General features: G+C 43.4%; 1 protein-coding gene across 1 annotated transcript; it reads left to right on the top strand.

Moving 5' to 3' along the window:
• Positions 1-38,985: 38,985 nt before the first annotated feature.
• RHBDD1 (rhomboid domain containing 1) lies at positions 38,986-114,248 on the top strand. Its single transcript, XM_075004494.1, has 7 exons — positions 38,986-39,082; positions 61,427-61,945; positions 65,925-66,057; positions 70,816-70,904; positions 72,394-72,444; positions 78,098-78,214; positions 111,732-114,248. The coding sequence occupies exons 2-7, from the start codon at positions 61,513-61,515 to the stop codon at positions 111,848-111,850; spliced, it is 942 nt and encodes a 313-aa protein (XP_074860595.1). The 5' UTR covers positions 38,986-39,082; positions 61,427-61,512; the 3' UTR covers positions 111,851-114,248.
• The last annotated feature ends 19,676 nt before the right edge of the window (positions 114,249-133,924 follow it).

Genomic DNA, 133,924 nt, shown 5'->3' on the forward strand with positions numbered 1-133,924 from the left:
TCATACTAATATCTCATATTTTGGCAGCTGTTCCGTATCCCTTATCATTTTTGTTGCCCTTTTCTGAATTTTTCCAATGCTAACATATCTTTTTTGTGACAAGATGACCACACCTGCATGCTATGTTCAAGATGTGGACATGACATTGATTTATATAGAGGCAATAAGATGTAATGTCTTATTCTCTCTCTCTTTCTTAATGTTTCCTAAGTTTTGCTGGAGATTAATGATTAGAGCCATTAGAGTATTGTGTTACCTAATCCTGCTATGGCATTTGGGTTGATTAGGAGTACTTGGAAGTCTCCTGCACCGGAAAGAGATTCAGTGAAATAAGCCTGGAGGTCTTCTCTGTGTCCATACCTGTCTTTCAGTGCCACTAGGGTTTATACTGTGCATCTCAACCCTTATTATGATGACTCCAAGGTGATGGGTCATCTTGTTGGAGCTTAGTAGTTACTTCTTTCTCTTAATTTACCTAGGAATGGGAAACTGGAGATAGGATGGTATTTAGAGGTGACATAAGGCTTAAGGGCTGGCTTCTTGAGGATAGGTTGAACTACTGCATTTTTTGAGGAGTTTCACATCTATGCTTCTCAGAAGCTCTCACTGACTGTTTCACTTAGTGGTGGGCTAATATATTAGAGCACTGACCCGTTTCACAGGTTGTGGCTCTACTACACTTGCACTTAAGCATGTGCAGGGGGGCCAAAATCAATCATGGATAGTACTATAGTCAAGTGACTAGACATGATAGATAGTACTATAGCCAAGTGACCAAGAATTACATTTTTCTAAATTACTTCCGTTAAGTATTTGGTTAATCTTATTAATAAAGTATGCTAACACCTTTTCACAATCGTCAATATTTGGATCAAGCATCTGGGTTATGCAGCCTCAGTTGATTAGTCAATTTACAACGTGAAATAGCTCTACAAGTTAAGTTTATGGTGGTTTGAATATAGAGGAGTAGAAGGGTTTTTACCTTCTTTCACTACAGGTTCCACCTCCAGCACCCTCAGGACCTGACTGGTCCCAGATGAGAGAATTTCCTGGAAGGAGGGAGGTCCTCTGCCTCCCACCGCCCAGTCTGCTGTTCCTCCCTGCTGCTGGCTTCACTTTTGCCCTCAGCCTCTCATCTCAAGCCCCATGGACCCCTTACCTCCTGCCCAGACCTTGAGCTGACACTGTCTGGCCACATTCAGGCTGCCGGCTGTGGAGCTGAGCTCCAGCCCAGCTGAGGTGATGTACATGGCCCTGCACGTACTGCTGCCAGCTCCAGTACTGGCCCCATGAGTGCTGGATGTAGCCACAGCCACATGGGCCCTAGCCCTGGCCCCACAGGTGCTGGCTATGGGTGGGCTCCAGCCCTGACCGGACTGCTGGCCTTGGCCCAGCTACCAGGACTGGCTGTGACTCTGGCTGCACTGCCAGCACTACCCTGACCCAGCAGGCACCAGTGTCAGCCCCAGCCAGGCAGCTGGTGTGGCCCAAGTCCCCCTGGAGACAGGCTCCAACCAGAGACACAAGTCCTGTTGGGTTCCTCTGCCCAGGGTGGCTGGGCTCCTCTATCACTGGGTTCCGGCTGCCCCTCCCTCTAATAGCCTCCTAACCTAGGTATTTAGTCCAGTAACATCTGTGATCAGGCCCACAGATGTTGCCAGACTGGAAAATGACAGATTTGGGAGGTTGAACCTGTACAGTGACATAGGCCTGTAAGAATTGTTTCCACTGTGGTCTAAACCTGGCAGGATACATTTAGGGGCTTGAGCATCTAGGGGCAAGACGGGGGGAGTTCCAGGTGGCCAGGCTTGGGAGGTTCAGATTTGAGAGGCAAGAGGGAGCAGGGGGCAGACTTGGGGGGAAAAGGGGCAGGACTGGAGGTAGATTTAGGGAAAGGGAGATTAGCTGAGGGTCAGGGTTGGGGTAGTCATTGTGCCCACATTTATTTGCCTCAGCTAACTTATGACCACAGTTGATTGAAAGTGCAGATGAAGTTGGATAAAGTCCCTTATAAAAATTCAGACAGATAAGTAGCTGAAAGAAATTCTTATTTACTTGATATGAGGTAAGTATTAGTAAGCTAAATATGTTGTATTCTTTTCATTTACTTCATGCCAAACACCTCAGTCTCTGCTCACTGGAAAGGACAATCTATTACCCTTTGGTTCTAGTCAATATGGGCCATAATAAACATGCCAACTTAATATTGAAAATGTAGCAGCTTGAAAGTAGTTAATTACAGTGGCAAATCATGTGTGACATCCTATTAAATTTTGAAATCACATTAATCATTTGGGTTTGCTTCCTTAGTGTTTGCATTTGGAACACACATTTTGTTTAGTCCATGTACTGTTTTATGTATTCTGCTTGCTGATTTTACATGTTACAAAATATGATAATTAGAATCTAATTCTCAGAAGACTTTAACAAACTAAATAAATGTTAAGATTGCAAAATGCCAATTCAGCAACATTGCAATAATCCTCTAGACACCTTCTAGCACTGCATAAGGCAAGTTGAATCAAATCCAGTCTCTATAAGCAGTCTCCAGGGATAAGAGCATAACTAATGATGAAAGAAGTGCAGATGAGGACATCTCCCTCAGTCTTTTAGCAGTCACTGCATAGTTATATTTCTAATACAAGAAAACAGAAATTAAAAACACAGTTTCCTAGGTTCAAGGGAACTCAGACATACATTTAGTAAACGGTAGTATTAAAACATGGACAAAGCTGCCAAGAACTTTTTAAAAAATGTCAGAGATGTAAAGAATCCAGTAAATGCCTTTTTACAAGAGTCACTGAAAGGGAAATACTTCAAAACACTGATTCACTTGTCTACTTAGAGTCCCATGCCTTTCCTAAGCCCTACTCTCCAAGTAGTTTCTCAGGTGAGGCAGAGGCCTAAAAAATATCCTGGTGTTTATGAACAGGCTTCACACTCATACCTCACTATACGAGCACAATTAGTTCCCAACTTTCTGCTCAGAGGTGAAAACTCGTAAGGGGGCCTCTAAATTACCATTAAATACACGTTAAAGTCTCTGATGGGTTCCCAGTGCTCCTAACTCAGGGAAGGAGTGGCAGCATGCAGCGCTGCTTTTGAAAGGTAAGTGAACCTTGGGTTGCGGGGGGTTGGAGAGGGTTAAAGGCTGGGGGAAGTTTGGGGCCATGAGCAGGAGGGAGGGTTAAAACCTGGTGTTGGCTTTGGTGGAAGGAAGTGGTGGCTCGTTCCTCTGGGCTGCACCAGCGGTACCCGGGGGGTGGGGGAGAGAGCTGCATGCTGGGGGGTTTTGGGAATGGGCTGGACCAGGGTGTGGTGCAGGTGTGGTGGTGCATAGGAAGCTGAGGGCCTAAAGCCTGGGTGCGGTTGCTGAGCCAGCCCATGCCAGGAACCCTCTTGGGCCAGCCCCCACCCCATTCTGCCAGGGTCCCTCTTTGTCCCCCCCACTTACTTTCTTACTGTTTGCAAACTGGACTGAGTTAGTACCCAATAGAGAGGTGTCCACTGCTAAAGTACAAGTTGAAACTCTCTCACCCGGCACGCTCTCATCCAACAACATCCCTCGTCCAGCAAGACAATGGAGGTCACTGGACCAGACAGCTCTATCCTGCAAGACACAGCAGAGCTCTGCTGGTGGTAGGGAGCCCCATGGGTAGCCCCCGGGTTGGAAGTGAGGTTGGGGAGCCCCACTACCAACAGCCTGGCTGGGAATGGGGAGCCCACTGTGGGGAGCCCAGCCCCAGTCGGGAGCCCCACAGCAGGGAGCCTGGCTGTAGTACAGAGCCCCGCCAGCAGCCCTGCAGCCACAGGGACCTGAACTGGGCCCAGGGAGCCCCACAACCTTATGGAAGGGAGCTTTGTTAGCAGTCCCACAGACCCCTAACCCTAATCTGAACCTCCCTTGCTGCAGTTTAAGCCCTTTGCTCCTTGTCCTATCCTCAGAGTCCAAGGAGAACAATTTTTCTCCCTCTTCCTTGTAACCCTCTTTGAGATACTTGAAAACTGCTATCATGTCCCCTCTAAGTCTTCTCTTTTCTAAACTAAACAAGCCCAGTTCTTTCAGTCTCCCCTCATAGCTCATGTTCTCTAGACCTTTAATCATTCTTGTTGCTCTTCTCTGGACCTTCTCCAATTTCTCCACATCTTTCTTGAAATGTGGTGCCCAGAACTGGACACAATATTCCGGCTGAGGCCTAATCAGTGCAGAGTAGAGAAGAAAAATGACCTCTTGTGTCTTGGTCACTACACTCCTGTTAATGCAGCCCAGAATCATGTTTGCTTTTTTTGCAACAGCATCACACTGTTGACTCATCTTTAGCTTGTGATCCACTATGACCCCTAAATTCCTCTCCACAGTACTCCTTCCTAGACGGTCATTTCCCATTCTATATGTACGAAGCTTACTGTTTCTGCCTAAGTGGAGTACTTTGCATTTGTCCTTATTAAACTTCATCCTGTATAAGCACTGGTACCTGGTACCACTGCACAAACTTTTCCCATCCTTGTCTGTTCTGAAGCATCCTATCCACAGGGTAGCAACTAGTCCCTAGTCTATTGCAAAGCTTTAGAATGAAAGGCACTACAGTAAAAGCTCTGATAATTGGCACATTTGGATAACCGGCACATTTGGATAACTGGCATGACGTGGGCTGGTTGACCAGCCAAGGCCAGCTGTCACAGGGCTGGTTACCTGGCCAAGGCTGGCAGAAAAGGACAGCTGCCCAGTTCGGGCCCCTTAGTGGGGCCAGATGCCTGCTGCTCAGCTGGTGGGGTTTTGGGGGAGATAGACAGGGCAGAGCAGGTATGGATGCTGGCCCCAGTTGAATATATAGCATGTTTTAATATCCAGCAACCCCAGCTCCCCCAGAATGCCAGATAATAAAGTTTTTACTGGACATACATTTAAAATCTAACTACAGTAGGTACAATTTTACTGGGACAGTCACTTTACTGGGCCACTTCCCAAAAAACTGATTTTTAGCTAAATAATATATGATATCTGCTTAACTGGGACAATGTTAGCAAAAAAAAACTGTTGGGATACAGTTAATTAGTGCCAAGTAGTTAATACAAACCTTTTCAAAAGTATCTACCAATCCTTGATGCCTCAAATTTTGTGCCTGTCAGACTGACCTGCCAAATGTGAATTTTGACCAAAGCAGTGTTAAACAAGTTGTTACATTTATGTGAAATTCTACGCTCTGCTTTTAGTGTTTGAACTATGGAACTGACAAATATAGGCTAGGGGTTTGCCCAGGAGGCCTCAATCACAGGAAGTTGAGTTCTGTTGGCCTTAAGAACGTAAGAATATAACAACAGCCATACTGGGTCAGACCATAGGTCCATCAAGCCCAGTATCCTGTCTTCCAAGTGGCCAAAGCCAGGTGCCCTGGAGGGAATGAAGAGAACAGGTAATCATCAGGTGATCAATTCCCTGCCACCCATTTCCAGCCTCTTGCAAACAGAGGCTAGGGACATCCTCCGTGCCCATCCTGGCTAATAGCCATTGATGAACCTATCCCCCATGAATTTATCTAGTTCTTTTCAAAACTCTGCTATAGTCTTGGTCTTCACAACATTCTCCGGCAAGGAGTTCCACAGGTTAACTGTGCGTTGTATAAAAAAATATTTCCTATTGTTTGTTTTAAACATGCTGCCTACTAATTTCATTTGGTGACCCCCTAATTCTTGTGCTGTGAGAAGGAACAAATAACAATTCCTTATTTATTTTCTCCACACCAGTCGTGATTTTATATATCTCTATCATAGTCCCTCTTAATCATCTTTTTTCCAAGCTAAAAAATTCCCAGTCTTATTGATAAAGGGCTCAGGGCTTAATCAGTCCAAAAATTCCAAGTCATTTAATTTATTAGGGTCTAATGGCAATTTTTATGAATAAAAAAACTAGTATTAATGCAAGTTGAGGAATCCAAGACTCCAGTCTAGAAATGCAGACTTCGTGTTGAAAGCCCTGCCCTAGAATGGTCTTTCCTAATACAATTTCCATTTATTGGTATAGTGCCAGGAGTGAGTTAGATGCTTTACAAACAAGAAAGAAAGTCAGGTCTTTGCAGCTTGAAGCCTAAAATCTCATTTTACCTTACAAACAGGACTTTTTCCCAGGTTTTATTTATTTAATTTTTCTGCATTTATTTTAGCATTTTTTAATTTTTATGTAGATGTACAAAATTGGAGGTTTGGAGGGAAGGGGGATTTCTCCTTATATATTGTAATGAGAAATCTCTTTATAATGTTCTCTAGGGTGTGGTAATGTACTTTTGTTTCAAACAGCACTGTGTTAAAGCACACTAGAGAAGCTTTAATGCAAACCAGTAAGGTCTCTGTAGACCAATTAATGCCCAACACATTAATGCATTTTAGAAATCAAATCCCCATATTTTGCCTCACTGCACTATATAGACAGGCCTTTAGATTGCAGATAACCACTTCCAACATGTATTGGATAAACATTGATTTCTTCGATTTTATCAGCATATAAGCATTTTTCTTAGCATTTCATGGATTTTTTTCCTCAGGTGTACATTTTTACTGCTCTCAAGTACCTAGTGCAATTATTATAACCCTCAATTTGTTGTTCAGACAGTATAATATCAGTTTTAAAACATTTCAAAGCATCTCAGATTTAAGGACATGTGGTCACCCTATTTGTGAATAATACCATCAACCCAATTCTATGCCAAGACAGTAAAATATCTTTACCAAAACAGTGTTTGTGCCCATACGTATGTTGATCACATAATGCCATCAAGTATTTTGTCTACCCCATACTATAAAGAAAAGCTATTTTTAAAACTATTATGTTTCCTAAAAAAAAATTCAGTGATCTGCACCTCTTCCTGATTGGTTTGAGTAGAAAACAAAAAAGGTAAGACCACCAACTTAAACTGAAAAATGTTTGCTAAAAATAAATAGACAAATCTGGTTATTTCATTATGTTTACCAACTACAGTACAGAAAGAGGTTTTAATACAGCCGAAGTGTTCATAAAAATGTTTCTTTAAGTACAGTTTTTTCCCCTTTTTTGTGGAAAAACAAACACTGTTATACATCATATACTGCTTTGGCTATCTCTCATGATACTAAGTACTATTAATAATCACATATTTTAAGTGCTTATCACAGTAATATATGAGCACTCTACATAAACTTTATTCACATAAGGAATGCCCCCTGCTAGGAACATAGCACTCCAATTTTTTCTTTCTTAAATTTAACTGGAGGTAGAGCCTTTAATTTAGTTTTCCCCCAAGCTCCAGATAACAAGTTAATCTCTGGTATAAGCTATTTGAAGTTTTGTATGATTTATTGGCAGTTCACTTATTGCAAGCATGAATTTACTGTTGATGTTACACAGTAAAATAGAATTTTGTTTGCTCCAATGCATTTTGTACTCTAAAAATTGTGATGCAGTGATTATGTCAGCAAATGCAGCCACTTTATCCAAAAGGGCTGATAATATGTCCATTTGCAGTTTCTACGCTCAGTCTGCACAGAGATGACACATTAAAGATAAAATTACATTCTGACTTGAATACTTTTACTAAAAATAAAACCTGAACATCTCTCTAAGAAAACTGAGATTTATGCAGATGAGTGCAATTGCCTGTCTTCCTTTCTGTTGCATTGGATTAAATGATAAACATGAATATACCTCCTGGAGTAATATATTTGCTTACTCTATTTACTCTATTACTTTTAGAATTGCACCAAATATATATATGCTAGTGAATTCCAAATTTCATCTAGGAATATGACCTTCTCTTCTACTCTTTTAAAATCCTTTTTAGAGAGTATTTATTACTCATGCAAAGTTTTAGGCAGCTAGACACGTAATATGAAACTTTCAATTTTTCCTCAGTGTCAACTGGGTCCCATGTATTCCACAATTCCATGGCTATGGCATTTGTCATCAGATTCATCCCTTCCTGAAGAGCTAGGCATAAGAAGCTCACTCTTCATTTAAAAAAAGTGTCTAGTTCTCATCATCACAGAGGCCATCTTCAAAACATGAACAACGTGTGAACCAAAACATTATGGTTTTGAAACAAAAAGCAGTCACGTAGCACTTTAAAGACTAGCAAAATAGTTTATTAGGTGAGCTTTTGTGGGACAGACCCACTTCTTCAGACCATAGCCAGACCAGACCAGACTCAATATTTAATTTTAATTTAATTATTTAAATATTTAATATTTAATTGAGTCTGGTCTGGTCTGGCTATGGTCTGAAGAAGTGGGTCTGTCCCACGAAAGCTCACCTAATAAACTATTTTGCTAGTCTTTAAAGTGCTATGTGACTGCTTTTTGTTTTGATAGTGTACAGACTAGCACGGCTTCCTCTCTGTTACTATTCATTATGGTTTTGAGTTTGCACACAGTCTAAAACAGTATAACTTAAAATGCTGAAATTAGTCTACAGCAATTTAATTTAAATTACTGTTTCTTCTGCCATCTCAGAATGCCAAAGAATCCAGGGAAGTTGTCATACAGCTTGTCAACTGCACATGGGGCCTTTGTTATAGATGCAGCACCAATTCACCCTGTCCTAGAAGGATGACATGAGGTAAAAAGATACAGTCTAATCATCACTTCATGTCCATACCTTCCTTGGTCTCTGCTGAAATGGTCAGTTGTAATGTAGACACCAGGCAACTAGGAACCAGAATGCAATCACCATGTTATTTTATACATTTTTCCCATATGAGAACTGCATCGTTGCAATCTGCATTCGTGTAGTTGAACTGGTGAATGTTGCAATGTCTACAACACAAGCCAGTCTGTTTCAGATTCACACACTACTATCTGCAGAAATAGCACAGCAATTCATTCCAGATACCTAATCCGCACAAATACCGAGTTTCCAGAACAATTCCCCATGTACGTCTGTCTTATTTTCTAGTAATACAACATAATGTATTATATTTTATATCTATAATTTTCATGTGAATATATTGCACACATAAAAATTAAACATATTATATGTTAAACATTTAAGAGCTAATAAATTACAGATGAAATTTATCTTGTTAGAGGTGCAAAGCTTTGATCAGAACAGTCAGGAGAGCCAGCTCAGGGTAATTGTGGGACTGGTTTAGGATCCCTGTTAATATTGATACAGCAACCTGAAATGCTAATGTTTTCTGTCCACACTGATATGGACAGGGTGCAAGAGATCCAATATCTGATGAAATTAAATGTGCATATCTTTACAAAAAATTTGCATTGCATGAGCTTGATAATATTTATGTAAACACTTCACATTATGAGGTACCCACTCTTACATAGAAAATGTTTCCCCTAACTTTTATTTATTTTAAGTAGTATATTATTTTATATTTAATTTTAATATTATTCTGTGATGTATCAAAGCATTTTACCTAGACAGTGAAGACCTGGTCCATATCCCAAGGAGTTTACAAACTAGTTAGACACTACATAACATGGCCCAAGAGAAATCAAATAATGCAAAAAAGTCATTTTTTTTTCAAATAAGGTTTTGCAAATGTACTGTGCTTGATTTTACACAGCTTATATGTCGATGGGCGTGTCAGTCATCCTTGGAGATATTTCAGAAAGAAGTGAGATATACGAAAGTATCTGAAAAAGCAGATGTTGTTTGTGAGATCATAGATAAATGTTCAACATATAAAACCTTAAGCTGTCATCAAATAAAAGATTGTAGGGATTGAGCAGCAGGGTTCCTTCCCCTCTGGACCTCTGGGAGCCAGTCCGCCTCACTGCATCTTGGGGTGTCGCCTGTCATAGGGAATTAGCAGCACAGCAAGAATCTACAGCTCAGGCCTGTAGTCAGGGGCCAGTCAACAAACAGTTACATAGCCTGTACTGTTAGACAGGGTGGGGCAATGAGTTTACAGCCTGAGCTTGTTTTCAGGGTTGAGAAGCAAGGCACTTAAGTAGTATCAGCCCTTAGGCTGCCGGGGGGGGGTGTCAATGCATCTATAGCTTGGGCCTGTATTCAGGGTTGAACAGCAACAGGCTCAGGCATCCTGGCTCTGACATGTGGCCGACAAGCACTGGCTCCTTGGTGTCGAGAGGGGCAGACTGCCACCCCAGGATTGGGGTGGAAAGAGGGTGCAGGCTCACCCATTCCACTGTGGACCCTAACCATGGTGGTGCTATTTGCCATGGGGTCACTGGGGATCCTGACTGCAGCACATTGACCTATGCTCAGGCAGTACTGCAGACAGACTAGGGTCTGCTGCCCCTAAGTCACTTTCTACTGCTCACTCTGAATGCACCTGGTCCTGTAGAAGATTGTTCAGATCGTCTGGGTAGAAGCCTGTGCTCGTGTGGGCAACTCCTTTATGGTCAGGCCAGGGTATAGCTCTGTCAGCTTTGGCCAGTCCTCAGCCCCCATGGGGCCAGCAGCAGCCTCCTATTTATCAGGAGCAAGCAGGAGGTTGCTGATTGCTCCAGTGGCTGCAGCCCCATTGAACTTTCAGACCCACCATTCATACTTCCTGCTTGGCCCACTGGCTTCTGGTGAGAGGTCTTAATATGGCCTGACTCCACTCACCAGGGCTCAGTGAGGGGTCCCTTCCTGTCCTGATCCACAGTATGTCAGTCCACCTTGCTACAGTGACAAAGATCTGACTTCTGAATGGTGTCCTTGGAAACAAACCCTATACTTCCAACACAAATTGTCTTGAATACATCTAAGAGAAAAAATATTAATGTAGATTATTAATGGCAGATATTAAAGTACATTCCATATAAAAAGCATCTCTATTAAAGCTGCAAAGTTAATCACTCAAAAAGCAAGAAATACTAAAGATAAAATTGTTTGTGCAACCTCAACTCTGTAAGCCTGTGTGCTGCCAGACATTATAATTATCTAATGATAAAATAGTCTCACCTTGTCTCAAGAAACTTTTGAACCAGTGGTCCATGCAAATTTCCACTGACACCTAATGCTGCTCTTTGAGATATGTAATTAAGAAAGTACTATGACAGCCCACAGCAGATTATAATTAGGGTGACCATCTATCCCATCTTAGGTGGGATGGTCCCATATTTGGGATGCTAAAAAGGTATCCTGACTTACTTTTTAAAAGGCACTCATCCCATATTTCAGCCATCCTCCCACTGACCTTTTTTGTCAAGCAGCTCCTTATATATAGGGCTGTCCCAGCAAGCCACTCTCTCATTGGCTACTTATAAGCCCTTTCTTGATTGGTTTGGCTCTATATAGGCTCTCTCCAGCCTGCTTTAATACCTCTCCTGCTAAAGTTGGGGCAACCACCCCACTACATGCAGAATAATTTTTATGGGTACTGAGGCATGTATGAATGTGTAGTACTAGTAGGAACAAAAAAATAGCTGTGAGCTATTGGGGTAGTTAGCTGTGGCATTTGGATCTTTTCTGAGTGGCAGCAAAATCTCACAGCTTACAGGGAACACTGCTCTCAGTCTGTGAAAACAATCTTGCTTGTCAGTTATGTTCCCCAGAAATGACAAAACCAGCAATCTCCAGAATGAAGCTTGTGCAAGTTAGGAGATATCAAGGTCAAGGCTTTGGAACTCATCCAACCCAAACCAGGGAAACTAATGATACAACCAATGGACCAAATTCAATGACGAATCTGGGTCACATATCACCTGTGGCATGTTGTGCACGGGATAAGAAGATTAGAAGAGATTAGAATGAATGCAAATTTCAATGTCATCAGACCATGGTGTAAAGACACTGTCTTTTTACCAGAACGACCCACGCTACATGAAGGATAGCAAAGAAGGAAGAAAGAAGAAGAAAGGGTGGAAATGAAAGGTAAGTCAATAATGAAGAGTAAAAGGTAGCATGAGTGGTTGGAAGAGAGAAAAGTAAATAAAAGCTCAGCAAACAAAAAAACCCATGCACTGTACATATTTACATAGTCCTGACTTGCCCAGGGGCGTGTAGGGATGAAGTCAGATCATTGGGCTTTTGTGGTTTGTTTTTAATTCTCAAGGCTGTATTGAAACATTGTGTTAATGAGTCTGACTATAAAAAACCGGGTGGGTTGGTAGATGATACAGAAGCAGACAAAATATAGCTGTTCATTATGACTAATGCAATTCCCATTAAAGTCAAGGGAGAGAATTGCATCCACTTCAGTGGAAGGTTGACCATCTCCTATATGATCACCAAATCCTGTTTCTGTAGTACCTCTACCTCATGTACTCAATGATAAAGGCACAGGCCCTAAAGATCCCTGATGTGTTCTGTACACAATTTGTTTTCATTTACAACAGTGTAAGATCAGCATGTCTCAAGTGATATCAGCAACATCACTCTGCATTTACATTGGTGCAACTTGGAACAAAAGTTCTCCCTTAGTTCATGTGTCGGTGGTTCACTGTAAATGACGTAAAGTTGGCTGCCAGGCACTAGCCGCCATGCAATTTACAGATTAAACAATATGCAATGAATAAATCAAAAGCACATGCACTGAACAAGGACGCTAACAATACATTTTAACATGGAGAATTTAATTTCCATAAAGTACATGTTTTAAAATGTGATCAATACACATAAATTGTACTGTGAAAAGCCTTCCTCTTTACTTCTGTTTTTGTATTGGGATTCAATAGAAGTAATGATTTGTGATCACATAAAGCTGTACAGTAATACAAAAGGACAGAAAGGCTACGTCTACAGCCGTGTCTACACGTGCATGCTACTTCAAAGTAGCGGCACTAACTTCAAAATAGCGCCCGTCACGGCTACATGTGTTGGGCGCTATTTTGATGTTAACATCGACGTTAGGCGGCGAGACGTCAAAGTCGCTAACCCCATGAGGGGATGGGAATAGCGCCCTACTTCGACGTTCAGTGTCGAAGTAGGGAACGTGTAGTCGTTGCGTGTCCCGCAACATCGAAATTGCGGGGTCCTCCATGGCGGCCATCAGCTGAGGGGTTGAGAGACACTCTCTCTCCAGCCCCTGCGGGGATCTATGGTCACCGTGTGCAGCAGCCCTTAGCCCAGGGCTTCTGGCTGCTGCTGCTGCAGCTGGGGGTCCGTGCTGCATGCACAGGGTCTGCAACCAGTTGTCGGCTCTGTGGATCTTGTGCTGTTTAGTGCAAGTGTGTCTGGGAGGGGCCCTTTAAGGGAGCGGCTTGCTGTTGAGTCCGCCCTGTGACCCTGTCTGCAGCTGTGCCTGGCACCCTTATTTCGATGTGTGCTACTTTGGCGTGTAGACGTTCCCTCGCTGCGCCTATTTCGAAGTGGTGCTGCGCAACGTCGATGTTGAACATCGACGTTGCCAGCCCTGGAGGACGTGTAGACGTTATTCATCGAAATAGCCTATTTCGATGTCTCCACATCGCAATAGGCTACTTCGATGTAGGCTTCACGTGTAGACGTAGCTTACATGTGCCCCAAACTTTGAAATGGCCACACAAATGGCCATTTTGAAGTTTACTAATGAAGCGCTGAAATGCATATTCAGCGCTTTATTAGCATGCGGGCGGCAGCGGCGCTTCGAAATTGACGCGGCTTGCCGCCACGGGGCGCATCCAGACGGGGCTCCTTTTTGAAAGGACCCCACCTACTTCGAAGTCCCCTTATTCCCACGAGCTGATGGGAATAAGGGGACTTCAAAGTAGGCGGGATCCTTTCAAAAAGGAGCCCCGTCTGGATGCGCCGCACGGCGGCAAGCCGCATCAATTTCAAAGCGCCGCTGCCGCCTGCATGTTAATGAAGCGCTGAATATGCATTTCAGCGGTTCATTAGTAAACTTCGAAATGGCCATTTGCGTGGCCATTTCGAAGTTTGGGGCACATGTAGACGTAGCCAAAGAGAGATGTACAGCTGTGTATTGTAATCTTAACTTTGGCATTTCATGACTTTTGAATGTTTAACTTCCAACCTAAATGTTCCCTTTACAGAAGTGTTTCCCAGTTTTAGTTGGCCAGAGAACCTTTTTAAACTTCTCAGAATTTTGCAGATGACCCTCAGCCCCCAAACCTGCCCCCCCATCTCCAGGCTTTATCCGCCTCAGCCATCAGCCCCCAAATCTGCTCCCTCATACCCAACCTTTATCCATCATCCTGAAACCCCACCCCCACCCCCACCCCCACCCCCAGGCTTATCCCCTCTCAGTCCCAAACTAGCCCCTGGGACTAACCCATCTTTGGCGCTGGCCGGGGAGCCTACACTGGGTAGCCACATGCACCCAGTGGAAGGAAGGCTGGCATGAAGGCGTTCAATTGGTGTTCCATAAGCCAAGCCATGCCCACTGGAGAGGTGTGACCATTCAGGTAGCAGGGCGAGTAAGGGACTCTCTGCAGCGCCCTGCCCTGACACTGCTGCACTAATGGAACTAAATTCCATTGGTTTAACCCTCCTGCCACCCAGCCAGCTGTTAAACCAATTAAATTTAGTTCTACTGTTTCAATGGTGGCAGAGGAGGGACCCACAGAAGAGTTAGTTATTACAATAGAATTTTCTTGTGGAACCCTTATTTTCACTTTGCAGAACCCCAGGATTCCATGGAGCACCACTGAGGAAACACTAGAGATCCCAGCCCTTCAAACACTTGTGCACAAGCTTAGTTTTACTTAGAATCATAGGGCTGGAAGGGACCTCAGTAAGTCACCTAGTCCAGACCCCTGCTTCAAGCAGGATCAACCCCAACTAAGTCATCCCAGCAGGACCTTGTCATGCTGGGTCTTAAAAACCTCTAGGGATGGAGACTCCACCACCTCTCTAGGCAACGCTTTCCAGTGCTTCACCACTGTGCTTCTGTGACAGAGTCCAGCCAGAGGGCTACCAGAGAGTAGTAGAAGGGAAATATATTAGCCCCGTAGGTCCTTATTCCCAGGGTGGACTAACAGATGCTACTTTAGAACTAGCAGGAACTTGTGACAATCAATCAGGGCAATCAAGCCAATTAAAGCACCTGGAGCCAATTAGGAGGTTTCCAGAGGCAAGTGAGTCACACTAATCAGAACACCTGGGGCCAATTAAAAACCAGTTGAGACTGGTTAAAATGGGCTCCTTTTCTAGTAGCTCAGTATGCACAAGGAGCTGAGGAAAGAAGTTGCTGTGGAGGATCTGGGAGGAGCAAGTGCAGGCAGGTACTAGAAAGAAGAACCTGTGCATAAGGAAGGTGCTGGAAAGGGCCTTGGGAAGTGTCCCAAGAAATTGTAGCTGTCATTCAGCTGTTATTGGAGACATTTGCAGGCAGTAGCTTTCATAGGGTCTCTGGGCTGGAACTCAGAGAAGAGGGCAGGCCTGGGTTTCACCCACCACCCTCTACCCATTACAGCACAGAAGAGCTGGTTTTGCTAGAAGGGTTTGTCCTACCCTGTACCACTTAGAGGTGCCACAGAGACTATGGAATTTGGATTCCCCACTTTCCCGTGTGCTGGCCAATGATGAGAGGAGCTCAACAAACAGAAAACTGGTGCCCTAGAGAAAGTACCTAAAATGAGGGCTGCTGTGAGCCTCTGTGGCAAGCAATCCGCCTGAAAGCACAGGATCGACCAAGACGAGTCTCACAGCCTTGGTTCCTGATTGCTTTCAAGTTTTGTTTTGTACACATAACTATTTACTGAACATGCGTCTGACGAAGTGGGTCTTTGCCCACAAAAGCTTACACTCCAAAAAATCTTAGTCTATAAAATGCTACAGGATTTTGTGTTGTTTTTGCGGATACAGACTAATATGGCAACCCCTCTGAAACTAAACATTAGATACTCTGAAAATGTAAATTTATTGAAAATGCAAACAATTAAGACCTTAAAGACTTCTTTTATTTTCAGATGTGGCCTCACTCATCCCTTATGAAAGCCTGCATAATTATGTAGATGAGACAACCCTTTAGGCAAGTTAATGGCTGTATATGTCAAAGCAGACCAGCTTAATCTAAAGGTGAATTCAATAATGTGATGCTGAATTGCAGTGTATAAAGCCTATCATTAAGGGTCATCACATAGGGCTTCTGATTTGATGTCAGCAGCTGACTTTTCTTTGACCTTCTCACCAGTAGACTTTCTAAATGAGTCTTTTGCTAACCAAATTAAGGACTGATAATTGTGCCTGAACACTTAACATTTTAGTTGAATTTTCTGAATTAGTGGTCTAGTCTTATTCAGTTGAACAGATAAGCAAATAGAAGAAAAGTAAAACTCTTTTTTCCCTTTTAAGAATTATCAAACTGCACACCATAAGTCAATCTGATCAACCCATGGGATTGATTTTCATAACAGAATTGGTTATAAAAAATTAATAGCCCTCAGTGTATCAATGTGAAACTGAAGCACCTGAATATTTTGCTTATATTGTATAGGAAATCCATTTCCTCATTGCTTGAAGTTACCTTCTTGAATGACTTATATTGTCCCTCAGTTTCTTAATTTTCTTATATTTGGTGGGCCATTGTCCAAGTTGTATTGTTGATATGCTGAGAGGATCTTTATGGCCTTGAATACAGCAGTCCAAATCTACCCCAATAGGCAACCATCCTATGTTTAGGATAATCTTTAGATACAGGAAAATATTCAATACGATAGAAGATGACTACAGTAATCCTTGGATTTACACAGAGGTTGCATCCTCAGCAAACCGCCTTGAAAATGGAATTTCACATAAATTGCGGGGAGCTTGGCTGGGGGAGCAGGCGGCTGGGTGAAGTGGTGCAGGTGCAGCCACGCCAGATGGGAGAAACCACACCGCAAGCAGCTCTGTGCCTGCTGGTCTCTTCCAGCTAGGGGAGCTGGAGGTTGGAGGGTGCCATTTTGATTTGCACTTGTGTTAATGTGAGTTAAGCACCGATCGAAATCATACTTCTTGAAGGTTTACTGCACTCATTCCATTTTGGGAACTTAAATATCCATCAGCAAATACACTTTCAGTAATAAAACCCAAACTTCTCCTTCCTTCACCCCATCACCTTCCAAAAGTCTGGAGAAATTAGGGCTCACTAATGGAAGCTGGTTGTTGATTCTCCATGAGTACACACGTTATGAACACAGACTGTGGAACCCATTTTAGTTACTAGGCTCCCTGTGTAGTGAAGTAGTATAAAAGTCTGGGGGGCGGGGCAGGGTTCAGTGCTTTGCAAAGTGCATATTGTAATACTGTTCTGTTTGAAACTTCATAAACTTGAGAGTTGCACACTCTGTAGCTTTTGTAGGCTGAGTTCTTTGCACACATCAGAGGATCCCTCCATTCTCCTCCACCCCAGCGCCTTATCCTGCTCAGTGATTTCCCACAAGCTCTTTCACATGCCAGGGGCTCAGAAGTACCTCCATTCTTCCTCCATATCAGGGTATCCATTCTCTCATCCATGCAAGGGGCTTTGTAACCCCTCATCATCTCCTTCCCCTTCTCTCTCCCATGCTAGAGTGGATCATTTCATGAAATGCCTTGTTCTGTTCACTGCCACTAAGGCATGTGGTACCAGCCACTGCTGGAAGACAGGATACTAAGATAGATGGACAACAGTCTGACCCAGTACAGTCATTCTTATGTTCTTAAATAACCTAGCTCTCTGGATCCAGCCCACAGTTAGTATCAGAGGTACTTACATGTCTTTCATTGCTATAGTAGCCAAACACCTCCATCTTGAACATATTTATCTTCACAACACCATTGTGAGCTGGTGAAGTGTATTATCTACATTGGTGGAACTGGACATCTGTGGCAGAGGAAGGAATTGCACCAGCATATTCCGCCTCCTATACTAGTGCCCAAATCACTGGACCGTTTCTTTTTAACTTGCTACATATTCTTGCTAGTAACTTACTCTGCCCTGCAAACCACCAGTCCACATCCCGAACTATCATCAATTAAAACCCAAAAATGAACATGCAGGAAACATTAAGTACAGGTTGTAACTCCCTGGTCTGGTGCCTTTGGGACCTGACCGGACTCGAACTAGGGAATTTGCCAGACTAGAGGACTCTGTGCTGCCACTGGCTGTGGGGCTCTGCTCTGGTGCAAGCAGAGGGGCTGGCATTGGCACTTAATATCCATATAAGTGAAAGCCTACTATAAATATTTGTTGCAGTTGGGTACATGCAAAACATGTTTCACATGTTCTTTGTATACAGCTCTGGCTGGCACATGCAGCTGTTTAATTTTGGTTGTGTGAAAGTTTCATATATTTCTCCATTATGAGTCCCCAACGTCTAAATTAATAAGGGACCCAGCTGTCTTTGATAATTACATTTTAATGATAGTTGTTTGCATTTTGGCTACTTGTTTAATAGTGATGACATTTAGATTGTCACAACTGGGTTTTGAAGTTATCAATTTATATAGACAATCAAGGAACTGCACACCTTTGGTGCTATTGTTTGGCTGCAAACCCAAAAAAAGAGATAAGTGCATTGATTTACATAATGAAAGGCAACTTCACAGGGATATGTTTTTGTTAATTAAGTTGTGAATAGGATTACCTTTCAAAAATTAAACAACCCATGTTTGCTTCTTGTTGTTTTTAAATTTATTGACACTCAAACACACATGGAGTTATGCTTCTCATTTCTTGCAATTCTTATTTTCTTTTACTTGGTATGCTGATATTTTGGTTTTGGTCTCTTTTCTTCTCTTTACCTCCTGCATATAGACATGAAGATGGCAAAATCACTCAGGGGATTGTTTTCCTTTGGTACACACTTTCTTAACTACTGGTGGATGTTAAGTACACATAACCTAACCTTTATCAAGAGTTTGTACGTGTAATGGGTCAGTTTCCCCACTCTAGCTGGAAGGGGTTTAAAGCAAGCTGGAGGGAGCCCACATGGAGCCTCAGCCAACCAGGAAAGGGCTCACAGGGAGCCAATCTGACAGAGGATTCCTGTTTATAAGGAGCTGCTCAGCAGAGCTGTGGGCAGTCGACTTTGACCAGTGAGAGTACAGGACTGGCACCTAGGGAAGCAGAAGCCCCTTGGGCAGAGCAGTGTTGGGCAGGCTCAGGTGATGGTGGAGCAGGCAGGCTGGTTCTAGCCTGGTACTTGCCAGGCTCTGGCCTTGATACAAGGGCTAATAAGGTACCAAGGTCACAGGTAATTGGACCAGGGAATGGGAGCAGGACAGGGGAGATGAGAAGGGCAGGAGATGGCTGCTGCCAGGTTACTGGGTTCGGACCCAGAGTAGTGGGCAGCCCTGAGTCACTCCCTTGCACTGGACCTTGCCACGCTGGAGTCTATAGTCTATAGAGACTACAGCTTGCCCCTGAGGCAAGGGGCTAGGCTTTGGAGCTGCAGCTGTCAACAGTGACAGCAATGTTGATGGAGGACTCCTGATACCCCTGGAAGGGGGTGAGAACAGATTGATGGGCACTGCTGGAGGGCAGGGTCCAGAAGACAACACTGCAGTCTGGGGAGTGACATGCGTCCAGCCAGAGACGATGGAGATAGGGGAGCAGAGCGATGACAAAGCAAGACGCCAGCCAGAAGGTGGTGCACTCCAACAGGCAGATCGAATTCCTGGTGTGACCAGTAGGAGATGCCATAGAAGTGAGTCAACCCTGTTATAGTTGGCATTACAGCCAAGAGTTTTGAGGAGAGATTTGAGAGTGCACCGTAAGATAGCTTTGTGAATCCTTATGGAGAACTCCTCCCAACCATTCAGGGGATCACAGGAGAAAGCTTGAATGTGCTTGTTTGAAAATCTAACAAGTGCCAATGAAATCTGTCATTATCGGAGACCACCATTGTCTACTCAACATTGAATGTGAAGTGACTGATTGGGTGGGGATTGACTGTGAAGTTCCTTGAAAATGAACACAAGCAGTTTGTTTGGTACAACACTGAAGAGGGAGCCAGTGGAGGGATTCAAAGGTGGGGGTGACGATCAAAGCAACAAGCTAGGAACACGATCTCTACAGCAGCATTCTGAATCCATATAAACGGGGCAAGATTGCATTTGTCAAGGCAAGAGAAAAAGATGTAGCCATTATCAAGCTATGAGATGAACTGAGCTTGGACAAGAGTCATAGCTGTGGGGATGGATAAGACAGGCTATATCTTGGAGACATTATTTAGACAGAATCAGCAAGATTAGACACAGGCTGGATGAGAAGACCTACGCAGAAAGCAAGTCGAAGACAATGCTCACGTTACAGCCTGAGCAACAGGCAAGATAGTAGCCTTGCCCACAGAGATGGAGAAAGGAAGTAGCAGGGTGCCCTTGAGGAGGAAAATTAGTGTCTCTGTTTTAGCCATTTTTAGCTTGAGCTGAGGGCTAAAAATGTCAAAGAGACAGGCCAAAGTGTTTAGTTTGGACAGAAGGTAACATGTCGGGAGTAGAGCTATATCTGTGAATGAACAGGACAGAGAAGGTAGTTGAATTTGTACTTGCTGGCCAGGTATTATGCTAGATATTTCAGTTCTCTATAGACATCCACTTGGGCATCAACAATTGCTTTCCACTTTCCTATACAAATAGTAGATCTGTGTACTTGCCTGGTGACTGGGGCAAGTGGGGATACTTCACATTTTAGAAATACGCAATATTTCTGTTGTTGTTGTCGTCTGTAGCACTGCCCATGCCTGCCCCTTTAGCTGGTATCCCAGAAGACAGTAATAAGGTGTAATCAGAAGCAGGGCTGTCCATGGAGGGGGGCTGGAACAGCCTCCCCCATCCCAGTCCCTGCCCCACATCTTCTACCCATGCTTCCCCCACTCCAGTCCTTCTCCAAAGACAATGCCTCTAACTGATGTGACCCAGGGGACTAGCAAGCACCTGGCAGTTGCAGCAAGGCTTGCGGCCCCTCTGCACGCAGTGCAGCAGCAGAAAGTGGAGCAAACCAGTCCCAGCCCCTTCTTCTCCCCCAAGCCCATCTCCCAGCCATGTCACTTGGAGGCGCGGAGCAGGCTGAGGCTGGATTGCTCTGCTTCCTGCAGCTCCTGCTGCTGCTAGTAAATGCTGGCGTGGGCCTGACCCGTGCTGCCAGCACCAGACCCCCTCCTATAACTCTCCAGGCTGCTGTGGGCCCTATGGGGCCTCCCAAAGCATGGGGCCCAGGGTAGCTGCCGAGAACTGTCTTATGGGCAGAACAGCAGTGCTCAAAAGCACATAAGGTGGGGAGAGACTGTCCCCCACTTAGACACCTGTACAGGAAGGTCGACAGACTTGCTGGGCCCCTGGACAAGGAAGAAAGGGGCTGGCTCTGTGCTGTGGTAAGTGGCAGGCCTAGGGGCACCAGGAGCATGCTGTGCTGCCCCTCACCCCACAGGCAACCCTCAGAGACACCTAGAGTGTGCTGTGTGTCACTCCAGCAGTGCTTTAAAGGCCCTTGGGCTCCAGCAGCTACTGCTCCTGCAGTAGCAATGGCAGCACCGGGGGCCCTGAGCCATCTTCAATTGCTGGGCCATGGGGCAACAGTTCCCTTGGCATTCCCACCCTCACTCTCCCATCTGCAGGCCTGCACCTGTACAGGGTAGCGTCAGACACAGCCTGATTTTTTGAATGTAACGGGAATTCCCGCTTGTGTCAAAGGAGTAGGCCGAGTGTTGGGTCTTTCACATAAACCCTAAACTGAGGAACGATTGGTTTCAGTCTGTGGAAAAATTTTCATGAGTACAATTCCTTTTGTTTTCGACCCGCTCTTTACCCTGAACGCTGGCATTCTCTTCAGACAGGCTGTTTTTAGAGTAACTAGATCTCCAAAAAAAACACACTTCAAGTGCAGACTTGTTTCAGTAAATCCCCTGTGGTGCCCGTGCTGCAGTTCTTGGACAACACCTATTCCAGTGTGAATTCATCTGAAGAATACGCCAGTGCTCATTAACCAAGGGAGGGCCTTGTTGATGCACAGCACGCTTAGGTTGTGTCTTCACTGGGTAGGTTACAGCAGCACAGCTGTTCCTCTGCTGTAAGATCTCCTGGTGCTGTTGCTCATTGCCAGCAGGAAAGAGCTTTTCTGCTGGCCAGATGGAATCACCCCACAGTGAGCAGTGGTTGCTTTGTCAGAGGAAGAGAGTCTAGGATTACAAGTGCTAATCACACTGGTGCTTTTCATTAGTAAAATCGTTGTCGGTCAGGGAAGTTTTTTCACAGCCCTGACTGACAAGGATTTTACCAGCAAAATTGCAATATAGACAGAGCCTGAGTCACCTTGTTGTAACCAATCTAGCAGATCTGTTTCTGCCATAAAACATATTTTTGGATAGAAAAAGAATTATGGGCTGCATCACCCCCTCCTGCAGTAAAGGAGGAGGATTTTTCTGTGACAGCCCGTTGATAAATTCTTCTCTCAATTTTTTTTTTTTTGGGTGCTCGGGGGGAAGAGGGTCTGTGCCTTCGGAAATCACTTCAGCCCCTGCTTCCATACAGTACCAGCAAGATCTCCAAAGAGCTGCACAGATATGAGAGATTTGCACAAGGACAACATGATCCACATAGAAGTCCTGACTGGTATTTCTTTGGCTAAATCTTCTATATTGCAAGCAAGAGAGATTTAGCCAAAGAAATACCAGTCATGAGTTCTGCATGGATCACACTGGACTTGTGGTCATGTATATATAATATGAAGAACGAAACTTTTTCATAACAGCTGCATAAAACCCTATTATTAAAATGCAAGTACAGGAAATAACTAGGAAGTTATTCTTTTAAGGCAAATGTAAAGATGAATGGCATATTCCTTCTCTTAGGAGAAAATATAATTGGTAACCGTGTCACAGCTGGATCTTGCAGATCCAAAAGCTGCCTTTAACAAAGGAATCCTCTGTTTGAGTTTTGGAGTGAATTAAAAATTAGGTATACTGCCATAAATAACTTCAGTTTTGTTTACATAATCATTCAGGCTAAGGTTATGTTTTCTAATTTATTTTACAGGTTGAGAGCCTCTCTAAGCCCGCACGCTATCATCTGGCAACATCAGTCATTCAACATGATTTCACTTAGCTGGATGCCCACTTATCATGGGTGTGGCTAAGTTTCCTGTAGCCCCATGAATTTGTTGACAGCCACCAGTCCTGGCTCTCAGTGTTCCATGCTGTTGTTTAGCAGTAATTTACCCTTAAATGTCTTCTAAGAGCCCAGTAAACAGTGTAAGTGTTGGTAATGCTGCTAGACAATACTGACCCGCAACCATGTTTCCGGACAATTCTTTCCTTTGGCACTGATCAGGTCCCAAGGGTGCTGGACTGGAGAGGTTCAACCTGTAATAACTTGTCTAGAGCGCTGGTTTTCAAACTAGGGGTACCTAGAGGTCTTCCAAGACATATATGACCTCACCTAGGTATTTTACTGACTTTTACAAAAGGCTACAAAAAAAGCTCTAGAAAAGTCAGTACGAATTAAATTTCATACAGAGAAAATTAGACATATTTTGCAATAATGTGCTGTGACTCATCTGTATTTTTACGTCTCATTTTGTAACAAAGTAGATTTTAAGTGAGGTGAAAATTGGGTTCATAGGTGACAACTGTCTGGGCATTCTAGGCCTCAAATACTCATGGGGAAAAAATAGGGGGTGCTTAGTCCCTACTGTGGTTCTGGACCTGGGACTGGCTGCTAATCAGCTGTTCAGCAGGCCCATGAGGCAGTTTGAGTAGCGCTCAGGAGAGGGGGAGAGAAGTGCGTGGGGAGCATGGGGGAGGTGGGAGAGAGGGCAGGAAAAGATGGAGTATGAATGGAACCTCAAGATAGAGACGAGGCAGAGGACCCACTGAGGGGGAAGTCATTGCCTGTGGTTAGGGTATGCAAGACAAATCAGACTCCTGAAAGTAGTCTGGAAAAGCAGAGAACCACTAGATTATAGGGCAGTCACAGTGGACTATCTTACTCTCTCTTTAAATCACTGATCTCTATCAAAAACATTTGAAGGAGAAAAAGGAAGGGGACAATATAAAACTATGAGGGGTACAAGCAGCACGAGATAATATTTAAAATAAGGCATGATATACAAATACTACACGTGAATGGTTTTATACAAAGCAAAAGTGCTTAAATAAAATGTATTTGCCAAGAATGATCTCTAGTTGTAGCCAGACAGAATTCCCCCTGCTCTACTCCATCTTGCCCCTCTTAGGTGCTTCAGAGCACAAAGGAAACAGCCCAGTCTTGGAATGCCTGAGAGCATAGATGTGCTAATCTCAAGCACAGTCTTTGATGCCTCAGAGCATAGATGGACTGTCTCATCATGACCCTGAACGGGCCGAAACCAGAAAACAAAAGACAAATGGGCTAGCAGATGACCAGGGCCTCAGGCTGCCCTTGGCCAGTACTGGTGATTGATACGCCTACACATCATCCCAAGAGAGGAATCTCACGCCCATAAGAAAAGAATGTCTAAATTATCTCCACCTCGCAGGTGTGAATTAAGTCCCTGAAACTCCCTGTGAGAACTAGCATCACGAGACGATCTAACACAATTGGCATCTTTAAGATAAGGAAGAGTGTACATGATCCAAGGGGTATAAAGAAGGGTCCAGCAGCCCCCTCTAATTGAGCTCCAATTACCTATACCTGCCGGTCAGGAAGGTCTTTGCCTCCTGAGGTCCCAGGGGACGCCTTCCTCTTGCTCTTCTTCCCGAGGGATTGAGTGACAGACGCTGGCCACACCAAAGTCGGGTAATGCAGGGGTGAGAATAAGACCTGCTATGTGTTTTGCTTTTGTGCACATTTAATAATAGATCTATGAATTAAAGTACTTTGTTATATACTAGCTACTTGTAACTAAGAAGTGAAAATATAAGCCTTGTGACCATAAGAGTTAAGCTTTTCCTTATCAAATAAGCAGTAACTGTTTAAGTTTTAGCCTGACTCCTCCTGTTACTGTGCTAAACTGAACACAAATGAAGAACCCCAGCCGGTTTTCGGCTGTATTAGCGTGGTCACTGGGGAGGCGTACTGAGAGCTGAGTGCTGAGTCGTGACACCTCCACAGGGCAGACTCTTGGAGCACGCATCAGCCTCGCTGGCTGCCCGCTGTGAAGGGACTGTCTGTCCTAGCAGTCAAAGACTTGGGTGAAGGAGGCTCTCAGCACAACCTTTGGGGCACCCGTCAGCCTCCCTGGCTGCCCGCTGCGAAGGGACTTTCCATCCAAGCAGTTAAAGACTCGGGTGATAAATCCTTGGGGCATCCGTCAGCCACCCCGGCTGCCCGCTGCGAAAGGACTGTCTGTTCTAGCAGGTAAAGACTCGGATGAAGTAAGGGCACATGTGGTATCTCACCCCCAGCCCTCGGCTAACACTAGTTCTTATGTAATCCTTAGTTCTTATAGATCCTTTGAGGAATGTGCAGTCCCCGCCCCTTTTTTCTCTGAGGCAGTCTCAGGGTGGAAAGATTTCAAGAGTCCAGTGTTTACTAGGCTATTCAGAATGTCCCAGTTTAACCCTAATTTACCTTCTATCACCCCAGTAAATCACAGCAACTAGATACCCTCTCAGTTTATCTTGCAGCTCTAAGTTGCAACTGGGGCTCAGCCCCTAGATTCCTGCAACAACCTGTTCTTAGCATTACGGGTGGTGGAGTATCAAAGGTCAGGAAAGTCTGAGCCTTCCTTAACAGATGTGCATGGTTCTGCCCTGCTCCATACACAAGCCCCTCCTGCTTCCCACCAATGCAGACTGTGTCTCTTTCCCTGTGGCCAGGGCCCTGGGGTGGGATCAGAGAAGGACAGTTTGCACCTTGGAACGCTGGGGCAGCAGGAGCTGGTGCTTGAGCTGCCCTCTTGCTTGTGTGGCACTCTGTGCCTGGGGACTGTGCCACTTGCCCAATGCTCTGCGCCTGGGGGCCAAACCAGCTCCCTGGTGTTCCAGGGCTGGGGGGCAGGGGAACCGGCCAGGGCGAGCGCTGGGCTCCAGTGGGGGGCAGGAGGAGAAAGGTCACTGCAAAAGGGGTAGGCTGGGCTGGTTTAGCTGCCATCCATCCTCAGAACAGCTTCTTTCTTTTAGTATACCAGGCATCCATCCTTTACTATTTCAGCTTAGCTTTCCCTATAACAACTCTTGTCACAGACAAGGTGGAAGCAGAAAGGAGAGTGGTAATATTTCTGTCAGGCTCTTCCTTCAGGCAAAGAAGGGAAGGTTTTGTTTGTTATTCTTTCTCTTAGTTTGGGAGGCACACAAATGCTAACATCATGGTGGTCCACCTAGAGACTTAAATGCCTCCTGAAAACTAATCTCTCTCTCCACTGCACCAATTTATGAAACAAATTTATAGAACATTCAGATCTGGGCTTTTTGTTCTGTAACACTTCTAGTAGGAACTTGTTCACTGAAAGGGAACTGAATGTTAATGAGGCTGAACACCCTCAAGCAGAATTGGCCTGTCTCTTCAAAGGCAAAGAAGATCAACCCCCCTCAATAAAGTTTTGTAATCCAAAAATTTTTACTATCTAGCCTGCAAAACTAAATTGTCTGGGTCTTCCTTCTTCATGCTCTGAAGAACAAAAGCCTTTTTTACCTGAACCATCTAATTGTAATATTTTAGGCTTCTCAACTGAAATCTTAACCTTTTCCATTTAGCAGATATCTGAAAAGATATTTCAATCTTTTAAATAGCAATTAACAATAGTGCTATTTTATGAAAGTTATTATTTTTTTTAACATTCCAAAGCATGTATGGGAAAAACAATTTATCACCAAATTTGAAGGTTAGGATCCTGGGTATTAGAATAATACTGTACATGAAACATTACTCCCCCATTCACGCTGGCTATGTTTATACTGCAGAGCTATTTTGGGATACCGAGGTATTCTGAAATAGCTATTCCGCATCTATGAAATGTGCTTTTCAAAATAACAGGTCTGCTACTTTGGCATCCTTCTGAACCTCGGTTCAGGAGGAGAAAGGGATGCCTTGAAATAGTGCAGTATTTTGAGATTTGGTGCTGTGTAGACAGCACCAAATCCTGAACTAACCTATTCCAAAATTAACTTGAAATAGGATACAAAAATTTTGGGGACATAATTTCGGTAGAGTGAGTAACAGCTTAGAGATGATGTGATGGGGGTGTGCCTCACACTGGCCCATAAAAGGTTAACAGAAGCCTACATAGGCTGAATAAGAGGCAGCCAATTAGAGAAGGACTACAGGGAGCAGCAGTGGCAGTAGCAAGCAGATAGTCACACAGTTAGAGGGGACACAGCAAGTGGTGACTATCTCCCCCTATGCCTCTCTCCCCCTTGACTATCTCAAGGGTTCCTGGGCTGGGACCTGGAGTAGTGGATGGGCCAGGTGTGTAACAAGGAGGCATGTAGGACAGCCAGAAGTTCCTGTATATGGACCTGTATACTCCCGGTTAGCATATAATGGCTAGCACTAACAGGCACAGAGACAAAAGAATAATAGAATCATAAGAACACTGGAACTAGAAGGGACCTCAAGAGGACATCGAGTCCAATCCCCTGCCCCAATGGCAGGACCCAGCAGCATTTAGACCATCACTGATAGATGTATATCTAACCTGCTCTTAAATATGTCCAGTGATGGAGATTCCACAACCTCTCTAGGCAATTTATTCCAGTGTTAAAAAAGGAGAAAACTTAGCTTCTGGTGGTATAAAAATTCATCCCTGAGGCAACAAGTACTGCTCATCAGTTTCTTAAACCACTTGACAGTGCCTTTCCAAGCACAGCAATAGCATACAAGATTTTGCTTACAGTACCAGTTACAGTGGCTTCAGGAGAGCAAAGGTTTTCCAAATGAAAAATTAAGAACCACCTACATCCAATGTTTCTGCTAATCTTTTCCATCCCTATGTGGACATTTTTCCATCCCTGTGTGGAATACAATTTTTTCTGTGCCCTGAGGCATGTGCAAATACACACTACCAATAGAAATAGACCCTAGCTGCGGGCATCCTGCTAATCAGTTGGGAGGCATGTGAATCTCTCCCAAGTAGCTGCACAAGCACTCAGCTTACAGGGAAAGCTGCCTACAGCCAACTGAGTCTTAAGATGTTGGGTGGATTTTCCATTCTGTTCAATGAGAAGGAAGTAGCGTCAGACCTCAATTGTCATGATCTGACAGTAGAGTTCGCTGCAAGGAAGTCCAGGAAGATGGATTTCAGTATGTGAGTAGTATGACACTGATCATGAGCAGTGAGGGGTTTTTTTTTCATTATATGAAATTTTAATTATAAAAAATATCTAGAATATAACATAATTAGATATCTGGGTGTTATCAATATTTAACCTGCACCCAGCAGCCATGTCTACACATGCATGCTACTTCGAAGTAGCGGCACTAATTTCGAAATAGTGCCCGTCACGGCTACACGCGTCGGGCGCTATTTCGAAGTTAACTTCGACGTTAGGCGGTGAGACGTCGAAGTCGCTATCCTCATCAGGAGATGGGGATAGCGCCCTACTTCGACGTTCAACGTCAAAGTAGGGACCGTGTAGTCATTGCGCGTCCCGCAACTTCGAAATAGCGGGGTCCGCCATGGCGGCCATCAGCTGAGGGGTTGAGAGATGCTCTCTCTCCAGCCCCTGCGGGGCTCTATGGTCACCGTGGGCAGCAGCCCTTAGCCCAGGGCTTCTGGCTGCTGCTGCGGCAGCTGGGGATCCATGCTGCAGGCACAGGGTCTGCAACCAGTTGTTGGCTCTGTGTATCTTGTGTTGTTTAGTGCAGCTGTGTCTGGGAGGGGCCCTTTAAGGGAGCGGCTTGCTGTTGAGTCCGCCCTGTGACCCTGTCTGCAGCTGTTCCTGGCACCCTTATTTCGATGTGTGCTACTTTGGCGTGTAGATGTTCCTTCGCAGCGCCTATTTCGATGTGGTGCTGCGCAACGTCGAAGTTGAACATCGACGTTGCCAGCCCTGGAGGACGTGTAGACGTTATTCATCGAAATAGCCTATTAAGCTACTTCGACGTAGGCTTCACGTGTAGACGTAACCAGCAGGTGCCCTTCAAGTTCACTGTAACCAGATTTTACCTCAATTAAAAAACTGAAAGGCCCCCATATACATGACCTGCCCCAAGCCCACCTAGGGATGGACCTTGATATACTGCAGGCTGCCTTGCTAAGAAGCAGGCAGCTGCCAAGTGAAAGGGTCTGTCTGAGTGTGTGTATCCCTTCATCCAGGTCTGCCCCACATGCTAGAGAACTCCTGTGCCCTTTTGGGAGGAGGGGTTTGGCTGCAGCCACATGTCCCTGTAGCTCTAAGGCTGTTCCCTGACTATGTGAATCTCCCAAACCCTGCTGCCCTGAGCTCCCTCCCCATCTAACCCCCTGCTCTTAGCCCCCCACATTCCACCTCACACTTCAATTTCTTACACGTATTGTATCACATCCCCAGCCTGCCTGCCCTGAGCATTTCCCCATGGTGGGGTGAGAAATAGGAGGGGGCCTTCCGTGGCGGTGGAACATGGATGGGGCTATGCTAAGCTGTTTGAAAGAGCACAGCCTACCCCTGCCTGTAATACCCTTCACCCATGGAAAGGATGTGGAGAAAGGATCCACTGCCAAGCAACAAAGATGATCAGAGAGGTGAAACGCTAGCCCAGTGAGCAAAATCTGAAGGGACTGGGTATGTTTAGTTTGGAAAAAAGGGTATGGGGGGGAGGTGGGGAAGGAAAGCGATCTTCAAATACTTGCAAGAAAACTTCTCTTGCCACAGAAGATAGGACAAGGTGGGATGGGTTCAAAATTAATGCAGCTCCCTTAGGCATTTGCAATGTCCTGATCACTTCCTACTTTTGTCTACAAAACCACTGCATCATTAAGAACTTGATCCTTAATGGATTGGAGGCCATCTGTTGAATCATTTGGAGGTTTATTTTTCCCTACTGCCTTGAGTGAGACTAGAACCAAAAGAAGTGCGCAGGATGGATGCACAAAGTAACAAAACAGAAGTGCTACTGGACTGCTTTTTGGTTTCAACCAGTTTTTAGTTTCCTTTACTGAGAGAGAGGGCTCCTGTCCCATTTGATGCCTTCTGGGGTGGAAAAGGGCTGCTGAGGCCATGCTATTGGTCTACAGTGTGCAGTTAGATATAAAAATTAAGGTTCTTTACAACTTAATTTCCTTAAATCTATTTTAGGCACAAATTTCAATTAATTTTAATGGTGGAAAGTTTGCACCTCATTCCATGATAAAGATACAGAAAAGATGGACACAGATGCTACATTTGTAAAGAAACTAGCATTTAATTAATTTTAACTGAAACTAATTAACTGATTTATTTGTAAATTTTCAAATTTTATTCTGCACTCAATAAGTGTGGGGAGGACAGGTGGTATTTTACATGCAAAATATTCTTGTTTTAAGTGCAAAATGGAACTCAACCAAACCATGGTGGGGCCACCAGCATCACCATCGTGTTCTGACTTATGTAACTGTGGGCTATGTAGCTCCTGAATTCAAAGGATAGGGCTGGGTGCTACAAACTCCGCTCACATAAACAAGTCTACTGACTTCATGTGTTCTACTGGCATCAAAAAGGAGGCTTGCAATGAAGAACTGAACAGCAGCAGCTCCTTGGTTGTAAAATACAAAAAGAATCTCACTTTAAGCAGCCCAGTTTCTAGTGCTCTAACATCTAACCCATCTTTGCTGTAACTACGCAAATATTTCTTTTTTCAGATAGAACCCATTTGATAAAACAAAGTTGCATTTATAGTAATAATATCAGCACTAAAATGTAAAAAATTCAATAGCTAAGTTTAAAAACTCCTGACAAATTGGTTTAAGTACCCACTTCCTCTCACTGCATTATATATAGCATAAATGTGACTTTCCCTGTAGTTGTGGGGGGTGCATGACCACCCCATCAAAGCCCCATTCCATCCGTCCCCTAAGCACCATCTCTGCTCCACTCCACCTCTATTCCGTCCCTTCCTCTGAATGCTTACCCCTGCCTCCTCACCCAAGTGCACCCCATCCCTGCTTCTTCTGTTCCCTTCTGGAGCTTCCTGAATGCTGTGAACCAGCTGTTCTCAGTATTCCAGAAGTGCTAGGGGGAGCAGAGGAGTTAGTCAGCAAGGCCACCAGCAGGTGAGAGGAGCAGGGAGAGGGAGGCAGAGGGGGAGTTTGGTGACAGTGGGTCCTCAGCCTTCGCTAAATTTTTCCCCCGGGTGCTCTAACCCTGGAGCACCTGCCACAGCAATGGGCAATATAGGCTAGTGAGTGGGCCACATGAGTAGCTCTCCTCCATCTGAATGGGACCTAAGTTTGTTATAACTCAGATGGCTTCCAGGGATAGGGTGCTTTTGCTAACTGCACTTACCTACCTAGAATTTGCGGGATGTGCTGATTGAACTGTAGCAGCACTTTGGATGTCTCAGGTAGAATCCTGATGAGCTGCAAGTTGCCCACCACTGATCTACAGAGTGAGTACCTATGGTACACAGTGCTATTATTATCTCAGTACTGGGACATGTTAGAATAATAATAATCTATACTTATACTAAATATTTAGGAATGAAATCCTGAGTTAAATCCAGGCATATGATTTACCTTATTTCTAAAGATTAATGTTCCTGCAATTGTACACAGCAACTCCACTCACAAGCAAGGGAGGGGAACCACAGAGACATATACTAAGGCTATGTCTACATTACAAATTTTTCGTCAAACACTGGAAGTCAAAACAATTTTTAGCCCAAACTCCCCCTTCCCCCACTTTTTGGACTGAAAATTTTGGTTTCCTGCAGTTTTCAGCTTCTCAGAGATCAATCAACATTGCCATAAAAACACCCTAATGCTGTTTTCTGATTAGCTCTCTCTCTCTATAGCTGCATCTACACAAGGCAATACTTTCAAAAGAGCAGGCCCCAGTTCAAAGTAGTGCACGGTGCGTCTACGCATGCTGTGTGCTCTTTTGAACATGAAATCAACGGTAGGTGCCGCAGGAATCAAAACTGCTCTTCCAAACAGGAAATTGGAAGAGGCCGCCCTTTTGACATCTTTTTTCAAAAAACAATGTGTGTAGATACTCCACATCTCGCTCTTTCGAAAGCATGGGGTTCACCATGGCAGCAATCATCTGTTAGGCGGAGACGTGCTGCGCAGCCCCTGCGAGGCTCTATGGTCTGTGCGTGCATTGACTCTTAAAGCCGCACACACCCGGAAACCCGGTTGCAGGAAGCTGAGAGTGTTCAGGGGGAGCTGCCACACACACTGCCCCTGCACGCCTCAGTACAACCCTCAGCGCAACCCTCAGCAGCCCCCTGCTCATGATGACCACCAGCCAGCCATGTGAGGAACCCCAGGGCCCCCCCTCTGCGTGCACCCAGGGCTCCCAAGGGTCCAGATGCGGGGGAAGCATGCCCCCTCCTGGACCGAGCACGAGCTCCAGAACCTGCTGGGTCTCTGGCAGGAGGAGGAGGCGCTCCATATGATGGGGATGAAGTGGTGGAATGAGGCCACCTTTGCCCAGCTGGCCGAGGGCCTGAGTACCTGGGGTCACCCTGTCCACACTCCTGACCATGTCAGGAGTAAGGTCAAGGAGCTGTGGCAGGGTTATGCCCAGGGTTGGGCCTCAGCCAGCCAGTTGGGGGCCACCCCCGCTTTGTGCCCTTATTATCAGGAGTTCAGGACCATCCTGGCCCCTGAGACACCTCCTCCCTGCTGGCCCTCCTGGATACCTCGGCCGAGGAGCCCCAGCAGAGAGAGGAGCAGAGCTGGGACCATCAGCCAGCCCCACACCATCAGGGCCATACGCGGAGCCGAGCACAGCAGCAGACTGGTTTAGTGAGGAGGGGGACCTGGTCATTGACCTCCCTTCCCACACCATCAGCTGGGCACTGGCCAGACGGCCATCCCCCGACCTCAGCCATGGACCCTCAGGTAAGTACCCAAATGGCACACGCTCTGGATCATGGGATGGGGGCACCATACACGACTGGGTGCCCCTACACTCCCAGCAGACCCTGGCCTGCCAGAGCCCAGCTGGACCATGACCCCAGGACACTGGCATGGCTGCCAAAGCCCATCAGCACCCACTTCCATGGGCAGTGCTGCGTCCTGCCCCCATGCGGAAGGGTGTGGGGGGCGGACCACACAAAGGGGATGCCCACAGGGCCACCACACCCAGGGATGGGGGAGAGGGGACGGAGACCTGGTGCCCATGGGGAAGTGGGGGGCATGGGCCGTGGGGCAGGGGTCAGTACTCATGGCCTTTTCCTCTCTTCCCCCATTTCTGCAGCTGCACCATCCGAGGGTCAGGAGAGCCTTGCCCCGTCCGTGGCCCTGTACATCTCCCCGGAGGTGAAGGATGGTGACTGGCTGGGGCCACCCCCAGCACCAGGACAGGCCCAGTTACAACAGGAACAAAGGCAGCCAGCGGAAAACCCCCACCTTGCCACCTCCATCCAGCGCTAGCTGGAGCTGGCAGAGCGCCAGCTCCAGTTTGAGGAGGGGGAGGCCACCTAGTGCTAGAAGGCCTGTGGGGAGCTCCTCGCCACATTCTGGGACGTGGTGGCCACATACCGGCAGCTGCTGCCCCCTCCCACTGCCCCCCTGCTGCCTTGCCGCAGCCTCTCCCACTGCCCTTTCGAAAGAGCATTCTAGTGTAGACGTAGCTCACATGAACACAATATAATCCAATCACTTTCCTCAAGAGCAATCATGATTTGAGGAGGCAGGTTTTATCTGAAAAGATATGAACATGTAAACAGAATAAAACAACAAAGGTAAAGCCTTTGTTAACTGCTGTATGTTTTGTACATAACTTCTCTGTATGCCAAGGAAGAACACAGTTTTGACAACAGGAAGCTTAATATTGCATTTTGACGTGGCCCTTAGGACTGAAGAATACCTATCTAACATATGGCTCCAATATGCATACAATCTGAACAATTCATGATCACTGATTTATCCTTCCAACACCCATGTGAGGCTGGAAAATTCTAATATTCCTAGTTTAAAGATAAGGAATTGAGGAAGAGCAAGATTAAGGGACTTGCTTAAGAAGTCTGTGATGGTACTAGGAATTGAATCCAGATTTTCTGGGTCCCAGTCAAAATCCTTAACCACCCTTTCTTCAAAAGTACAACTTGAACATTCAGTAATGGGATTTGGAATTGGAGCCTCAGTTTGCAGCATTGTATTGGTAATTGTTAAGAATGAGTCATTTGTGGTACTTTTAAATGAAACTTGCATATGAAGTATGATGGCAAGAAAGTAGATGACGCTAATATAGAAAGCTGTATCAATTAAAAATCGGAGTGCATATTAAACTGTTATTGAGAATGGATCAGAATAGCATGAAGTGAGGTAACAAATATAAATATGCCAGACTGTAAGAGTTTAAGACAACATGCTTAAGAGAGGGACAAAGCTAAAGCTGCCCTGCTCTTTTGGCATTTTTTGCTTTTCAAAGAGAAGAAAATGCCAAAGTTGCTTGTTTTGGCAAATTCAATTCTCTTTACTTGATCTCTGCCCCATTTCTAGGAATTCAGCCACTTTCATTCCTGCCAGTCTTCTGTGCTGTGGGATCTTTTTGGAAGGGCAGAATGCAATTTTCATGTAACTTCTTTGACACACTTTTATCATTTGCCAAAATTTCCTTTGGTGGTCCAATTTAAATGCCACATAAATTATGGCAAAATGGTTGTTTACATGCAATTTTGTCTGGATTTCATATGATTTATCATCACAAATTGAAGTAATTCAGACAAAGAAAATATTCTCTTGAAAATACAGATATTATAGGAAAGAAATAGTCATGCAGTCATCCTAACATTCTAAACATGAAGGGTCGATGGTTTGTTTCTTGTCCTACCTATGAATTTTATTTTTCTTGAGTACTCCTCACGGAGGCTTTCATAGGATATTTCAGTGCAATCAGAAGCAACCAAATTAAAACCAATCATGACTTTGGAATTGCCAGTAAAGCTTCCAATGAGCTTTTTACATATGAGTGACAGTGCTTTTTCCTTCTAGAAAAAACGGTGTTGGAACTCAGGTCTGATGATTCCTCGTAGTTAGGGTGTTCAGTTTTAATGCCCCGGTCCCCCTGCTGCTGCAGGGTGGCAGGGGCTCCTGCCAAGGTCCACACGCTGCTGTGGGACTGGTGGGGACTCTTGTCTTGGTCCCCATGCTGCTGCGGGACTGGTTGTGAAAATTTTTCTGGTGTTCTAATGGGAAAAAAGTGCTGGAACTCCATTCCAGTGTGTTTCACCAGAAAAAAAGCCTGTGAGTGAAGCTTTGAGTAAATAAATATTACTCTATTTACAACTGTTTCACCTAGCTTTTCTCTATTGAATTTGCTCTGCTATTGTGTTATATTGGAAATTAATGGGATATGTGAAATGACATGTAAATCTTGTTCTGTAAAAAGATGTAGTCATAGCAGAAACACATCTTTGGAAGTATAACTGGAAAGGAGAAATGTTCCAACCATAGGACGGTTGTGGATGGCCACTCCAAGCCCCACACTTTGGGGAGCCCACAGTGGCCACCTCAGATATTATATGAATAAAACCTGGGATGGGGTCTAGCATGTGGCAGGAGCCAGAGCAACCCAGCAGCCTGCCCTGCTCTGTCCAGTTGAGCTCTCCTGACTTGCTGGGCTCGGCTTCCCTGTGGCAGAGAGTGGCAGGATGAAGTACAGCAGGTGACCAGGCCACTCCAGCTAAGTGTGTGTGTGTGGGGACCCTGGTGCTAACCCAGCACAGACCCTCAGTAATCTCCCAGCTTGCGTCTCATGGGGGTGGAGGTGAGGGGTGGAGCACAGACAGGGTGAGGTGAAGCCTGCGGTGGTGCGGGGGGGGCTGCCCCAGGTATCCTGCCCCATAGGGATGGCTCTGCTGGCAAGAATGCTATAGGTTAAGATTCTGGCCAATAGCAAGATGGACTTTGCAGACTCTTGACAAGAGACCTGACATTCCTTAATGGCCTCCACAGCTTCTTTCTAATAACAGAACACACAAAACAAAATAGTAGATAGAAAGAAAGAAAAATTCTGCATTCTTCTGTTCTTCTGTTGCAGAATATGTAACACCTTAGTTTCAGGCTCTCCCAAGAGTAAAAAAAAAAGTTTATTGAAACAAGAACGTGGAATTTATAAAATAAAAACTTTTACATGGACATTTCAATGTCTGTTCTTCTTATGTCCATATCAATAACTTTGCCAAGCATTTTGGGATGGGACCTGTAATTCATCTGGCTGGATTTGTGCAATTTATATTGATTTCTTCCCTGAACACACATGAAGTCAGAAAAAGTGCAGCAGCACCAGTTCAGTCAGTTTTAACTTCTTGTCATATATGGCAATTATGAAGCCCCTTCTATGGGCAATAGCACTAGAAATGTTCCATGGGTTCTTCACTCATTTCAACAGAAGATATAGCTCTAGTGACTGCTCTGAAAATCTCCTCAGGGAGAACTGACATGTGGGCTACAAGAAGGCAACACTCCTGAGACACAGAATGGGCCATGTTATTGCAACTGTGTACAAAATCAATTTTATTTGACCATTTCTCACCAGAGGTGTGTACAGCTGTGATGTGAATAAGCAGGTGTTATAGAAACAACGTGTGAGGGAGACTCAGTAAGTGGAGCCTTCTAGTCCTCAGGCTCACACCTACATAAAAACTAAAATGTTACTTGAACTTGCTTTGAATACTGAATGCAACCTAAAGACAAGTTTTAGAGGGTAGCCATGATAATCTGTTTCAGTAAAAGCAAGGAGCCCTGTGACACATTAAAGACTAACAAATTTATCTGGGCATAAGTTTTTGTGGGCTGAAATGTCTGATGAAGTGCATGCCATCCCACACAAACTAATACCCAAATAAATGTGTTAGTCTCTGGGAGTCCTGGATGCTTTAACCCTAAAGACATTTTCCCTATAAATGAACTTCACACCAGCCTTGCTTCTGTTTGTGCTAGCCAGACTAACATGCTCCAAACCACCTGTTGAACTTGTGTGCGGGCAGCTTCTGGAAGTGGACAAGGATCTTGTAATGTTCCCTCCCCTCCGCTTCTTTCTGAAAACTGGCATATGAGTGCATAACTCCGCAGTGCTTTATGCAAAACATGCCATGGGCCAGACCACGTTAAGTTACAACTTTGTGTCTGGTTTTTGTGAAGAAAGTGGGAGGTGGCTAGGGCCACACTCTCAGAAAACCATCATCCAACATAGTCCGTCAAGTCCTCCCATGGAACTCACAATGAAAACGCAGAAGAGGAAGACTTCGGACAATGTGGAAAAGGTCTACAGAGATTAGGACTACAACTGGGGTACTCCTGGAGCCAGCTAGAAGCTCTGTCCCAGGACAGAGTGAGGTGGAGGAGACTTGTAGACGACCTATGCTCCACGCGGCGTACAAGGGGTAAGTATCAAAACAAAAAGCAGTCAAGTAGCACTTTAAAGACTCGCAAAATAGTTTATTAGGTGAACTTTCGTGGGACAGAACCCATTTCTTCAGACCACAGCCAGACCAGAACAGACTCAATATTTAAGGCACAGAGAACCAAAAACAGTAAGCAAGGAGGACATATCAGAAAAAGATAATCAAGGTGAGCAAATCAGAGAGTGGAGTGGCGGGGGGGAAGGTCAAGAATTAGATTGAGCCAAGTATGCAGACGAACCCCTATAGTGACTCAGAAAGTTCCCATATTCATAAACCTGAATTACCCACCAGGAGAAGTAAAAAAACAAATCGACAGGGCCAGACGAATACCCAGAGACCTGCTACTCCAAGATCAGCCCAAAAAAGCCAAGAACAGAACACCATTGGTCATCACCTACAGCCCCCAACTCAGACCACTGCAACGAATTATTAAAGACCTTCAACCTATCCTTAATCAGGATGACACACTCCAGAAGGCCCTGGGTGACATGCCTGTTCTATCCTACAGACAACCTCCCAACCTCATGAGGATCCTCACTAACAGCCACAGTCTATACCTCAGGAATAACAGTCCTGGAACCCTTCCCTGCAACAAAGCCCGCTGCCAGCTTTGTCCACATATCTTCTCAGGAAATACCATCACTGGACCTAACCAGGTTACTCACAGAATCACGGGCACTTTCTCATGCTCCTCTACTAACATCATATATGCCATCATGTGCCAACAATGCCCAGATGCTTTGTATATTGGACAGACTTCTAACTCCCTTAGACAAAGGGTCAAGGGGCACAAAACAGACGTCAAAACACTCCAGATCCACAAACCAGTTAGTCAACATTTTAATGGAATGGGGCATTCTGTCAATGACCTCAAGGTGTTTTACTGAAGAGGAATTATCGCACTGTTCTGGAAAGGGAAGCAGCCGAGCTGGCTTCTATATTCAACTTCAGCACATTAAACACATGGTTTTAATCGTGATGGGAACTTTCTGAGTCACTATAGGGGCTCGTCTGCATACTTGGCTCAATCTAATTCTTGACCTTTCCCCCCACCCCTCCACTCTCTAATTTGCTCACCTTGATTATCTTTTTCTGATTCATCCTCCTTGCTTACTGTTTTTGGTTCTCTGTATCTTAAATACTGAGTCTGTTCTGGTCTGGCTATGGTCTGAAGAAGTGGGTCTGTCCCATGAAAGCTCACCTAATAAACCATTTTGCTAGTCGTTAAAGTGCTACTTGACTGCTTTTTGTTTCGATAGTGTACAGACTAGCACGGCTCCCTCTCTGTTACTATTCAACATGCCGGGGTAAGTAGTACTGTACGCTTCTTGTGATGTTAGTGATCTGAAGCGCAAAGGTGCTTAAATCCACCTGTGCTAATAAGCGCCATGAACGATGCCTAAGGGAGCGAAGCCAGCGGCAGACACCCGGGGGGAGTGGGGGGAGCGGCTTGCGCTAGAGTCTAGCTCATGACAACACTGGCTGGAACTGCAGCCGGCGCCCCTCCCAGCGGGGCACAGACTTACCCCCGCCCGCTACCAGCCGCCAAGCGTCCCTGACCTTCCGCGCTCGCCGGGGCGCAGCCATCCCCGCCGCAGGCCGGGTCAGCTCCTCTATCCACCCCCCTCCCCTCATCGTGTTCGGCTCCCGCCACGCGCTCGCACGCTCTGGTCTAGGAGGGGAAAGGGCGGACATCAGACTTCGCCTGCAGCCAGCAGGAGGAAACGATAGGCCCACTACCGCGCGTGCGCATTGAGGCTTGGGAAACGGGACTTGCTTGAGGTTGGGTGGGGCCGCGCCAGGGTCACGTGCTGAGTCGGTTGGGCCGCGGCCGCGCTGCGCGTGGCGGAGAACGTGAGTGTGGGCAGAGGGGCTCGGGCCCGTTACCGGCTGTCGGTCCTTCGCCTGTGGTGTCCCTCCGCGTGCGGACTCTACTCCCTGCCCTCCCTTTAGAGCCCGAGGGGCGGCCTCCCACTTCCTGTCTGCCCGGGGAGCCTCCTCTCTCGCGGGCACGCGGGGCATTGCCGGGGGCTTGGGGCTGCCGTGTTCGGCCTTCGGGCCCGCCCACCGCTGGACCCCGGATACCCCTCCCCTCCTCAGCCGGTTCCGGGGCAGGGCTCATGCCGGCGAGTCCCGGCCAGGCTCGGTGCTCAGTGCTGTGGGGCGGGGGAAGTGGGGCTGCCGTCCGCTCGCCGAGGCGGCTCCCTGTGCACTCGGGGACGCGCCCCAAGTTTTGCGGCCCAATTCTGCGAAGTGCTCAGTGCCAGGAAATAGCTACGCATCCAGGCACCTCCTCCCCTGCGGCCCACGTGGGGATAACGCGTCCTCACTTTGCCCGCCCAGTCCGGATGAAAAAGCGGGTACGGGGAAGCCTCATAGGTGATCCCCGCGCAAGGGATTATCTCCCTTAAAGTTATGAGCACTTGACAGTAGGCTTCCAATAAAACCTTACCCGAAATGTGTGTTGGTCGCAGCCGAGACCAGGCCCGTGGAGTTACAGAGAGCGTGTACTTTGGTGTTACACAGTAAAACACGACAGGTACATAGGGGACTGGAGGCAGTCTGCAGAGCCTCTCACTGATGGAGCACTTTACTGCTTCCAAGTTTTGGATGATAAGTATTTTCCTCGTTTTACGAATGCAGCTGAGTCATGCAGGTCACCTGTTTTAAAAGGTTTTGGCTCTTTGAGTCATTTATTTTCTACAGCTGCAGAAACACTTCTATACACATGAGTTATGCTTAACTATCTTGTTATTAGTTGCAAAGTGGTACAATCCTCAAAGATGTACCCTCAGCCCACGCTTTCCACCTAAACCCCTATGCCACTCTGTGGCAGCCCACTCCTGCACACTGAACCCCTCATTTTGGCCTTACCTCAGGGCCTAGATGGGGCACATCAGTGTGAGTTGGGAGGGGGGTTGGTTGCCCTTGTGTGGCCTTCTAACTGATTTTTTTTGTAGATCGGTGGTCTGTGATCCAAATAAGATTCCACACCCTTGGCATAAATAAAGATAATGTTGAAACCCCCTTTTTGAGGGATGTGTGGTGGGACATAAATTACTATTTTACTTTATTTAAAATAAAACCTGGTAAACTAACATGATCAAGTTAAAGTGTTAATATAGTATTTAAGGTAGTAGTAGGCATCCTTTGATCCCGAGGGATCATGGGTTTGCGCCCCAGTTGGACTGATTAGAGCAGCGTCTTCTGTGGCTGTGCAATCCAAGTAGTTAAGGTATTTAGAGATAAACGTAAGCATTTTGTTATTGTGGGTGGTTGGCTGGTGGTCCACATAAAGGTTTGTGTTTGGGGGTAGGCCATGGGCCAGAAAATTTGAGAAACCACTGTATAAATCCATCTCCTTGGGGGCAATAACTAGGTTGACAGACGAATTCCATGACTTAGGTTGGCTTAACTACGTTCAGAGTTGTGAATTTTTCACACTCTGAGGTGCATAACTGTTGTCTAAAGTAGTGCCATAAGTGTCTAGGAAGGGCCAGAGAAAGGGTCTCTAGAAAGCAAAAAGTGATCCAGGCAACCTGATCAAAACGTGGTCAGAGAAAGGAGATACTGCTCTTCTTTCAAGAGATGCAGGTTATTCACTTGTTTTTCCACCTGAACCGCAGGTTGGGGCTGACAGCTCAGCCTGTCAGTTTGGAGCAGTGGAGGTGTCCAGCTCTGAGCTCTATGTGAAGTTGTCAGTGGAGCGCAGCAGTGAAGAATTTCCTGCTCTGAGCCTTGGGGCATCAGGGCTCCAGTTGTGACCTATGGGATAGGACTGTTTGGTTGTGGGAGGAGAGGAGAACTGAAAGCCACCATGCTATGTACATAATGCAGTAGTATGATAACATGCACTAAGTACATTGACCTGTTGTCAGGCAGGGTTGTGATGAAAACGTATCCCTGATGTTCTCACTGGAGATCGTACAGTGGCACAGTTGTGGCAGTATAGCTATGCCACTGGAAGGTCTGCAGTGTAAACACATTTTCAAATTGTGTTCTGTTTGCTATTTTAAAATATTAATTAATCTGGGACAGTGAAACTAGACTGGTGCATTTCAAATACTTCACAGAAGCAAGTTTCAAATTATGTTCTTATAATGTAAGTTTCAAATAATGTTTCAAATGTCCTAAAAATATAATTACAAAATTTGTTTCATTCTTAAAGATAACTTATCATTATTTTTCAAAATTACCATTTTAATGAAACCTAAATTTTGGGCCTAAGCTGTTTGAAAAGTCTTTGTTATTTGTATTGTACTCATTTTGAATTGACATCCCTGAATGTTCTGTTTTTTGTAAATAAGATAGCAACAGCTATCGTATGAGTGATTTTTTTTAGAAACATGTTTCTTAAATATCTTTTCATTACTGCTTTTTCATATTAAATTTAAAAGCTTTGTGTCTTCATTTAACACAGCTGGATATTGCTTTACAAATGAAAAAATTATTAAATTCTTCAAAGAGCCATTTGATTAACTGGAAGTCACTCTGTAAATTAATTACAACTATAATGATATCCCAGAAGTCTTTTGCTGTTAACCAGGACATTGCCTATAAATTCCACAGCTTATTTTAAGTGGTAGCTACAGGTTGAACCTCTCTAGTCTGGAACTCTCTCGTCCAGCTGACTCCATAATATGGCATGATTTTGGTTAGCTGAATGATCGGTAATCATGACTGTGGTCACGTTTCCTGCAGTCCTGTAAAGTTTGTTTCCAGCCATGAGTCCTGGCTCTGTGTTGTGTGCTGGTATTTAGCTGTGATTTACCCCTAAATGTTTTATAAGAGCCCAGTAAGCAGTGGAAGTGTTGTTAATGCCAGACAATATGACCTTCTGTGGTCTGGCAGATTCTCTCATCTGGCACTGGTCAGCCTGAGGGTACTGGATTAGAGAGTGGATTGTAGTGGATTGGCCTTCTGTTTTGCATTCAGATTGAACATAAACATCGAGTATATAAACTGAGTTCACTTAATTTAAAATTTTGGGGCTGCTTCCCTTGCTGTTTCAGTTTTCTCTAATTGCATTCTAATTTCTAATTCATTTGTACATGATATTCCAGGGACTGGAGGCAATGCTAAAGGAAATGGCCTGACTTATTACCTTGGTCTTCTACATTTAACATTTAAGTCAATGTGTGAAAAATCCACACCCCAGTCTCTGGCTGTGTCTGCACTACAAAAATAACTTTGAAGTTGCTTGCTTAACTTCAGAGAAAGCAGCTTTGAAGCTGAGCATCTACACACACCCTGCTTCAAAGTTTAACTTTGAAGTAGGGCTCTACTCCATTCCCAAGAATGGAATAAGGACTTTGAAGTTGGGCTCCCTACTTCAGAGTTAACTTCGAAGTAAGGGAAAATGCATGTAGACTCTCTCCTGACTACTTCAAAGTTCATTTCTAGTGTAGGCGCACCCTCTGTGTATCTGCGCTGGCCTAACTCCTTCATTCATTTAGCTTCTGTCATTCGGGAATATGGTGTGTTCCTCCTGCAACAGGAAAAATCCATTCCATTCATATGTCCACTATGCCACCAAAGATATCCTTGTATAATTCCTAGAGGGTGGGCACATGCTTTGAAGCACATGCTTATTTTTATACAGCAGATTTAGCACACTAGATAATTAGCTCTTCGCCTCATTGGACCACCAGCCTCTTCCTTCATAGAATTTGTGCCTCTCTTCTGTACAGAGTTTCTTTTTCTATTCTGCTTCAAATACTTCACAAAAGTTTTTTGTTTATTGATGTTATTACAAGTGAATACTGCACGTATTCCAGCTAGGAATTCTCATTACAAATTAATTTTGTTGTCTGTCCACCAGTGTTTCTTAAACTTTGTTCTGCAGAACACTTGTGTTCTGTGAACAACTCACAGGTGTGCCATGAGCATCTGACACTTTCATGGTATCATACACTGATGGTATATATTTTCTGTTATTAAAACCAGAATTTACTTCGTCATTTCTGTGATACCTGACTCATGCATCTGATGAAGCGGGTCTTTGCCCATGAAAGCTTATGCTCCAAAATGTCTGTTAGTCTATAAGGTGCCACAGGACTTCTTGTTGTTCTTGAAGCTGCAAACTAACACGGCTACCTCTCTGATACTGATAAAATTACTTCATTTGGCTTTTGCTGTATATGTTGCTATTTGTTTTCTTTGGGGTTTGACAATAATTTTTTTAAAGAAAATTTTCATAGGTGTTCCACATAAAAAATATTTGTTTGGTATTTCGTGGTCTCAAAAGCTTTAAGAAATTCTATGCTGCTCTTATTGCAGTACCCATAGCTTATTCAAAGAAGCTTGATGACTGTTCTTCCAAGGTTCTAGTTCTCTCACGCTCATAACTTCTGAAGTAGTTCCAAAGCCTCTAATATGGCTGCACTGAGATACTTTTTCTGTTTTATCTATCCTGGAGGATTGTAAAGGGAGTGAATGCTCCACCAGTGTCTTATTTTTCTATTTACTTGGAGAATGCAGACCCAAGACAAAAGTTATGTTTTTGCCTCCTAAAAATATATTTCACTTAAACAGAGTCCTTGTTCTTGTTAGACGTTTGTAGCTCAATACTTTTTCAGGAACTGGGATTTTAATATGGATTGTCATCCATTTTCCTGCTGTAGATAAGGTCAATAACACAGCAGTAACAGAATTAATTCTTAGTGGTTATATATTCAATATTTTAAGGAATGTTACTAACAGGCAGTTTAATAATGGTAATCCATTAATCACAGTATAATATCTTATGGGCTGCTAAATAGCCTCTGAATCAAAAAGGGTGCTGTTGTTCAAATTAAAAGTACATCCTTAAATGCTTTTCACTGAATTAGTGCAAAACAAACAAAAACAAATTCCTAGAATGTTTTGTTCATACATTTATCTTGAGTAGGTGACAAAAAATGCAGACACGTGGCAGCCTACGTTAAAGACAAACATCTAGTTCAAGCCTGTTCTGGAAATTTGTACATTTTGGAGGCGGTGGCATGTTTTGGAAATCGTTGCAGAAAAGTAGAATAAATCCTTCATTGTTTCAAGTTACATTAGCCTTTTAATAAACACAATAGAGGCTGGAGGAAGAATGTTTTAGATAGTTGAAAGCACTATGTGTTTTAAATGAACTGCATTCCAGAAGGCTCTCTAGAAACTGTTTGCTATCTTCATGTGTTTCACTTGCAGAGGCCAGAAATAAACTTTTTGGATGTTTTGTTTTTGAGGATACCTTGTCATTAATATTCCTTCATCTTATAATAGTGTTCAGAGGTCCCAAGAAGCTTAAGGTTATAGTATGCATTGTACAAGCGCAAATAAAAGGATGGTTCCTGCCTCAAATTGTTCACAGGCTGATCTGTAGCTTAAATTGGGAATAAAAGACACAAATAATACAGAAGAATCCCCCTCAGCAGATATGAGATTCTCTGCATTCTGTGGTGATCTGAACCTAAATTCTGTGCCAAGATTCTTGGATTCACTAGCAGTTCAGTGTAGATTAGAAAGTAAGTGATAGCTGCCTTTAAATGCAAAATGGGTTTTTGATATGCCAGTGATTTTTGTGGTAGGGTGTTTGTTTTAATGTCTTGCTGCATCAAAAATGGTGGAGGCGAAAAGCTGAAGGTTTTTGCAGGGTGGAGTAGGGGCAAGAGTGAAATAATTAAGAATGCTGACGCTGAATTTGTCATTCTTTGGTTCAGAGGCGAACTGAGATGAACAGGGCAGTTTTATATTTCTCAGAGGTCTGACAAGCCTTTCTTGTTCTTAGGCTTGGTGTGCAGTGGCATTGCATGGCAGTATAACTGTGGAATCCATACCTTTGAGTAATTCAGTTACACCATCCTGACTTCCAAAGTAGATAGTATGATGTTGATAGGAAAAATTCTTCAGCCAACATAGCTACCACCTTTCGGGGAGGTGGAATACTTTTTTGGACATGGAAAGTCCTCCCATTGTTGTAGATGGCATGCTAACTGAAGTACTACGGTTGGTGTAGCTGCACTGCCACCGTGTTGTGAGGCTCTGTCACTTGATCCTGCCCTGGATTACAGTTCTTGGATTAGTCTTTAAGGCTTTGTCTGCATTACAGCAATTTGTCAACAGAAGATTTTTTAGGAAGATAGCTTCCAACAAAACTTTTGTCAACAGATTGCTGCCAGATTTCCAAGTGGATCCCAAGAACAATTTGCTCTGTCGCCAGAGCAGCGGGAAGGGCCTGGCCATTAAACCAATTAAATTTAGTTCCAATATCAGTGGCATCAGGGCAGTGCTGCAGATAGGGGAAGTGAGCAGGAGAGCTCCCTGGCCTCTATCTCCAGTTTATACCCATCTCAAGGGCCTCGCATGCTGCCGTCCACCCCTGCAGTTGATCTGAGCAGGCTGGTGCCTTTGTCTGACCCACACCATGTCTGTCCTTTCTAAGGCCTCTGACATCTTCAAGATAGTGGACTATGAAATGTTTGGCTGGGTGCAGGGTAAGTGCAGGACACCAGGGCTTCAGCCCGCGGTAAACACAGGGCAGGTGCAGTAGGGCCAAGTGCACGTGTGGAGATCCAAGCTTGCCGACTGTGCTGCGTATGGATGAGGCCTTAGGTCCCCACAGCAGGGAACCCCATGCCAGGGGAGCAAGGGCTGGGATGGGGGCCCTTCCTGATTCCCCCTGCCCCCATGAGCTAGTGGGGGATATCGCCTGCCTTTTCAGAAGGACTTGCAGAGTGGCCTGAGCTGGGCAAAACTTGTGAAAAAGTTCAGATGTCGTGTAAGTCACCAGGGCACTGTGTGAAATAATTGGCTCATAAAGGTGGCCCTACTAGTGCCCCTGCTGGAGCCCTGCAGCCCCGCTGGAAAGCAGGAAGAGGAGGAGGAGGTGCGGGGGTGCTATGGGCAGGGAGGCAGCATAAGCTGTGGAAGGAGCAGTGGCAGTGCGCGCAGCTGGAGGAGCTCGTCTGAGGTGGGGTAATCCTGGGGATGTGGGGCTGGTCCAGGGCTGAGACTGGTTAATCCTGGGGATGAGGGAGTGGGTTTGTGGGATGGGGGGATAAAGCGTGGGGATAGGATGACGGATTGGGGGGGGTCTGAGGGGTTAAGGATGGGGATGCAGGGGGCAGGATTGAGGGATGGGGTAAACGTTTGGGGATAGGGTACAGATTTGGGGGCTGAGGCAGGCAAAGCCTGGAGATGGGGGGCAGGTTTAGAGGCTGAGGGGGGTAGAGCCGGGGAGGGAGAGAGGGTGAGTGTGTGTGTTTGATGTGAACATTTTGCTTCTTCCTGCTTAAGAGCCTATCCCCAGCCACAGCATTTTCCTTGTTCTCCTTTGCTCTCCAATCTCAGGTGAAGCTAATTTAGACTGTCAGACTGGTACAAATCATTGTATGTGTGCTGTTCTTAAAATACGGGTTACAAAAAGTATGGTTTGACATTGTTTATTAGGGATTGTCTCGTATTCACATGCATTGTGGCTTCCCAAAACAAAATGGGAAGAAGGGGCTTTTGAAATCTGGGTCCTTTTGAAAGGCCACCAGCTACATGGGCAGTGTGCATTTGGAAAGCAACACTTTCAAATTGTGCGTGGTCGCTGTTATGGTAATGACGCACTGCATATTCATGGCAGTGCCTCATTAGCATCTTCCGAAATCCCTCATTAACATGCCCCTTCCGAAAGGAGGGGGCTAGTGTAGACACGGCCTTTCAGAGTTACAAACAACTTCCACTCCTGAGGTGTTTGGAACTTTGAGGTTCTGCTGTAGTTTCAATTACCTGATCACATCTTGCATTTACCTCATAACTCCTGTGTTGAGTGTGCAGGGAAGACAATGTTCAGGGCATCAATCAGGCTTGAGTAATGAATGAGGCTGTTTTCTGTCAGACTCCTCCATCACTTGTTGCAGATGTTCAGAGTTGTATAGTGAGATGGTGCTTTCATGATTGTTAGCTGCACAAACACATGGCTGAGTTCTGTTTCTGTATCTGTCACAGATTTTGTAATATCAAGCAAACCATTTCAATCAAAATTTTGGCAGGTGGCCTCTGATTGTGTATTCTTTATCTTCTGGGTGCCCAACTTGAGATCCTCCAGGTCTGAGATGTATAAATGCTGCACATTTGGAACTGCAGCTGACCTCAGTTTGAGCTGAAGGTGCTCAGCGCCTTTGGTAGGAAGTCAGTCTGGTCTTGAGTATACAAATCAGAAGGTTCCAAGTTTCCTATGGTGGTGTGGCTTCAATAGAGAATCATTGTCATCTGTGTGCCTCGGTTTCCCTATCTGTATAAACAGGAGCACAATAACCTCAGCTCACAGAAGAAATAAATTCATGAATATTTATGAAACACTGACAGAGCACCATGGAAGAGACCAGGAAGAAATGAATAATTCTTTGTTCAGTGTATTGTTTCTATGATGTGCAGTTAATAAAGCAGGTGCCAAATGCTGAATGATGAACATTAAAAAAAATATTAAGCATCTGCTTTATTCCCTGAATGTTGTTCATCATGTTCTCTGAATGAATCAGGGGTTTTGTGGGGGAAGAAAAATAGCATGGGATCAAAAAATGAAAGATCGCTTAGTGCATGCACACTAGTGGCCCAGATTAAGGTTCTATGAACAATCTTAATTCTAGCATTTCTAAATTTTCAGGCTCTTGAGTTTGCAGCCTCAACAACAGTATTGGAGTTTTTTCAGATTATATTTTCCTACAAAAAAGTTCAGTTTCTGCTACATATACAAAAGAGAATATATGAAAGAAAGTGAATAACATAAGTTCTGCATAGAAGATTGAACAAACTTCAGTGTCAACAGTATGCTGCTAGGCAAAATTATTATTCACAAAATAAAGCAGATATTTGGTATGGAGGACCCGTGATTGTAAAATGCGTGACTTCTGCGTTTACATGAAAGATCTTGTGCATAAGACCATCATGTCACATTTGTAGATTGACTATACTCATTGGTCCTGTTGCTGGAATTCATATTCATTTGTGGTAGTGTCCAAGGAACCAATCTGGATACAGTCTCTTGCACTTGGATGAGTTGTTACGGTGTAGGTTTGCTTTATCCAGAGAGTGGACTCTCTGTCCGGTAGGACTGTTTATATATTTACTTTGTCATGTGTAAGTTTATGCAGAATTGGGGCCGCAGTTTAAAAATCTATAGCAAATGTGTTTGCAATCATGCATCCCCTGAAGATGTGTTTTGTTATCTCATGTAAGAAAAATAAGTCTGTGAATGGTTTCTAGTTCATAAATTTATAGATATTCTTGGATTACTTAAAAAATCTTCATGAATTGTGTTTAATTTAAATTTGTGGTTGTTTAAAAGGGTAAGGAGAGAGCAGTTGGTTAGAAATGCTACCTGTACAGGTTGGACCTCCCTGGTCCAGCACTCTCGGTACTGGCTGGTCTTGTACCAGGAACTTTGCAAGACTAGGGTAGGTAAATGCTGAACCCTATAATCCCAGCAGCTGGGCTCTAATCCTGGTGGCCAGGCTCTGTTCTTAGCCACTGGCTTCCTGATCACCATCCCTTGGACTCCACTCCCAGTCTGCCTGGCTCTCTTATTCAGCCACATCTGTGATTCTGCTGCACTTTTTTTCCCTGTGAGTGCGTCAACCCCGGAGTACTCACAGGATCCACAATGATGCTGGACTGTGGAAGTTTCTGTACCAGAGTGTCCTGGACTAGAGAGGTCCAACCTGCGTTATCATAATGTAGTTATGAGTACAGTTATGAGTCAGCCTCCAATGTGCTACCATACAAATAAATTATAAACTACTTGAAGCTGAAATATATAGGCATGTACTCAAATAGAGTACCTGTCATAATTCTAGTAGTTCAAATGCACACCTAAATAAAATACCTGTTTGGTAAGAAAAATGACTAGGTTAATTTAGTTAAGCAAAAATCATATAGCTGTAACAAAATGTTATGTAATAAATGCATAGTGAATTTTAATTAAACACATACTTTTTTTTTAAAGCTAAAATTATGCTGTATAAACTTGTTCGTATACGCACCCAGTGGCGTTGCGACACTTCTTATAGTGGGGGTGCTGAAAGCCATTGAAGAAAACTGATGCCCTGTATCTGATGGAAATCACTTTAAACCAGGGGTTCTGCCATACCTACCTGCATGCTTTGTTCCAGTTCCCCTGCATGAGCCCCCTTTCTCCATGTCTGCTCCCCACTGAATCTGTTTCATACCTTTGTAGACCCCTTTGCTTCAAAACTATTTGAAGAACCTAATCTAATGAATCAAATGCTTTTTTTTTCTTCCCAATTTAATGTCAGGTTCGGTATCCACCTTTTGCTACTTCCCATATTTGTCCCTTCATGTAAAAAGAACTGACGGACATCTCATGATATCAATAGGCAACAGGTGTGAAACAAAGGAAAGGAAATGCTTCATCACACCACACACTGTAAACCTGTCAAACTCATTCTCAGAGAATGTTAAATTCATAGAATCAAAAGGGTTAGATGGTATCACAGAGGTCATGTAGGCTAACTTCCTGTCAAGATGCAGGATTTACAAAGCACTGAGGGGCGATGGCTATCTAGCCACAATTTGAAAAGCCAGCAAAGGGAGTTTTCACAATCTGTCTGTTTCATGGTCCTGGTGTCCTTTCAGCTAGGAAGTGTTTTTTCCTGAGATTTAATCTAAATCTGTCACTCTATAGTTTGAATTCATTGCCTCTTGTCCTGCCCTCTGTGCAGGAGAGAACTTTTCTCCATTTTAATTATGGGCAGTCTGGTCAGACCTACTTAAAAGCTAGAAAAACTTGAAAATATAGACATCTTATAGGCCGTGAAGTACTCAAGTTAAAAAAAATAATTGTTGTGTATATGCAGGTTCTGAACTGGCATTTTAATCTCATTTTCTTGCATATAGGTGAAGGAGTGTCACATTGTCTATTTTGAACATTCAGGCTGCTACTAGCAAAACACATCTTTGTTAATTTTGGGAGTTGTTTAAATGGGAACACTCAGGAAAGTTAAGGTGCATCAGCCAAGGGTATGAAGTCATTGTGCAAGTATGTTAATGGCTTTAGTTTGCCGTAACTGAGAATGTCTCTCCTTGTAGAGTAGACCAACAGTTTTAAACCAGAGGTCCAGGGCCCCTTCAGGGGCTGTAAGCAGGTTTCATGGGGGCCACCAAGCAGTTGAATATTAGACTTATAGGGACCCAGGGTAGAACGCTGAAGCCTCACTACATAGTGCTGAAGTCCAGGGCCTTGAGCACTGCAACTTGTGCTGAAGCAACGTAGTTTTGCAGTGGCCTATGGGGAATGGGACCCCAGGTAGATGACCTGCTTGCTACCCCATAACATTACCTCTGGTTCTTACCTACACAAAACCAGTTACTCTAGCACAGGTGGGCTTTGGAGTTTTTTTGAAGGGAAACGATTAGAAAAGAAAAGGTTCAGAACCTCTATTGTTAATACTTTCTACATCAATGGAAGGATAGTTCAGCGAAAAAAAAGCAGTTTAAGTGCAGTGCCTAGGGTCTGAAATTGTTAGTATTGTAATAGGTGAAAACGAAAAGTTATTTTTCTGTTATTTTTCAGCTTGTTTATTTTATGTAGTCAATAATACTTTGAATATAGTTCAGTTTCACCTTTTTGTTGAGGTGAAAGCCCTTTTTCAGGCTCTGTGAAAGAGGCTAATTGACAGGTTTGGTGTTGCTCTTAGGAACAAAGCCAAAGAGGTATCAAGTAGGAATGTGCAAAGACAAAAGGGAAAGAGAAATAAGCTTGAGGATCTTCCAAGGAAAAGGTTTGAGCCTTCTCAAAGAGCATTCTAAACATCAGTAGGGGAGCAGGAAGGACTCTTTAAAATAAGATTTTATGTATGTGCAAAGGACAGTATCTCTTACGAAAGATATATTTCTGTAAATATACAGTTCTGACTCTATTTTTATTCTTTGTTCTGAGGCTGACTTGTGAGAGTGCTGAGCTACACTAGCTAAAAGACAGACGACTGTGGGGCAGAGATTAGCAGATAATCTTAATTCTTATGATATTGACAGTTGGTCTGGTATTCTTTAGAACACTAGATTTCAGTTTCTTTTGAGCTGTAGCTGCTTAGGTGGGTTCTACTTCTCTATTGTCACTATGGACTTCAGCTTTGGTTTATATTATACTTCTGTAGTCCTTAATTTTTTCTTTGGTGTTTTAGTATTCCCGCATCTCCTTGCTACTGCTTTCCTGTGCTGGTTTTAGCACTGTGACTGAAATTACCTCTGAGCTCAACTGCCTTGAGATATCTGGATCTGAAAAAGTGGCTCTGCTCAACAAAAGCTCATCCCCTAATAAATTATTTTGTTAGTCTTTTAAAGTGCTACATGGCTGCTGGTTTGTTTTGTTAGAATACAGACTAGCAAGGCTACCTCTCTGTTACTGCTTCAGATGGGAGAACCAAAACAATTTTGATTTCCACAGTTTTTGTACGATGAGATTTCACCAAAATGAAAGAATCCATTATTATGCTAGTCGAAAGACTTGAGGGTCTTACTGGCTCTACGTTGAAATTCAACTCATGAATTTTAAAAACTTTCAATAAAAATTGCTACAGTTTAAGAATCCTTGGAGAAATGACTATAAACTGTATTTGAGGGACATGCTCTGTAATAAATTACAGTAATTGAGTGTGTTAACTGTTTGAATATATTGGTTTAGTTTAATGAAGAACTGTAAGGAGAGCAAGCAGGGATGGAAGAAGAATGTCTCAGCCATGCCTTCTCAGCTAACACTTAGCATTTAAGACACTTTGCCCAAAGCATTAACTTTTAAGATTCTATCTCCTTGCTCCAGCTGATTAAAAAACTGTTTTGATGACCAGGGCCAAGGTCTGGGAACCTGAAGATCAAAAGAACTATAGTAATTGTAAAAAGATACTCTGTCTAAAAAGGGGCTGACTGTTCAGGGTGCTGTTGAAGAGGAAATAGGTTGACCCACAGACATCCTTTGGATATGTCTGAAGAAGTCAGGGCTGCCTGTGTTAACTGCGATAGTAAGACTTTATGTAAGACCATGATAAATTACAGTATGGTGGTGTTTTGAAAGCCTCTTCTGTCTTATGCTTGTACTTACTGTTAAACAGTAATGGTTTTAAAAGACTGGTCACTATGATCATCACTGTTCTCAGAATCCCAAAGAGAAGGTGCTTAGCCTATCAGACCTCGTGGATAAACACAATTGACATAGTATACTGCAGCCGATGGCCTGATCTAAAAGTAGAATTGCACAATATTCTACTTCGAGGGGTCCCTGTGGGTGCTCCACATCAGGTGTTGGGCTTGCCCTGGCACTGCAGTTGGGAGATTTTCAAGCGGTAGTTAGCTGGAACCACGCATGTGCAGGAGTGCGCTGGGCCCTTTGTGCACTTCTAGTTACATGGATCATCCAGTCCCAGCCAGTTCCTTTCAACCGCCAGCGGCTGCAGACAGACTTCGCTTGTGCTCCAATACATGCCTGGAAGAAAAGTGAATTTGCATATTAATAGTTTGTCTCTTACCTTCTGAACATTTTAAAACTCTTTATTGTACATAGTTATCTAAAAAATAAAGGAAAGAAAAGAAAAAGAAAAGAAAGGGAGAGAAAGGAGAAGTTACATAACAAGTTTGAGTTACATAGAAGTTTCTTATCTGCTGTTAACTACTGTTATCATAGTTAAGTACTGTTAGTTACTGTTTGTCATTTGTTGTTCTTAAAAAAAAAAACAGAGAGAGAGAGAGTGTGCCTGTGGAAGGTTTTAAAAAGTGTGAGTCATGCCACAAAGCTATGCCAGCCTCTGATGGCAATAACAAATGCATCCGCTGCCTGGGGGAGGCTCATTTGCCTCAGAAATGTCCCCACAGCTTTAAGCTCACTGCAAGAGCTGTGAAACATAGGGAGATGATTCTCTTTGACAAGGCTCATGAGCCTTCACCCCATGAGGGTTCATCAGTACCTCAGAAGTGCACAGTGGCCTCATCGGCTTCGACAGGCCACAAGAAAAAGAGGCCATCTCCTACTCGATCGTTGTACTATCTACGAGCAGGATGAGCGAGACTGAAACCATGATCCCTCTGCATCTAAAGGGGACAAATGGCCTAAAGAGCAGAAGTCAGTGGTTCCAGCCCAGGTGCACAGACACACCTCAGAAGTGAAGGGTTACGTGTCTCAAAGCGTCTGGCACTGGAAACTGCAGCACCAAGACAATCATCCCCGGCACTGAGATCATCGGCACTGCAGCACCAAGACGGTCATCCCCGGCACTGAGATCATTGGCACTGAACATAGGCCCACAGTACCAAAGGCCTTGGTGCTCACGGAACCTGCATCAATACTATTGGAACCAAGGCAAGCACAAACAACATCAAAACCAACGGCAGTGCTGGATTCCACACCGAAGCTAATGGCACCAGTACATTACCAGCCCTGTAGGCGTCAGTTCAATCGGCACCATACCCTTCAACCCCTGACAGCCACTCTTTTCAGCAACCCGGGAAGGTGCAAACCAAAACACGGCACCGTAGCCCTTCTCCTGACCTGGTCATCATGACATCACCATTATCTCCTAACTCTCCCTTAGAACCAGTCATACAGGAACGGCCTCCGACGCCTCCATCACCGTTTGTTAGACCTCCATCTGCTTTTCTCAGGCCTCCTTCTTCTTGGCTCAGTCCTCCATCGCCTGTCTTACAACAGTCATTCCACCCTCATGACTACTCCCATCAGATATTGCCATTTCTTTCTGCATCATCAAGACAGTCTCATTTACCTTACTCCTTTCACCACCATATCATAGAAGGCATTCATGATTCTGTTCGTCTTCACCAGGATCATGCTTTTGCTATTACCTATACTCACATCACTGTGAGGGCCATCATCGGGGGCATTATTGCCATAGATCCAGGGACGGATCTCCAGAATCATGTATCTGGTACAGGTGTTCTATATCCCCACCTCCAAAGAGACACTGATTTTCCTCTTCAAGAGACTGTTCGGAGGCAGTGCTTGCCGCTCCCCCAGAAACCATAGGGGAACAATTGGAAGAAATTGTGGAGGAACAGATGGAGGCCTATCAGAGGGACATCTTTTCATCATCCCCAAATAAGGCAGTTGTCCCTGGCGACTTATCCCCTCCTGATGACCTTAGGCAATTTCAGGAGCTGTTTAAGAGGGTCACCCAGACACAGGACATTCAGGTTGCGGAGGTAGAGGAAAAATAGCATAGGCTCCTAAAGAACCTGAGGCCCCCAAGATATCTAAGATAGTCATCCTGCTGGATGATGTCATTACAGATGCTGCAGACAATATTTGGCAGATCCCCACCTCTATTCCACCAACCAGTAAGAGAGTGGATAAAAAGTACTTTGTCCCGTCGAAGGGTATGCAATTCTTGTTCAGCCACCCTCAGCCAAACTCTCTAGTATTTCAAGATGGTCACCATTATTCCTATAATTAGATTGGTTCACAGCTCTCGACTTACAGGATGCATACTTTCACATAACTATTCCTCCTGTGCACAGGCACTTACTATGGTTCACACTGAGCACAGAACATTTCCAGTACAGTCCCGATCTTTGGCTTTTCGTCAGCACTCAGAGTTTTCACAAAGACGCTCTTGGTGATATCGGCGTACCTACACCGTGTAGATGTCTTCATCTTTCCATACCTGGATGATTGCCTATTGAAAGGTCACTCACTTGTGGATGTCCTTCATATGATGAACATTACCATGAAGACATTTCAGTTTCTGGGCCTTATTATCAGTTTTCAGAAATCAACCACCAAACCCACACAGGACATAGAATTTATAGGGGCCTGCGTCAATGCTACCACGGTGAGGATGTACATACCTGCTCCTCGCTTTCACACCATTCAATCACTAATACAGATTTTGACATACAGTCCTACAGTACAGGTGATAACTTCTCACCAGCTGTTGGGCCACATGGCTGCCACCACATACATAGTATAAAATGTCAGACTGTATTTTCACTGCCTCCAACATTGGCTACCGACAGTGTATACACCAATGAAACACACCATTCACTAGAAGGTGTCGCCAGCCGCAGAGGTTCTACAATCTTTGTGGTGGTGGGTGAACCCCAAAAACCCACTATTGGGGGTTCACTTTCACCAGCCCTAGACTTCTGCCTTTATAATGACAGACGGTTCCAGCATAGGCTAGGGGCTCACATGGGAGACAAATCAGTGCAAGGATAGTGGTCACAACATGGGATGGCCCTAAACATAAATATGCTGGTGCTCAGCAGTGTTCAATGTATGCAAATACTTCCTACCATACATACAGGGTACAGATGTCGGAATCAATACTAACAACATTACCACAATGTACGATATCAACCGGCAAGGTGGAGCCAGGTCTTGCGTGCTATGTATGGAGGCTGTTCATCTGTGACACTGGTGCATTGCAAACGACATAACTCTAAGAGCCTCATGCTTACTGGGAAACAGCAGTATCGTGGCAGACCTGCTGAGCAGGCAGTTTGCACCAGATAGCAAGTGGCAGATCTGTTCTAATGTACTTCACTGCATCTTCCAAAATTGGGGCTTTCCTCAAATAGACCTGTATGCAACCTGCAACAACAGAAATTGCCCTTGTTTCTGTTCCAGGGTGGGTCTTGGTCCCTGTTTGCTCGGAGACGCTTTTCTCATACCACGAAAAGGACCCTTACTTTGTGCTTTTCCCCCAACAGTTCTTATTCACAAGGTCCTAGAGAAGGTGAAGCTGGGGAGAGCCAACCTGATCCTTATAGCCCCTGTGTGTGTCAACACTTGTTCCTAGTTCTACAATGAATGTTGTTTTGCCCTTCATGCCCCCTTGCTATCGTCCCAGACCTCCTCACACAGAGTTGAGGGGCACTGACTCATCCTCAGCCACAAGCATTATGCCTTGTAGCGTGGCTGATTCTTGGGTCAGCGCTTCAGAGAACCTATGATCCAAGGAGGTCAAAGAAGTACTGATATGTAGCAGATGAACTTCCACAGAAAAGACTTCTCCAATAGTGGTGGTTTACCTCCTGGTGTTCTTCCAAGCAGCTACACCCTCTAGAGGCACCCATAGCTACAATTCTAGATTACCTACTTGACATTAAACAAGGAGGGCTTGCCCTACCATCCTTCAAGGTCCACCTTGCAGCTATATTGGCTTTCAGACATACTATAGAAGGGTCAGCATTTTGGACACATCCTATCATGACCCCTGCAACTCTCTTATCTAGGTCTTTCTCTGTGGCGATATTCTTAATCCTCTCTTCGAGCACTGCTCTGTATGCATTCCCTGTTTCTTCCTCTTAGAGAAACATATCTGGGGAGCAACATACCATATGATCTAGACTGTAAGAAGGAAATAGCGACTAGAATAGTGAAAGCAAGAGCAAGTTTGAAGGTGATGGATAAGATCTGGAAAAGCAAAGCGATTAGCTTAAAGCGAAGCTGAGTGTTTTGAAAACGTGTGTATTCAGCAGCATGTTGTATGGATGTGAGACATGGGTGATAATGAGAGATTCAAAAAGAAGAATACTGGCATTCGAAAGGAGCTGTTATAGAAAGATTTAAGACTAGGATGGATGCAGAATGTCACCAGTGATGAAGTATATAGAAAGATACAGCCAAAAGAGAACCTACTGCAGAAGGTTATAAAACGGAAGCTACAACTATTTGGGCATATTTGCAGAATGACCGATGAATGCAAAATCAAGACCCTGGTATTCCGCATAATGGACAGTTTGAATAGGAGAGGCAGACCCTACAGAGAATGGGTAGATGATATAGTAGATTGGTGCGGAGCTAGTCTACACAAACTAAGCCACTCCGAACTGGACAGGGAAAGATGGAATGTCTCATTACCAGCTTCGCCCAAAGCACATTCTGCCAGGGCAATGGCGACTTCAACAGCCTTTTTCAGAGGCGTTTCCTTGAAGAACATTTGTGGAGCAGCCACATGTTTGTCCTACATACAACACACTCGCTAAACACTGTGTGATACATCGCCATATGGAACAGGACACAAGCCTTCTGGCAGCAGTGCTTTCCGTGGCAAGCAACACATAACTCCATACCCTCCTCCAGGTTTTGGGGTCACTGCTGTGTAGTCATCTGATGTGGAGCACCCATGGGGACCACTCGAAGAAGAAAGTTGCTCACTTGGGTAGTAACGATGATTCTTCGAAATGTGTCCCGTGGGTGCTCTGCTACCCACCTGTTCCTCCCCGCTTTGGAGTTTCTGCTTTTACGTTTTTCAGATGCTCCAGGGGTGGTTGAGAGGAACTGGCTTGGACTAGATGTCACACATGACTAATAGCACATGAAGGGCCCAGTGTGCTCCCGCACATGCGGGGTCTGACTAACTATGGCTTGCAAATCTTCAAGCTGCGACACTGGGGCGAGCCCGACACCTGATGCGTAGCACTCACAGGGAGACATCTAGAAGAACCATCGTTACTACCCAAGTGAGTAACTTTTCTATTTTGCCTCTGGCGTGACAGAGGTACAAAATATGACATGTGAGGGGAGTGCACTGAGAGACATTTAGAAGGGATAGAGGGTCATGTGCATGTGTTCTGTGACATTATAGATGTAGGTTTTTGTGCACTCTTTTGCCAGCATAAGTAAGGGTACTTCATTGTCCTGAATGATTTATCTAGGGAACAATACAGACACTTCAGATTTGTCATATAGTTAAATGAAATATCTATCTATCTATCTATCTATCTCATTTGAAGAGTAGTTGTGCTTCTGTCTGTGAGAGCTAGGAGCACCAAATTTGGTATGCAGCTTCCTCTTACCCTAACTTCAAGCAAGGACAGGGTTTGATTGTGCCAGGAAAACAGGATGTGCTTGGAATGGGATTGTTTATGGAGGGGGCTGACAGGAGGGACAGTTTAGCTGTCAAGTGATCCCTGGGTGCAGTGAGCATGGAAGAGAGTGGCCTGTTGAGGCCCAGTTCTCCATTTGCCTGCTAGTGGCCCAAGTAAGTGGCTGCTCTGTCCCAAACCCCTCCTTCCCTAGCCCTTAGCTGCAGCATGGGATCAAGCGGGGGTGCCAGCCAGGAGTCCTGCTTCCCCAGAGCAGCATCATTTGCGGGTCAGCAGCTGGGCCAAGCAACCTTCCCACCCCCGACGGCTGGATCCAGGCACCGCGGCCTCAGCCCCCTGCCTCTGCAGCTGCATTGGTGTCTTCCCCATCTCAAGCAACCCAGTGAGCCCCCTCTGCCATGAGCCCTCTGACTTGAGCTCCCTATCTCTTGCCCATACTCCACCCTCAACCCCCTGCCCTGTTTCTTGAACTCCCCACACTGCCAGCTCTGTACCCCCAAAGGACCCAAGCAGAGCCAGTAAGTCTTCTGGTGGACGATAGTTGAAGATATTAGGTTATAGTTAAGTCAGCTTATTGATTATTGCATCTAGTGCAGGCTCAGGTCAGCATCTCCAATAACCAAATTTGAGACCTCAGTTAACTAATCCCCATAATTTCTCTGCAGCCAGTACTTCTGTTGGGTTTAATGACTAAAGAGGTAGCAGGAGAGTGGGGCCTGTGTGAAAAGTCCTTGTTGGTTAGATTACTTGGCTCTGCTACCACTATGTAAAGGTTTTTTCTGCATGCTGTCTATTAGAATCTAGTTGCTCTAGTATTCCCTGTGAAACTGCCTATAGAAATTGAACTTTTTTTAAAAAAAAGATATTTCAGTAAACTCTTGTTTAATCTCTATTTGATCGGCCGGCACACTTGAATAACCAGCATAATTTACAGCGGAGCAGCTCTGGACAGTGGACACCAAGCAGGAGCTCAGAGAGAGTGGAGGAGCCTGCAAGATGCACACAGGCAGAGCACAGAAGGATGCAGGACTAACGTTCTACGGAGACTGCCTATAAAGAGATAATTAATGCCAATTAGAATGTAGATATTTCTTCAAAAAGATCTAGACAGAGGATCTGCCAGGTGGCTACCAGGCAGTCACTTTTAACAGCCACCTTTAACACTCTGCTGAACTATCCAATCTCCTCCTTTTGGGAGTGCAGCTGGCAGGCTCCTCTGCGCTCCCACCCAGCTTAAGCTACTCACGCTGCCTAGAGTTGCTCACTCGGAGGTTGTGAGTCTTCTAATGTATGTGGATGCTTGTGGAAAAAGACGGGGAACAATATTTTGAATACATTTTTGTTTGCTTTTGAATATCTAATCTTGGTTTCCTTTAGTGTTATGCATTGCTGGGTATTCCCTTCTGTTATTCAGCCTATTTGATTATCCAGCAATCTCCTGGTCCAGTGGGTTCTGGATATCAAAGAGTTTACTGTAAATTCATACTACATATCTTCTGCTTGTTAGAAATTAGTACCTGGTTGCTTTCAGTTTAGCTTTTTTATGCTGTATTGTGTTCTCGTATGATGTTTTAATAATTGAAAACTTTTCAGTAAGTCCTGGCAAAAACCTATGCAAAGGTGAAAGTACACATTAGCAACTTATGGGTTTAAAAATAGTGAAGTTGTACTTCTTTTTATGCCCAGGTGTTATGAATGTACAAAACTCAAAGCTGAGTTTGCACTTAAGAAGAATCCAAACATATTAAGGTCTCAGATGGATGCTTAGAAATTGAAACAGCTTTAACTTTTCCATTTAGTGATTCCATGAAGGGGGAAAATGTCTGCTGTGTTGAAAAAGGTCTGATCTAGAACTACAAATGCTAACATGTCTTAATGGTAATACTGTCGTGCTTCTATAAGGTCATCAAATCATGAATCTAAATATGTAAGAATCAGGGTGAGACATAAAATCTCGACCTCTAACTTCTTGGAAAATAAAACAATGTCATTGAAGACAGGTTTTGTCTCAGGCAATTCAAAATGTATTAGCAAGTGTTAGGTCTCATTAGGCATCTGGAATTTCTCCCAGTTGCAATGGTTTTTAAAGTTTTCAGTTCTAGTAGGGTAGAATTGTGCAATATTGACTTAAACTAAGCCAAAATAAGCCACTGCTTTGTTTATATTGTATATAAATATAAATATTAGGATATAAATATTAATTTTTCTAAAATAATAGATTTTATCTGAAAAACTTCTTGAGTATTGTTTTGTTGAGAAGAACTTTGGATAGCTTGGAAATGATTTCCAATGGTAATTTTGAAAAGAAGGTTGATAGTGTTGAATTTGGTCTTTGTTTCTGGTTCTGTATGTTTATTTTATATATATATATATATATAGCATGAAATTCTGTGCTGTATCTCTTAGAGGTACTTCACAGAACATTCCCTTCCCCTGAAAGGGTGGGAAAGGTGTGGCTTTAAACCATTCTTGCCAGGTTGATTCTGGGGTGCCCCTAGTATAATTTAGAGAGTCGCAATGAATTGTTACTTAGTAGCAGCCTGTTTCCAACCTATCTGCTTTACAGAGTCTGAAGCAATACACACGCACCAGGGCTTACAAAAGTTCCCAAAGACAATCCATGACTGTCTTCCTCAGTTCCTGTGTTAGAAAAATTCTCCTTCCTCTTCTCTCCCAACCACACCAACAGGTTTCATAGCCTCCTTATCTATTAAATCATTTTACTTAGCATAAATGGGATAGAGGCAGTAAGAATTTCTCACATTGAGTATACTTATGTGGAATTTTTATTTCTAGTTGTTTGTACTATTCTTCTTTTCTGCTCATTTCTCCTATATCTTAAAAATATGGTATTAAGGAAAATATAAAGAATGTGTTTCCATCACTCTACAGGGTTATTTCAAGAACTACATTATTGATCATCTATACAACCCTACATAAGGATGTGAGATGCAAATAGCAGATGCTCTCACAGGTTTCTTTTTCTTCTTCATGCCTTTGTGGATCTGCTGTGTGAAAACCTTTAACTCAAACCTCACAGAAGGTTGCAGAACATTTTACACACACACATACATCTCATAGAACTGGAAGGGACATCGAGAGGTCATCAAGACCAGTCCCTTGCACTCACAGCAGGACCTATCACCATCACTGACAATTTTTTCCCCCTATATTTATGGTAAACTTCTGTGCTTGAACTTGGTTCATGTAAATTGTATTTTTGTCTTTAATACTGCTACCTGCAGCTATTATAGGTGATAAAATTCAGCAGAATTTATAAATATTTCATGTATTTTTAGAAGACATTCAGTGAGCTTGAGAGTGCCTCTTTTTATGTATAATTGATGAAATAATTACATATCAATTAATACAGATTTATTTTTCTTTCAGAATTTCCTAAACTTGTGTATGTCTGGATTCTAATGGTATATCGGAAATTGGAGTAATCGTATAATTTCTCAGAATAAGAAGTGATAATGCAACGAAGACAGAGAGGACTAAATGTTGGACTGTTCTTGCTACTTTCTCAAATATTTCAAGTTGGGCTTGATAACATTCCACCTGTAACACTTGGGACCCTTGCACTGAATGTTCTTCTGTTTTTGCAACCTCTGAAACCACTGTGGAAAGTGTGTATCAGTGTAGATCAAGGTTATTATCGGAAAGACTGGCAGCGTTTGCTCTTTGCACCAGTTCACCATGCAGATGACTGGCATTTATATTTTAACATGGTGTCCTTGCTTTGGAAGGGGATAAAGTTGGAACATAAGCTTGGCAGCATATTGTTTGGGTATATAATTGCAGTTTTTTCAGTGCTGGTTGGCATTGTGTACGTGGTATTGGAATTCACACTTGCAGAACTTCTGAGTGACCCTTTGTACAAAATGAATTGTGCAGTAGGTTTTTCAGGTAAGGCATAAAAGAGGTACAAATTATTTTATTGAACTACACATTTAGAGTTTCTATTCAGTTATATTTTTAATTTAGAAAATAGAAATATTTTTGCTAATGATGAGGATTAGAACAGGGGTGAGCAAACTTTTTATGTCAGGCTGCACTTTTCATCCCTGCAGTTAGCAGGCCCCCACTAAATTGGAAGCAAATGCAATTCAAACCTACAGAAATTTGGTTATGTTCATATATATGTTAAAAAAAAATCTTTTAGCATATATAAGAAAATAAGTCTGTAGAATGTAAAAGCTTAATTAATTTGGCTGTACATCTTAATACGCATACATACAAACAGTAACCTATTTCTACATTTTTAATTAGATGCATGAGCCTGACACCCAGCAGCAAATTGTGCTGTGGCCTGCTCAGAAATTTCATGCCCTTCTCAAGGGGGCCTTTACCCACTTTGCACACCCCTGCATTAAAAGAGAAATATCCATCACTATTTCTTTGAGTGATTGTTCATATATATGTATAAGATACATTACACTCTTAGTGTGTGAGTGCCCTGTGTGGACTTGAATTTAGATTTCTGGGTGGAGGCATGAAGATTTTCAGGACAGAGGTACAGACTTGGTGTACCCTTCTGGCCAAAAGAATCCAAACTAGAATGCATACATTGCATGCACATCAAGAAAAGTGGGTGGGTGGGTGCGTAAGTAAAGGCAACATGTTTTTTTAGAATTACAGTTAAAGTGAGCAATTTAATTTTTCTGTTATATAAATTCACAGTTTCTGCGCAAAGTCAACAGCAAATGCTATAAAAATGTTTTAAAGAATGCTATAATCTTAAGATTCACACTCTTAGGTTCTTGTGCTTTCAGCACAGGGCAGACAGAGAACTCCACTAGCTTTTAAACAGTGATTCTTAAACAGTGGTTCAGGATCCCAGAGTTGGTTGCAACCCAATTTTAATAGAGTCACTAGGGCTGTCTTAGGCCTGTTCTACACTAGGAATCAAAGTCTATCCCAGATATGGAATTATAGCCATGCCATTTGTGTAGCTAGAATCAATGTATCAGGATCAACTTTCTTCCCTGGTGTAGATCAGGGATCTTTGGGCTCGTGCCAACGTCCCTTACTGTGTGCATCAGCTTGGAGTACCAGGATCAATGGTTGAGCCCAAATTTTGCTGTGTCTTCACACAAGCAGTAAAATTGATCCCTGGAAGATCAAACACGACATGGTGATCTCCCCCCCCATAACCTCCCCCCACCAACTCCCCCCGTAAGTATAGACATACCTTAGACTAGCTGGGGCCAAGGATCAGAGCTGAAGCTAAATATCTGCCTTTTGGGACTGAAACCAAAGCTTGAGTGCAACTGCTTGGGGCTGAAGCTTGAGAACTTCAGTCCTGGGCAGCAGCACTCAGGTTACAGGTTTGCAGGCTACTCCTGCACTATGAAATGAAGTCTTATTTATCAAAGTCAGCTTTGTAACACTGGGTTTTATGAGTTGAAGTTGTTTCCTTGCATCCCCACTAAGTTGCCGTAGTTTGACTGTTGCAGCAGTGCATTATGGGAACCTGTCCCACAGTTCCCTGAGCCCCATAGCATTCTGGGTTTATTTGCTAGTGTGTTATGGGGAAGAAGTGCCCCACAAGTGGTTGTGAGTGTGTGATGTCATCTTCCAACACTGCATTGCCCTCATTTGCCTCCTGTTGAGAACAAACGGACATTTTTCAGAAGAGATGAGAGAAATCGTTTGAGTTGTTTGCGTTATGGACCTTTTAACCAACTGTGTCCTGAGAGCATCCAGCTGACTAAGTCATGTCAACAGGTTGCTCCACTAGTTTTCCCCCGGTGAAAAGACACAAAACAGTGGAAGAATCTGGATCCATGTGAATAGGGAAAGACTTAACTTTATGCACAAAGAAGGAAAGAAGGGAATCCCAAGGGAATGAAAGTCAAATAGGTGGTGGGCTTCAGAAGCTGAAGCATCCTTTGCACGTGTGCACTGGAAGCACCCATCTGACTGTGGTGTGTCAACAGGTCACTCAACTAGTTTTCTCCTGGTGGAAGAACACCTTTCATTTTAAGGCAGCATGTCAGGGTACTGTCAATCCCACATACTACAATGTTGTTTATGATAACTGGATTAAAACCAGATCACGTTCAGAAAAGTAGGGAGAGAGTCACAAGGGCTGGGTCTACACGAGGGAGTTTTGTCAACAGAAGGGGCCTTCTGTCCATATAACTCAGGGAGTGTCTACACACTTAAAACATTGCCGACAGAATCTTGGCAGAGCTCTGCATTTGTCTCAACAGTATTATCCCTCAAAAATTTGAGGCATAGCAATCCATCGACAGAGAAGTGTTGACAGAAGTGCAGTCTAGACACTTCTGTCGACAGAGTACTGTCGAGATTTCCCTGTTAACAGTAACTTTGATCGACAGATGCTTCTAGTGTAAACATAGCCAAGGTAAAGCACCAGATAAGCACTGGGAGCAGCCGGGTGACTGTACCAAGTCAAAAGGTTTCTTAAGTAATCCCAGAGGAAAGAAAAACAATGGCTTTTTAAAATAACCTTAGGGAGTGCCCAGCTGACTGTGCCATGTACCCATGATGCCCATATGTCTTGGGAAAGACTTCATATAATTCTCAAGCAAAGCAGGAAAGAAGGAAAAGTAGGAAATCCCAAGGGAAAGAAAAAGAGTGACTTTGAAAAATAAGTGAGCACCCAGTTGACTATGCCATGTCAACAGTTCACTCAGCTACTTTCCCCCAGTGAAAATACAGCAAGAAGACCACTGCAGAGACTGTGGCTGTCCCGAACCACATGCTTTGTGATGGGAGAGCACTGGACCCCACCCAACAAAACTCAGCTGAAGGACCAGTTGACATGGTGCAGTCAGCAGGTTTCTTAAGCCGGGGTGAGCAGGAGTGAGGGTGGGTGGCAGACCAGAAAATTCATGCTGCCTTCTGTGTGGCCAGACCCACTCCCTGTAACCTGTTGACATTCTTCTATCAGTTGTGTGCTTAGGCAGGAGACTGGGGCAGGGGAGGGCAGCCCTGAAAATAGGTGTTGCCAGGCCCCAGCCCCACAACAAAACTTAAGCTGGCAGAGGCCAGCTGAGGGACCAGTTGCCCCCACCCCAGTAACCTGCTGGCATTTTTGATCAGTTGTATGCCTAGACTGGGGAGCCAGCCCCGAAAATAGTTGCTGCGGGGGGCTGGCCCCACAACAAAACTCAGCTGTCAGGGGCCAGCTGAGGGACTAGTTGACATGGTTTAGTCTGTGTGTGCAGAGGTGGGGGGGTGAGCCCCTGAAAATATTTGCAAGAATGTCTGTCTTAGCACTACTTAAAATTAGTGAAGACAGTCACATTGTAAAATCTAGCTAACTGACTTAAGATCAACTTTGTATTGTAGTATAGACATAGCCCCAGTCTGGTTCTGAAGCCTATGAGTTCCAGCTTTGGTCTCCCTGCTGGAGCTTGGGTAGGCTAAGTTCCCCTCCTGGCTTTGGGAAGTAATTTTTGTTTTAAGAAAGGTGTCACAGAGCAATGAATTTTAAGAACTCTCTGTTCTAGATTTAGTCCTCAAAGATACTGGCTGTGGATTTAGAACTCCACTCTATTTTATTGAAAAAGCTAATATTTCAGTTCTCTCTAGAAACAGTTCATATATATTTTTTTTTACCGTTGGTTCACTTTCTAGTCTCTGCTTCTGCTCAGATTTTTCTACCAGCCCTGTTTATGTGACATTCTGTAGTATTTTTAGCTAATCAGATCCAATCATTTATTTTGGCTTTTGACCAGTTTCATTGCTTACTCAGTGTACTGAGTATACTTGTACCCAGGTTCAGGGATTCCTTAAAACACTCCAGAGGTTATTAGCCATTGTTGCTTGTTTTGCAGTTGTGTTTTTCACATTATTTGAACTCAATTATTTTTGTTTCTTGATGTGATATTTTGTTGTTTCATTTTGGTTTTAGGAGTATTATTTGCTTTGAAAGTTCTTAACAATCATTATCACCCAGGAGGGACTAGCAACATCATGGGAATTCGTGTTTCCAGCAGATATGCTTGTTGGCTGGAGCTTGTGGCCATACATTTATGTTCCCCAGGGTAAGTTTATTAAATCATTCTCAGTTTGCATAAAAAATGGATATATTTAGGGGTATATACATTGTGACACATATGAACAATGGTGTCCAGTACCCAAAATAAACAGTGGAGTTACAGGTAGCAATCTGCATCTCTGCACCACACTGTGTAGGTTTATCATGCCTGTCAAAGTGAACAAAGAGACACCTTACTCAGGGGAGTTACTGATAACCATTGTGTTTGAAAAGAACAAAGATTGGCTGGGAATACAAGTGGACACGTTCTTCCTTTTCCCAGTCACTCACCATGTGAAAAGTAAGAACTGGGACATATTGCACTAAGAGGCTTGGCAGGCAAAAACAGTATTTATGCCTCCGTCGCTTTTTAACTGTTCTTGAGCCCACTTTTGGTCCCCCATCTTATTCTATCTTAACACCAGTTAAACCACAACCTCACTGGCCCCATGACTCCAATCTACCCTGTGCTCAGTCCTCCCAACCCAGCCCTCTTTTTGTTTAGAATCTTCTTTCTTTTTCTTTTGGGCAGGTTTCTAGAAGTTTGGTAATATGTCATCAATGTTTGGTTCTTCTTCGAGGTGCTTCCCCAGTGGTGCTCCACCTAGCTATTATGGCAGTGCTGCACCTGTGGTCAGAGAAATGCAATAGCAGTTCGCTCAGGGGGTAGCGCATGTGAAACAGCCGTCACTTGCTGAACATGGTGTCTACTGCGCATGCTCAGTACTGACCGCTATGTTCTTTCTCTGCTGATTTCCTCCAGTCTCCTGCCTTCTCCTCAACAAAGGTCTGACTCCTCACGTGTCCTGTGAAGAAAACTGTTGTGCTCCAGTACAGCAGATACTCCTCAGTTCCCATAGACAATGTACAAGAAAAACATGCACACAAAGATGGCACCGTTTCACCAAGTGGTGTGAAACACAGCAAATCTATTACCTTATCTGTTATTCCACATGTCTTAGGATATCTGTTACTTAAACAGATGGGCTTTTTGCTTAACTCCATAAGGGTCCACCTGGCTGCTGTTACAGTGCTTCACTGGTGAATGAGTGTTTTTTAGTCACACACACCACAGTCAAAAAGTTCCTGAGAGGTTTGCAAAACTAAACACCATACACCAAGTTGGGATTTGAACTTTGTATTGACAGCGATTATGAGGGAACCATTTGAGCCCATGGCAACATGCTCACTCCTTCACCTGTCTGTGAAGGTGGCATCCACAGTAGCTATCAGTTCTGCACATTGGGTGGGAAAAATGGGAGCTCTTATGACAAGACCCTTCCCCCCATATTCTATATTTCATAAAGATAAGGTACTTCACCCACACCCCAAATTCCTCCCTAAAAGACCTACTCATTTTTACTGTAATGAACCTTTGTGCTTACCTCTTTTTTTCCTCCAACCCCCAAATGAACAACTGTGATGCACTTATGCACACATGAGATGTCTGCAGGGTGTGGGCATTCTATCTACAAAGAAGAAAATCTTCCTGAAAAACAGACAGACTATTCGTATCCACTACAGAATGTTCGGGTTAATGATGCGAAAGCAAAGACTAACCAAATGGCTGTATTCGCCTAGCGTATGAAACTTTAGGCAAATAGCTACCAACAGCTCTCTGTGCCCATCCATGGCATTTTTGCGTAATGTTCCCATTCATGATATTTATGGAGTAGCTACATGGGTGTCTAAACATACATTCACACAGCACTGTACCATCAAAAATTACTTGGCCACAGACTCCAAATTTGGCCACTCCATTCTATCTACCATAATGTCAAATCAGCTGAAGCTCCCTCTGCCAACACGGGCAAGTGCTCCATAATCACCTAAGTGGAGCAACCCTTGGGACACTCGAAGAAGAAGAAGAGTGCAGTAACTGAGGTTCTTGCAGATGATTGTCCTATGGGTGCTCCACCCCGCAGTCTTCCTCCCCTCTGCTTCAGTACATTCTCTGTTATTGGAGAGAAGGAATGGAGGAGTTGACATGTTGTGCATGGGCAGCAGCCACCGTGTTCAGCATGTGCCAGCTGCTTTGTATGTACAGACCACTGAAGGAATTGCTACTGTATCCCTCCAACCACAGGCACAGTGGGTGATGAAATATCTAGGTGTAGGACCCATTGGAACAACCATCTCAAAGAACCTTGGTTACTGCAACAGTTAGTAGCTCTCTTTTACAGCATATTTTACAACTTCTTAACCATAACAGAAAGTGGTAAAACCATCAGATTTTATCACCAGTCTGTGAAAATCATCACTAGTTAAAAAATAACACACACCAAAACGAAAGTTTGTTGAGCAGGAAAGGAGGCAGCTGAGAATTTAAATCTCTATTCTTAGGTTGTGTCTAGGCTGCAGGGAACTGACAGCAAAATGTTTTCTGACATTTGGCCAGCCCATGTGGAACAAGGTGTACAGAGATAGAATGCTCTCAACTGGCAGACCTAGGTCTTCTAATGAAAGCCATTAATGATAGTTGAGGAACTTAATGGTCAGGTGATTGAGGCAGTGATCTGTGAATGGCTTTGTTTTTCCTGTAAACCAAAGTAGTGGTTGGTCCTACAAAGACATGTGAGCAGGCCACCTGGTTCTGGACTCAGTTGTGTATCTTTCCATGGGGACAGGGAGTATTAAAGGATTCCTGCCTTGGGGAAAGTCTAGAGAGTTTAAACAGTCTTAACAAAAGACAAGTCAGCTGGCTTTTGAAATTGCCTCCCCAGCCTAAGAAATTATACATGAAGAAACTTGAAAGCAAAGAACTCCAAAGAACTATAAGAAACAGTAGGCCCAGGCCAGAGAAGAAGGTCAACTCTGTCTTGAAGATTTTACCTGTAGTAAGAATAGAGAATAGAATTATGATCTTCGGTTTTGTTTATTTTGAGTTAATAACTTCCTTTGATTTGTGTGTTTTCACTTCCAGTCACTTAAATCCTGCTTTTTATACTTAATAAAGACACTTACGTTTATTATCAAACCCAGTGTAAATAATAGGTGCATCGGGGTCGAGAGGAGGGAGAGCCACAGTTGTGCATCTCTCCCTTTCATTGATAATGAGAATGAATATCTTTATGATCTTTCTGTTTTTACACAGAGTAAGAGGGTTAGAAAAACCGTTAAATGCTAATTAGGACCATTCAGTGCTAGTTACACTGGAACTTCTAAATGTAAAGCTCTCGTACTAGAAGTTAGAGTACTAATTGTGCATGTTTACTTACAGATGCTAACTATGTAAACAGACAGTATCTATTTATCATAACTATTGATGCAGAGAAAAAAAGGCATATATGAGCTGACTGAACTACAAGCATGGCCCAGGCAGCTGCCATTGGCTGGCTGAGGTTTCGGGCCAGTGAGGGTTGCAAGATTGTGCTGGTTCGGGGCAGCACATGAAGCCCCACTCTTTCCCTGCATGCTGTGTCCCTGCAGGCTCCCTTCTGTACCCAAACTACATCCCATATTGTGCACATTCTCCATTAATATCATGGAAGATTGTGCCCTAGACCACTTACCAAATTCTTGGAGTGGCCCACAATCAAAAATTATTGCCCCCTGTATCCTGTGGACTAAATTCTAAAAGAATTCTGCAACTATAAAGCCTACCATCTCTACTACGACTCTGGTCTCAGAACTGTACTTATGTCTCTGTATTTGGCTCCTATAACCAATTTTAACTCTTACCTTTTTTTAACAAGTGAACCTTTAGATTTTATATACAAAAGGTTTGGCAGTGTCTTAATTTTTGATCTTAGTTATGTATTGACCTGGATATGTGATTAGTCCTTTGGGATCAGAAGAACCTTTAATTTGATGAGAATGGTTGTAAAAAACCACTCATCTCTAAATCCATGTTTCTGGTTTTGATATAACACAGGAATACTTCAGGAAACTGCATTTATGCCTTCCTGCTTGCCATTGCGGTGAGACAGAAGTTTCCTTTTTGACTGGTTTGGTGTATATTATGGGAAATAAACATCAGCGTATTGGGGTGTGTCCGTGTCCCATTTTTAGCAGTGTGAGCTGAATTTGATATTCTCAATTATGACACAGGAAGGCACAGTGACAGTTACCCAAAACTGCAAATAGTACTCCAGCTCAGGCCTTCCCAGTGCAATAATTAACTTTGAGGAAGAGGACATCATTATCCAGATGATCACGAAAGTTAAAAATATTGGTTATATAAAGCTCTTGTTTAGAAACAAAGCCAGTTCTGTTTACTTTTGCAGTACTAAATTATTTTATAAACAAAACGTTGTAATTTATCTCTTAGAAAAGACCTGATTTACCATGGCTTTACTCCAGTTTTATACATTTGTTGCTTCACTGATTTTAGTAGGATTATATTGATGTAAAACTGGAGCAGTGTAGTGGTGAATCAAGAATTTGAAGAACTAAAAGAGAACTAATCTTAGATTATTCTTTTCATACAATAGAAATGAAGCTGATGAAATCTATGCAATATGTCCAGCTGTTCTTTCTTTCTTTGAGGTATATAAGGTTTTTGTACAGGTAGCACATCAGCCAGTTTTTGCTCCTCGTTTGGTCAGAGATGTTCCTTTAAAACACAGTGTAGTTGTTACTCATGTAGCAAGTCACAAAAGACGCACAATTTTGTTTGAAATGTATTGAACTCCGCTCAGAATAAAAGACATAATTTGGAGCGAAGACAGCAAACCTACACCAGTTGACGTATTAGAATAATGGTAATACAGAATACATTTAACTGTTAAGCATACACACTCACAAATGGTTCTGTTCCTCTTAGGACTTCTTTTGCTGGACATCTGGCAGGTATTCTTGTTGGACTGATGTACACTTTGGGGCCTCTGAAGACACTAATGAAAGCAGCTGCAGGTACATATTGAACACTTTGCATAACAAGAGGTTACTAGTCTAGCTTAATATTAAAGTTTTAGTGTAAGATTCAGGTTATTAGAAGTAAGTCCGTCAACAGTGGTTTTTTCTTTAAACGCAACTAAGAACAGGTTCAAATATTTTTCGGATGTTTGTACTCTCTGACAATATTAAAAATGGATAAATGTTAAAACACTATTTAAAACATTTTAAAATTAAATGCAGTGAACCCAATGAAATGCATTATATTTTATGAGACTGGTACACATCTTTCTTTCTATTATCTAAATACATTATGTTGGAAGTATCCATATTTTTAAAGTGTGCTTTTTGGTGTTTGTTTAATGGTCTAAAGAATTCTCAGTATTTTTGTTGATTTTGGAATTGTATTGCTAGAGGTTACAGGTATTGCTGGTTAAATACAGGGGAAATTCAAATATTGCACGTCTATGTGTGCAAATTGTGGGCCCAGCACAATAAAAAGCTTTTCATAATCAATATTTGTATAAACTAAAAATAATCAAAAGTATGGATGAGAGTCTTCTTTACTATGATAAGGTTGACTAATCTAATACTTTTATTCGTGATAGCTCATTAACACGACTCTAGTTTATATATTGAAATTATATTATCAGTTGAGAAATCTGTGCTTTTTCTATTTTTCAACAAAGTTGTTATATTAAATGATTTGTTATAGCTCTGTTTTTAAGTTCTAAAATAAATCCTCAACAAATCCAGTAGGTCACTAGCCTGAAGATTTATCCTACTTGCTGTCAGTGCTTGAAGTGTATTCAGGATTTGGTGATGAAGCCCCCATAAGTTTAAATTTATGGGAGTTTTAAGTGGCAAAACTAGGAGAGAGATTGAGACAGTTCACACCTTTTTAAAAAGTGGATATTTCATATGTACCAAAGATGGTAAAACCAGTGTAGTACAGTGGGTGAGGCAGGATTTGGAGAGAGCGCTTAGCTGTGTAAAGTCAATCAGCTGGGCATTGCTGTGCAGCCAGAATTTGGGGGCTGAGCCGAGAGATTTTCTTCCTGGATCCACAAGTCTTCTCTTCTTTCTCTTATGGAGCAGGGCAGAAACAGAACTGTGGCTACTCTAGCTGTATTTTTTCTGTGGATTGGCCTGTAACAGAGTAGCTCTTTTGTCAGCATCAAAGTGACACCTGAATGCAGAAATTTCCCAACTCCTAATTCTACAGAATGTTTATTGGGGTGTTGTGGCTATTTTCTCTCCTGCATGGTTCTGCCCTTTTATTATATCAGGCATCACTATGAGACTGAGAAAAATATTTAAGATTATAAACATTCATTACTTTTGATTATTGCTGGACAAAATTTTATAGAAACCTACTCTTCACGAGCTACATCATACAAGTCCAAGATTCTGTAAGTGGTACTGCTGCATACTCAATTTTTAATTTTTATGTGAGGATTATAAAATTATTGATGAATATTAAATGCGTCTCATTTCTTTCTGATAGGTGGCTTTTCCTACTTTAATGGTTCTGTAAGACAGAGAGACTACTACTCAGGTGAGCACTTTCACTCAGTTGTCTAAAAACTTTTTCCTTTCAAATTATTTTTTCATTGAAACAACACAATAAATATACCATTTTTGAACTGTGAATATTTGGCTCTTAGAAAATGAAATTTGCTTAAGTGGAAAAATATGTTTTTATACAAGAAAGTATCTTGGTTTCAAATACACAAATAAAATAACTTAAAGCAGATCAGGCAGCATACTGGGGCAACAAGTTTAGCAGCTGAGATAGTTTTGAGATGATGCTTTTCTATAACATTTCTTCTACATTACTTGAAAGGCCCAGTGAAACTGCTGGGAATGTCATTTAATACACTGCTGATATCTGGATCATCAGGAATTTTTTCATTTATAGCTTTCCTATCTTTGAATATTTAGCAACTTCTTTACTATCTTCTACCATCCTCCTACTGCTCTTTTAATTCTCCAGCCAGTGCTGTCCCAGAACTCTTGCGCATAAATCTTTGCTTCAGACCACCCTCAGCAAAGATATTTTTCTAAATATGATGGACAATCTACAGGGAAATCTGGTTATGTGGCTAGATGAGATATCTAAAGTTAGCTGCTTTATCCTGACAATAGAACTGATAAGATAAAAACAATTCATGTTGGAAGCTAGTGCACTGTTCATTGTTTTGTTCAAATCCTCAATCCCTATGTAACTGTGCATGCAGCACACCATCTCTGTCACTTAATGGTGGTGGTGATGGGAAACTACTGTAATTGAGGAAAATTAAGACATTCTGCAGAATGCCTTTTATGGTGCATATAATTTAACAGGACAAGAGCATCCACTGGAACTCTGTTACATGTTGTATTCCTTGATTGGAAAAAAATTGTCAGAGAGCTGTGAAGTTAGGACATAAAGGAATAGTTTGACAGTGTGTATGGTCAGAAGCACTAACTGGAGAATTAGAACTCTTTGAATATGGCACATATAACTTCATTTATAATGCAGTACATTGAATCATGTTCTCCTTATAGTACTTGTGCTTCTCTGCAACCTGTATTGAAGTAGCAGGCAAAAGAGGAACCAGGAGACATCCTCTTATTCCAGTAGTGAGCCCAACTTGTGGCCTACTTGAGGCTATCTGTGCATCATGGTTTCTTCCACTCCCCACCCGTCAGTGACTTCTCTTGAATGAGCTGTCATTCACCATAAAGTCTCTCATATTTCTTTGCCTGCCTGCCTACCTGCTTTTCCAGCACCGATATTTTCCCCACTCTTTTGTCCACCATGATTTTTATTTCATAATAATTTCCATTAATATTTTCCTGAGTATTTCCCACTAATAAGAGCTCTGACTAGATATTTTCTTCATATCCAAATATCTGTTTGGTTATCCCTGACTCTTGTGGCAATTAAACATTCTGTAGAATTTTTTTTTTTATTCTCAAGAGTAGTGGGTCCAGTTTAGTGATGAATTTTTTTCCCCTGAATGGTGAGGGAAGCCATTTAAAGGCATATTTTGCCTGTGCTTTCAGATAAGAGAACACTGCATCTGAAAACTCTTGCATCTTAATTTTTTTTACTTACAGAGCTTTGAGGAAATCTTAGTTGTTGTTTCTAATGTCACCTTAAAAGTTAAGAATAGTTTATGGCATAAAGGATGCACATTTATTAAATAAATAAATATATTTTAAAGTGGAGGGAAACGAGCATAGCCTTTGCCGCATGAGGTATCTGTAGCCATTCAGCATGAGCAACCCACCTCTTTTCTTGATTGGCAGATCCCAATGTAAAAATGGCTAACCAGAGAGAGATACGCTATTCCATCTGGGACTTGACATTTCATTTGTACCAAGCCATGCTCAACTCCATTAGAGAAGATTAGAGCTAATGTTGGGCAGACTCCAGGCAGCTTTTGCCTATGAATATCAAGCTCAGCTATATAAGAACTACAGTTCTGGGTATTTTGTACATTTGCCAGAACGAAAATGGTCATTCAGACAACATAGTAAGGGTGGGGAAATACATTTTAGGATTGTATCAATAGTCAGGGTCATTCAGCTAGCTTAATTTCTATCTAAAAATATAGTTTTAAATAGAATCAGAATGACTGAAGGTCTTCTACAACTTGTTTAAGTATAGATAACAAAGAAATGTTTTCCAAATTAAGCAATTTAGGACAGTCATCATTCATGAAATTCTGCCATGTTCATTGCTTTAATATCTTGAAACTTTTAAACTCATAATTGGCTTAATTTATTTGACCCTGTTCTCAGAAATACACAGAAGGGCAACAAGACCTCTTTTATTGAGATTTCCAAATCATTCTGTTGTACTGTGTAATTTAATATATTAAAGTGAGGAATCTCTTTGAAATGTTTGATTTGTTGTTTCAAGTGTTGGTATTTTTAGGCCCACAGATGTTACATACATATATATTCAGGTTTTGTCCATATCTTGCGGCTTCTTTGCCCATAATATAAAAATCTGACTGTTTTATTACATCAAAACTGTGATGCAAATAATAATCATTAACTGTCTTGTTTTTGTATTTTATTTGCTGTACTTTTGTAACTGTACTGGTCCTATGATTTTGGAAAGACAGAGTTGGTAAGGTAACATCTTTCACTTCACCAGCTCGGTTGGTAAAGAACACCAGTTTTGAGCTGCATAGCTCTTGGGAAAAGCTGTTTAGCTTGTAACTTGTCTTTTACCAACAGAAGTTGGTCGAATGAAATATATTACTTCACCCACTCTGTTTCTCACATTTTCATATTGTTTTCTCATTTACCAACCATAAGTCAAGATCCTGGAACTTTTCCTTGCAACAAAGCCCATTTCCAACTTTGTCCACATATCTATTCTGGAGATACCATCACTGGACCTAACCAGGTTATTCACAGAATCACAGGCACATTCTCATGTTCCTCAGCTAACATCATATATGCCATCATGTGCCAACAATGCCCTGTATCAGAGAGGTAGCCATATTAGTCTGTATCTTTGAGAGCAACAAGAAGTCCTGTGGCACCTTATAGACTATGACTATAACTTATGGACTATATGACTTGTGGACTAACAATGCCCAGATGCTTTGTATGTTGGACAGACTTCAAACTCTCTTAGACAACGAATTAATGGACATAAACAGACATAAAAACGCTCTTGTTTCACAAACCTGTTAATGTGCATATCAGTTGTGATAAGCCTGAAGATAAAGGGAAACATATGCTCAGCTTGATTCGTGCATAGATATCTTATTTTTGAAACCTGAGAAAAGAAATCCAGTGTAATTTTATTAGACCAGAGGAACTGGGTTTTAATGTTGGAGAGCTAACTTGTAGTCTTTGAAATTGCATATATGGTAGGTTACAATAGTAGAGTGAATGTTAGCCAATACTTTGTATATTGGAGAGGAAAGATGGGGGAAGATTTTCAGACTTTTTTTTTTTCCTGACAGTTCACTATTTCTTCAAGTGCTTGCTCATGTCTGTTCCATGCTACATGCATATATGCAGTGCAGCTGAAGATTTTCCCCTCAGTGGTATCCATTGAACTTGTTCTAGCACTCGCTGGAGCTGCGAGCAGCCCTGCCAGTCTTGCACCCTCTCATTTCATTCTTACCTCTCATGATGGTTGCAGGAACACCCTGCTTGTGGCAAGGCTTCTTTCCCAGTGTATTGTGCTATTTTCCATGCATAGTTTGTATAGTTATTGTCGTTAGTGTAGCTAGTCCTTAGTATTAATATATATTGTAATGTGAGTAGTTGGTTCTTGTTGTGAAGGAACTCTACACTTGAGGAACTGGGCTTGCCCCAATCTCTGAGCTTCAAGCTGTGTGTCTCTTTAGCACATCTATTCCAGAGAATGACCTGCTTTGAAAAGTGTCTGGGGGAAACTCTGTGAAAGGTAAGTGCTAGATCTTCAGGGACTTCAAACTAAAAAGGACAGAGACATGTGGCTGAAGGCCACTTTCATGGTGTCTGTCCTCGGAACAGTCTTGGAACTGAGCCCTTCTGAATCAGCACCAAGCATGTCAATATCCATGTGGAGCATCCCGCTGGTACTGTTTATCATCTCCAGTGATTAGGAAGAAATGTAAGAAACAGTGACACAGAAGGGATGCTCTCCAGTACAGAAGAGAGACAAGTGGGAAAAGTTAGTAGGATGTGACCTGTACTGGGCCATTCTTTCTCCCGTGAGTCATGATGTATCACCAACTCCTCTTGTTGCTCTTCAAGATGTGTTACTTGTGTCCATTTCTGTTTACCCCTCTGTTGGAGGGACTGGCAAGAAGAAAATAGGATGGTGTGAGGATAGTGGGTCCCCTTATACTAGTGCATGCGTGTGGAACTCCAGAGAGCAGTAGAGCTGTCTCAATGGATACCACTCAGAGAAAACCGTCCAGCAACAGTGTGCACACATCAACTGTAGAATGAACATGAGCAACACATCTTGAAGAAAAACAATTGAAAATGGTTAGTAGCTTTCTTTGTTAAGCATTTTCAGACTCACTATAACTCAAACATTTTTCATTTTGGGGACCATCGAGGTGAATAGCTGGCTTAAGGATTTGTGGGGTCCACCAAAATTATAAATTGGTTTTGGAAGGGAGAAATACTCTCTTGCCTGTCCCTGATCCTCCAAAATCTTTTCTCTTTTTCTGCTTCCATGTGGTTAGTTGAGCAACGATCTGTGGATCTAAGAATAGTCAGGTGAAGATTGGTGGTTGATGCAGAAAGAGCCATCAGTGTTGGGATGGTAAAGAAGATCTAAAAGTGAGAGTATGAGAGGGGTAGCTGTGTTAATCTGGATCTGTAACAGCAACGAAGTGTCCTGTGGTACCTTATAGACTTAACAGAAAAGTTTTGAGCATGCGCTTTCGTGAGCAAAGTCTTTGCTCATGAAAGCTCATGCTCAGAACTTTTCTGTTAGTCTGTAAGGTGCCACAGGACCCTTCGTTGCTGCTCTAAAAGTGAGAGAGATCCTTTTTTGGTAGTGGGTATCGTGTTAATTTTCACTCATACTGTGTAAGTAGTAGAGTACTATAAATAAGTTTGTACAATGACAGTCAGCTATGAATTTCTGGATTGTCCTGCAAATTGCAGTGCTTTTGGCAGGATTACCTTAATTCAGAATTTTTTTAGGTCTCAAAGATGATTCTGAAAAATGTTGATGGTTGCAGACAGTGTATGTTGGAGCCTGTGCATAGAAGTGAAATGAAGTACCAATCAAACAATGCATAACTGGTAACAGAAAATTCAGGCTTTTATCTCCATCACATTTGTGTGGTCTCCAGTTTTTAGCATTTTAATTAAAAGAGTAGCTCATTAAAATTCAGCCCTCTAATTTTAGAGTGCAAGCCTTTTGTTAAAATGGAGCAATTTATTTCATTCATAGATGAGAACAATTTAAAAATATATTTTTCTTTAAAATATTAATTATCTGATACCTTGCCTGCCTCCATAACCTATCATTTATAACGTACAAATCTGAAAAAAAATCAGCATAATTGTGTATATGATTGTAGCAGACACTTTGTTAATCATGTTTTTATTCCTCTGAGAACTTGATTTCTAATTAAAAAGAAAATCTACTCAGGGTGGTGATAAACAGTAAAATAAAATATGTTGTTCAATGTCAGTATTTTATTTAGTCATTTAATATATTTATGCTTTTTTGTTCTCAAATTTAGGGTATTCTAATTCAGGTTATCCATCCAGCACACCAGGGGACTATGATATATACACGGGTGGACTTACTGAGGAGGAACAATTTGAAACAGCACTGAGAAACAGTCTTCATGATAGAGGTAGGAATTTTGTAGCATTGGATACAATTTTAAGCAATCATTTGTCTTAATAGAGAGTGAATTATTCAGAGTTCATAATTTTCCACGTATACAATCCTCTTTACAAGCAAAATCAGGAAAAGCTGCCTGAATGAATTTTCAGATTATGGAGTGTGATGCTGTGCTGGATAAAACCCCCATTCTGTAAATATGACCAATTCATTGTTCATAAATGCACATGACCTTATACTTGGCCTATTAAAATATATACAATTGGCTCATGCTCAGGTTACCAAGTGATTCAGATCACTCTGTATAAGTGACCTGTCCTCTTCTTTGTTTATTACTTCCCCAGCATTTTTGTCAGAAATTACTTTGTTTTCTCCCAGGTCACGTATAAAAATGTTAGAATACATGGGGTTGAGATCTGATCCTTACATGACCTCATAAGAAACAAACTAGAATTTGAAGACCATCATAATCTGATATCTAACTTTGGTGTTCTTGATGAGCTGCAGATAGAAATAGTTACTTCATATATGTTAAAGGACAAATATTCCTTTTGCTGTAAGAAATATTCCTGGGGGGCGGGGGATACTGTACCAGAAATTAAAAGTTCTGCAACCTCATACCTTGTCTACCTATGTCCTGTCGGTCCTGGAATACTTTGTTTCTCTGAAGCAGTAGGGTCTTGCCTCTTTTACCTTCAGGGTCAACCTGGCAGCCGTCTTGGCCTTCCATTTGGTGCACTCTACATGAGATCAGGCCTCTTCAACTGCCTTCCCAGCTCATGCACCTCTCCAGGCAATCTGTAGAGCTGTAAAATGGCCCTCTGTACACACTTTTACATCACACTATGCTATTGTGCACCAGTCTGGATGGTACGTGGTCTGCAGGGCTGCTGTCCTTGAGTCAGCCACGCGTTGACTCCCACCTCTCCTCTCAGTTTTGGCTTGGAAGTCACCTAACTTAAATACGAGCAAGCACTCAAAGAAGAAAAAATGGTTATTCACTGTTGTTCTTAGAGGTGTGTTGCTGAGATCTCTTTGAAATCCACCCTCTTTTCCCACTTTCAGAGTAGCTGTCAAGAAGGAACTGAGGGGCGGTTGGGTCAACTGGATCATATGTAGGGCTCCGCATCAGTGCCACTTCTGCAGGCTCCACATCTGAGCCAGTGGGTAGAAGCTAGGGTAAAACTTTCCAACAGTTATGCATGTGGCGCGCACACATCTACCTTGAGTAGCCCTGAACAACACATGTCAAGGAACAGCAGTTACAGTGGTGAGTAACTGTTTTAGCAAAAGCTTTATTTATGGGTATTCTCTGTTTCTTTGTAAAGACATGTCAAAAGTAGAATTCACTTTGAATATTTTAGTTTTGATTCTGTGAAATAATCTGTGTTACTAATAATGGCATATGTTCCTACATAATTTTTATTTTGTTGCGTTGCTAGTGAGAGAAAACTGAAAACTGTTGTTTCTATTGTAAATGAAAATTACTATTCTTAAAATAGTCTTGTTTCTTCACACGTATTTGAGGGTTCAGAATTATAAATAATCCTCCTGCTGCTGAATCATCATTACAAATAGAAGCCTATAGATAGCTAATGAATAAATGCTGTTTTGAAAGGTGTAGACTTCAATCTATATTTTCTCATACTGCAGTAGACTTATTAGGCATCCTGTAAAAATGAAGCCATGGCATATACTGTGAGATCCTATGTATTGTTACAAAAACTGCTGCATATATGTTAATTTTAATTTACCTGCAGAAGAGATATATGTTGTGAGATGTCATTTTATTGAAATGTTTGGATTTGCACTATTACAAAGGTAAATCAGTTTATCATAGCGAAGACAAAACTGTGGTAATACAAATAAATAATAATTTAATACATACCTCAGAAAGGAGTTAATAAATCAGCTCGAAACACCTTCAATGATCTTAAAATAACCTGTATCACTGCAAGTTAACAGCATATTTCCCCCCTAACATTTTGTTATATTATGTCGTGTGTTGACAAAGAGGTAATTTATTCTTATTTGGAGAATGTCCTCTAGGGAGATATGAGAGAGAGAGGGACTTCAGGTAGTATCTGAGTCATGAGGGGGTCTGACCAGCACATTTTTTTAACTTTAGTTTGAGACATCAACATTTGTAAGGCTATGTTACTGTTTCTTTCTTAGCGTTTTAATATTAATTTTAGTTGTGAATCATTATAGATTGCAGAACAAGGGAAACACTCTGTATTGCCTCCTGTACAACTTTATCCTGTAGAACTTATTTTTGTACTGTTTTGTCTTTGTATGATTTTTACAGCATTATTTTCCAGCCATGCTGGAAGAAAGACAGGAAGCAATAGATGTAATTTACTTAGGCCACAATTTTGTCTTAATTTTTTAACTTCAAATAACTGGTAATACCTAGCAAGTCATAATTATTTGCAGATATTGTGGGGTGGGGGCTGCCATCAGCCAACCATTTCCCAACCTTGATTCCATTTGCTGGGATCCTGTAGTGCTCACTTCATATGAGTGGTTAAAGGGTGTAGAAACACTGCTGTAACCCACTCTCCTAGCTCCCATAAGCAGTGCTTTCCTTTAAATCCATTTAATTTAATATCCCTATCCCTTCTGTAGTCATTATCTGTGCTGGATATCTACCACATAGAGGTGCAGCAATTTAAAGTGTCTGCCCCCCATCCAGGTGAAAGAAGGCTTTTTTGAGACTGCACAAAATTCAGATAAACTGTCCCTTTCCAATCGGTTGAAAAGACAGTGTCTTCTCCCTCTCCCATTCCCTCCACATTAAGCTTCTCCCTGCTCCAACCACTTTGTTTCCTCTCCCTCTTCTACTAGTTGCAGAGAAAGTATTTTTCTTGAGGACATCTAAATAAGCACACTCTGCATTCAGTGGCAGTAAGATTTTCTTTATTTTATTTAGCATGCTGTTAAATTTAAAGAACTAAAGATATTTAAAGCTCAAAATTTATAGTACTGAAGAATATTTAAAGTATTATTCGTAAAATGTAGGCACTCCTTTTACCTGGGTACGTGAATGCAGTGATTGTCATTCAAAAGTAGTAATATGCAGCTGCATGTTCTGTATGTCTCTTTAGACCCTAACACAAGACAGTGAGTACATTTACAGTGCTAATGAGCAATTAGGATGTTCTTCCCTGTCAATTAACTTGAAGAATAATGAGCATGAGTGAGCACTGCCCTTTCAAAGGATGTGTGTTTCCTAAAAATATGTAATTCTTTGCTGTTTACAATTGCATGGATGGTTAAAGTCATTTATGCAAGTAAAAATTAAATAGTGTAATTGGAAAAAGATGGATAGATAGATGTAGAGACAGGTATCACCTAATCTAAATTTAGATCTTTCTCTCCCTCTCTGCAGTTGTGACACCTCAGCGACTGCTACTATTATAATTGCCCTGCGGTTTGGTTGTAAAGTGGCGCTTCAGTTAATGTTATCTCAGTTGGAGAAATAAGTCTTTCAGAATTTTAGGTCCTGGAATACTGGGAAAAAAATCTAGAATTTTGGTCCCTAGAGAGCTGGTCTGCCCTGGGAACAAGTTTAAGTTGATGTATTCATCATTAAGTTGAATTTGTAATGAGTGTGTTTACACTGCTAAGTCCTTCTTGGAGGGAATCCTCAAGGAATCCATTTTGGACCACTTGGAAGAGGGGAAAGTAATGAAAAGTACCCAACATAGATTCACCAGGGGCAAGTCCTGCCTCACCAATCTGATTGGCTTCTATAATGAGGTAACAAGCTCTGTGGACATGGGGAAGTCAGTGGATGTGATATACCTTGACTTCAGCAAAGCTTTTGTTATGGTCTCCCACAACATTCTTGTCCATAAGTTAAGGAAATATGGATTGGATCCTTGGACTAGAAGATGGATAGAAAGCTGGCTTGATGGTGGGTCCGACGGGTAGTGGTCAATGGCTCAATATCTGGATGGCAGTTGGTTTCAAGCGGAGTGCCACAAGGCTCGGTTCTGGGGCAGGTGTTATTCAGTGTCTTTATTAATGACCTGGATGAGGGACTGGATTGCATCCTTGGCAAGTTTGCAGATGACACAAAACTAGGGGGAGAGGTAGATATTTTAGAGGGTAGAGAGAGAATCCAGAGTGACCTGGATACATTGGAGCACTGGGCCAAAAGAAATCTGGTGTGGTTCAACAAGGAGAAGTATAGACTCCTGCACCTGGGGCAGAAGAATTCCAAGCACTGGTAGAGGCTGTGGACTGACTGGCTCAGCAGCAGTACGATGGAAAGGGACTTAGGGGTTATGGTGGATGAAAGACTGGATATAAGTAAACAGCGTGCCCTTGTAGCCAAGAAGGCCAACGGCATACGAGGGTGCATTAGGAGGGGCATTTTGAGCAGATCTAGAGAAGTAGTTATTCCCCTCTATTTGGCACTGGTGAGGCCACATCTTGGATATTGTGTCCAGTTTTGGGCCCCCCCCCCGCAGTATAAAAAGGATGTGATTTGCTGGAGCAAGCTCAGCGGAGGGCAACAAAGATGATTAAGGGGCTGGAGCACAAGACCTATGAGGATAAGATGAGGGATTTGGGCTTGTTTAGTTTACAGAAGAGAAGACTTAGGGGTGATTTAATAGCAGCCTTCAACTTCCTGAAGGGGCGCTCTAAAGATGAGGGTGAGAAACTGTTCTCAGTGGTGTCAGATGGTAGAACAAGGAGTAATGGTCTGAAGTTGAAGAAGGAGAGGTGTAGGTTAGATATTAGGAAAAACTACTTCACCAGGAGTGTGGTGAAGCATTGGAATGCGTTGCCTAGAGAGGTGGTGGATTCTCCATCCCTTGAGGTTTTTAAGTCCTGGCTGGACAAGGTCCTGGCTGGGATTACCTAGTGGGGGTTGATCCTGCTTGAAGCAGGAGGCTGGACTAGATGACATCCTGAGGTCCCTTCTAGCCCTGTGATTCTGTGACCTAAAGGGCTTTTAAAATCAACACCTACACTCCACCTGTATGACTGGAGTAAAACCAGAGGCAACATTAATTCCTTGCATTAAAAGTAGTTTAAATATTGTGTATTGTAATTTAGAGTTACTGGACTCCAGGTGATGACCCAGAGTGTTTTGGTCATGGCTGAGATGAACACTTTGAATTCTAATATTTTTAAGTCTGGCGAGCAGGAAAAACCCTTGGGGAACTTTTGAATTGAGCAGTGTGGAGAGCTAGTGGCACAGCTGCGTATGGGCACCCAGAGGCACAAACTCACTCATTCCAGCAGGGATAGTTCAGGAGAGACACTGTATCTGATTGCTGGGTATAAAAAGTCTGGGAAGGCATATCTCTGAACCAGGAAAAGAAACCCTGATGTCTGTGCACAAAGTGCACAGGGCATGGTTGATAAGTGATAGCCCAGAGACACAGAGCAACACCATGTGAAATTAAAGGCCTTAGGGTATATATATACTTCTGGGGGGGTTCAACACTCCGTTATCAATCTTCTGAAGATCAGTTTTGTTCCATCAGTGAAGATACGGCAAAATCACTGTCTCTGGGGCTGGCCGCTGATCCTGGTACTCTAAGCGGCAGTAAGGGATGTCAGTGCAAGCCCAAAGAGCCCTGGTCTATGCCAGGGAACAAAGTTGATGCTGCTATGTTGATTCTAGCTATGATAATAGCATGGCTAGAATTGCGTATCTGGGATACACTTTGATCCCTAGTGTAGAACAGGCCTTAGACTAGTGTACCACGGGAGAAGGCTAGTGAATAGCTGGTCTGTTTGTGAGCCACAGATATGGCAGGGTGATTACAGGCACACAGGACAATCCATGTTTTCATCCCATAACGCACTGGGTCCCGACCTAGAATTCCAGTCTGCTGCAGAGACTGTAGGACTGTAGTGTACCCACAGGGTATCAGTGTTTGAGTTGATGCAGTCTCTGGCAGTAAGGATGTGCTCTCTCAACTACAACCACCTAGCAGAGACATACAAAATCATGTTTGTTAAATCAGAGGCTCAAAGTCGATAATATAAAATTGACCTAATTTTGTACTGTAGATATACCTTTATATAGCTGTGTGTTGGTATTCCACCAACCCAGGTGGGGAGTTCTGTTGGGTAGTATTTCCTAGGGCTGAAGTATTAGATTTTTTTTAAAGCAAAAATAAGTAGTGTTATTGCTTTAAAAGGAATGCTGAGTTTAGTTATCTGGGATGTTAAAAGGGTGTTCTAGTCTACAGAAAAAGGACTTCTTTGCATTAATAAGAGGAAGAAATACAAATAAGGAAGACGGGGAAAACCCATACTAAATGTGCTTCTTAGAGTAGCGTCCCCCTGGATGCTCCACTCTGGGTGTTGGTGTGTCCTCGCACTGGTGCTCAGAGATTGTTCTATAGCTGAGGTTTCCCATCACCATGCATGTGCAGTAGTGCCTCCTTGTGCTATCCTCAGTTCCTTCTCTACCATCCTCAGCTGTAGACAGCGCTTCGTCCTCTCCCTCATGCCAGCACCGCTGACCTCTCCACACCTGTCTCAGCGATCAGGGTCATTGCGGGCATCACCCCATTGAGATGTGGTTCCAACTGCCCAAGTGTCTTCTCCTCCCAGCACTCAAGTCTGATGCACTCTGCATGGCAAGATATTCTGCCTGCTATGGCGTATCCTCCTCTACCTCTTCCATGGTTTGCATACCACTGTTCCTACCACCACCAGGCCCCAGAGTGGTCCTTGTGGCAAGCACAGTCTCCCCATTCCTACATCCAGTTGGCACTGTCCAAGGTGTTGGGGGACTGTCCTCCATCACTATATGGCCATTGACCTTGGCACCATACCAACTGTTTCAGCACTCTGGTATTGAGGACTCTGAGAAAGGGGGCAGGACTCCCCACTCCACCCCTCCTCGTCCTCACACAATGATGCAGTGTCTTCCGTATTACCCCCTCCCATAGACCTCCCACCGCCTTTCATTTTAGAGGGTAGCCCAAGCCCAGGACAAGGATTTGCAAGAGGTGCATGTTAAACAGTATTGCCTCCTTCATACGCAACAACCCCCCTCCTCATCCAGAGTGGCTTTTCCAATGGATGAAGCCATGATGGACCCTGACAATGTCATATGATGAACACTGGCCTCCATTTCACCCACAAATAAAAGGGCGTATAAAAAGTAGTTTGTGGCCTCTAAGGGCTGACTCTCTGGTAGTAGATGTGGTCTGCAACAAGACCAAATTGTTCCACTCTACCCCCCAGGCCCAAGCCACCGAAAAGTGGGACATAATGGGGCATAAGGTGTACTCGTCTGGCATGCTCCTACTGTGGGTGGCCAATTACACATCTACACATCTGTTGGCCAGTTATGACTATCAAAACAACTCCAAGCTCCAGGAGCCAGCTCCGGTGCTATCAGAACACCAGCACCGGACCCTTATCAGCATCATATGAGAAGGGTACACTATTGCCAGTATGGCAGTGCAGTCCGCAATGGACATCGCAGATGTGGCAGCCCAGGTTATGGCATCTGCTGTAGTCATGTGCCACACGTCTTGGCTTTAATCTTCAGGAGTCCCCTAAGAGTTAAAACAAAAGGTGAAGGACCTCCTCTTCGATAGACAACATCTTTTTGCTGAAAGACTGTTGACGTCCTTCACTCCATGAAGGATTTCGGAACCAAGCTGCATACGCTTGGCATGCATACACCTCCAGACAAGTGGGCATGCTTTTCTTCCTACCACCAGGCACACTGCTGTGAGTTCATGCTGGCTGACATCAGCAACTACTTTTTGATAATGTTCCCAGATTTATCCCTCAGTAGATGATCTACATGTTGATTTAACGGAAATTTTAAGAGACAAGCTATTGGCTATGACATATATGTTCTTGTATTCTGATTAATGTGTCTGAATCCCAGATGGTAAACCTGAGTAAAAGAAGTATTCTTTAACTTCAATAGATGTTATCATACAACTTTTCCAGTAACAATAAATGTGGTGTGCATTTGCTGATTGAAAAAGTGTAAATGTATTGCTGGCATAAGAGTTTTTTGTTTGAATTTGCAAACTGTCTATTAAATGTGCCTAAGTTATTTTTTCTTATTATTACTTTAAAGTGATGGTACATCTTTTTTTGTAGTGGCTTACCAGTTTTTCCTTTTGAATGCTTTCCTTCTTGTGAGGAGTCTATGGCTGCTGCTACACTATCACTCTCCCTTCAGAGGTGCCATGGTAATAAGGCGATTCAGAGAGGCTAATGAGGCACTAACGTGTATATTCACAGACCTAGACTGGAGTAAGGGAATGTTGAAGTGGGGCGCTTATTTTGAAGCTGCACCATCTTCACTGTCAATCTGCAATTCAAAGTCTGCACTTAGAAATTCACATGGTGGCCATTATGCTAATGAGGTGCTGAATATGCACATTAGTGCCTCATTAACCTGCTTTGAATCGCCTCATTGTTATGGCACATCCAGTGGGAGAGTGATAGTGTAGGAGCAGCGTAAGTTCCCAGAGAAAATTAGGCTGATAAAAGATCTCTTGTGAAAATACTTTCAAGTGTGCTGTGAATACAGCAAGAAACTTGTTTTAAAAAACAACGGCATCAAAATTGTGTGTTCTAATTACTGCTGCATGTTTGTGAAGTGGTACAAAGATATACATTTCTACATAAATGCTGCTTATTTATTCATTAGGTACAAGTAACCAGGTTTTGGTTAAAATAAGAATTTGTGAACCTTCAGACCACACTTGGTATAGAATCACCACCAAAAAAAAAAAAAGAAAGAAAAAAGAAAAATTAGTACTGTAGTACCTTAAAGACTAACAGTTTTATTTATTGGGTAATGAGCTTTTGTGGGTAAGACCCACTTCATCAGATTTGGAGCATAAGTAAGAATCCAGAATTTGTATAGCAGAGAGGAGTGGGGAGGAGGAGAAGACGAATTGGGGGAAGGAGGAGAGGGCTAGGGTTATGGTTTGGATTAGAGTTATTAATACGACCTGTGGAAGAAATAAATAAAGTGGGATGGGTGCCATTCCTGCGAATATCAAAGGTGGGGAAATTGTCCTTGTAATACATAAGTAAATTGGGATCTCTGTTAAGCCCCAGATTAAATGTGTCAAATTTGCAAATGAATTCCAGTTCAGAATTCCCTTTGTAATTTAGTGGTAAAATCCTTGTATAACATACCTCTTTAGGGTTCATTATTCTATGTCCTAGGCAGCTGGGAGGTTTAAGTGTTCCCCTACAAATTTATATATATTCTGGTTCCTGATGTTTGATTTCAGTCCATTCCTCCTTTGGCGTAGAGACAGTCCACGGCAGAGGGACATTGCTGGCACATGATGGCTTATGTCACATTAGTAGATGTGCAGGTATATGAGCTCCTGATGGTGTGGCTGACATGGTTAGGTCCAGTGATGTTGTATCTAGTATAGGTATGCTCCTAGGTTAGTGTTTCTGTGATATGGGCTACGTCTACACTAGCCCCAAACTTCGAATTGGCCATGCAAATGTCCATTTCAAAGTTTACTAACGAAGCGCTGAAATGCATATTCAGCTCTTCATGAGCATGCGGGCGGCCATGGCACTTCAAAATTGATGCGCCTCGCCGCCGCGCGGCTCGTCCCAACGGGGCTCCTTTTTGAAAGGACCCTGCCTACTTCGAAGTCCCCTTATTCCCATCAGCTCGTGGGAATAAGGGGACTTTGAAGTAGGCAGGGTCCTTTCGAAAAGGAGCCCCATTGGGACAAGCCGCGCGGCAGCGAGGCGCATCAATTTCGAAGTGCCGCGGCCGCCCGCATACTAATGAAGCGCTGAATATGCATTTCAGCGCTTCGTTAGTAAACTTCGAAATGGCCATTTGCGTGGCCATTTCAAAGTTTGGGGCTAGTGCAGACACAGCCATGGTGTGTGGCTGCTAGTGAGTGTTTTCTTTAGGTTGGGTGGCTGTCTGTAGGAAAGAACAGGTCTTTCACCCAGGGCCTGAGAGAGTGAGGGATCTTGTTCCAGGGTAGGTTGTAGATTCAGTAATGCACCTAAGGGGCTTAAGCTGAGGGTGATAGGTGATGTGAAGTTCTGTTCTGTTACTTCTTCCTTGGGCTTTTCCTGACGTAGCTGTCTTCTGTGTATTCATCTGACCCTGTCAATCTGTTTCTTTACTTTTACTGGTGGATAATTAAGTTTTATGAATGCTCAGTAAATATCTTGTAGTTTTTTGCTTCTGTTGGTGAGACTGGAGCAGATATGGTTGTATCTTAGGGCTTGGCAATAAGCAATGGATTGTGTAATGTGTCCTGGGTGGCATGTAAGTAACTCACCGACCACCACTCTTACCTAGCAGGCTCATGTTTCCAGCATAGCAATCCCTATTAGTTTCTCTAAAGAGCATTCCATCAACGGCCAAGGGAGAGTTTGTTCACTGTCTCTCAGTGCACAAGCCATAAGACTGTGGACACGGTGCATCTGACACCAGCTCAGTCCCATAGCTATGTATCTCCCTGGAGTTCTCAACGTGATCGTTGATGCTCTCAGGTGTACGTTCACTGATAATCATGAATGGGAAATCAACATGGTTGCCATCAACAGGGTGTTACAATGGTGGGACTAGCCTCATATAGAGCTGCTTAGCACCAGACACAATAGAGAATGTCATGGGTACTGTTCCAGAGCGGGGCTCAGGAGGCACTCCCTGGGGATGCCTTTACCATCACGTGGGACGTGCCTGTGCTGTACATGTTTCCTCCCATTCCATTTATCCACGAGCTGCTATTCAAGGTCAGACAAGACCAAGCCCTCATTATCCTAGTTGCCCTAACCCTAACCTAAACCTAACCCTAACCATCTTTTGGATGTCAGGAGTGGCTCCTTATCCATCTCCTCCTCACTGCGACTTTCTGTCTCAGATCTTCAGCTGCACTCTGCATCCCGATCCCCTCAGACTGCATCTCCACACATGGCTCCTTCACGGTTCCAGAACGTCAAAACCACATGCTGTGAGGAAGTAAAGAGAATCCTTGTCAACGGTAGATAGGAATTGACATGCAAGTCTTTCCTTTATAAATGGCATCAGTTGTTTTCTCACTGAATGCACTCCCATCATTCCACACCTCCTCATACCATGCCTTTGCCCATCCTTTTGGATTACATGTTGCACCTGAGTGAATCTGGCCTTAGTCTCAGCATGGTCCTAGTACATGTCACAGCCTTAACAGTGTTACACCAGCCCAAATAAGTGTTTTCATTCCTGGCCCATCCTGTCACCAAATGCTTCTTAATGGTCCTTCAAAACACCTTTCCATCAGTCCCTTCTCCCCTACACCAGTCCCCATCTGAGACCTCAACCATGTACTTCACTACCTTATGAAGCCACCCTTTGAGGCCCTGGTGACGTGCCTCTGGCTCCATCTGTCTATGAAGGGACTCATTTCTCATAGCAATTACGTAGGCCAGGCACACTGGGGAGCTAGCTGCCCTGACGGCTGAGCCTCTCTTCGCTTGCAACTCTTGGAAAAGATTCTCTCGTCATTTCACATCAATGAACCAATTCACTTACCTATGTTCTTTCCAAAGCTGCATTCTATCCCAGTGCATGTGGCGTAGCGTATGTTAGATGTCTGTCAGGCATTGGCCTTCTACATCGACCATATGAAGCCTTGGCGCAAGATTCCCAGGCTTTTTTAATCCTTTGCGGAGCTGTCCAAAGGCCTGCCTTTCTCATCTCAGCAACTCTCCAAATGGGTTTCCTCCTGCATGCACACCTGTTACACCCTTCATTGTAGGGAGCTGTTGGGTGCCGTCACAGCCCACTTCACCTGGACCATGTCTTCCACTGCTGCCTTTCTCAAGAATGTACCCCTTATGGACATTTGTAAGGCAGCCATGTGGTCTTTCACTAATATGCTTGCTTGGCTGTGTTCTCTCTTGTCTACCATCACATCTTCTCTTCAAGGGGGCCAAGCTGTGTTGTCTGCTGTGGTAGTGGCTGAGCTCCAAAACCACCTCCATTTTGTGACTACTGCTTTATAGTCACACAGAGTGGAGCACCCATGGGGATACTGCTACTTTAAGAAGAGGAAGTTACTTACCTTGTGCAGTAGTGATTGTTCTTCGAGATGTGTCTCCCTGTGGGTGCTCCACTTCTTTAACTCCTTCCTCAGCTTTGGAGCATCCTGCTCTATTTGTCAGTTAGAGAAGGAATGGAGGAGCCCGCAGAGGCACTTCTGCACATGTTCAGCATGGAAAATCACAGCTACAGAAGAATCTCTGAGTGCTAGCATGACAAGGCACTGACAAGCAGAGTGGAGCACCTGTGGGGGGACACATCTCAAAGAACCATTGTTATTGCACAAAGTTAGTAACTTCCTGTTTCTGGGGAAACAAATCCTGTCCTTCACCATGGGTTTGACAGGGCCACTGTCTTGTCAAACATGTAATTCTGTTGAATTAGTTTGAGCGTAATTAGTAGATGCTCTGTTGGAGCTGCGTAATGGGGCTTCTTCTTGTACTCTGGAGAGTATTAACAATTATGGTTGTGGAATGACCCACTCTGGAGTTGTTTGACAGCATCTGAATTTCTGAGTGATGATAGTGGGGAGAAGATTATGTTCTAAGTTCTTTATTGGAAAGGTTCATATTTATTAGGAATGTTAGTTGCAGCAACTAGAAAATTAAAGAACCCATTGGTTCTTTGAAAACTGATCCGTATGATTATTCTCTGTAGGAGTGTATGCACTCCATGCACCTGATACCAGAAGACACTTCAATAGCAGTGTCTCTTTAATTGCACCTGCTTTAATGTGCCTGCTTGTGCTCTGAACAGAGGGCATATGAGTGTCATGGACTATCTGTCCAGTTCCTTTCTGGCAATTATATCTGGGATGGAATCCTCCAGTAACTGCAGTTTCTGCTTGTGTACCTGGGGGGAAGAACAGGTTAAGAACTATTTAGAAAAGCTAGACATACACAAATCCATGGGTCCGGATTTAATGCATCCAATGGTAATGAGGGAATTGGCAGATGTCATTGGACAGCCTTTGATCATTATCTTTGAAAACTTGTGGAGATCTGGAGGGGTCCCAGATGATTGGGAAAAGGCAAATATAGTCCTTATCTTCAAAAAAGGAAAGGAGGACAGTCAGAGAACTATAGACTGTTCAGACTTACCTCAGTTCTGGGAAAAATCATGGAGGGGATCCCCAAGGAATCCATTCTGAAGCAGGGGGCTGGACTTGATGACCTCCTGAGGTCCCTTCCAGCCCTAGGATTCTGTGATTCTATGATTCTATTTTTAGATCATGGGTAGATAGTTTTGGGACATAAGGGTCCCTACCCCTTACTATAAGCATTCAAGATAATCTTCAAAGTTAGCAGTGATTTGGAAACCGGTATTGCATTTTCGACAGTGTGATACTTCCACTTCTCTTTTGACTATTCCATCCTTCATACTTAGGTTATAACTGTTGATTTTTAACATTCCAGTAACATGAATCATACCACCTGGTTTCAGTAATATGAGTTAGATTGAATTTATTCTTATAAATGAGAAATTCCAGTTCCTCTTTTTTGTTGCCCAGGCTCCTAGTATTGGTGTATAGGCAATTCAGGAATTTCTTGTCTTCATATCTTTTGGTGCCTTGGTTAATTTTGTTCTCAATATGTTGATTTTGAGCGGAGTGTTTCTTCATCTTTTGTACCCTTTCCTTTTTGCTGTTAATCTGAGTTCCTCTTGGCTACTCAAGCCAACCTAACCTTGAACAGTTAGGTCTTCCACTGAGATGGAGGCCTTCCAAAATATACAGCCCTCTTGCCACATCAATTGTGGACCACAAAACCAAACCTTTGCTGCTACTCCACTTACTTTGTCAGGAGTTCACTTCCATAATCTTCTGCCTTCTGTGTTCATTTGTGGGACAGAAAAGATCTGAGAGAAGATTGCTTTTATGATTTTCTTCAGTATTGTTTTGTGTTTCCTGGAGTTTTCTGCTATCTGTGAGATATTCCCCAATGTAGTGTTATTGTGCCAAAATGATCCATTAGCAATGAATCCTTACCTGTTGACTTCAGAAGCCTGTCCAGTCTTCCAGTGATATCTAGTATCTTTGCCCCAGAAAGGCAATATGCTGTTCTTTTGTCTCCCTGACCCTTGCTGAATGTTCTTTCAATTCTTCTGAGTACTGAGTTGGCAAGAAGCATCAGCTTTCTTTTTGCTTGTTTGGAGAACCACCTATGGGCACACTTGGGGATTGTTTTGGTTTTTGTTGTTTTTTTTTTTTAACAGGTTGCATTGAGCTGTGATCCTTATAGTTTCCCCATACATCTCAGTTCCCTTGGCCCTGCTGAATCTTTTATGTTATTTCCAAAGCTACCACATTGACACCTCTGGTATCTAATAACTGTGGAATTCCTCCTGGTTATCTTCTCTCTGGAGGCTGCAACCTGATCATTCTTATCTGCCTCTCAACTGTATAGAATGCTGCCATGACCTCCTATGAAAGATTTTTGTGAACCATCAGACCTCATTTCTTACGTCCTCTTTATTCTATGGCTTAGTGTCCATCTCTTTTCTTCCTTGAACTTGAGGTACTGGGGTTTCCTAAACTTTGCTATGTACACCTCAGATTCTCAGTAGTATCTCTGTTAGTCCCTTCAGTTCAAGAATCTTTTCCACCAGAACAGCTATGAACTTGCACTACATGTTCACAAAATCCTGTTTGTCCTTAGGCAGGAAATAAAACATGGCACATATGTTGTATGACACCACTGCTGTTGCATGCTGGCCATCCTGATACTGTATATAGTGCTGATCTGGAACGAAAGCCTCTCACATTCTCTCCAAAGCTCTCCTGTTATCTGACCATCTTTGTAGCATTAGAACTACCAAAGCACATGACTTTTAAAGCTAATCTTCCTGGCTTAGTTTACTCCTTCCGACCAGGGAGCGATAAACCACTCAGAGACTTGAAATAGGTAAGTTGATCAAAGTTCCAAGGGAGAGCCTTGCATAATTAGGAAAGGTTCCCTGCTTATTCAGGGGCCCACACATAGGCTATGTCCACACTAGCCCAAAACTTCGAAATGGCCATGCAAATGGCCATTTTGAAGTTTACTAATGAAGTACTGAAATACATATTCAGTGCCTCATTAGAATGCCAGCAGCCGCAGCACTTCAAAATTGATGCAGCTCGCCATCTTGCAGCTCGTCCAGACAGGGCTCCTTTTTGAAAGGACCCCGGTTACTTCAAAATCCCCTTATTCCTGATAGCAGATAGGAATAAGGGAATTTCAAAGTTGCTGGGGTCCTTTTGAAAAGGAGCCCTGTCTGGACGAGCTGTGGGGCAATTAGCCGCATTAATTTCGAAGTGCCGCGGCTGCTGGCATTCTAATGAGGCGCTGAATATGTATTTCAGCGCTTCATTAGTAAACTTCGAAATGGCCATTTGCATGGCCATTTCGAAGTTTTGGGCTAGTGTAGACACGGCCATAGCGAATAAACTGTCAGTCCACAGCTGACCAAATGCACTACTTACCAAGCCCTGTGACCTCTGAACACAGTAACTACTCCTTCTGACATTCCTGTTAACTGCCTTTGTTTGCCAAGGAGGTCTAGACAACAGTACAAAATGTGCCCTTTGGGGGCAATGACCTGTTCAGTAAGGAAATTGATGGGTCACTTGGCTCCCTTAGGGATTCTTGCACCGCTTTCATTGAAGGCCACCGCCTCTCAGCTCTTACATCATCAATGAGCCTGTGAATCTCCATGAAGAATCAGAGAGTACACTACAGTAGAAACAATGCTCTACCACCATCTTTTCTTTAGTCCTGTGCTTCCTACCAAGACTTTTTGATGAAATACCCAAGAGCCGTTAACAAGTCTCTGCACCACCATTTGTCCTCCCACAACGCCTTTGGTGGCTATCTCGCCTGTTTTCTCCCATTATGGTGGCATATGACAGAGGACAAATGGGTCCTAGACATCATCTTGACTGCCTATTCCATAGAATTCCTTGCTACCCCTCCAAAACTCCCACTTCTCATCCCTCTTCAGGAACAAGTTTCATATGGGATGTAGAGGTCAGCTAGTGGATCCCTCACTGAGCTAGGAATAATACACCTTGTTCCTTCTTAACATGGACAAGGATTTTTAGTCTTGATATTTCCTTGGTTCCAAAAAGAAGGTAAGGGGAGGCTTCAGACCCTGCCTGGACCTCAGGCAGCTGAACATCTTCATACATAATACAAAATTCTGGATGATGACTTTGGCCTTAATTATATCCTTCCTAAACCCAGGTGAAAGGGTTGTGGCCTTTGCTTTGACAGATACCTACTTTTGCCATGATGCAGGAGATTCCTGCTCTTTTTTTTCAATATGCCTTCAGCCTCTTGATGGCAGTGAGTTTTCACAAAGATACTTTATGTGGTCATGGCATATCTGCATCACCAAGGTCACCTGGTATTTCCTTACTTCAGTGATTGATGGTTCAGGAGCTGGTCATATCTAAAATTTCAGATGGTGGTCATCTGTACACTTGACCTTTGCCATTCTTTTGGAATTCAGATAAATCTAGAAGAATTCACTTTAACACTCTTCCACCAACTTATACAATTTATCAAAGTGAATTTGAACTCAGTTTTGGCCAAAGTGCGCTTACTGCTGGATAGCTTCCTCCTTCAGAGAGATCTCATTGCTCAACTTCACCCCAGATGATAATGCAGGCTGGTTTGGTCCGTTTAGGCTACATGGCCAACTCCCCCTACACCTTTGCAGAAAGCTTCATCTATCATATCTTCCTCACAATTGTAGATGTCTATCCTGCAAGGGGAGTGACCCTGGATAAATGAGTTTTGTTTTCTCTGAATATCTTCAGTCACTAATCTGGGGGGAAATCAAAGAGACTCTTTAAGTAGCAGTTCCGTTCATGCCTGCACCACCATAAAACCACCACATAATCATTATGAATGCCTCCCTCCCAGGCTGAAGAACTCACCTGGCTAACAAGGTAGCTAAAACATCTGATCTGGGAAAGGATCCAAACATCAACCTTCTCAAGCTTCATGCAGTGCATGAAACTTAAAAGGAAGTTCCCACTTTTCATCTGTATTGCACATTCCCAAGTATGCTAGTGAGCATGTCTACAGTATTTTATTAAACAAATTGGGAGCTGCAGAGTCTGCCCAAATATACACTGAAGCAATCAACTTCTGGAATTAATGCATTTGGCACCAGATCACCATTTCATCAGTGCACCTACAGGGATTAACAAACACCTTATCTCACCGCCTAAGCCGGGGGTCTGCAACCTGCAGCTCCAGAGCTGCATGCGGCTCTTTAAGGACTCTTTGTGGTTCCTAACACTATAATTGCAAAGTTTAAAAAAAAAATCCTCCTGATTATTTCCAATAAGTCGTGAACGTCTAAAAGCCCAACAATGAACAACTCAAATCTAAATGACAAACAATATGTGGTCTCGAAACATTGAATAACTCCCCCTTTAATATGTGCAGTACATTGTGGGATATGATACTGTATCTGTGTTTTGATCATGTTGCTAATAAAGTCTTGATTTTGAAAAGGAAAAGGAAGCTTGAGGCATTCCTTCTCTGAAGGGCAATGCACATTTTAAGAAGGAAAACTGAAGTTAAATGGAAATAAAATTGACATAATTAGCATTGGTTCAGAAGTAAAAGTCAGAAGATAGTAGTACAAACACACACACAAAGTGTGAGGAAATAGAATACGTAAAAACTTTGTGAATGTCCTGCAGCAAACATATGTCTCATTACAAATTATTGTGGATGTGCTGTTCTTAAAATAGATGTTACAAAAAGTATGGTTTCATGCTATTTATTAAGGACCATCTCATATTCACATGCATTGCAGCTCTTGAATTACTGAGATTTTACCAAATTAGGGGAAAAATATGGGTCTTTTTGTTGTTTTGGATTCTGACCCCAGGCCTAAGGCGACATTTGCACACAGTAATGAGTCTTCAGTGGTGCAGAACATTTTGGGTCAGTGGGGTTTCTCTCCCTGGGAACTCTTGGCAGCACAACCAAACAGCTAATACCCACCCAGTCTGTATGTTTATCGCTATCTAAATTTATTTTACAACTATATAACTTAACATATTTATTCAGATTTTTAATGTTTGCAAGCCTTTAATGTTAAAAATGGGTAATGGTACATTTCTTATTTAGTAGATGATTGATTTTGTAATTGTGATAGTTGTCAAGCTGTAGCTAAATGAAGACTAGAATTCAGTAACAATTACATAAACAGTGTCCTAAAAATGTTTGTTCTGCAAAACAAATGACATGTTCTTCACCAGTATTTATCATAAAACAAAATATATTTTACTAATGGAAAACAGTAATTCTACAACACTGGCAATAGCTCTAGATATTTTCTAAGAAAAATGGGTTAGTTTTGTGTTCATTAAATGGAATGTCCCCATAACTAAATACAAAGCACATGTGTGATAGAACAAATGGTGGAAGATACAGAGTCAGTTGTCTTGGCAATTATATGTACTGGTAGACTATAAAAATACTTAGTTTACAGATTTGTAGCAGTCATGAGGATAACTGTTGATAGTAACGGAAAGAGCTTTAAACCTCATCTAATATTTATAGGAGGTTGTTCATCAGAATTATGTCCTGACTAATTTCTGCTGAATAAATCCTAAGTAAAATAACAGTTTCCAAAGTCATTGTAGTCATTTTGTCTGCTTTACATGATCTATGAACTAGTTTAAATCCAGTATTTCTTTAAATGATTCTTTTATCTAGAAGTTATGTTAAATTCCTAAATCTTTTTGAGAGAATGTGGAAAATAATGTTGTCTATAACCATAGCCTCTTCTAGAAAGAGTGTTGCACTTTTTTGGTGTTGGAAGCGGACTGCTCTGGTTTGGACTTTATCCCAGAGTTCTACTGCTAGTTCTGTGTGTTTTGGCAGGTGCAGGGGAAGACAGCTATATTAGGCAGCCTCCTCTATACCTTCTGGCCCAGCAGCATGTTTGACGGGCTGCATGAGAGCCTTTTACCATTTCTTCTGGCAAATCTCTCTCTCTTACTGTTCTTTGGGGAGCCATATTTCATTTATTCTGCAGATTGATGGGTGATGGCAAAAGCCTTTTCTGTTTAATGTCATTCCTATACTGCCTCCCAAGCCCTTCAATATCCCCTTTTAGGGATTTCTCTCATGGGAACATGGAGAAAAAACTGGTCCCCTCTGTTGCTCAGACAGGGAGTAACAGGAGTCTTCAGTATACTGAGAGAAGGTTCTCTATTATATCATATATATTTTGTTGTCTCATTCTCTTTCCCACCCCATTTGGACGTTTTTGCAACCTGCCACATGCTGTCTTTAATTTAGGCTGTGTCTTTACTGGCAGAGGGTGGAGGGGAGAGTGATTTTTTTATTTTGAGATAGTTGTTTCAGTGTAAAACCCTGTGGAGAAAAGACATTCAATACACTTTATTCTCAGTGTATCTTGCTGAGGTAAAATGTGTAACTCCAACCTTATCTTGACTCACTATATTGACATAAAAGCCTACCGTGCCTTGTCTCCACAAGGATTTTACAAAGAGATAGAACTCTTTCCCTTCTAGGCATTCAGTCCTCCTCCAGAAACTGTTCTCCCTTCCAAAAATATCTACTTTCAGATCTCAGATATTTACATTCTTGTGGATGTTCTGCATTACTTGTCTGCAGAGCAGCATTATTGTTATTGTCGTCTTAACAGAACAATAGTCAGTCCCTGTCTTCCATTCAATTCAATATGTCTTGAATTCCAAGTTGTGGTGGTGAATTTCCTGAGTCTACCAGGAGAAACCACCTATTCTTCCTTCATATGCAATTTATATGGGTTCAGTTTGCCCTAGAAAGAGGATTTATTTATATGAGTTATAGTGTAAGAAGTCCAAAGATACTAACTTCACATAAATGTGCTGTTACTAATAGTGATGAAACTTTCACTCGATGCTTACCACCTTTGGATAAAGAGAAGGTCATTATAGACCTTGATCATATTGCAGCTCTGAGAGGGGTGCTTGGTCCATTCTTCTATGCAATTGTATGTTCAGCTGGTGGCTGAATAGCTTATGCTCTCATCTTTGCGTTTATTGGGGAAGGACAACAGCTTACTTAAACTGCAGGCTATGAACAACACAAATGGTCTCTAAATTATCATCTAGTTAATACAGTTTTCCAGTTATGATTAATAAAACCTGCATAGATCTTTTCTCAAAACAGACAATACTAATTTACACAGAGATATTTTAGGGATGTTTTCCCCTGGATTTTGACCTAGCGTATATAAGGGAACAGACATTACAAAAGCAGAGATCCACACAATCAGAATGCTCAAAAAAACCATGATGGATGAGCTGTCTTCTGTATGTTTTTGTAAATAAAACTCCAGAAGCCTGTGTGCTAGCAAAATCCTAAACCCAATGTGAGGGATTGTATGGGAGAAATATTCATCCCTATGTATCCCTTCCACAAAGCAATAATCATTAAGATACTTACTTTCAAATGTTTTGAATGTTCTGGATTTTTTTCTTTCACTTTTTAAATGTGTTCTTTGTTGAGTATTTCTCACTTATTTTCTATTTAAGTATCTAGCTATATTTGAACATGCTACGTTACCTTTTCTGACTTTTTCCTTAGTCTGTGATGAATTTTCTGCCAACTTGAGTTGTCATCTGTCAGACATTCCAAAATATAGTTCACTATTTAGGTAGGCTTTTCTCCTTTGCATCAGTGTGTGTCATCTTCCAGTCTTCCGAGTATGTCTGTAGACATTGTTTCCAGGAAGAAGAATTTGTGAGTGTTTGAATGTATGCAAGTGTGCCAAAGCATGACAAAGCTGTTTCATACTCTTAAAGTGTAGAAATTTCATGTAGAATGTTGGAAATGGGAGCACAGATTGCTGGAAGTGATACTCTGTGAACTAGGTAGAAGCAATAGTAGCCAGGCAGGGTAATACTATTCTAAATTATAAGGGCCATATCATTTCATATGGTACATCTTTACACAAAACAAGAGTGAAGTTGGGAAGGAAAAAAAGGTTATTTTTATTGCTTTTGTGGCTTTCCAATTCTTGGGCCATTTGGCTCTCAGTCTGTGAATTACACTTATCTGCCTAATACACCAAATGGCATTCTGGTAAACATGGATCATGAGTGTGCAGTAGAGCCCACTACTCCCCTGAAACATGCTGCTTTGTACAGGGTAGCTGGGAAAAGGGAAAGAGGCAGAGCCTTTACGTCCCTTGGGCATTCTCCCTGCACTGGAAGAATCATCAGATAGCTAGTTAATCTGGCCTTATGCCCTCTCTGCACTGCCTCAATGGCAGGAGGGTCTGAAATTCTGGCCCTTAGTTTGCATGCTTTGTTTTCAACTTTCCTCTTCATACTTTGTGCACTAGAAATGGGTAGATTTTCATTAAAAATTGTTTGCAAATGTTCATAATATGAGAGACTCCCTGAGGTTATTACACTAAAACTACTTAAATGTTGATGTTTTATGTTGGGAAAAATAAGCCAAACCAAGTATATGCTACAGAGACTGCTGTGTAAAACATTATTTATGATCTGTACCATGTGCAGGAGCAATCTGTGAACTTCAAAAACATCAAATAACTTCTTGAATTGCAGTATAATTAACAGACCAAACTATGTCATTATGGAAGAAATACAGTCTATGTCATCTGGAGTAAATGAAAGCCAAGCATGAGTTGAAAGTTTTGATAATTCATCAAATATTTCTCAAACTATTAGTTACTCAGACCTTTAAAAATGGGACATTATTTTTCCAGTTTTTACAAACTCCTTGAATTTCTATAAAATCAATCTAAGGGTTTTATAAAATCAATTTAAGGGGTCCCACTTGGGGTCTGCGATGGTATTTCAGGGAGTGTGTAGAAGAAAAATATAAAAATGATCATAGAAAATAATCTTTAAATAAGTTGCAAAGTTACAAGAAATATTTTTAAATTAAATATCGTCCAATAATGTTATTAATTGCTGTCCAAAATTCTATTTTGTGATTTTCTTTTTTCATTTAATAAAAGTGCACATAGTGGCTAGAATTGGCTTTAATGGGGGTTCCTGAACAGTTTTGGGGGGACAGTTGGGGGTCTGCAAACAGTTTTGGGGGTGATTGGTGGTCCACACTAGTGAAAAGATTGAGAACCACTCGTCTATGGATCTATGAGCTGCCTAAGAGTTCATCACATTGGAAACCTAAGACAATATTTCCAAATGCATTAAAACTTCTGTTTACTTGAATGGGAGCGTAGATGGACTAACACGGAGCACTTCAGCAAATCTCTCCATTAGATTTGCATACAGCTACCCTCCAAAATACGCGGCTTCAAGTTGCACATAACTCACTTTAATGAGCTGCTCTATGGGCCGCTAGGCAGGCTAAGGGATCCTTCTCCCTGCCTTCCCCCAGCAGCATTGCTGTCAGGCTGACAGCTGTGCAGGTGGGGGGAAGGCAGGGAGAAGCAGCCAGGAAACCAGGTCCTGGAAGCGGCAGGGAGCTTGGAACCAAGTGGCAGCCTGGTCCCCAGCTCCTCACCCCGACTTGTGTGAAAATTTGAGTTATGTGGGAGTTGCATGAATGCAAGCCCAGTGTAACTCAGGGTTTTACTGTACAGTTATTGTATTTCATTTCTACAGTTTTACAACTCTTTATGATGATTTGGATGTTAAATTAGACTGTAAAATATGGTTTGCTGTTTCCATAACAAATACTGTGTTTCTTTAAAAGGTATTTTATACACCATTAAAATCTGCTTGGCACTAGTGGACAAACTGTCTCTTAAGAAAGCATTCTGCTTGTAGATCACTTTCTTCAGGTTTCTTTTCTCGTTTAAGGATATTTGTATGAAAAGAGTATATTTGTATCTTGTGGGTTTGCCTGCTGCTGCTGCTCATTCCTTGTCTAACATCATAACCACGTGTTCCTTCTTTCATGTACATTCGACAGCAGTGGACTGAAGTGTCATGATCCTGGTTGAGACTCCACTAGGGATAGCTGGAAATAGTTATGCCATAAATGCTGAATTGGAAATACCTTTGTCAGCAATAAACCAGGGCTTTCTTAGATATCCTGTCATGTGCTGCTACTGTCTCCTCAGATAGGGCTTTCAATAGGCTGTTCTTACTGTCCAGAATTCATGGCAAGAGTTCTTTAGCTAAGATACAGGGTGAAACCTGGGCCATGTTGAAGTCAGTGTCAAAACTCTTCTGTTGAGAAGCCTGGGTAAAATTCCAAGCCCTACGCTAATCAATGAAACAATATTCTTCTCAGGATTCTTCCTAGAATCAGCTCTTCTGTCTCCCTCTTCGAATGTTTTCCTTCCCCACCCAAATACCATAATGAAATATAAAAGTGTTGTTGTTCTCACTATTAATTTTTGCAGTTGTTTCCTTCCTAGTGTTCTCTTTTGCCTACCCTGAGCTATATTTTTAAAACTGTTTAGTTGGGCCATTTGAGGGACAGCAATGTAAAATAAAAATGGGTGAAAAAACCACTGGTGAAAAGTTATGAAATGAACACAAGAAGTCTGACCAAGAAATGGACACTGAGGGGCTTAAGGTATTCTGAATCATCCACTGTGTTAAATAATTAATCCACTTCCCCCTCATGCAGTCTGCCTGTACACAAAACCAAAAAGTAACCTGTATAATTTAGGTCCTGCTCTTGCAACTTGTAATATGTCTCTAGTAGAACCTCACGAAAGCGTTTACCATGTACAAAGTCCATTTTTCTTCAGATTTTTTCAAAAAGTATTTTCAGCTGATACTCTGTTACTCTAAGCCTTGCTATTGTGTTCATGCTTGTAATATACAGGAGTAAAGTGCAGATTTAATTGCCTATCCCAGGGTCAGCAACCTGCAGCTCTGGAGCTGCACGTGGCTCTTTGAGGAGTCACTTGCAGCTCTGAGCACTGACTCCTCTGTGGCTCCAGATGCTGGAATAAAGCTTAACATCTGGTTAACTCTTTGTCCAGCCGGGTTTTTACAAAAGCTGAAAATGTCTGGGATTTTGCTCATGCCTACAAACTCTTTCTGCAGTCCTGGAACTCCCCCCCCTGCCCCGATTGTGTTTGGCTGTGCTCAAATTCCAGCTAGCTGACGGAGCAAAATCAGAAGAGGAGTGGGCAGGAGCAGAGCTGTGCTAGGAGATAGTAGGAGGGTTCCCTCTTCCCTTTTTGTTAGGGAAATAAGATCTGTGCGGGTAGTGGTTCAGGCTGGGAGCTCAGCCCCTCCAGCTGGCAGCATGTTTGCAGCTGGCCAGTCAGCCCAGGCATTGCCACTCACTGGCAAGGTAAGCACTCTCCTTGTGGGGGTGTGTTCAGGCTGGTTGCTCAGCCCATGAAGGCAGCATGCTTGCAGCTCAGCTATGAATGGAGCCAGCCAGTCCAGGGTTGGGGAGAGACAGCTCCCAGGGAGGCTGCATTGCTACATTAGCAGATAGTGCTGCCTTGGCCTGATTGCTGCATAGGTGCTGTCAAGGTTTTGGACATGGTGCTCAAATTAATTAATACTGAGATTTTCCTGAGCTACAGACTTCAGAGCAAGAGGGAAGAAAAAAAAGTGTTCAGCTTGGATGGCAAAAGGGTGCTCACATTCACTGCGGGTTATTGGATTCTCTTCCACCTACTTCCCTAGGTCTGTGATGATCTAAGTCTCAGGGTCTGCCCATCACTGATGGGCTATCAGCTTCCCTTCATACCAGGGGCTGTGGGTCCCAGCAGCTAGGATGCTTCAAAAGCACATTTGCCATAGGTTGCTGGTGGGGATCAACCAAATAAGTTTGGTTCATTCTCCCAATATCTCTGTGAGACAGAAATTATTTATTAAACCTATTTCACAGGCAACTAAGGCTGAGAGAGGGCCAGGCCTCCCACGCACTGTAAACCTGTGTCTGAAAAATGAACCTCTGCTAACTCTGTTTTGCTGCCAGCGTGCTTTGAAAGCCACACTCAGTCTTAGTGTGCCATTTATGGACTTCTGCTTAAGTTGAACCAATGAAATGCTGGAAGAATAATTCACCTCATTCATTCTTGACGAGACTCCTGCTCTAAGTACGAGACAGGGCATGAAATTTCATAACTGTGCACAGTGCAATCAGCTCCACCCCCCCACCCAGTGGCCTGTGCTGGCTCCCTTCCTCATCCCCTTCATTGTCATGGGAGCATGGTGCAGAATTTACGGGAGACCGACACTTGCTTCTGAGACATTTGACAAGCCTGGGGAGGGGCCCTGCTAACTGCAGGGATAAAAAGTGGGGCCCGACATAAAAAAGTTTGCTGACCCCTGCTATACTGTATGCTCCTAAATTGACCCCCTTTGGATTGCCAGTTAATTTCTGGTATTCATTGCTGTTAGATAGGACTGACCTTGGAGCTTACTAGCACTCAGAAAAGGGTTCGTATGGATCACATTACAAATTATTGTGTGTGCACTGTTAGTAAAATAGGGGTGACAAAAAGTATGGTTTGACATTATTTATTAAGGATTGTTTCATATTCACATGAATTGCGGCTCTTGAAGTATTGATTTTGTAACAACATTTGAAAAAATGGCTCTTCTCCCTATTTTGGTTGCAGACCCATGGCTTATATCTACCTGCAGTAGATGGATAACTGGCTTTTAACTCCTTTTAAACATGATGTTCCTGTTAAGTCCTTGACTCTGCCATGCAAGAATTCCAAGGACAGTTTTTTATGCTCAGGATGTATTTTGTTACTTGAATGTTACTGTATGTATACTGTTTTTTACCAAATACAAGGATTTAAAAATACAAAACAAAACAGGACTCCTCAATTTAGTCCGGTGGATTGGGACTGTTAGCTAACTGATCTACATTAGAGTTAGAATATTGGTTATGATGCTGATCTTTCCAGAATAAAGACTGGGTTACAAAGTACAGGCAACAGTTGAATTCAGGACTGGATCAGTTCTTACATGTGTATATATATGCAATGTATTCCAATGGGCATTAACTTCATGCTGCTTCACATGAAACCTGATGTGACATAGAAACTGCTAGATGCTTGTGAATAATCCCTGGGTTTCTATCCAGTCAGACAATAAACAACTCTATAATATTGAGTGCAGCAGCTTCTGTAGAGCCCATCTGTTTCAAAATAACCCTAATTCTGCTTACTATGCGGAATGCTTTGTTGTCTAGGGTTTGTCCTAGTTTCCTTGTATATGTTGATTGTATGGCTCTGGTGCCATCTGCTGGGTAAATATGAAGGTAATATTTCAAATCAAACTGTGTCAGCTCTTAATTTACTTCAATCATCCATTCAACTTTGAGGCAATGGAAAGATCCCCAATCCAGTTATTTTCTGGACACCCCACTTACTTGCTTATGAAATGCAATACAAAGTGTTCTTCCAAAATTATGATAGTCCAGAGGTAGACTGGTGTACTGGTTTGGTCACAGTGGGCCAACTGCTACCCTATATATGTTCCATGCAATCCTAGTGAGATCAGTGGGATTGCATACGGTTGGAGTGATATTATTTATTACTACGTCCAGAATGGAACTTTGTAACTATCCAGTAAGCCTACTTTAGAGTAAAGGTAATCAGTGTTGTCAAGAGCAATTCAGTGTGCTTAAAAGAAATGGCATAGTTTTTGTGAGCATTTAGGTTATGCATTACAGTATGATTAGCAGTTTTGTAATAGAACATTCAAAATACATTCTGACATTGTGGAACTCTGAAAAAGAGGAAACTAGATTGTTCAAACTGCTTTTGGGCTAGCAATAGCAGTGCTTTTGTCGTTATCACTATGACTAGAATTTGATGTTCATGAACAAGGTATTTCTGGAGCTAGATGTGGTTGGATGATTGAACTGTTATGAGCCAGGTATCTGGTTTTAGATTCCCACAGTAGATGCTCCTGCTGGTTGATTTAGGTGCCTGCAGTTAGCTCCTGCAGTAATGGCTGCCTTTAGTTCTTAGAGCTTTTACTCGGTATCTGAAGACAGCAGAATTTTTAATACCTTCAAAGGTTATGTTGCTGTGGTGACGTAAGTGCACATATTTTTGTAACAAACTGGAAAGCATTGTATGATGATAATATATAAAATATATATGGCTTCTGTTGTCTTATCTTTTTTTCCAGGTTTCTCATTTACTCATCCTTTATGGATAAGGTAATAGTCAATGATTTATTGCAGACAGAAGGTAAACAATGAAGAAATATTTAATCCTTCATTGCTAGTAACTAGTCCATGTATGCAAATGATAGTGCCTAACTATGAAATCTTCCCTTAACTTTATGGGATCTGTTTCAAATACTGTGGGCACTTCAGCTTGGGTGAAGAGCTTTCCATTACTTTGTATTCATATTTGAGATGCATTTCATTGGGGTTCATTCTGGTATCATAGACTGCTCTTGTGCAGCTTTGGGCAGTATCAGTTACTACATGTGAATGGGTTTAAAAAGCGCCAAAACTTAAATGACAATAGTTAACAGAGTCAGAAAGGCAAAGGGGGGGGAAAAAGCTTTTCTATGTGAATTACAGAGAAGGACCCGCTGTCACTAGAAAGCAAATTTGATTTTGTGAGGGGAGGAAGGTACCAATTGTTAATTTGTTTCATTTACTGCTGTAATGGTGTGTCCCAAATGGTATCTGTTTCCTTTTGTGCCTTTAGTGGAAGATTACAGCGGGAGGTGTATTCCTTTTTTGGCAGAAGGAAGTGCTTAGAATGTTACTATGTCTTGTCATTATTTTTAACATAAAATATTATATATTGCTAGGAGTATCCATTTAAGAACCTGATCTGTATCGGTGGAAGCATGAGCAATCACAGTGAAGTCATACAGAGTTGTGGAAGGTGTGGGCCACTCAGGAACTGATCCTCAGGCCTTTGGACCAAGTGGATTGAGTACATGCCTTTTTACTATGCTGTTTCCAGATTTTTTTTTTAAATAATATTGTGGTAGTAAGTGTTGAATAAAAGATAACATCTTTTACCTCCTTAGAGGTTGTAGAAAATAGTATTGGGCATCATGTTTTCAGGACAGGGAGTTAACCATCACTAGTGGTTAAATACTTAATTTATCTTGCCTTCAAGGCTAAATATTTTTGTTTGGCTCATTGAATTTACATGATCATGTCACATAATCATATCATCCTTTAGTGCCAGCAACCTTTATTTTTGCCTAAGGGTTTAGTTTTCTGCATTATATCTAATTCTTTTATTTAAGTAATTTTGAATAACAATCAGCATGATTTTTTTCTAATAAAAATGTCATCAGAGTTCAGCCATCAAGGATTTTTACCTTGCCTGCTTCCAAACACCTTTTTATGTAAATTATTCTTCTCTAAATATTACCTTGGATGATAGTAAATATTTGTATTTTGAGATACAAAATCATTTGCTAAATACTTGAGGATAATCACTTTTTTCCTTTAGCCTCAACAGCAAGTGTTCCCCCACACAATTTTCTCGTTCTGTGGCTGTCTCCTCGGTTTTCTTACCTTTGTTCTTTTCCTGTCTTAACATTAACATTTCCTCTGTAGATAAAGAATTTCTCATTTACTTAAATGAGAAAATTTTAACTGATGAACTTGGGCCACTGTAGCGTTTAGTGAAGACTCTGTCTTCTCCTTTCATTGCAGATACTCTACCTCCCAGAGAGGTGGTGGCTATGTTGACAGGAGAAGCTGTCCACCAACATAGCTCTGCCTGCACTGGGGATCGGGTCAGTGTAATTATGTCACTAAGCGGTGTTGATTTTCCACAGCCCTGAGTGATACAGTTATGTCAACATATATTTGTTGTGTAGACCAGAGCTGAGAAGTTGTTGCATGACTCTGACATCATCAAAAAGGCCTAATTAGCTAATCCAAAGAGGCTGTGGGCAAGCAATATCCATCCATACTCAAACACACGATCTCTTAATAAAGGCCCATGAGCAACCACATCTCCTCCAGAGTGTACGGGGGGCATTTAGGTCAGCTCTGTATCTCTTATCTCAGTGGTGTCTAATGGAAATTCAAACAATGCCACACTTGTGGTTATCTTCTTTCCATATATGTCACATTGTCCCTCCTGCCCCCCAAAAAAATGCCCTGCCTCTCCCTCAGAGCCAGACACGCTGTAGACCAGGGGTCAGCAAAGGTCTGGTCACACAATCTGAGGTGGAGTGCCAAAATCTGACATTTTCCTCTCTGTGTACGGTCTGAGCGCTAGTGATTCTTTTAAAAGTCACTAATACTCGTGCTTAGAACAGATTCACTAATAAATAAATTAAGATGCAGAGCTTTACCATTTAGCATGTCAGCTCACTATTACTACAGAAAATGAATGCCTGTTTTTTCTGGTTTGCTATAGGCAAATGTCAGAATTTTCAATGTGGAGACCTGATCGGGTTGGGGTTGGGGTTAGGGTTAGGAGACCCTATTGGACACCACAGTCTTATCTGAATAAGACTAGAAGTAGAGCATTCATGTTTTTGAAAGTGTATCTATGGCATTCCCTCAAAGAGGACAGTTTCTGGGAGGATGTTTCTGAAGCCATCTTTAAGGCTTATTTCAAGACCTTTTATTTTGAGTCACTGTATAACTGAGTAATTGTGCATACTTTTCCCAGCAGCTCTTTTTTGTTTGGCGATGGTGTGGGGGCGGGGCTAGTATTTAAGAGGTTCTGAGTACTGCGCCCAGATTTTTTTTTAAACTTTCATATAGTTGCCTTATTTTCCAGATACTCAAACTGAATATGAGTGTTCTAGAAATAGGATCATAGATCTTAATTTTTTTTTAGTTAGTACATACTAAGAGGGCAACTGCAAAAGTTTTTTTTTTTAAATAACGATAATGTAGAAAAATATACCATTAAGTTAGTTAAAGCTGCAACACAATTGGAGTTCCAATTGTACAATGAATTGTGTGACCAGACCCTTGCTGTCATGAAAAGGTTCAGTGACTTCAGTTGGTTTCTGTGTGGCTTTTGGTCGTGCCCATGAACAGTCAGTCATTTGGGATCAGAGCCTTTACTACATTGTCCCTATATGCAGTGGCTTTAATATTTAATTAACTTGATGCTATTTTAGCAATTTTTACAAGTGTTTTTTAAAGAATTCTTTAGGCCAGTCTGTCCAGCTGATGCACTCTCATGAATGAATATTGATATATGTGTGTTTATAGGATGACTGCCGCATTACTTAGTGCACCCAAGATTTATAGTTGCTTGCATTCACTGAAACCTGCTGGTTTCCTCGTCTTATTAAGATGGGGCAAGGTGATGGAAGGAATTGGGACAGATGCAGAATGTAAAGGGTTTAGGTCTTATCACAAATGGCATGTTGTAGTAAGTCTTAACTTTTTTCAATCAGTCTCATTTTAACAGGAAGGTACAGATGTGGGAAGGTACAACTTAAATGGTATTCCATGGCCTGTGGGTAGTGAAGATGGCCTTTTCACTATAACAGGAAGATATACAGGAGGGTTTAAATACTTTTAGAAAAGTATTTAAAAAGAAGGTGGCAATATTTCCTCGCATACAGGAACACGTAGCTCATAAAGTGGTATGTTGTTCTGAAATATGTTTATGGGTGAGGCAAAGAGTAATTGGCAACTCACAGTATTTGTGTTCAACTTTTCTTAAGTATGACTTAGTTCTGTTTCTATATGAACGTATTGTGCTTCTGAATCTGAAGTAGCAGTGTGGTGGAAGGACATGTTGAGGCTGAAATATTATAATGCACAGTATAATTGATTTTCTGCATGTTAATGTGAATTAAAACATTCTTCAACTATTTCTACTTTTTTTGTGCCTTTCCCATGTTATTATAGCTAACCACTGGTGCCTGAGCAGCTAGTTAGGCTTGGCAGGATTTCCTAACAGTTTGAGTTATTTGGAAGGAAGTTAAAAAACCTCCAAGATCTTCCAATCTTTGCATAGAATGATAAACTAGTACATTACTAAAGTCCTGTCCGTACTGTTAAATGGAACATAACTGAGTCAGAGGTCATTAACTAGGTATGCCTTATTGCACTGTAAATAGGCCATCAGCGTACTATACAAACTAGGCCCTGTTATTTAAGATTTCTAAGCACCCCCACATCTGAAAATGAGCCCCACTCTGTGTATAGTACAATACTTGTTTTTTGGTTTTTCATATTCACTATTACTATTAAAACATGATGCTGGGATGAAAAGTTAAAATATACTAATATTGTAAATGTATATACAGTCTGACTCAGCTGTTCCACAACATTTAGAACTAACTTTCTTATCCTTAGTAACATATGTAGCTAGATTCAGAAGCCAATCTGTACTCTGCCCTCTCCCCAAGGATCCTTAGCATATAGGCAGATGATGTCATAGGCACAGTCTTCATATCTTTTCTTGCTTTCCTTACTATGTGACTTGGAATGTTTATTCTGTGAGTTCATTAGTTGGGGGGGGAGATCTTTAGAGGGCGAAGATTCTTTCTTTCTCTCTGAGGAGAGTTGCCTTTCGCCTGTTCTACCTCTGTGTGTTCTATTTCTGCTCAGATTAATTTACTCACTGGGGGTCTGTAGCTGAACTGCCATGTGTCATTTATTTCTGAATTTGCTTGCTGCCAAATAAAAGATGGAGTTACATGTGCATCTGGTATGGGTCACCACATCTTGCACTGTAGTACTAGCTGAAAGCTTATAAAGCGTGCTGTGGTAATTGTTCAGGACTTCTAAATAGCTGAACAGTCTAGGTGTTACGGTATAAAACAAGGATGCTGAAAAATGTAGCGTTCTGAGCTTTCTGCATAATAATTGCCATATTAAAAATACACATTTTTAATTAACAGTAATGAAGTGGGATTGCCCCAAAACTAGCAGGGCTTTTTTTTTCTCATCTGCTTTGTCAGTGTAAATTTTGGAAATCTATCTAGTGCAGGGGTGGGCAATAATTGTGGGGGGGGGGGGGGGGCACTCCAAGAATTTGGCAGATGGTCAGTGGCTGCACTTTTCCATGATATTAGAGGAGTGGACGTGGGGCCTGGAATGGAGTTTGGGTGCAGAAAGTAGGTTGGGGAGGATATTAGGGTGCAGGAGGGGTGCAGAGCCTGGGGGAGGGGTTTGGTGAAGGAGTGCATTATGACCTGGGGGAAGGGCTTAGGAGGGGTTCAGGATCTGGGAGGGAGTTGTGACCCAGGGGTAAGAATGCACACCATTTGGATTGTGACTTAGGGCAAAGGTGCAGTAGGGGAGTGTGTTGTGATCTGGAACAGGGAGTTGGGATGTGTGAGGGCATAGGGCTCTCCAGGCTGTGACTGGGAGGTGCTTATCCTAGGCAGCTCATTGCCAGCAGCCCAGTGGGACTCTCAGGCAGTCTCCCGACCTGCCATTCCCATGTACACTACTCAAAGTGCCAGCTGCTGGCCAGCGTGTGTTTCTCTACATGGTGTGTGCCATGATGGGGGGAGGTGCTCTGAGCTTCCTGCGCCCACAAGCATGGTTTCTGGCCAGTGGGATCGACAAGGATTGTGCTGGAGGTGAGGGCAGCATGTGGAGACACCCCTTCCCCACAAGGGGCATGCGCTGTGCAGAGATAAACACACTGACCCCAGCAGATGGAAGCTGGTAGTGGCATGTGGAGGTGCAGAGGCAGGGAGCTTGCCCAAAGGGTTCTAGTGGGCCACGGGACATTGGTGACTCAGAATTGTGGCAGGCCAGATTTGGATGATGGCTGTATTTTGTCCATCTCTGACCTAGCTACATAGAGAAACAATAATTATTTCATATTTCTTAAAATATATTTTTACAGATGATAATGAAATCAAGTAATATGGAAATTCTGGGACCAACTAAGCTGTTAAATACCCAATCTAAGAGCTTTCTTTCTGTTGAGCCAGAGATTTCTCACATATAGCAATTGAGCTAAAAGTGTACAGAAATCCCTCAGGAAGATTAATGGTCTTTTGTTATGACAATAATATGAGTGTAATCATAATGGTCAGTGTTAGCATGGAAAGGAGCTGCTATAACTTGATTGTGTGGTATTAGTTCAGTCCAGTAGGGGGCAGTACTGAAGTGGGTCTGTCCCCTGAAAGCTCATCACTGAATAAATCATTTTCTTAGTCTTTAAAGTGCTGCATTTCCACTGTTTTGTTTTACTTGGTAAGCAGTTCATGAGCATATGGTTTTGGTTATGACAGCTGCTGCTCTCATTCAGTTATTTTGGTTCAACATTTTCTTTTTTTCATATGACACTATTATTTTTTCCACTGCAATTTATTATTCTGGTTTACTCCTTTATTAGTCAGTATATTAATCAAAGATGAGTTATGCAAAATTATTTCAGACATATGTTGCTAGTTATTTGATTGCCTATCTTAAAGCCACCTTGCTATATAACAAAACTGATAGCATTGTTTTATGTTTTTATTAATAGTAAACAAAAAATCTGTAATGATTAGAGCTAAGCTTACTTTACTACACAGTTTTATCTCTTTTTAAGTCATAAGATGTGTATGATTCTGCAGTCAGACAGGATAAAATGGTTTAAATTTGCTTTATATTTTATCTTACAGGTTTTAGTGCGGGAAGTCATAGCAATGAGAGGCGACCCTATGGTTTTTGGTTTCCCTCTGAACAGCTATCAGAAGAGGAAATGAGAAGACAGAGACTTCATAGATATGAGGGATGGTGAAATTGCCATATTAATGAAAATATGTAAAGTGCTCTTCAGAGTTGCCAAAATGTTTGCAGATCTGTTCATATGTAAAGTTTCTACTTTGCTTCAGCACTATTTACTGTTGGTTATATAATTTAACAACAGCAAAACATGCCAAGGATTTTGCAAGGTAAGTCTGAAAATCTAGACTTAAAATAAGTGCCTAAGAGCCAGAATGTGGCTGCACTCCATTTTGCTGTATCCTAAATAAGAAAGAAAATTTGTGCACTGATGATTGTAACGGCCGCAGTTCACTTCTGACATTTTTGTACAAAGACTCGTAGGAATGCCTTGTTTTTTGTTTGCTGTTAGACTCAATGAACAAACTAGTTCTCGTCATCTATCAAGGAAAAAAAGGAAAACACAGATACTATGTTAGTATGTGTCTTTGATTTTAAAATTTTGTATATCAGCCTTGTAATTTTTTTTTCTTTTAACCTGTGATGAATAATCTTGTGTATTGGTAAGTAAAATGATACGTATTCATACATTTCCCAGTGACTATGCCTAGTTGAGCCTGCATTAGTACAGATTCAACATGATTTTGCAATTATATGTAAATTACATACAGCCCTATGAATCCTGACCAGTTGTCAGTACCGCCTTTGATCACCACGGCCTCAAATCATCCCATTTGGCCTGGGATATGTGCACAGTAAAATTCATTGGTAACATTTCACACGATCTTGAGACTCCCTGTGGCTAATATGATCATCCCAGTATTGCAGCATTAGCTCTTTAAAGTTCTTCCATTTGTGTGGTTATTGTAATTTCATATACATTTGGTTTCAGGAGGTGGAGGACAAATTATATTTAAACAAAACTGAAATATTTTCAAGGCAGGGAACATAAGTTGGGGTCAGAGAAGTTGTTATATATTGTTGACTTACCTGTTTATATTGGTAGGCAATAGGAACTCCATCAAGCAAATATTTTTTCATGCAACTTTAAAAATCAGACTGTTTCTCTTGATGGACTGTGCTGGCCCCTTTGGATTTTGGTTATAGCTCAAAAGAAAGTGAGCTGTGTTGGGGAGAAGGAAGACGCACACTACCTCTGCCTCTTTGGAAATGTGGAAAGCACGGTAAGCACCAGCACTTGATTCATCCTGAAAAAGATGTAGCCAGCATTCTTCTAGAGCAATAGTTCAGGAGAAAACCATGCCCTGCTGAGACCTGCTGCCTGTGGGCTACTGGGGTCTGCTGGCAGCATTAGCTGTCCCTCCTGCTCCCCAGCACAGCTAATCATATAATAGCTGTCCTACCTGAGGGCCTACTCAGGACAAAAAATTGTGTGCTCTTGTTCTACACTAGTACATCCATGATAGCTCATTAGTTTTTCCTTTGTACTGTGAAGAACTGTCTTTAAGTTAAATGTGCAAGTACAAAAATAAAGAAAAATGTCACTGTTCACACACAGTAGCCAATATGCTAATATTAATAAAATCAGCTCTGTTAATTTTTTGTCTGTTGGCATTCTTAAAAATAGTTTTTTCAAAATAAAAACAATTTTGAACAATGAAATGTTCAGGCAGGGAAGCCTCTTCTTTTCAGTTCTAACAATGATTACCTTATGAAACAGTTCATTGCCATCCTGCAGTATGGAACTACTACCAGTGCTGAGCCTTGATTTTACTTAGTGTTGGGTTGAGAAATTCTTGTATAGATTACTGTCAGGGACAAATCGGGATCAATAACCTCTGCTTTATGGAATCTTGACATCTTTTTCTTTCCACAGACTTTTAATCTACATATGTTGTTATACCTATATGTATTTTAATAGTAAAGTAGCTGAAGGTTATGTTCCTTGATGCACAGTAAATACACATATATGCTCTCTGGTTTTCATCAATGCACCTTGTCCTTTGTTTGCACAGGCTGCTTCCCATGAGCTTCAGCTTTGCCATTTTCCCTTCTTGTCCATTTCATGCCATGGAAGAGCCTGAAATGTGTGTGCCAAATGTTTAGCTTTTTAAGTGCACAGAACTAGGAAGGTTAGCTGTGATGCAATTTTGTGTGTGTATTTATATGTATTAAAAGTATTTATATATCTATATATGTAAAGTGCATGTGTGTATGGCCACATGTAAGTTCCCTGTTCATACCCATTGAGCACAATATTTTCTTTTTAGTACAGGAAAAACTATTCTAAATGCCCATTTTCTTGATCACCTACAGGATTTCACAGTTAGCGTAAAGACTTTTTCTTGTTAGCAGTCTATGCTTTGTACATGGTGTGCATTTTAGCCACACACTAGAATGGCTAATATTCATGTGTATTTAAAGAAGTTAATTTTTCTGATGGTTTCTTGAATTCTTCACTGATTAAATCATATAACAAAATGAGCAAAATTTCACATTTGAATATTGGTGCATATTTTTATCCTTAACCAGAACAGCTAAATTGATATAATCAGAAAATATATGGTAAAAGAATGGCTATCTTGTAGCACTTTTAGTAAAATGAAAAGTATTTACCATTTCCAGCCTTCTTCCCTCACATTTTATGGCATGTATTTGGTAATGTTAGTTTAGAAATCCTAGCACAAGGTGACTAAGTGCTAGAAGTACCCTGTGCTCCCTTGAAACAAAATTCCACATGCTCAGGGCAATCTCATGAGCTGTGTCTTTTTTATTGTCATTAGTTGTACTGCCTTTGTAAGCACCATTGTCATGAAATATTCATAAATGACGATAATATTGTCAGCAAAAACTCTGGATTGTTAAATATACAGCCTTCTTCACATTTTCTTATGGTGAAATTGAAATCAATATTTTTTTCTCTACATTTCAGCCTGTCCACTTCTCCTTTTTGATCTTAATGTCTAAATAAAGATCAGCACAGAAGATAGGATAGTTGTACATTCAGTGAAAGCTCATTATTAGCTAATATAGTTGACATATGTTGCCTGCGTTAGAGTCTGTATCGACTCACATTGAAGTCAATGGAAGTTTGCCTTTGAATTCAGTCGGAGTAGTATCAGGTCCTCTGATACTGTTCCCTGAAATGCTGTTAAATAAATGTTGTTGCTGTCATACGGTTTTACTCCGCACTGTCATAAAAGAGAACATGAATTCTTCCTTTAAAATTTAATCTACTTAGCTTACATAGCCCTGACTGCAGATGTAATGTCATGGGTTAAGTATAAGGCAGCCTCTGTTCCACAGTGTCTTTGCAGGGCTATAAGAATTTGAAATTCAGCCCTTCCTGCATAAATAAGCCTGCCTATCATGCGGAGTAATTCTCTAAAATCATTCTGTGACTGAGTAATTGTGTGAACTGAGTATTTTTGAAAGTCTGTATAAGACTTTGAATCCGAAGATGAATTCATTTCTATCAGGATCTCTGATTTCTCTTGGTTTGGTGCCTCAGTTCATTCTTCTTGGTCAGGTCCTACTATTGCCACCAAAGATTGAATTGATTTGGAAATTGAACCATTTCTTTGCACTTAATAAACTTGGTTGTTTCAGTCCAGGGTTAGGGCCTATAAGGGACAGTGTAGGTAAGCTTCTGTTGCTACCTGTTCTGTTCTGTCTTTGCTATGATTGTGCAAAGCATAATAACATCATCCTTTTTCTCCTGAAGACATCTGGTGATATACATGTTTTAAGGAAAAGGATGCTAAAAATATGTTTGTGAGACTTGTGTTGATAAGTGTTACATAGTGGATTTATCTTACAACCTGGGCACCCCATGTTCTGATCTGAGTGATATTGTTGAAAATTCAGAAGTCTTGGTGGTGATCTAAAAATATGCTTCTGTCAATAAGATCAGAATCAGACTCACTGACTATGCTGCCATGGTTTACATGGCACCATGGTATCTGACAAATTTGGAGAATTTGAAAGCGTTATTATTGGGGATAGCTGCTCCATAGTTAAAATTGAAGCTAGTTTTCTGTTTTATAAGGATCATTTTGACACAGGAAGCTCTTCTGCTTGAAATTCATATGCCTTATATAACGTCATGACAGAGTTTTGTTTTTTTTCAGGAAGTTTGGTAAAATCAGACACAAGAGTTTGTTGTAATATTTTTAAAATCACTTGAAGTCTCTTTTTTTTAGCTAATTTATTTATGTCCCCAAAATATCTCTAGGAACTGGATGTGTGGGGCAGTGTTGAGGGTTTTTTGATATTATCTTATTATCATTTAATGTTTGCAGTAGAAAGGAGAAAAACATATGTAATAAAATGAGCTTTTGATACCCCACATTAACATAAGCAGGGCAGGACTTAGCCACTGGCTCATTAAAATGCAGAGTTTTAGGAAAAGGTGAGTGGAATAATGCAAGTGGTGTGCTTAGGGAGAAAAAGGAGATTTTTACTGGCTCCACCATACCAAAGTATTTGGTCAGAAAGTAAAGAGAAACTAAAAAACCAGTTTGCTGATTCATATAGTCTTTGCAAATTGAAAATGTATTTGTTTGCATTGTGAAGCCAGCAAGTTATCCGTTGCCCACCTGGGGGTGTTTTTGACCAGTCTGAGGAAGGTCAGTTTTGACTCCTTGGCTTAAGAGCCAAGAAAGAGAACTTGTGAGAGGTAAATTCTCCATGTTGGCAAAACTTCCTTTTTTATAATATAAGGAACTTGGTCACAGGTAGTTGAGCAGTGCAGAATTTCTAGCCCCTTGTGCAGGGCCATTGCAAACAGACGAAAACAACAAGGTCGCGTCCACACTACAGCCCCCTTTTGAAAGAACGGCTTTCGAAACAGAATGTTGAAAGCCATCCTTTCAAAAGGGAGCGTCCACACACAAACAGAGACCGAAGGTGCGATCTGCTTTTCCAAAAGTCCCGGAGTGCAATTTCGAAAATGAGCGTCCACACTATGTAGGGCGCTCTTTCGAAAGTACAGGCGCAGGAAGTCTCGCGGGCAGGGTTGCATGGTGGATGAGCCCTTCCGGGAATGTGGCCCGCAGTCCCCTTAAATGGCCCGCCTACCCAGTCCCAGACCTCAGCCTGCACATGTCGAGGGCCAGCCTCCTGTCCCCAGGCTCGCACACCGAGGAGATCAGAGGAGGCACCCCAAGCCCCATGGAACCCGAGCAGCTCCCCCGTCCCCATTGAGGCCATGGCTAGCACACTGGCCATGGTCCTGGCTGCTGCGCAGCAGCAGCTTTGGGTGGCCAACCTACTAGCCACCCTCCTGGAAGTCATGCTGAGGGTGCGACGTCCCCAGCCAGTCCCCCAGGGCATCTGCTGCCTGTGGAGCTTGTCCACAAGCAGTGACTGGTGGGACCGGCTGGTGCTGGAGGACTGGGGCAACGACTGGTGGCCACAGAACTTCTGGATAACCAAGGGGACATTCCTAGAGCTCTGCCACTGGCACACCGCAGCCTGCCAGCACCAGGACACCCGCATGAGGCCAGCGCTCCTGCTCCAGAAAAGGATGGCCATTGCCCTCTGGAAACTGGCCACCCTGGACAGTCACCGATCCATTGGCCACCAGTTTGGGGTGGGCAGGGCCACCATTGGGGCCATCCTCAGTGAGGTAAGCCGTGTGCATGCAGGAGACAGGGGATGGGGGGCACTCCAGCATGGGGCACCATCAAGGACCATGGGACAGGGATGGGGACAGGGACAGGGACCCCAGGGAGGCCTGCCCTGCAGGGGACAGGGATGGTCAGACACACTACATGCCACCCCATGCTCATGAGTGCATCCTCCTTCTGCTCCCTGCAGGTCATCCAGGCCATCAACGGGGGTTCTGCAGCAGCTGGTCTGTGTCAGGGATCTGGACAATGCCATCCAGGGCTTTGAGGAGTTGGGCTTCCCAAACTGCTTCGGGGCCCTGGACGGCACGCACATCACTATCTGGGCCCCAGAGCACAGTGGCGGATCTTTCATAAACCGTAAGGGCTACCATTCTGTGGTCCTGCAGGCACTCGTCAATGCCAGCGGTCGGTTCCAGGACATCTGTGTGGGCTGGTCTGCTAGTGCCCATGATGCCAGGATGTTCCAGAACTTGGGGCTGTGCCGCCGCATGGCCTAGGGGACCTTCATCCCCCAGCAGGAGTTCCCCATTGAGGACGCTACAGTGCCACCCAGCATCGTGGCAGACATGGCCTACCCCTTGCAGGCCTGGCTCATGAGGTCGTACGTGGGACACACACAGCCCAGCCAGAACATTTTTAATGAGCGGCTGAACTAGGCCCACAATACGGTGGAGTGGGCATTTGGCCACTTGAAAGGGTGCTTCAGATGCCTCTTCATGAGGCTAGAGGTGGGCCTCCCCAGTGTTCCAGCAGTGGTTGGGGCGTGCTGTGCCCTGCACAACGTTGTAGAGGCAAAGCGTGAGGCATTCATGCACGAGGTGGGCCACTGAGGAAGGGCATGGGTATGAGCAGCCCCCTGTCGCCCCATGCTGCCAGGCCCAGTGGGACGGGGGGCGGATACGGGAGGTCCTGCGCCAGGCCTTTGAGCAGAGACCGCACTAACCACCCCACCTCTATGCACACCCCCCTCCACACACACACATGCACAGGGAACCCAGATGGAACCACGAAATAAACACTTTACTTAACCGCTATTACTGCTTTGCCTATGTGCAGGGAGGGGTATCACAGCAAGGGGGGCTGTGAGGAACTATATACAGCGGGTATCACAAAAAGGGGCACTGGAAGGAACTATATACAGGGGCATTGCAGCTCCAGGTGGTCATCCTCTGGGCCCTGGGAGGGCCGAGGGTAAGGGCAGATGGCCCTAATCATTTATGGGGGTTGAGGGATATGATCTCCGTCACCCACGTCCGCCCCTTCCCCCCTGGGTCCGGGTGGTCCATCATGGCTGGGCTGGGGCAGGTGGCATGGGGAGGTAGGGGCACTGCTGGGGTGGGGCCTCTGCAGGCTCCCTGGGGTTGGCGTGGGAGGAGTGGGGGGCGGGGGGGAAGGCCTCACCCTGGCCAGCAACAGGGTGGCCAGGGGAAGGTGTTAGGACAAGGGCTCTTGTGCGGGTGGGGGGGGAGGCTGACTGGGGGACCGGGGAGGTCAGAGGGCGGGAGAGGGGGCGGCTGGATGATGGAGGGGATGAGGGATGGTGGGGTTGCGGTGGGGACGGGGGCGGGGGCTGGGTCTAGGTGGTCCACCGTGGCCCAGGTCAGGGCATACATGTTTTCCGTGACCCAGTCCCAGGCCTGCTGCTCCATGGCAAGCCACTCCCACAGCATGCCAGTAAGGTTCCACAGAGCTGTTGTATGGGCAGTGTCCCCTGCCTCCTCGTTGCGGCCCTGCTGGTGCTGGCAGGTGGCCTGATGGGAGCCCCGCATGGTCCCTGTTCAGGATCCGGGCCGCTCCCCCTCGTCCTTCATGGTGGGGCTGGTCTGGCCACTGGCTGCAGGAGCTGTGGAGACAGAAGGGGCGGGGAATGGGCCATTAGTCCCAGGTGCAGGTCCCCGTGTCCTGCCCACCCCCACCAACCCCTGGGTGTCCTGCAGAGGTACTGAGGATGCACCCTCCCCCCTGCTGTTCCCCGGTTCCTCCATGGCTGGCCAGCCCTTGGTGCTGTCCCATCTACGTGGTGCTGAGTGTCGTGCATCGTCCCCCTGAGCCCAGGGAGCATACCCATCCAGGGTCCACATACACCTGGGCTGGTGGCCGTGTGGGATGCCTGTGGCCATCCCGGGCGGGACCTGACACTCCCTCCCCGGGCACTAGGGAGGCTGGTGTGCATGCCACCTACCTAGGGGTCCTTCTGGGAAGGCAGGCAAAGCACGGTCAGATGGGACCTGGCTGGTTGGCCCGGATGGGATGTTGATGACGAGGGCCCCCTTGCTTGAGCCCTCATCATTGCTGGTGGGGTCGAGGCGCCATGTTGTCTGCGGTTGCCTGGAGCTGGCTGATGGTCCCAGGTGCTCCTCGCTCTGTCATCATCTCCAGCTTGGTGTCAGCCAGGGATGTGTCGAGGAGGATGGTGGGGGGTCCGACCTCCTTCTGCCCCAGGAAGCGGTGGAGCTCCTTGTAGTAGGGGCAGCTTGTGGGGGCTTTCCCCAACTGCCCGGCTGCGTCCTGGGCCCTGCAATACCCATGCCGTAGTTCTTTCACCTTCGACCGGACCTGGTCTGGTGTGCAGGTGCGGTGTCCACGGCCGAGCAGCCCCTTTGCCAGCTGCTTGAAGGCTACGGCATTGTGGCGACAGATCCCTGTTTGTTGGAGGACCTCCTCATCCTCCCATAGGGAGAGGAGGTCCTGGATCTCGGCCTCTGTCCAGGAGGGGGATCGATGCTTTGGGGACTGGCCCGCCTCCTGAGATTACTCCGTGCTGTCTTTGGAGGGCCCCTAGTGTGGGTGGGGGTCCAGGTGCTTTGAGGGACTGGCTGGTGAGCTGGAGAGCAGTGTGACCTCACTGCTGGCTGCACCCGCTCAGCTTTCTGCCTGAGGGTTTCTGGGAGCCTGCGTCCTTAAGCGCGGCTGGATGCTGGGGCCATAGAGCTCCGTCTGCACTGTGAGCGGTGCCGCAACCTGCCAGTTGATCGCCGCTATGGAGGACTCCCTCTTTCAAAAGAGCGGCACTCGGCACTTCTACACTTGCTCTCTTTCGAAGGAGGGCGCTCTTCCCATCCTGGGAATGGAAGACCAACTTTGAAAGAACGTGGGAGTTCTTTCAAAGTTACTTTCGAAAGAGCGTGGTGTGTGTGTAGACGCTCCGCGGGCTCTTTCGAAAGAGATCCATTTCCGATCTGGATTTCGAATATACTTGTTAGTGTAGATGCAGCCCAAATGAAAATGAATTGCTGTGCCTACCTGAACATATACGTATTATATCACTGGTAATACTGATCCAGTATAAGTAATGATTTTTCATTTATGTAACTACTTGCACTCCTGAGCTGCGTCTACACGTGCACGCTACTTCGAAGTAGCGGCACTAACTTCGAAATAGCGCCCGTCACGTCTACACGCGTCGGGCGCTATTTCGAAGTTGAAATCGACGTTAGGCGGCGAGACGTCGAAGTCGCTAACCCCATGAGGGGATGGGAATAGCGCCCTACTTCGACGTTCAACATCGAAGTAGGGACGTGTAGACGATCCGCGTCCCGCAACATCGAAATAGCGGGGTCCTCCATGGCGGCCATCAGCTGGGGGGTTGAGAGATACTCTCTCTCCAGCCCTTGCGGGGCTCTGTGGTCACCGTGGGCAGCAGCCCTTAGCCCAGGGCTTCTGGCTGCTGCTGCTGCAGCTGGGGGTCCGTGCTGCATATACAGGGTCTGCAACTAGTTGTTGGCTCTGTGTATCTTGCACTGTTTAATGAAAGTGTGTCTGGGAGGGGCCCTTTAAGGGAGCGACTTGCTGTTGAGTCCGCCCTGTGACCCTGTCTGCAGCTGTGCCTGGCTCCCTTATTTCGATGTGTGCTACTTTGGCGTGTAGACGTTCCCTCGCTGTGCCTATTTCGATGTTGGGCTGAGCAACGTCGAAGTTGAACATCGACGTTGCCAGCCCTGGAGGACGTGTAGACGTTATTCATCGAAATAGCCTATTTTGATGTCGCAACATCGAAATAAGCTATTTCGAAGTTGGGTGCACATGTAGACGTAGCCCTGGTGTGACTATATATGTACTATTTTCTTAAAAATTAACAAAATGTACTGCTTTGGAAAACTAGGCGGGGCTATTAAACCCTGAGTAAAGCTGCATGAGCAGGTGCTGCTCAAGTTTAGCTAGATGGCAATGCACCTCCCACTGCTATGCTACAATAAACATGCCAGATTGGGGGCTGAGGTGCTTAATGAGGTTTCTTTTTTGTTTTCTCTTCTCACCGCATGTTAATTAATTCTTATTCTTCTGTAACGTTCCAATTGTTTCCTTGTACAATTAGTGTTCTTTCTGCACAGACGTGCCAACTACAAATGTTTGATATTTTCCCACTGTAAAAACTGTTGCCACTGTCCTATGTTAATAGATTGGATTAATTAATACATGATACAAAAGTGTTGCATGTTACACTTTTACATTTAGTGCAATATTTTATTGCTTTCCTGTACTTGAGAAGTGATTTTTTTTTTATAATTTCAGTAACGTTCAGTAGAGATGTTTTCATGGGAGGAATGTCTATTGTATTTCTTTACAATTTATTTAGAAAGATTTTCTAGAAGCCTGACAGTTATGTACAAGTTGTGAAGCACTTTTAGCTACACACTGCAGGGTAAGTCTTACTCTAATTGAAACCTTAATGAAGTGCTTGAAAAATTTGGTTTTAGCTCAAATTTTGATCTTAATGCTATGGGGACATGGAGAGTATGTGCTCTTTATTTAGTCACGTCTTACTCCAAGATTTATTAATAGTGAGTCTGGCACGTGAAAAAGCTATGTGTGAACTGCCTTGGTTGATACATACCAGTTCTGGAGCTGTGCACATTCTTCGAGTAGTGTCCCCATGGGTGCTCTGCTCTGGCTGTCAGTGCAACCTTGTGCTGCTGCTCAGGGATTCTTTCATAGCCATAGTTTTCCTGCACCAAACAGGTGCAGTAGCACCTGCTATGTGACCTGGCACAGGCTCCTCAGTTACATCTCTACTGTCCTCAGCTGCGTACAGAGCATTGTGACTCTACAAGGGAAGTTAGAGTTATTTTGCCAGTTAGTTAGCCATTAGCCCCCGTCCAAGTTGATTTTTTCCCTAGTTTTATTGTTCTACGCAAACAAACAAAAAAATTGTTAGTTAGGTTAGTGTTAGCATTAGCCACTGCGTCACCACCATGCGGCTTCCTGGGCTTCAAGCAGTGTGAATTCTGCAAGGACGCCATGCCTGTTTTCAACAGCCATGCATCCTGTATTTGTCTGGACAAGGGCCACCAGAAACAATCCTGTGTTCATTGTTCCAGTGGCAAGAGCCCGCGGGGACTGAGCCATTAGGCTCAAAACTTTTCTCTGTGAGAAATCCCTGCAGCCAGCAGTTCTGGACAAGCTGCCTGCTAAGGACTCAGTACCAAAACCTAATGGTAGGGACCCTAAGCGTCTCCCCAGCCTCCTTAGGATCTCCTGCCATGACACCAGACCCATCCCTGGCCTGTTCCTGGCCTCCGGAGCCATCTTCACAAACTGCCAGATGGTAAAGCTGTTGCAGATTCACTGACACCATCTTTACCAGCACTGCCCAAACAAGTACTCTCGGAGCTGAGGTGCACGCACTCTGCAGCAGTGCTGCTGGCACCATCAGCTGCGTCAAGTCCAATGACGGCAAAGTCAGGGCATGCTAAACCTGCGAACACAGCAGCTTCACCCTCAGCACTGAGCTCCTGCTGCAAGCTGCACTGGTCATGAACCCCACACCGATCAGCGTCGCCATGCAGAACCAGAGGTGAAATGCAGCTCCACTTTCAGGCACAGACTACCGCAACACTGCAACTGCAGCGGGCTGGCGACACCTTGGTGCCCTCCACATGAAAGAACTTGGCATGGAATTAAACAGTGGCCATACTTGTGCCAGATCTGGCATCATTCCCTCAGCACCAACCCTCTCTAAGGCCGCCTGCTTTTCTGTGCCTTTGCTCGGTGATGGCATGCACTTCCAGCACCAGGCCCCTGACATGATAGACATGGCTCTGGGTGCCCAAGCGCATTCTCTTCACAGCACTCCAGTCTGGTGCTTCCTTGGTGGCAAGACATATCACCCCTATACTACCATGGTTTGCTCATCATTAGTGTCATCCAGAGCAACAATGGCCCTTTTGGCATACCTGGTCTCCACACTCCCATGCCCAGTTGTCACTGTCCAGGGCATTGGAAACTCACCCATCATAGCTGTGGCCATCCTCTTTGGCACCGTACCAACTGTCCTTGAACCCCAGCACCCAGGACTCATTCTTGGAAGGGGAAAAGTACTCTCCGCTGCACCCTTGTTCCTCCTCGCCAGATGATGTGGTGCTCACCCTGTCGCCCACTCCTGTGGATTATGCCAGGGCCTTCCAGGACCTCTTCTGCTGGGTGGCACAGGCACAGGACAAGGAGACGCAGGAGGTGCCCATAAAACAATACTGGCTCCTGTGCACCACGCAACCACCTTCTTCATCTAGGATGGCACTGCTTATGGATGAGGCTATAATGGACCCATCTTTAGTGATCTGGCAAACCCCAGCATCCACTGACCCTACCATCAAGTGGACAGAAAAAAAATTTTTGTGACATCTAAGGATGCTGAATTCCTATTTACACACCCATATCCCATCTCTGTAATAAGAATAGGTAATTTCACTTGACCTCCCTAGGACAAGACCAGCAAGAAATGGGACATTGTAGGCCAAAAGGTTTACTCATCTGGCACTATCCTGTTTCTGGCACCTAATTAGATGGGGGTGCGGTCTGACTTATGATTCTCTAAGCTGTAGGAGCTGGTCCTGGCCCTGGCCCTGGCCCTGCCAGAGCATTGCCACCAAGCCCTTACTGGCATCATCAAAGAAGGAAACACTATTGCCAGCACTGCTGTGCAGTCCACAATGGACATCACGGACATGGCGGCTCGAGTTACAGCATCAGTGGTGGTGATGTGTCATACGTCCTGACTCCTGCCCTCAGGGGTTCTGAAGGAGCTACAGCAAAAGATTGAGGGACCTCCCTTTTGACTGCCAATGCCTTTTTGCTCAGTGGACCAGTGAGGTCCTCCATTCCACAAAGGATTCCTGTTCCACTCTGTGCATGCTTGACATGTACACATCCCCCGTTAAATGGCCCCACTACTTGTCATACCAGCAACCTCAGGAGCAGTTCCAGCAATCCTACGAACAGTACCGCTTTGAGCCCTGCCAGAAGCACAGGCCTCAGCAGCGATGGGCAGGCAGGCAACATCAAGGCCAACGGTCCTCAGCGCCTCACACTCAGCCACCTAAACAACAATTTTGAGGGTGTGGTTGAGAGTCTGAGCCGTCATTCTCAACCAGGCACTACACAGTCACAATCCCTTGATCATCGCCTCCACCCTTCCCTTCATCAGTGGAGGGCGATCACCACAGACAAGTGGGTTCTAGAACTGGTGGCACAAGGATATTCCATTCCCTTCACTTCTACATCTCCCACAAGCCCTCCTACCCTGTCCCTCTTTAGGGACCCTTCTCACTAGAGTATTCTTGACCAGGAGGTCCAGCATCTCCTCCATTTGGGGGCTGTTAAACCAATCCCCATGGAGTTTCGGAGCAAGGGGTTCTACTCCACTTATTTCCTCACTCAGAAGAAAAGTGGGAGATGGAGACCAACCTTAGATCTCAGGAGGCTCAACAAATATATCCTGTACAAACATTTCAGGATGGAGACTCTCATTACCACTATTACAATCCTGGACAAGAATGGTTGGCTTTCAGCTCTTGACCTACAGGATGCATATTTTCATATCGCCATCCATCCAGCTCCCAGACACATCTTTCACTTCACGATGGGAAACTGTCACTACTAGTATTGGGTCCTCCCATTTGGCTTCTCCATGGTGCAGAGATGTTTTCCAAAACTCTAGCAGTGGTGGCCGCCCACCTTTGACAACAAGGGGTCATTATCACCCCCTATCTGGATGACTGCCTCTTGAAGGGCCTGTCTTTCCCTGAAGCCCAACACATGGTGCACACCACCATTCAACTCCTGCCCATTCTGGGTTTCCACATCAGCTATGAGAAATCCATGCTTCAACCCACTCAGTCACTGGAGTCGGTAAGAGTTCACATAAACATTGTCATTGCTATGGCCACTCAGCCCATCCAGCAGGTTTGCACCATGTGCAATCTCATTTAAGTAGCATGTCTATCACCCACCACTACGGTGCATGCCTGCCTCATATTACTGGGACATATGGCCACTAGCACTCAAGTGGTCAGGCTGGCCAGGCTCCATATGCACGCACTGCCTTCAGTCGTGGTTGGCCTCTTGTTATGCGCCAGCCAGGGACCCATTCTCTGAGACGGTGGACATCCCACCACGCATTTTTGCCTCTCTTCAGTGATGGATGTACTTGGGCAATGTTCTCACCAGCGTGCCCTTTCACCAACCACTGCCTTCTGTGACTCTAACCACGGACACCTCCCTGCTGGGTTGGAGAGCACATTTAGGTACTTACACAGAGCAGGGCAAGTGATCGTTCATGGACAAATGCTCCACATAAACCTTTTGGAGATTCAGGCAGTCTGCTATGCCTGCAAACTTTTCCAGCAGTTCCTCACTCGCAGATTTGTCAATATTCTCACCAGCAGCACTGCCTGCGTGTATTACATCAATCGCTGGGGGTGTCCACTCCCTGTCTCTAAATGCAGAAGCCAAAAAACTGTGGACATGGTGCATCTGGTATCAGGTCACCCCCCGTGGCCATGTACCTTCCCAGAGTACTAAACTTGATGGTCGATACCCTCAGCTGATCATTCACCAAGCAGCACAAATGGGAAATCAATACAACTGCCCTCAACCAAGTGTTTTATTTCTGGGGCCAGCCATATATAGAACTGTTTGCAACCAGGGACAACATAATACGCCATTGGTGCTGTTCCAGGCTGGCACTCAGGAAGCCCTCCCTTGGTGATGACTTTGCTGGCATGTGGCATGTGCCTCTACTTTATGCGTTCCCACCCATCCCTCTTATCCACAAGCTGATACTCAAAAGTCAGGCAGGACTGAACCTGCCTCATCCTGGTGGCCCCCACATGGCCCAGATAAACCTGGTTACCTCTTTTGGATGTCAGTAGCGGCTCCATATCTATTTTCTTCTCACTGCAACCTTCTGTTGCAAGACTTTGGCCGCACTCTTCACCCCAATACACTCAAGCTGTATCTCCATGCATGGCTCCAAAATGCTAAAATGACCTGAAAAGAATTCTCATCAATAGTAGACGGGAGTCTACGTGTAAATTGTACCTCTACAAATGGTGACCGTTCTCTCATTGGATGGATATCCATTATTCAACCCCTCCTCACACCATGCCTTTGCCTGTTCTCCTTGACTATTTACTTCACTGCATGAATCAGGCCTCAGGCTTAGTACCATCCGAGTGCACATCACGGCTTTGGCTGCGTTTCACCAAGCAGAGGATAGATTCTCCTTCCTTGCCCATCCCATTATCAAACACTTTCTGACAGGCCTCCGAAACACCTGTCAGTTTGTTCCCTCAACCATGTACTGCAGTGCCTTATGAAACCATCCTTTGAACCCCTGGCAATGTGCTTCTGGCTTCACTTTTCCATGGAAGTCTAATGTCTCATGGCTGTCACGTTAGCTAGGCAAATCAGGGAGCTTGCTGCCCTGATAGCTGAGCCCCCCCTACACATTCCTTACCAAGGATAGAGTTACTCTCCGACTTCATCCCATGTTTCCTCCCAAAGTTCCCTCACCATTCCACATTAATGAACCTATTCACTTACCAGTGTTTTTCCAAAGCCGCACTCCGACCCTGTGCATGCGGCAGGGCACACCTTGGATGTGTGTCGGGTGCTGCCTTCTACATTGTTCATATGAAGCCCTGACACTAATCTCCCGGTCTTTTCCTGTCTTTTGTGGAGTGGTCTAAAGGCCTGCCAGTCTGGTCCCAATGACTCTCCAAGTGGATTTCTACCTGTATCCACACCCATTATGCACTCCATCATAGGGAACTGCCGTGTGCCATCACAGGCCACTCAACACCGGCCATGTCTTTTACTAGTGCCTTTCTCAAGAACGTACCCCTCATGGACATTTGCAAGGCAGCCACGTGGTCTTCCAGTAACACATTTGCTGGGCACTATGCTCTCTAGTCTACCATCACTACTACTATTCAAGTGGGCCAAGGTGTGTTGTCAACTGTGTAAGTGACTGAGCTCCAAAGCCACCTCCACTCTGCGACTACTGCTTGCTAGTCACCCAGAGTGGAGCACCCACAGGGACCCTACTCGAAGAAGAAGAAGGTTACTCACCTCGTGCAGTAATGATGTTTCTTCGAGATGTGTGTCCCTGTGGCTGCTTCACTTCCCTCACGACTTCCCCTTCTTTAGAGCGTCCTGCTCTTTTTGTCAGGTAGAGAGGAAACGGAGGAGTCTGTGCTGTGTGTGCATCAGACAGCACTAGGAGGCACTACTGTGCACATGCAGCATGGGAAAACGATGGCTCTGGAAGATTCTCTGAGCGCTGCTGTGAGGACACACTGGCACCCAGAGTAGAGCACCTATGGGACACACCTCGAAGAACCATTGTTATATACAAGTTGAGTAACTTCCTCTTCTGAAGTAAATTCAGAGGTGTAGGATAGCATGGTTTTCCGGCGGTGTTACGTGCAGCTAAGTGTGTTCAGTGGCTGGTCATATGTGCACAGGGTGGCATAATGGACTTGTAATGTGTAGAACTTTTGCATTAAATTTCAAGGCAAACTAAAGTTCATGGGTTTTGGAGGAGGCCTTAAATAGAGCTGGTTGAGTTGTCAGCAGGTGTGAGAGAGGATTTTGCTGTGCTTCTGCTGCTCACAGCTTACACAATGCTGATGCCTTCCTTGTTCATGTCATTCCAAATGTTATGTATGGGTGACGCAGACAGCTGCAACCAAAACAAAATTTGGTTTAATTTAAAATGGTGTGTGTGTGGTGGGGGAATCATGATTTGTCATGCACAACTTCCAAATGATGCTTTTACAGTATCTGATTAAAATATGACCATGTAGATCGTTGTTGCAATTACGGTTATACGTTTGCAATAAGTCTTGTACAAAATGTGGAATGTAAGATGTCTATGGAAAGGTCTTGGTTTTGCGAACATGATTATGCTGTTTGAATGCATGTATCATTTTTATGTTGAAAATTATGAATATTGGCTCTATATATGTATTTCAAATGTTTGCTTCTGAAGTAACACCCACAAGGTGGTCAGTCAACACGTGACTAGTCAACAGCTCGTAAAGGAACACTTAACTTGCAGTGTACCTCCAGAAGGCAGAAGCTGTAAAAGGCTATGGAAATATGTCCATTTTGCCTCTTTCCTGCTCCAGCCTCTCTCATGCTCCATCCTCTTTACCGCTCTGTCTGAACTAAGGATTCATACTAATGGGAGCATTCTGCCCAAGGGATTGAGGACCTGCCAGTGATTTTGAAGCAACCAGAGGCTTGACTTAGGCCAGCAGTGTATTCCGTCATTGCTACAAGCCTGAACCAAGAACTTTGCAATTATTAGGCATTTGATTCCTTTATCCAATTTTAACTCTCACCTTTCTTTTTTTATAAGTAAACCTTTAGATTTTAGATACTAAAGGACTGGCAACAGCACGATTTTGGAGGTAAGATCTGAGGTACATACTGACCTGGAAGTGTGGTCCTTTGGGATCAGAAGAACTTGATTACATTGGTTTCAAAGCACAACTCATCTTCAAATCCAGTGTTGTTTGGGGGGTGATACTGGCACTGGAATACCTGAGGAAACTACTTTTATGAATTTGTTAGCCAGTGTAGTGAGACAGAAGTTTACTGTTACTGGTTTGTTATATTGCATGGGGGAATAATCACTAGTTTGGAGGTATATGCCTATTTCTCAAATGTTTGTCCTGAATTTGGCATTCTCAGTTGTGAGCCCAAAGTTATGGTTACAGATGCATCTTCTGTGTATATACTGCCAGACAAAATGTTCAGACAAGAAATATTTGTGCTTTAAAAAACACAGGTTAATAAAAATTATCAACTTTTGTTCTTAAAAAATTGTGATAATTTCTGAGCCATTAGAAAAGGGGATACTACTTAGTTTAAGGAGAAACTAACATGTTATAACTGGAATATGTGTTCCCCATGGAACACCACATTATTTTATTTGTAAAACACCATTTTAGGAATGTCATGAAAAAATGTCATGCCTTTAAAAAGGTGGATAGTGTTTCAGTGACAATCCAAGTATCTGCTGTGGAAGTTTCTATGGTAACAATTCATTTGTCATGAGAGTGGAGTAAATTGGCTTATATAAAACCAGAATAAATTGTCAGTGCATGAGTAAGTGTTGCCCTAGGGCTACGCTGACGTACTCACCCTTATTGATTTAAACATTTTTTATTTTGTATAAAAACAAATATTTAATTTGTAGTTTTTCATCTGATAGTCATGCTCTCCTAAGCTGTGTCTACACGTGCACGCTACTTCGAAGTAGCGGCACTAACTTCGAAATAGCGCCCGTCGCGGCTACACGCGTTGGGCGCTATTTCGAAGTTAACTTTGACGTTAGGCGGCGAGACGTCGAAGTCGCTAACCTCATGAGGGGAACGGAATAGCGCCCTACTTCGACGTTCAACGTTGAAGTAGGGACCGTGTAGACGATCCGCGTCCCGCAACGTCGAAATTGCCGGGTCCTCCATGGCGGCCATCAGCTGGGGGGTTGAGAGATGCTCTCTCTCCAGCCCCTGCAGGGCTCTATGGTCACCGTGGGCAGCAGCCCTTAGCCCAGGGCTTCTGGCTGCTGCTGCGGCAGCTGGGGATCCATGCTGCAGGCACAGGGTCTGCAACCAGTTGTAGGCTCTGTGTATCTTGTGTTGTATAGTGCAACTGTGTCTGGGAGGGGCCCTTTAAGGGAGCGGCTTGCTGTTGAGTCCGCCCTGTGACCCTGTATGCAGCTGTGCCTGGCACCCTTATTTCGATGTGTGCTACTTTGGCGTGTAGACGTTCCCTCACAGCGCCTATTTCGATGTGGTGCCGCGCAACGTCGAAGTTGAACATCGACATTGCCAGCCCTGGAGGACGTGTAGACGTTATTCATTGAAATAGCCTATTTCGATGTAGGCTTCACGTGTAGACGTAGCCCTAGAGTGTTATATGTACATTGACAACTTGAAAATAATGTGCAACAATTATAAGAATGTCTTTTAGGAACGTTTTGTGAATAAATCTTGTAACATTTACTATAATTGAGTTATATTTTGTCAGGATCTGGGCAAATTGGAGGAAGCCCACTTGCTACACCAGTTGATCCATTTTTTTAAAAGTGTGTCAGGCTCATATGCATAAGAAAAATCTTATCTATAGAAAAAATATGAAATATCTTTAAGGTCAGTATGTTCTTGTTGCGTGATCATGCTCCTGTCTTATAAGAGCTTGATCCAAAGCCCACTGAAGTCAGTAGGAGTCTTTCAGTGGATTTCAATGGACTTTAAAACAGGCCACCAAAATAGCATCTAAGCATGCACTACTACATCTTAACAAAACATCAGAGAGTAAAACTTTGGTCACCTGACTCTTAATTTGGTACTGCGGTCCCCAGACATCCCCAGAGTCTAGCCACCAGTGGAATGTTTGTATAATCTGGGGAGAGAACATCACCCCCATGTTGATGCTGTTGTGGTGTGGACCCATACACCCAATGCCAGCCAAAATTGTAGCAGGCAAAGGAAAACCTGGTGAATGGAATGAAATGTGTAAGCCACCATGTGACCTAGGAGATTGAGGTGCACACTGGCCTTGGTGGGAAGAAAATCCCTGAGAGACTGAAGCAGGCGAGCCATCATGGAGAAGCACAGCACTGGTAGAGTCACCCACCCCTGAGTGGTTATCCAAAACCACCCCTATGAATTCAATACATTGCATGGGTGCAAAGGTAGATTTCTCAGAAGCCTCAGGTTAGAAGACTCAGTCTTGTAAGCATGGCCTTGGTGAGGTTTACCTGGGCCTCCACCCTGCTGTGGGACTGGCCTCTTAGGAGCCAGTCATCCAAACAAGGGTAAAACTGAACCTCTAGCAGCAGAGGAAGACCATCATCATTGCCATACATTTGGTAAACAATTGGGGTGCTGTAGATAAGATAATGGGAAGGGCTGTGATCTGAAAGCGAGTGTCCCACACTGAAGCATTGGTATCCCCAGTGGGAAGGCCTGATGGATATGTGAAAATAAATGGTCTTCAAGTCAAGAGTGACATACCAGTCCCTTGGATCAAAGGAGGAAATGAAAGCGCTAAGTGGGACCATGTAAAAATTGTGGTGGGAGATGAACTTGTGAAGTTCCCTGAAGTCTAGAATTGGCTTGAGGACTCCCTTTGCCTTCCAGATAAGGAAGTAACAGAAATAGAATTTCCTGTCTCTGACCCCCTGAAGAACCTCCTCTCAAGCTCACCCAAGCACCTGCACCTCTTGTAAAAGCCGCTGCTCAAGAGAGGGGTCCCTGAAGAAGGATGGGAGGGAACAGAATGGGATAGAGTATCCCATCTCTACTGTTCTGAGGACCCAATTGTGTGAGGTGATACTGGTCCAAGTCGTGGAAATGGGGCAAACAATTCATGAATTATGGGGAAGGATCCCAAGTGGTTGGTACACCATCCTTGGGTGCACCTTCAACATGCCTGCTTAGGTCACAAAGAGACTTCTGTTTGGCCTTTGGACTGACGTGAGTGAGAACAGGATGACTTCCTCCTGGAGTAAGTTGAATGGCATTAAGAAGAATCAGTCTTGGACTTTGGAGGGAAGAAACATTTGGAGGCCTGTGCTGTAAAGGCTTTTTGCTTTGTGACTGGAGTGTGCATACTTAAGGACTTCATAGTGTTTCTCAGGTCCTTCAGGCTGTGCAAGCAGAAGTTATTTATTTTCATCACAGAGGGCATCACTATCAAAGGGAAGGTCCTATATTTTTTTGATGGACCTCCAGGAGAAACCCCAGGAGTTGCAGCCAGGCATTGCACCAGATGGCATCCCATAATAGGGAGCACCATACTGGGTAGTTTGAGCAGCCGCATTGCCTTCTTGAATCAAGGCTGCAAATTCAACCCGCAGTTCTTAAGGAGCAAGGCTCAAGAAGTGTAATCATACCTGCTCAGGATAGCTGCAGATTAGTCGTTGGAAGTTGAGTAGACGTTGGCAGCTAACTATTGCTTTTGAAAATCTCACATTTGATCTTTTCCACTTATAGAACATGCTTTGCACAACTCAAGCAGTACGTGTTCATGGTAGCATCTCCCCTTCTGTGTCTCATCATCATGGACTAAATCCTGAGGTCTCCGATGTGCTCAGCACCTTGCAGCCACAGAATCTTAGCTCCGATACTCAAGCTTCTTGTGACTGGATACTTGCGACCTATGTTGGTGTAAGGTAGGAAGGGGTTAAAGCACTTCACAGAGCAAAAGGTGGAAACTCTTTCTCAAGAATGGGCTGAAATGCCATTTTTGGAAAGACGACTAGTAAGATGTGGATTGCTTGATAATTGAGAGGTGGAATTGATTGCTAAGCCTGCCAAGTAGAGAAAAATTAAACAAAAGTTTCCAGAAGTGGTAGTATGGAGGGGGTGGGAAGAGAAGCAGTTATCTCCATAATCCAGAAAACTCCTCACCCACACCCTGTCTGAAAAAGAAGAGGGATAAGCTGACACCCATATGTGGTAACGGAACACAGTACTGGTTTCGATTTGGTGAAGGGCTATGCAGTTGGATGAGGCAGACAGAAGTTGCACTGCACTTTTCTTCTGTGGCCGAAGGACTGCTTTTGACAGTTTTGTTTTCCTTTGACTGGGATTTGCCCTCCCTTTTGGGATCTAATTCAGATGGTGTGGGCTGAACTCCCAGGGTGGCTGGATGTACTACTATTGGTTTTAAGGTGTTATATTTTTGTGTAATTAGTCTGTTTTAAAATCCTCTGAAATGGGCAGTCATTTCTAATGAATCAAAGTCTGTTTCTCAGTGCTGTGAACTTTACACAGAAGAAGACTCTGACCTCATTCAAGCAGTACAGTGAAAGTAAAACTGGGCAAAGAAAGGAAGTTCAAATTTTAGCTCATTATGGGTAGGAAGGATAAGACAACATTCTCCAGGAAAGGGAACGGGTCCCTGGCTCCAGTGCCTGCCTCATGACATTCTGCTTGGGGCCACAAAGCCTGTTAGTGCAGCTTTGTCAAGCAGCCAGATGGATGAGTTGGCAAGAAATGAGGCATGTCTCCTTAGCAGGCAGGGTTCTATTGGAGCATTGTTGGTTTTCAAGTCTCCAGGAAATGTTCCGATTTTGTAAAACTGGGAAATTCTGATACAACCAGCTCCGATATAGAACCTTTCTTGGCCCTTTGTCTGGAATAAATTTCCCCTCTATTGAACAAGCTTTTCAGTAGTTTAAGCACTGTTTAAACAAGCATTTATTGTAATGGACGTTTCCATTCTTTTACAGGTATGTAAAAGACCTGTGGATTTTT

This window comes from Carettochelys insculpta, chromosome 10, assembly GCF_033958435.1.
Source record: "Carettochelys insculpta isolate YL-2023 chromosome 10, ASM3395843v1, whole genome shotgun sequence".
NCBI lineage: Eukaryota > Metazoa > Chordata > Testudines > Carettochelyidae > Carettochelys > Carettochelys insculpta.

Bases quoted from the DNA above. Each gene is read 5' to 3' on its own strand.
- RHBDD1 (XM_075004494.1), top strand. From the start codon at position 61,513: ATGCAACGAAGACAGAGAGGACTAAATGTTGGACTGTTCTTGCTACTT. The intron at 70,905-72,393 runs GTACATATTGAA...TCTTTCTGATAG, and splicing joins ACTAATGAAAGCAGCTGCAG to GTGGCTTTTCCTACTTTAAT. The intron at 78,215-111,731 runs GTAGGAATTTTG...TTTATCTTACAG, and splicing joins AAACAGTCTTCATGATAGAG to GTTTTAGTGCGGGAAGTCAT.